The 144,179-nt window shown below is 36.5% G+C and overlaps 1 protein-coding gene across 2 annotated transcripts; it reads left to right on the top strand.

The window, feature by feature from the left end:
• The first annotated feature begins 26,885 nt into the window (after positions 1-26,885).
• Positions 26,886-81,741, top strand: slc7a11 (solute carrier family 7 member 11). Of its 2 annotated transcripts, none has more exons than XM_015344749.2 (12): positions 26,886-27,382; positions 37,976-38,102; positions 40,602-40,717; positions 47,777-47,902; positions 53,284-53,383; positions 58,190-58,234; positions 64,181-64,304; positions 66,233-66,336; positions 69,101-69,197; positions 69,617-69,766; positions 71,607-71,784; positions 77,921-81,741. In XM_015344749.2, exons 1-12 carry the CDS (start codon positions 27,106-27,108, stop codon positions 77,986-77,988), a joined length of 1,512 nt encoding a protein of 503 aa, XP_015200235.1. In that variant the 5' UTR covers positions 26,886-27,105; the 3' UTR covers positions 77,989-81,741. The 2 variants fall into 2 exon arrangements, with proteins under 2 accessions (XP_015200235.1, XP_015200236.1); XM_015344750.2 differs by lacking the exon at positions 77,921-81,741 and adding an exon at positions 71,933-73,638.
• The last annotated feature ends 62,438 nt before the right edge of the window (positions 81,742-144,179 follow it).

Genomic DNA, 144,179 nt, shown 5'->3' with positions numbered 1-144,179 from the left:
ATGACATAATATACTTAGATTTCCAGAAAACATTTGTCAAAGTTGCTAATTACAATCTAGTTCTCAAATTCAAAGCAATGGGAATCCAGGGTAATTCATACACATTAACGGAGAAATGGTTAGCAAACAGAATCCAGTACATCTTAAGGAAGATAACCCCTATTTAAGTATAACTAAGCAGTAGATCCTCAGGGATCTGTTTTAGGCCCATTTCCTTATCCACAGTTTTCAATTTAGATATAAGTACAGTATACTGCTAATTACATTTTCAGAATATTTAAAAATAAGAGGAATGGCAAACAGCCACAAGGCAATTATAAAAAAATCGTGGACTGGGTAGAAGCTTGGTTAATAAAATGTAATGTTGATAAATGTAAATGATCTGCGCAAGAATTAAGAACTCTATAGATATTCCATGGATGGTTCTGAAGTGCAGGAAGCTAGAGATTTAAAGGTTTTGAGTGTTTATATACTGTAGATTTTATGTGTCCTCATTAAAGCAATGTGGGAAAGCAAAAAAAAAAGCAAACAGAACTGTACAAATTAAATCAAGTGAAGATATGATCAAGCTGTACCATGCACTAACAACATCTCATTTAGAATATTAAACTCAGTTTTAGTCACCAAACCATAAAAATAAGATAGTACAGTTTTATGAAGAGTTCAAAGAAGAACATAAAAAATGATTCCTGGTCTTAATAGGTTGTCATATGCAGACAGATTAAAGATGCTACATCTTTTTGGTCTAAAGCAAAGGAGATTGAAAGATTAAGAGGAGATTTGTGTAGTGCATAAAATCCTAAGCAGTCAGGACAGGATCAACCCTTTCACCTATTTTGTGCTTAATCATGCAACATGGCCATAGGGTTACTTTTGGAAACCTTTAAAACTTAAGATACTGTAGGAAATGCTTCTTTTTATGAAACATTTGAGGTTTCTAAACAAGGCTTCTAGCCAGGTTACTAAAAACCAAGCTCTGAGTTCCTTTAGGACATAACAGGACAACATTGCACTACTGTAACTTGTGAGCAAGATGGGACAAATGGCCTCTCACACTTCCTTAGGAGCAGGGAAATCAAAATCCCCAAATTTGTACAAGGTAATTATTCAGGCTTTGGGGATATACTGTACCTATAGGTCATGTTCTGTTTTGTTTAGAAGGCAGCTTCATCTCATCTGTTAGCCTTTGTAGGTGTTATACTGTATAGGTTTTGAAAACTTAGTATCAGTCTTGGATTTTTGCCCAGGAGGCAGACTTTAAATATGCATTGCTTGGGAGTTTGTAAATGGCTAAACTTCTATGTTGAATGTTATGTTGTGTGTTGTTTAATTTGTTTAATTTAGTGTGCCTGACTTATTACTTTTTACACTAAAGCTGTGCTAGAGAATGAAGCATTCGGGTGCCTCCTATTATACCAAACACTTGGATATATTCTTGGAAATTTGGGGATTTTCATTATTCCTGATATTCACTGTTTTTAAAATGCCTATTTGTAACAATACATTTTCCTAGACATCTTTTTTGTTGTTTTTTGTTGTCTGCTACTCAATCCAAGAGCTATTTGGAATTTAAGGAAAAATAATATATTTAATATAATGTTGAAGTATGTGCCAAATATTAAAACAAACTTTTGAAGTAAAATACAGTACATATCAAGGAAACATACATAAAAATACAGATGTGTAATAACTTGAATTGCAGGCCTTAACCACCCACCTCAAATGTATTCTCCAATCAAAAACTAAAGAGAAACAGTGAATTAATTATAATGATCTCTTTAATTTAAACTTTAATTACACAGTTGAAAGCTTAAAGAAGGAGCAAATTAAAATGTGTATAATACAGTTTACTTTTTTTCTTGTACTTTAAGACCAAAATTAAAAGTTTAATCTTATTCAGAAAAAAAACAAGTGCAGGATTCAGAGATGTTCTGTTCTCTAGGTGGTACTCTGCACTAATATTAAAATGCAACTTTAAAGATGTAAATTATCTTTGACAAATAAATATAGAACTGATTTTGTCTAAGAATGTCCCTGAGAAACTATATATTGACAAGTTATATATAAATGTCTGTTCAATGTCATAGAGTTTTATTAACCTTTACTTATATGTTCATTGTTTGCCAAAATGATATCACAGAGTTGACAGCGAAATTGAAAAGATATGCATCTTTGAATCCATGAGGGAAGAATAAATCTAAAACTGTTTCATTTTTCATTTTATGTAATTGTTATAACACGACCAAATCAAAAGCCTTGGCAAGATATGGATACATTCAGAAGTTTCATTGCAAATCTTTTTTTTTCCATCAAATTCTTGAAGATGTAAAAGACAAAATTATTTACAGGAAATATGGTAAATGGTGAACTCGCAAATCAGCTGACAGTTAATTGCTTTTTGCATCATACATCTGTTTTATACAAAGGTAAATAAGGTATATGACTGTCTATTTTTAGAAAATGCATTGGAAGAACATTTAAAAATGTAACTGCAGAGAGTTTTTAAATGCATATTACACTTATGTTTTTTGTTTTGTAAAGTGTCACGGACGTCCAAAGGGACTAACCGTGGGGAGTAGGAGAGCAGAAAAAGACCCATATGTGTAGCGGCGAGACGGGAAAAAGGCCCAGGCTCATCAGTGCAAAGAGTTCAGGAATGCCGTATAGAAACCTATGCCCTCAGGGAGCGGACGTGGGGTGTCCTGGTGCTAGGCGGGTCTCAGGACTTCCGAACATCAATGCTGAGCCAGGACAGAGTGCAAGACCCGGAAATATATAGCCCAAGGGAAAGAGAGGGACAGGAAGGACAGAAGACCGGAAACTAGGGACAGGACAGAGAAGGAGCGCCCTCTGTCTGCAGATGTAAAGCAAAAGAGAAGGGAGCTGTCTTAGGGTGAGCTCAGGGTTTCTAGCAAACTGGTGGATTGTGGACCCTGACCGGGGAGGCACACTCCTGGTGCTTCAGGATGGTGGACACCCAGATTGCTAGGAGTTGGCTCCCCACTCCAGGATGGTGAAAAATCTGACTGCACACTGCAACTGAGTGACAGTCTGCTGTATGGCCTTTGACGGGCACTGTGTACTGGGGAGAGCCGCTGGCAATTGGTGGTTGTATGGGTGCTGAGGGACGTACTGCTGCAGGCCATGCATGGGGCAATTTCAGCAGGTTGCTTTGGAGTCAATATCTAAAGGGGAAGCTGCCAATGGGACACCCTGCACTTCGCAGACCTGGCAGGCATAGAAGAGGCATACTGTCCTGTCACAAGTGTACCTGCAGCAGTACCTTGTGTGTATAATGATGATGTGCACTCAGACTGGAAACTTACTTAGCCTTGTGGAAGACACCCGTAGTGGTGGACACACTGCTGTAGGTGCTGACAACCCACCTTTGAGGTTGTCAAGGGGCTCCACAGCCATAAAGGGTTGGAACTTTGAGGAATTATATTTCAGGTCTGTTCCACCTTCAGAGTGATGAACTACGAGACCACCTACTCTTACAAACACTCAGAGGACATTTAACCCCCCCCATCTACAGGGAGACCAACAGTTCCTCTGGCACAGGATCTGTATCGTTGCGTGTAACAGGAAAATATCAAGCTTTTTTCAGTAAGTTTCTAAAAAAACTGCAGAAGACTAATTTGCATAGATTTGCATTTCATTGCTGTCTTCTGCATTTACAGACCCATGCTAATTATTTTAAGTACTCACAGGTGAGCCTACGCATACAGTATATCTGATATTGATGTGGTTCTACTTAGAAATAACACGGAGATACTTCATTTTCTGTGCCGTTAAAGCAGGATGTTCAGAAGTGTATTAGCATAATCATCTCTCTATTTATAAATCATTGAGAAAGCAATAATAGTGTTTATAGATCTTTTGGATTTGATGGTTGTGTTAGAAACACAATAGAAATAAAACAAGACAGAATTCTCAACTTTTCCATGTATAAAAAAGATTGATTTTAGCTTGAAACAAATTAAACTGTAGTTTATAAAAGCTGATAATTTACTATTACCTACACCAAAGAGTAGTATTTAACTTGTTAAAAGTAAACTAATACCAGAAATCACAGTAACATACCTTAGCTTCTGTCTTTAATTATAACTAATAATAACACAAAATCAGATTTCATAAATCATATACAGTGCACACTGTATCTAAAATAAAAAAACAGCTGCTGTGCAATCATCCATTTCTACATGAGTCTGGCCTTTCATATTTATGCACATGTTTTATTGTTTAATTGTTACGATCCCTGCCTCCCGGCAACGGAGGAGGCAGAAGTAGGCGTAGCCCCTATCCAGCAGTGCACCTATCAGTTTTCCTATTCACCACCACACCCCCGTCTCATCCTATTTAAACACCTGTCCTTCCCTACCTCGTTGCTCAGTATTGGTTTTTCCTTTCGAGCTTCCTGGTTGCGCTACTCCTACTTCTACCCTGTGTTCGTCTTGGCTTTCGGTTTTCAGTTTTTCCCTTTGGACTTCGGCTTTTCGGATCTCGGCCTGGCTTGGTTACTTATGCTCTGTTTCGGATCACTGGCTACCCCTGGATTATCGGATTGCTCTACTGTCTACGACTTCGGATCACGCTTCGGCTTCGGTACTCGTTCCCCTTTGGATATCTGGCTTCCCCTGGACTCTCGGCTCGTTCCTACGATTAAGGCTTGCTTTTGGATTATGGCTTGGCTTTGTTCGCTCCTGCAAGTGGGTTCAATCACTGGTTCGGTCCCTCTTACCGAATCCATAACAGAATACTGAGCCACTTAACATGGACCCAGCGGAGCAAGAGGAGATTCGCTCGGCTTTGGATCAGCACATGCAAGCCTTACTCCAGCTACAGGCTTCCGTCCAACAGATCTCTGCGCACCTGTCTGCAATGCCGCCCATCGGCAATCGAGGAAGCAACGCTGGAGCTGCCGCATCGGCTCTGCCCCCGCCAGCTCCTACAACTGCCCCTCGACCTCTTCCACTAACTCCACCCGACAGGTTTGACGGCAACCCTACGAAATGTCGGGGCTTCTTAGCACAGTGTGCGCTGGTTTTCAGGCTCCATCCGGAAACTTTTTTTTCTCCTCAGGACAAGATCGCCTTCATAGTTTCACTGCTAACCGGCCGCGCTTTGGAATGGGCTACTGCTCTGCTTGATCGCGGGGCTCCTGAAATTCAGGATTATGATCTTTTTTTAGGAAAATTTAAGGTTTTTTTTTGTCGTCCCATAGTTGGCCAAGACTCTTCCTTCCGCCTCTCCTCCATCCACCAAGGCCGCCGGTCTGTACATGATTGTGCTATAGATTTTCGAGTAGCAGCAACAGAGACTCACTGGGACGATGAGGTCCTTATTTTTCTTTTCCGTCAAGGACTTAGTGAAGAAATAAAGGACCATCTGGTAAATATGCCGCAATTGGGCAATACCTTGGAGGAAGTTATTTCACAGGTATTGCAATTAGAACTCAGAATTCGTCATAGGAGTGCTGAGAGATCTCAGTCCCCAACACTAGAGGCTCCTCGGCTATCACTTCAGATCTGTCGACTCAGAACAACCTATGGAAATAGCCTGGTGCTAGGCTTTCCTTGGCTACAGCAGCATGACCCTAACATTTCTTGGTCCCGTAAAGAAATTGTAGCTTGGGGACCCAGATGTATTAGAAATTGCTGTCGTCTACCAGTGAAGATTGCACTCACAGCGACGTCCCCTTCAGGGGTTCCTACCATACACCCTCAATATTCTGATCTACAGGAAGCTTTTAATGAGCAGGAGGCCTTGGCCCTCCCCCTCATCGACCATACGATTGTGCCATTGACCTTTTGCCAGGTACTATCCCTCCGAAAGGTCGTATTTTTCCACTCTCCAATTCTGAGTCTGAGGCCCTGAAAGTCTATATACAAGATTCTCTGAAGGCTGGACTTATAAGTCCATCCACTTTACCAGCATGTGCCAGTTTTTTTTTTGTGGAAAAGAAAGATGGTGGGCTCCGTCCCTGCATCGACTATCGTGGCCTCAATGAGATCACAATCAAGAATCGGTACCCTTTGCCTCTAATTCCAGCAGCACTTGAGTCTGTGCATGGAGCCAAGATCTTTACCAAACTGGATTTACGAGGGGCCTATAACCTAATCCACATTCGGGAGGTGGATGAGTGGAAGACGGCATTCATGACAACCCATGGACATTACGAATATTTGGTCATGCCCTTTGGTTTGGTTAATGCTCCAGCAGTGTTTCAGTCTTTTATTAATGACATCTTTCGTGATCTCCTACAAAGATTTGTCTTGGTTTATCTAGATGACATACTAATTTTTTCTGATTCCTTCCAGGATCATGTGCTCCATGTCAGAAAAGTACTCTCCCGGCTCATTAAGAATAAACTATATGTCAAACTAGAGAAGTGTACCTTCCATGCTTCGAGGATTCACTTTTTAGGGTACGTCATCTCTCCGGAGGGGGTGGAAATGGATTCGAGTAAAGTCTCGGCGATTACTGATTGTCCCACTCCCAAGAATCTCAAACACATTCAACGATTTCTCGGCTTTGCTAACTTTTACAGGAAGTTTATTCGAAACTTCAGCTCGGTGGTCACTCCCATAACCTCTTTGACCCGTAAAGGACCAAAACAAGGCAAATGGACCCCTCAAGCCGAAGAAGCATTTCAGCGTCTGAAACACCTGTTCACGACAGCCCCCATCTTAAAACACCCTGATCCAACTTTGCCTTTTGTGGTAGAAGTGGATGCTTCTGGCCATGGTGTGGGCGCTGTTCTCTCCCAACGTCATGGAGAAAAACAGATTCTTCATCCCTGTGCCTTCTTCTCTAAGAAGTTATCCCCTGCCCAAATGAACTATGACTTTGGTAACCGTGAGCTCTTGGCCATTAAGCTGGCATTGGAGGAATGGAGGCACTGGTAAGAGGGTGCTCATCACCCTTTTTTGATTTACACTGATCACAAAAACCTGGAGTATCTGCAGTCGGCCAAACGTCTTTGTCCTCGCCAGGCTAGGTGGTCCCTTTTTTTTTCCAGATTTAATTTCTTGATCACCTACACTCCAGGTTCTAAGAACATCAAAGCAGACGCCCTCTCACGGATCCACGACCCCCCTGAGGCCAAATTGATTCCAGAACCCATCATCCCGTCTGGTAAGTTCCTGGCAGCTGTAAGATGGGACATTGAGGTAATTGTCCGACGAGCCTTGGTTGGGCAGACGGTACCTCCTCAGTGCCCTCAGGACAAGTTATTTGTCTCTAATTCCATCAGATCGGCAGTTTTACAATGGGGACATGACTCCCGCTTCGCTGGACACCCTGGATTCCACCGTACCTTGGATTTCATCTCCAGAGACTTCTGGTGGCCAACTATGGCCGAGGATGTCAAGGAGTATGTCCAGGCCTGCTCTATCTGTTCCCAAATGAAGTCTTCCCGGATGAGGGCAGCGGGCCTTCTTCAACCCTTACCCATCCCTGACCGTCCTTGGACCCACCTCTCAGTAGATTTTATTACTGACCTTCCACCCAGCCATGGACACACGACTATTATGGTAGTGGTAGACCGTTTCTCCAAATCTCCTAATTTTATTCCCCTACCATCTTTACCTACAGCTCGAGAACTAGCAGAATTGTTTGTACAGCATATCTTCTGACTGCATGGCATCCCTAAGGATATTGTTTCAGATAGGGGCCCTCAGTTTGTCTCCTGATTTTGGAGGGCCTTCTGTAAGTCACTGGGCGCCTCAGTCTTACTTACTTCAGCTTATCACCCTCAGGCCAACGGTCAGACAGAACGCATGAATCAGGAACTGCTGACCTATTTACGGACTTACAGATGCAGCCATTCAAAGTGAGTGGTACAGACACGTACCGCAGGTATGATGACACGGGGTACCGCGGTGCGTGATTGGTTGACCGACAGGGGCACTCGTGGTCCGTTGGTCTGTCGTAGAAAGACTTACTGTAAACGTCTTTACTGTGCCCGTTGTAGATATTGAATTTTACCACTGAAGGGAAATCTTAGTAGCTGAGCATAAAAAGAATAGGAGCATACTGTAACTCGTGTGAAGGCCATAAACGATATTAATTTTGGAACGTAAACATACAGTATATAGCTGGTCTCGGTACTTTAAAGAAAAAAATACACACCAGTATTCCATTTCTCCCTAAACATTGTAAGCTTCGAAGTCTTTAACTAACGTGATACCGGAGTCAACAAGCATACTTTTAGAATTTGATTAAAAGGGAATATAATATGGAATCGCGTATCTAAAGAATTTAATAACGGTATGATTATATCCGTGTACTGCGGCAGGGCTGTGTAGGGCTGTTTTGCCTGCCTGATCATGCAAGCTGTCTTGTAGCCTACTGGTCTAGGTGCGTGACTACCAACTTGCAGGTTGTGTGTTCGAATCCAGCTGGTGCTGGACTTTTATTTTAACAAACATTTCTTCGAAAAAATAGGTAAGCGATATTATGGACAATCAATTGACTTTTATATTTCAAAATATTGGAACATGATCGATATTTGCGATATTTTGAATATATCTTCCCTTCTGACAGCGGTTCCTGCTTCTATTGTGTGTGTGTGTGCAACAGTAAATTTTTATAGAGAAATGGAGGCTGGACAGTATGCGTTACAATATAAACATTTATATTGATTTAAATCGTGTTCTGATTTAAATCGCAAACGCGTGTTTAATTATGTGTTTTTTAATCATAATCAGGCTAATGCATTTCTACATTTTCTGTATGAACCAGCTTAGAGGTTCATACAGAAAGACAGCTTGTGTTTAAATTGAGTGTAAGGTAATTTATGCTTCTAAAGTCATGGTCAGTATTATTGTACTGTGCTGTACTGTGTCACATTATTTTATAGCGTTTTTATTGCGTTATTAAATCCGGTGGCGCTGTGTTAGTTTCCTGACTCACATTATTTAAACTGCGACACTGATCATTCATCTCTAAATAAACTTTATTTTATATAGCGTTTTAAGCGAATAGGTAATTAGATTGCTCATAAACCTAATCACTTTTTCTACATAAACACAGCGTGATTGCTCTCTGAAAATACTTTTCCTTTATTTTTAAAGTAGGCTCAGATTTCAACTATAGATAGTATTATTATAAACTTTCTTGGAAAAATGTATTTTATGTAAACCATGTTTGCTATTAATTCATTTAGGGCTAAAATACGTTCATTGTCTTCCAATCGAGTTGAGTTGACATTGGAAGCCTGCCACACCCGGACTGTTAAACCAACGCATTAGCACGTCAAAGCCCATTGAGCCAGTATTGGCTTTAGTATTTAGTATTTAGTATATTGTAACGCTTACCGCAGACAGGCACTGTGTAGGAGCCGACGCACCAGAGCAGCGCATCGAGGGAGCGTCTGCATTTATAACTTAGTTTTTAAAATTAGTCAAGCAATACGAAGCATCTCCTTTTACTTAGTGCCTGAGCATACTGCAACGCGTGTGAAGCCCATAAACGATATTAATTTTGGAACTTAAACATACAGTATATGGCTGGTCTCGGTACTTTAAAGAAAACATACACACCAGTATTCCATTTCTCCCTAAACATTTTAAGCATCGAAGTCTTTAACTAACGCGATACCGGAGTCAACAAGCATACTTTTAGAATTTTATTAAAAGGGAATATAATATGGAATCACGTATCTCAAGAATTTAAAGACCAGACAATCGCAAACTCGTTTTCAATAAAATTATTTTATTCATTCAGCAGTTTGTGAGAGGGACATCCAGCAGGGAGAGACACACACACCGGTTTTCATTGACAAAATTGTTTTTTTTCAATTCCTCTTGTCTAACAGAAATGTTTTGTTTGTGGACAGACTGTTAGACAAGAGGAAAAGACCGCCTCCTCCTACGAAGCATTTCGTTGATCCGATCACGAATTCTTTTCCAGTCGTACGCAGCAAGGGTTGAGAATCTCCGATTCACCTTCGTACTAATGGTTTCCCGGAGATTGCAAGGCAAGGCACTTTTGCCTCTGGACCCATCGAAATTTACAGACGTGGTCCACCCCCAGTAAATTTCAAAAGTCACAAGATTTTGAAACACGAGGGCGGCGTAGCGGTCGGCTCTTGCTTTCCCGTCTATGCCGATGCACTGCAAGTACAACCCCCCCTCCATCTCCTGGGTGATGGGTAGCAGTTGGACATCTGGGAGAATTATTCGTCCAACTGGCATCTGTGAATTCCGCTGTGCTTCCTGGGGGGAGATAGCCGGTGGGGACAGCATCAACAGATTCCTGCGCGGTGGTGAACTGAGAGGCCGGGATGGAGTGTCCTGAGGCGGTGTGTGCTCTGCGGGGGGCAGAGCTTCCGCCAGGCATTGCAGCCTGTGCGGCGGGGAGAGGCACTTTTCGGGAGACAGCTGCTCAACTGTTTGACTGCTGGAACTCTAGCCTCCCAATCCTCCCCAGTAATGCATCGTAATGATCCCGCTGCTGCCGAAATGTCTCCATACAGGTGCTGCTTCTACAGGTTGGCACCCTGGCCAGTGGCCGAGAGCAGAGACCCACGGCCTGTGGCAAAATAACATAATTCATGTAAGAAATAAAGTCACACAGTAGTATTCATCAGTCGCGGAACAGAAGTCAAAATAAACTTTTCTTTTTTTCCGTCTTACCGCTTTCTTTTTTACTGTCCTGGTGGTAGATCGTTTCGCCCGTGCGGTGTTTTCTTGAAGAACAGGCTACGAAGAAATAATTATAATTGAATTTAAAATTCAAAATGGCAATAATACCTTGTAATATGCGCTGTAATCGCGTATTTCAGATGAAGTCTGCTGTATTTGCTTACCCTTCGCTCTTTGGAAGCTGGGGCGGCAGAAGCACCCCGTCTCTTCCTGTAAAACGCCTTGGTCTCCATACTGTACTATGGTCGCTGTAGTGCAGGTTTGCAGTTTTTTTTTTTGTGATGGGAGCTCACCCAATCCCTTGGTGTCTTTTATGCGTCACACATACTGTATTTCAGCGCCGTATATTTCATGGATATTATGGAATATAATGGATGGATATCTTAGTTATCTTTCTAGTTCACAGGTTTGCATGCATAATTTAATTTTGAAAGCCACTGAGACATCAGGTACTACTGTTGTATTTATGAAAAAGAAACAAAACAAAAAACATACTAACAACTGTGCCATCCTACTCCTTAGTTAATACATTTTATTATTCATAAACAGTTAACATTGTTAGCAAAATATTTTGAATTATATTTAACCCTATTTTTTCTTTAGTTTTGTATTTAACTTATTATATGATAGTCAGACTTAATGTATATTTGAACAATGAAAATATATTTTTACAAGATTTTACATTAAGCACTTAAAATTAATATGGTTAATAATAGTAAACTGTAACATGCTGTAACAAGATCGGTTAAACTGCGAAGAAAATGCTTTCAGAGAAAATGTTTCAGGTGTGAAGAACATAGATCTCCAATGCAATTTCAACCAAACCTGTTCCCACACACCCTGCCCCCACTACCATTAGAATATACACAAACATTTTAGCGTTTCATTCTGAGCAGAAGACCCTCACACCTGAAGAGTGCTGGCTGTGACGAATTAAACCGGTTTTACAGGTTTCAATCACAGACCATGTGACATGGGAGTCAGGAAACTAACACACAGCGCCACTGGATTTGATAATACCTAACCAAAATCCGCAATATGGAAACAGAACCTGTGTGATTGTTGATAGATGATGTACTCGTAACATTTTTTCAAGACGAACTACAACATTTAAAAAATGACTTGTATGTACTTGATATCTCTAATCAATCCACGGGTCCCAGCACAAAACGAAACTAAAACGCATACCGTTTCGCGCTTCTTATTAGTTGCTCAAAAGTAATTTGACCGTATGAAATGCATAATATAAACCTAGAAACATATACGTGAGCAGTACTTAAGCACTGTAGTATCGGTGTTAAGACATACCTCTCAAATACTGTAAATCAAGTTAAAAATATCTCAAGACCGATTCTGGTCGTAATGAAACCATGCAAGGGAGTTTTTATGTCCGTTGCAGTTCTTTTGCAACATGAATATAATTATATCGTTATTAATTTCTTGAGATTCGCGATTCCATATTATATTCCCTTTTAATCAAATTCTAAAAGTATGCTTGTTGACTCCGGTATCACGTTAGTTAAAGACTTCGAAGCTTACAATGTTTAGGGAGAAATGGAATACCGGTGTGTATTTTTTTCTTTAAAGTACCGAGACCAGGCATATACTGTATGTTTATGTTAAGATTTCCCTTCAGTGGTAAAATTAGATATGAATATTCAATACTTAAACGGGCACAGTTAAGACATTAAATATACATATACATATTGTATACAGTACAGTTTCCATACGGTAATATGTTTATGTTACGCGATTAAAAAATAAATAAATAAAACTGCAAGGTCCAGCACCACCATTATGTTTATATGGTTGTTTTTGTTGGTTGGTTGTTATTATGGTTATTAATAATACGATCTATAGTTGAAATCTGAGCCTAAATAAAAAGGAAAAGCAAGTGATTAGGTTTATGAGCAATCTAATTACTTATTCGTTTAAAATGCTATATAAAATAAAGTTTATTATTAATTTGCTGGACAGAGCGGTGAACATTATTATGCATAAAACAAAGATAACGATCCTGATCAGTTTAGAAATCTGTGTACGCTGTAAGGTTTTTACTTCTTAAACTTTTAAAATACACGTTTTGAATAGAAAGAAATCCTCTTCCTGGTACAGTATGTATAGCAAACCAGCATGTATTTTTTCTCCAATCAGAGGGGTGTCAGATAGTGTCAGCCAATCACCATTCTGCGTTGGGTAGCAACGGGTGACTGTTCTCAGGCGGAAGATGTAAACAGCTTAATGTTCGTGTTAAATCATTTTTTTAAATTCAATTAAACAGGCACAGTTAAGACATTAAATATACATATACATACTGTATACAGTACAGTTTGCATACGGTAATATGTTTATGTTACGCGATTAAAAAATAAATAAATAAAAATGAAAAGTCCAGCACCAGCTGGATTCGAACACACAACCTACCAGCTGGTAGTCACACACCTAGACCAGTAGGCTACAAGACAGCTCGCATGAGCAGGCAGGCAAAACAGCCCTACACAGCCCTGCCGCAGTACACGGATATAATCATACCGTTATTAAATTCTTTAGATACGCGATTCCATATTATATTCCCTTTTAATCAAATTCTAAAAGTATGCTTGTTGACTCCGGTATCACGTTAGTTAAAGACTTCGAAGCTTACAATGTTTAGGGAGAAATGGAATACCGGTGTGTATTTTTCCTTGTGATATTTTAAGCTCTAGTTGAATGATAGGTGTCGCATTTTAAATCATTTTCGTAGCTAGAAATTATGAAACGCCCTGTTAAAAGCAAGGAAGTTTTTATGTCCGTTGAAGTAAAACAAAATGCCTGACAAAGTATGGCTTGCACAGATTCCAAGTGCTTGTACAAATGTGCTAAAGAAATTATACTTTGAGTATACAGCTTGTCCAAAGTCATCCATTATTAATACTATTAGTAATATCTTCAGTAAAGGCTTTGATGCATAAATATTTCTGATAAAGGTAGGTTGTGTACTTTTGTCCAACTGAGCAATCTTGCTTACATAAAATATACCAACATTTTAATGACTGATGATTAACATGCTGTAATACACAGTTTAAATTTAAAGGCTCAAATGCTGTACATGAGAGGTTAAGCTCCCCCTGGCGGTTTTACAAGGCGACGCCGGATAGTTAGTCACGTGACACACGTGAAATGCGTGATACCGCGAAATACCTCACCCATTTTGAATGGCTGCATCTGTATATCTCCTCTACCCATGATAATTGGGTGTCCTTGCTCCCATGGGCAGAGTATGCACACAATTCATTGTATACCACATTTACTGGCATGTCTCCCTTTAAGTGTGCCTTAGGTTATCAGCCTCCTCTTATCCCTGACTCCCATCCCAACACAGAGGTACCTTGGGTTCAGGACTACATCACTAACCTGCAGACCTTCTGGAGGAAGGCCAAAGCCACCCTTCTTCGCACCTCAGCTCAGCAGAAGAAGGTGACTGATCGGCGCCGTCGTATCCCACCCAGACTTCGACGTGGTCAGTTTGTTTGGTTGTCTACCCGTAACCTTCCTCTTAAGCAACCTTCTGGCAAGCTTGCTCCCAGGTACATTGGTCCTTTTCGTGTCCTCGCCCAGATTATCCCAGTAACTTACCGGCTGGCCTTGCCTCCTACCCTTCGGATCCACCCTACTTTCCATGTTTCCCTCCTTAAACCCTTTCACAGATCCACCCTGTCTAAACCGCAACAAAGACCCCCACCGCCTCGAGTAATTGATGGACTCCCTGCTTACACGGTCAATAAAATCCTGGATTCCCGATGGTCTCGTGGATCCCTACAATATCTCGTCGATTGGGAAGGCTACGGTCCGGAGGATCGCTCGTGGGTTCCGGAGAAGGATATTCTGGACCCCAACGTCATCCAAGACTTTCACCTTAACTTCCCGGATCGTCCCGCTAGGGCGTCAGGAGCCGCCCGTAGAGGGGGGGGTAATGTTACGATCCCTGCCTCCCGGCAACGAAGGAGGCAGAAGTAGGCGTAGCCCCTATCCAGCAGTGCACCTATCAGTTTTCCTATTCACCACCACAACCCCGTCTCATCCTACTTAAACACCTGTCCTTCCCTACCTCGTTGCTCAGTATTGGTTTTTCCTTTCGAGCTTCCTGGTTGCGCTACTCCTACTTCTACCCTGTGTTCGTCTTGGCTTTCGGTTTTCGGTTTTTCCCTTTGGACTTCGGCTTTTCGGATCTCAGCTTGGCTTGGTTACTTACGCTCTGTTTCGGATCACTGGCTACCCCTGGATTATCGGATTGCTCTACTGTCTATGACTTCGGATCACGCTTCGGCTTCGGTACTCGTTCCCCTTTGGATATCTGGCTTCCCCTGGACTCTCAGCTCGTTCCTACGATTACGGCTTGCTTTTGGATTACGGCTTGGCTTTGTTTGCTCCTGCAAGTGGGTTCACTCACTGGTTCGGTCCCTCTTACCGAATCCATAACATTAATAACATACCACAAACACAGTAAATTAAGAACATGTGACCATAAAATTGATGTTTCATTTTTAACCAAATTTCCATTCACGGTCCAAAAGGATACATACTTAATCTGCTACCCAATATGATCTAAAAATAACAGTGGTAAAAAGGAATATATGTTTGATATAAATTAATTGCAGATAGCCTACAGTATAACTTCTCCCCATAGTGATTCATTTTCATCCCACTCAATACTAATTAAGAGGATCAGAAATATAAAATGGAAGTTCATTTCATAAAGAAAATGTATTTGTATGATGTCATAGAAAACCACTCAGTCCTGCTGAAAAAGACATTGCACTACCATTCTTTCTGCTGTGGTCATAAACCAACATGAAGCTGTTCATACATTCCAGTAATGAATCTTGACATTATTATTATTTGAGTTACTTTATGTACAAACAGATTTTAATTCTGTTTTGTTACTGATGTGCTGAATCAAGGGTTCCAATCTGGTGCTACTTAACCCCTTTCTGTGAATAGAGGATGACTCTCACAAAGAGAGATTAGGTACTGTTTGGATAATTTTATCAGATCCTCAGGCTAAAAGCTCAAGGGAAAGTATATTCAGGGTTGCTTTTATCTGCATCCTATTTGATCTGATTCAAAAATTGTCCTGTCCTCTGTTATAGGATCTGAGACAGTTCTGTTTTTCTTCTTTTTGTTTCTTTAAACCAGTGGAGTCCATGGTGCTCACATTGTAGTTGTTCAAGTTCTTTGAAAGACAGTATAAGCCTAAATAGTGGAATTTCAGATATGTAATAACACAAAAAACTAGTTTGCACTTGATTAACTAAGATTTTCAGCTCAAAAAGTTTTTTATAGAAAATATGAGAATGTATTTGATCACAATCATATCTTCCTTTTTTTTAATTGAATGAGTTCTATAGTATGAAGCTTACATTGCTGGTATTCTGTATTTGAGTCCAAGAAAAGGTAGCACATGTGAGAATAATGGGAATTAAAATCTCTCATTTTTAACAAAGTGGTATACACATTTGTTATACAGAATATTCAATATTGTAAGAGTAATTGAAGGGGGTACCTGCGTCAGGATGCATAGACTGCAAAGGAACAAATAAAGTTTTATTCCATTCTGAAAATAGAAAAAAAGAAACACAATGTTTCAAGCTGTGGAGCCTTCTTCAAATGGACCTTTACTTGTTCCATTGTAAGAGTAATACATATTTAATATACCTACCTGATGAAGAACCCACTCAGCATTGCCAATTTAAAGTAGTGCTAAAAGAAAGCGATTACAATGCCATTGGGTTCTCAAGATGTACAGTATAGGAAAAAGAGTTCTTGACAACAATCTGGGTTACAATGATCCCATTGTATTTAAATATTTGTATTGATGTATTTTCCAAAATATTGTAAAATATAATTTCCCAAAATATAGAATACTAAGAGTATTACTAACAATAAAATATTGTTGCTATTTCTTTCATGTTTTGCTTATATTGTCATGTGTTTGCTCTGAAGTGGCACAAATATATTTGAATCAATTTGAAATATTTGAATAGAAAATGCTTACAGTATATACAGTCATTTAAAAGGTATAGACATTCCTGTTTACACTGTATATGAAAATGACACAATTTTTATATCCGGTTGCTCGTTTAATACGAAACATAAATCATACAGTACATTACATTGTTTTACTATTCACTGTTTTATTTTAATGGACTTTTGGAGGAAGCACAATGTTTATCAAAGATAAACCAATCATTAGAAAATGCAACATATATAATTTTATAATGGGCCATTTCCAAAGACTGATAATAACAATACATTTTTCCAAATACTACTTCTATTATTACAATTGAAGACTGGTGAATGGGAAACAACTTAAATGGGACCGGCTTATGCATTCATAAATATCAGAAGTGTTCTGCTTCTCTTGTACAGTATGTTGTACAGAGGAGCAACAACGCAGGGGAGCTATCAGTCCTTCAATTTTCGGTTTGCTTTTCTTAACTCTATGTGGGGGAAGAGGTTTAGTAAATGCGTAGCATCATTTGTCAAGCATTCTTCATAAACATGCAACTGGGAGCAAACATACAACTATGTTGCTTGGAAGGAAACAAGTCTGAGAAATGTATTGACAGTGAGTTCTTTCAGAATTTTAGAATTCTTGAGATGCGGAAAATGAAAGTGGAGAGAATTATAAAATGAGTGCAAGCTTACATTTTTTCAGTGGAAAGTAATCGTATTAAGAGGGAAAAGTGCAGAATAAGTTAATCTTAGAAACAAAAACTTCTTTGGACATCTACAGTATTTGTTGGATTAATTTTGTAGTGGCTGCTCCTTTGCAGAAACAAATGGAACATGTTGCTTGTCATGGTATTCACGGAACAATGTTTTGAAAACCATTATAGAGTTTCACTTATATCAGTTGAAGATTCCTTGGTATTTTATAAAGATTATTTTATCAATATTGTCAAAAAACTATGCACCATTTAAGAGGTGTAGAGTTCAAAATCATTATAACAGTTGGTTAAGCCTTGAGCTGTCAACTTTAATCAAACAAAAGAATCTAAGTTGATGAAATGCTAAGGCCTCTAAGGATTCAACTGGTTTGCTTACCTTTAGACAAATTCAAAATAAATGCACTCAAGCTATTAAGAGCTCCAAAGTGAGTTATTACAGTCATCAATTCGCCAGTCTCTTAAACAGTCCAAAGAAATATCTGAAGTAATTTAAATTTATGGATAACAAATCATTCTCCTCTCATTTACCTGTTTCAATTATTTACAACAACAAAAGAACAAATAATGCATCCATTCATATGTGAATTATTTAATTCTGCTGGTGTCTATAAAGTTGCAGGCTCTGCAATGAGATCCCCTACATTCCCTCTCTTGGCATCACTGGATCCTGGCATACCTTCTTGTTATTTTAAGGAAATTTATAATTTACAGGTATGTTGCCAATGGAGGTAGAGGTGGGGGTGTTGGAGGCCTGTTGTGCTGCTGCTGACACAGAGCCTTACATGATGTTTAATTGTAGATGTTTGACTGTGTTTTAAAAGTCCTCCGATAGTAACCTAGATATGAGTACTAGGGAGGGTGGTGGGTGAGGAGTTTTTGCATGAGGAGTTTTGATAGGGTGCTATCAGTGTAGAGTTAGAATATTCTCCCCATGTTCACACTGGTTTCCTCCGGGTGACCTGGTTTCCTACCACAGTTCAAAGACATACTGTGCTAGTAGGTCAACTGGCTTCTGGGAAAATTGGAAAAGTGTGAGTGTGTGCATGTCAGTGCTTGTGTCTGTCTGCCCTGAGATGAACTGGGATCCCATCAAGCAAGTATCCTGCTTTGCGACCACTTATTGCCAGGAGAGGCTCCAGTTCCCCTGCAAACCTGAATTGAATAAAGTGATAGAAAATGGTTTGACAGATTTAATTTTTTTTGTACTTTGAAAAGTCACTAAAAATGATTATACAGTTCCTGTTGTGCTTTTGTTAGGTTGAAGTTTAAAAATAATAAAGATTCAGATGAGTTTGATGCTGTCGAGTTCCAGAGTCCCTTCCTTTTTTACAATACAGTCCGTTACTGAATCAAAAGCAAAATTACTTTAAAATTTCCAGTAATAAGTACACAGGTTAGGATCATATTGAACATTTTTTTAATGAAACTTGCTGCTCGTTTTCTCTCTAGTCTTCTGACCATTTTTTCAATCTTTCATTTAAAGATTAAAATACCAGCAGACTGAATGTGTTGCCCTTGTTGACTCTTTTCAAAGGGATTTGATAAGTCAGGCATGAAATGTTATAGATGTATTACAATTTTGCCTTGCCCCTCTGAATAATGGAAATAATTGTCAATAAGCTCTTTTTAGATAGTGTCAGTACCGTATATTTCATCATATGTGCAGTCTGCTTTTTTATCTGGTCATGGATGTGTTATAGTAATCTTAAACATTTTGTCTTTATGATAAAAAAGTTTTGTCACAAATCTTGATGAAAAATTTAACTTGTTCAGATATCTTTATAGATTTATCTATAGAGTTGCACTGGTCTTGATGTAACTTGTATGCTTTCTGAATAATTTAGAAACAAATGTACTGTATTTCTGACAAATGTATTTAATGACCTCATCCACTTATTAAGGGAGTCCAGCAGGACTCTATCTGGGTCCTACTCTTCTCCATTGATAATAACAGTATTAGTCAGGCAGTAGGTAACACTTATATCCACATTTCTTATATAGGCAATTCTTATATCCACATACTTATATTCAACTAGACCCACGTTATCTCCAGTAATGTCCAACTTTAAACTAAAGACTGACAAAATTAATTTTCTATTCTGTTAACTTCAATAAAAGTTATCCTGTTCAAAAATAACTAAAACAGCTTCATTATAACTTATTTGCTAATATTATAAGTAAGAGAAGTCATGTTTTATAAATGTCGAGGCATTTGGCCAGAGAGACCTTTAGCTTTTCAAGTCTTATATGAATAAATTACAGGCAAAAGTCTGGCATAGACTGGTTGCCTTTTTTCATCATCTATTACACATTCATTTAGAATAAAATAGTTAAAATATCCCTGTTTCCAGTCTTAGATTATTGTTTACAGAATGGCCTCAAAAGCTGTTCTTACTGCTGTACAGTATGTATCACAGGTGTACCCTGTCACCTTTTTATTGTGTTCTTCACTCTTTGATAAACATCTTTACTTCATACTTATTGAATGATTTGTTGGCCTAAGTTATTTTCTAGATTATTTATTTGGAAAACACCTTCCTTTCTCATTCATTTTATCTATCTGTGCAGTCGGACAATGTAGTGCCAAAACTATGCTAACTTTGTATCTTAGAACATCGTCTGTCTGATACTTGTAATATTAAGCACACGTGCTATGCTACAATCCTGTTAATTGCACTTTATTTATGCTAATTGAATTGACTGTCCTTTATTTTGCTATATTCTGTAGCAATGTAGGCTCCTGGGATACATGGATGATCTCCAGGTCATCTTTGTGAATGAGAGTTTATTTTTATATGACGTAGCTGTTTAAATAAAGGCTAAAAAAATAAAACACAGAGTTCAGTGGCTTGAATGGAACTTTCTTGAGAGGACCCAATATCACATCCACTTGCTCAGTCAGCCATGATCTGAGTGCCACAGAAACAGCAGAGTCTGACTCAGTGGGAGTATCTCACTGCCACAGCAGATGAGGAAACCATGTCCTCCAGAGACAGAACAAAGTCACCAGAAGATTCATATAGAATTAGGAGACGAGGAGGAAAAAGAAACCTGGACTGCCTGTGCACCAGTACAGTATATACTGTACAAGGCTAGTCAGCCTCATGAGTCCAAAAGGTAGTACCAGAGCAGTCGACTTGTTATTTCAATGTAGACCAAAGACAGAGATGAGAAAAAAGAGGATTGATCCCTTTTATTTGTGAGTTGCTGACAAAGGATAAACAGAGAGCAAATAGATTTGTCTGACTTGTCCTGCAAGTTGAGCAAGAAAGAGAAAGAGCGTCAGTGTAGCACTAGCTTGATCTCAAGGGAGGAAAGGATCAAGCAGCATCACATTGGCTGAGCTTTAAACAAATCATACCTTCTCATGTCTCCGAGGTAATTTCATGGAGCGTGTCTCGGCTTGTTTTGAATGACAAAGAATCTTAAGTGTTTCCATTTTCAATCTTTTCCAGCTTTCTAAAAGATGCTGCAGACCAGCAAAACCAGTACTGAATTTGCTTGCAAGAGAAATCTATTGTTGCAGTTGCATAGTGTAGAAGTGCCAAATACAGTATACGTTTTGGTTTCTTCATACTGTATACTCCAATTGTTGGTTTCATTCTCAACTTAATCTTTTGTTAACAAGTGGATGCAGCTAATAACCTTATGTAATCAATAACACAACATATTGTACACTAGCATGCTTTTGGATTAAGAAGCAATGCATTTGGATTAAGAAAACAACAGAAACATACCATGCATTAAAATCCATTGCCTGAGAAGGTGAGTGCTGGAACACAAAGCTGCAGGACATTTACATAATGGAAAACACTGAGGTCATGCACAAGAGGTTAAAATGTTAGTCTGAACTATGTAATGCTAAGTTAGAACAATAGTAAACAAGAGGAGCCATTCGAATTTGAAGTTTGCTGGGGTGCCTTTGACAGTGCTTTTGAGGATGTTGAATGTTTTCATTATGTCCCCTCATAGTCTATCTAAAATTTAAAAAGTTCAGTTTCTTCAGCCTGTAGGACATTCCCTATCACCTGCATGTACAACCCTACAGTGCTAACACCCTTAGCCTTAGGAACACTCCCATGAATCTGTAATGACCTGGTTTTAAGTGCCATCTACTGGTCCACCAACACCACACCAAAACCTGATTCTCCATGTACTGTAGGTCTTCCATTCAAGTACTGATCAGTATCAGTCTTACATACTGTAGTTAATGAGATATAATGAGATAGGGCAAGGTGGTGGTAATATTATAAAGTATTACAAAGCCTAAGGTTGAGCCTATGAAGTGAATGCCAGAGAAATTAAGTTCAAATTTATGAAATTATATCTCAGAATTAAGTGATTCCTTTATTCAATCCAGAGAGTGTTCTCTTTTTCCCACAGAGCAAGTAATTTTAGATACAAGCAGGAACTAGGTTAAACCAGTTTTTCAAATTTTGATACCTTCCCTTACTTTCATTATTGTTCTTGTTTTTGAAACACTTGCCTAGTGTTTTGCTCTGAAGCTGAAGATAACATAGTCCATTGTTTCTTTATTTTTATTTGTCGCAATTGATACTAAACCTGGGAATGATCACGTTGTGCGTTCAAATACATACAGCACTAAGTCCACAGTTTTGTTGCCCTTCACTTATTCAGTTACACACAGTCTTTTAATAAAGCTTTGCCATTAACTTCTGTAGTATTGTCTTGAAGAGTAGATTGTTATTTGTTCAGATAACAGATCACTGTATATCAGAAATATAAGAAAACATAGTGAAGATGAATATGTAAAATGTTTTTTGCAACAGTCATATTAAGGCTAATATGGTCTAGTAGATTTACATAGTTTTGTAGTTTTACATACGTAGCAACATCATTGTTTTTTCTATTACAAAATCAACATGCTGTGCCCAAATAATGACTTCACAGAACTATTCAAATATACTGAAAGAATAATTACAGATGTGCCAAGTCTCAGCTGTGGACTCCTGGAGGTTCCTTTTAAGTTTCCAAAATTAATTATAAATATGTTCTAGTAGATTTGTATAGTTTCATAGTTTTACATAGTAACATTATTTTTTTTTCTATTACAACATCAACATGCTGTGCCCATATAACGACTTCACAGAACTATTCAAATATACTGAAAGAATAATCACAGATGTGTCAAGTCTCAGCTTTGGACTCCTGGAGGTTTTCTTTAAGTTAAATTAGGTTTTTCCTCTCCCCGGTGCTGTGCAGCTCTTTTTTGGACGTCAGGAGCCGCCCTTGAAGGGCGGTACTGTCACGCCCTATACACCTACAGGATGCTCAACTTCTACTTCCTAGTTCCCTTTGATTATTCATGGCTTTTCCAGTGTGTCTTGTGTACCCAAATTACAGTACTTCCTGTGTCTGCTCTGCATCTTGCTCAGCATTGAGGGTACGTACAGTATATCATGAGACCCGCCTATTACCAGGGCGCCCCACGTCCGTGGCCTGAAGGCCTAGGTTTCTACACCGACATCATCTGACCCCCTGAGCTTGGGCTAACCTCTGTGTTCCGGCTCTGTAATTGTTCTGAAATTTGTTTAGTTGTATTTATTGTTGCAAACTGGAAGCAAATCATTTAGAAGGACCAAATTCTCTTGGCTATTGAATGTCTCTAAAGACCAGTGTGCCTTACTGTATGTCTCTAAGCTTAAACAATGCAACTAAATGTTCCCTAACAGTAATATCTGAGGCTGTCTAGATTTTAAGAATAGTGTTTTTTTATGATATGAAAATAAAATGCAGAGTTTTGAAAAGCAAAAAAATATTTTAATACAAAAAGTTTTCTTGTTGACCTATTTATGAACAAACAACAGACAAATAGACCATAACCATACTTTTTATACCTCAAAACAGCTTTACATCCTACTCTATGCACAGTATGCAAAAATACAGTATGTTCCTAATACACTGTTAATAGTAATGGTACAATTTGTAATGTTCTGTTGTAGATCAGCAGAAAAGCAGAATAAACATTCATTGAGAAAACACAGGGTGGCAAGATGTTACAGTGGTTTGCCCTGGAGCTACCTGTATCTGTGTGGAGTTTGTATTGTATAGTCACCTGTATATTCGCATGGGTTTTCTCTGGGAGCTCTGGTTTTTCACTCACAATCCAAAGACGTACTTGTAGATTAATTGGCTTCTGGTAATATCGTCCTTGTGTGAGTGTCTGCATGTTTGTGTCTGTATGTATCCTGCAATAGATTGGTGGCCCACTCAGTTTGTATCCTGCCTCTTGCACGTTGCCTGCTGGGATAGAGTCTGGTTCCCCTGTGATCCTGTGTTGGATAAAGTGGTTGGAAAATGAAAATATGCATATAAGTCTACATTTTACATTGAAATTTAAATCTTTAATAGAACCCTTAATCCAAATTAGTGGAGTACTCAACATACTTTTACAGTGAATTGATTTATGAAGTTCATAAAAATGTTCCTGCCAAACGTGCAAGTTTTTATCATAACAATGTTACAGTACATCAGTTTAGATAGGTCTTGAAAAGACACATCTCCATTGAAATGTTTTTGATATATTATTTTAGTTTACCATCTTTTACTACTAACACAACCTATTTTTAACATAATAATGTATTTGCTACCAAGTGAAACTTATTACAAGAATCAAACTTATTGTCAAGGCTATAGGAGGAAGAGTCAAAAGACGCTTGTACAGTACAGTATATCAGAAATTTTTAGCAGACACGGTGGTGAGACTTTACACTTCCTGCAGTATTCCAATTTTTATTTCAAACGTTTAATGGATATCTGAAAGCAATAAACACATTGGATATGTACTGTATGTTTCAGTCTCTAAATTCTTTTTAATCCTTTCTAAAGGCTAGAAATGAGCAGGATAGTGTTTAATAAACACACAGTTTGAAGAGTCTCTTTCTTAACAATTTCAATTTAAAGCTGGAATACTGTTTTAAAATGCCAACACCACTGAGGGAAATGTATAATAACATACATATTATAAGTATCATAAAGTAACTTATTTTTCCAAATAATTTATATTATATATTGCAATTAGCAAATAAATAATTTCTGGTAATATACAGTTACATGCTCTAACAGCATTTAACATAAGTGTACCATCTAAAGAAGAATAACTGGAATGTTCATTCTGATTTATTACTTTGCAATTGGCTTTGCATCTCATTGCTATGTGGTTGTTAAGATGTTTCAAGATCAGATCAAATACTCATATTTTATTTTCAAGGTAAATGCACAGTAAATACTTTAAAACACCAATACCAACTAAATTGGAAACATGTTACTATACACAATATTATATACAGTATGGTGACATTAAACTGTCATAGAAACCATACATTAGCAGTATGTGTCCTTGTGGTTGAAAAGGAGTCATTATTATTGAAATTAAATCTTCAGGGTTATTAGAATGAATACAAATGAACATAAAAACACTTATACCCCAAGTTACTGTGAAAAGGTTTAGTAATAAATAATGAATTAAAAATGCAGAAATATTACTGTTATCTTTGTAAAATTCTGTGGTTGTGATAATATTCCATTTTAATCAGAATAAAACAATATTTTAAACTATATACTGTATGATTTTTGTTGAATTTCAATGTAACATCATAGCAGTAACATTTAGATAAGTTCCTTTGTATGGCACACAATGATTTATATCCATGGACTCTCACATAATCTGAAATGGCTGCTTAACCAAGGGGGGTCATTTATATTCTGTGTGATGAAATAAGATGAAGAGAAAGCAGCTATTTGTGTGAAAATGTGCTCATGATTTGCTTGCCCCATTTTTCTGGCCTTATACACTGAGCAATATACTGTGGCGTTTGTCTCAAGAGAAGAAGAAAAGAGCAGGCCTCAATTTTTCATTCTCACTTCTTTAGTTCATAAAACAGTCCAGCAGCAGGGTTCTCATCTGAGAATGGTTGAATCCACTGAGATATTTTCTCAGCATACAAAATAAACGGAATCAATTCTGCTCCTTGTATGGAGCAGTTGAATAACCTTTTCCTTGCTATTGCCATGGAAGTGGCTGACCTTGGTAGTCAAGTTCCATATACAACACCAGAGAAAAATGAGTCCCCAAAGCTGCCAAGTGGTAGGTCCAAATGAAAAAAAAAACAACACATGCCACAAGGTGAAGAACATACAGAACTTTAAAAATAGTGTCCAACATCAAATACACACACATTTAAAAGTGGAAGCTCAAGTGGTTTGTAGATCAAAGAAAACAAGAAATGTTATCTTGCATTTTTTAAAATACAGTACATGGATACCTCTTGACTTACCTAAGAAAAAAAAATTACACAGGAAGCAAACAATAAATACTTTTGAAACAGAAAAGAAAATGATCTGTTTAAGATTGTCCTTGCAATCTTCTTGCTTGCTTGACAACAAGTGGAACCAGTCTAAATCACCAAGAAGACATAGACTCTGTAGAAAACAATGCTTGTCTCAAGAGAGCCAAATTCAAAATACATAAATACAGGGTATAAGTGGTTCATTTTTGCTAATGCATATCTTTCATGGTACTCTAGGAACTAGCTGTTGTTCTGTCATCAAAATAAGTTTAGGAACTGCAATACTAACAAGCAGCATGCATAATTTGATTTACCTACTGTACTGTACGTAAGACAAATCCCAACACAACTGTCTTTTCTGTTTCATTCCTTTTTTGCTTGGTATTTTTTTTCATTTCGCAATACAAGCAAAATACTTTGCATCAACACTAAGGCAACATTTCATTTTGGTCTTTGAAACTTTGACATGATCAGAAAATAATTGTTTTTGAGTAAAAAAAACAAGAAGATTTAGCATAACATGGACACATAAAGTATACACATTTTTAAAAAATCTGTTTTAGGCCAATTCCCAAATGTGCAAATAAAAGTAAATAAAAAAAACTTTGATTATCCTGTGTTTGTGGTGTGTGTGTATGATGTCTGTATCCAGCAATGTAATGAAGACATGTTCAGGTTGCAATCCTTGTATTTTATGTTTCTGGGGTAGACTCTGCATTGCCTCAACTTTAACCAGTAATAACTGGCTTTCTGATAATGGATAGTTGGATGAATTCCAGTAGTAATAGGCTGTAGACATGTTCATTTTCAGCATGGTAAAAAGAATTAGGAACTTGTTGTTCACCTTTATGCAATATCTTTAATCTATCAGAACAGCTGGGAAGTACCTTGTCATTGCTTTGGCTCTGGGTTTAAATTGATTGCTACACAAGAAGAATATCAAATAAAAAATAAATTAGGCTTTGCATTGCTTATCAGTAGCAAATAAGTACGTAACTGTTTGTCTATCCAGTAACACAAAACATTAAGGGAGTCATAATAATTAATTTCCTGGTTTGTTACTATTTCCTTTTCAGGAGTATAAGGTTTCACTTACAATAATGAGCACACTACAAAGTGCTGAGTAATCCTAAGGCGTGCTTGTGGCTGATGCAAACCTGAATATTTTGCATCATCATAAGCAGCAGTAACTGAGTGTGGCAGCAAATTCTATATAATCTGACACAGAGACAGGAGCTGCAGCATGATGACAAGGCAGCTGGTAGGGAGAGTATTCAGTTGAGAATAGGCTCAACTTACAGTAAGCTGGGGAGGCAGTGTCTCTTTTTCACAGCAGCCACAGAGGGCTTCTGTCAAGTGTATGAGAGTTCAAGGCAAAGCCAGAACTGCCAGCTAAAGTTTTGACTGCCTGCAGTGAGTAAGATCACACATATCATCATGTCCAGGACATCTGCTGCTGTTAATAATACCTACACTAGGGGATATATTAGAGGGAACTCCAAAGGGAGCCCAGGTGTAGAGTCACGTAATAAAGATGCCACAGGTAAAGTAGAACTAAGAAAAAAAGTAACTTTGCTGAGAGGAATCTCAATTATAACTGGGACCATCATCGGAGCTGGGATATTCATCTCACCCAAGGGCATCCTGAAGCACTCTGGCAGTATTGGAATGTCTCTTGTGATCTGGAGTGCATGTGGGGTCCTGTCATTGTTTGGTAAGAAGCTGATATTTTCATTTTATACTACAGTTGTGTAAAATAAAATGATAGAGATGGAAGACACTGAAAATAAGACAAAGTGTAATTGATGTCTTTTGCCCAGTTAATGTGTTCTGAATTATGGCCTCACAGTTATAATATAAGTTGTTTATTTATTAAATGAAATCCAAATGGTATTAAGATGTTTATCTATTCACATTCATTTTCTTAGGCCATATAAGTTAATGATGAACACATTAATGATTTATTTTGCAAATACCTTCACAGTTTACCTAATAAAGTTTGGTTAATTATATTAATCTTATGTGAGCAAAAGCAATAATAATCATCAAACACAAAAATTCATGTGAGTTGTTTTTTTTAAAAGGTCGAAAAAATGTAAATTACAATTCTACTATGCCAAACACCCTTAAATAAAGAAAAGGAAATGAATGTGCATGCTCTGTTGTTCAAGCAAAATTATAAACATTTTTGAAGCACCCGTACTGGTGCTCTCAGATGAAGGTATTGGAATAAAGTTTGAATATTTTAATAAGAGGATTATTAAATTTCTAATTAAAAAACAAACAAACGTGTATTTAACAGTGACTACATCAAGAGCATGAAAACAGAATGGCAGAATCACACAAGCAAACATACATGTATGGGAAATGCAAATTATATGACTTTAAAGTCAATAAGGACTGAAACAAGAAGGATGTTTGCGCAGAACTGCTTTAAGAACAAATACTGTAGGTATCAGTATTCCCATGTTCTCCACTGGCTGTAGGGTATAAAGGTGGGTCACCAGACCAACACTTTACAGCATATGCTGTGCATCACATGCAACAGTCAACTCAGTTCTCTTTCTTTTGCTGAGTTTTTTTTCTGAACTGCTTGTAGTCCATATGACCAAACATCATCCTGCAAACCTAATGGGATAAGGCAAACCTTATACCATACTTACTCGATTGCGTGTCTACTGCCTTGTCCTTATGGCCAGATATTGACTCTCAAGCCAAGCAAAAATGTCAGACATTTCTGTAAAATGCTCTCTTTTCTCCAATCATTTTATCGTAACTGTCAGAAACTATGAACCGTCACAGCCTGTTACTGTTATCACCATTTTGGTGTAATTACATTGATTGCAGAAGACCTGGTTGGTTTCTGGAAGTTCCTGACTTATTTTTCCACATCTGCAATTGCCTTATTAGGCTTTCATATACAGTACCTTCTGATTTAGTAGAAATAAGTAAAATATCTTGGATTTGTAATAAGAGTGTTTTTTAAAGAAGCTAAGGGAAATCTAGTAAGACTTTTTAAACTGCAGGACTGTAAAATCTAAAAAAAGAAAAGCTTTTCATTGGAAAAGAAAAGTGAGACATTTAAAATATACCAAAAGAAGCAGTGAAGAAGTGTTTGTAAGCACTTAGAATTTTTGTATGCCCTTTTATGCGATAGTCAGACTTTAACATCCTTAGTCAGATTTCAGAGTTACACTGGTAAGTTTAGTAAGTACTCCAATGCCTTGAATTGTATTTTACTTAAACAATATTGTCTTGATAAATATTCAGTAGATTAAATTTATTTTTTTTTCCATCTAACTGCTTTATCCTATACAGGGTTATAGAAGAACCAGTCCAGGGTCAATTTTCCCAGAAGCCAATTAACCTATCAGAACTATTTTCTACTGTGGGTCAAAACTGGAGTAACCAGAGGAAAGCCAATCAAACTCCACACAGATAGAACCCCTAGGAATTGAACCCTGGGCCCCATTAGCGCAAGGCAACAATGTTTTGCATGGCACTACTATGCCACCCAAATCTGCTTGTATTTTTAATGTTTAATTTGTATAACAGAAGGATTAAAATAAAAGTAATATTACTTTTAAGATTTTAAAGATGTGTTAACTGTATTAAGTTATTCCATTTAAAATAACATCTGTTTCTATACACTGCACCGAAGCATGAGGCACTCTATCAATATGGAGCAACTCTAATTTGCTATTTGATCCAGGCTCCCATGAAGCGTAGTTCAGGAGTCTATGCAGACAGTATAATCAGGAAGTAAATGGAAAAGGACAAGGGGAGGAGACAACGAGGATCAGGAGGGGTTGACAGACAGGGGGCATGGCGATAGTGAACTGGTGCTCGGGGTGTGTAGCCAAGGTGAACAAGTCCAAGGAGTCCAGGGGGGAAATGTGGGGTGAAGTCCAAAAGTCCAAACATGGTGATCCAACTGAAACGTGACAAAACAGAGTCATGAGGAACGAGATCCGGTACAGGGATGGGGAATAAAACCGGGATGATGAGGCCAGGCGCTCTGAGCCCCACACTCAGCTGCGTCGAGACGCCGATAGGAGGCCCACGTCCTCAAGCTGTGGACGTAGGGCGACTTGATGCTAGGCGGGCCTCTGGGCGTCCGTCTTCCAATGCAGAGCCCAGAGTAGTGAGAGTGTCAGGTTTAAATAAGGAGGGGCAGGTGCATGAAATCGTCAAAAATGTGAAAGAGCCGGAGCACCCTTAAAAGGAAGGATTAAGATCGTGACAACTTCAAAGGAAACTTAATACTTTAATACACAAGTAGTGCTAAAAAAGCATCATCAAGATATTTCAAGACCACAAAGACAGTGTAGAAAGAGAAGAAAGTATTTCCATTCCTCTTGCATGTTAATACTGAAATTAGAGAAACCATTATTCAGTTTCACATTTTCACATTATCTTTTAAACCCATTCAGTCAATATAATCTATCATACTGTATGTTTGTCTTAAATCTTCTTTAGTCAAAGTAAAAAAAAAGTGAAACTCATATATACAGTATATATAGTATATTGTATATACTATATAAGCAATATGCTGTCTCTATATCATATGATTTGTATTGTATACAATATACAAATACAGTACAAGTTGAAAACCAGTCATGCATCATAAAAACTCCTCAATTGTTGCACAAAAACCTGACAACTGGGTTAATGGATTAGCTGGAATTTAAACTAAATTCTCAAACAAATTCCCAAAAATGATTTAAAGAAAAAAAGTCTGAAAATTAGTTCTTCCAAACTGGATGCACATGGAATTGTTCTAACCCGACCACTGGGTTATTAATGGATTAGTTGGGATTTAAAACAAAAATCTGAACCTAATTCCAAAAAAGGTATTTAAAGGAAAAAAAATCTGATGTAGCATAAGGAACTAGGCAATATTGTTTTTCTTTGAGAATGTACCTCCTTTCAATAAAAGCGCGGTGCAATTTTAACTAGCATCTCCAAACAAAAAACACTTTAGGATATATCCATTTTTTATACAAGACTTCAAGTTATTAAAATAAACAGATCTAATCATTGACATTCAAATATTTGAATAAGCTGAACACATTTTTATAAATATTAATTACAAAGTTAATTACCAAATTCTATTGTTGTGCTGGAATCTCATAATGAGGTATTAACATTCAGTGCAATGTAATGTCTCAGTCCACAGTTTATGAGTGCTATTGAAAAACAGTCTTATGCCAGTATTTAGTAGTTCACTAAGTAAACTTATGTCTTTAAGAAAATACTTATCCTATTTAATAGTGTGTGTATTTCTGTCTGTCTATAATCTATTTTATGTATTTAATAAATCAACCTTGAAATCTCAAAAATGAATTAAAATGTTAAATTTTAAAGCTTATCTCACAAGCAGTTCAATTGTGCTATCTTTTGAAACATCAGAAAATTAGTTTTCATAACACTTCAATAACATTTGTTTATTTATGCTTCAACTCCATTTCTGTGATAGACAACTTTCCAGTGACATACCGTACTGTATGTTACCAGAATACAACCATTTATGAGTTGAAGTCATTAAAGAAACGTGTGGCTGTTTTTTCATTTTCCAAATCCTTCTAAATGATACCACAATGCAGTATTATATGGTAAATAATGCCATTTATTTATTTTATGTTGCAAAATGGAAAACTAAAATGAGGAAACTTTCATCAAAGTTCTGACAGGTAAAGAGAATCAAACATAATATAAAATCCTGCTTTGAGTTAGTTGAAACCACACAACCTATCACTTTATATACAGTATATACTGTAGAGTAATAAAAATGGAAAAAAAATAGTATCCACTTATCTCTAAAAGTTGATGTCAGGTCACAATGTAGAAAAAAAAACTTGTTATATTTTAAGTCATCATGCAAATCATTTAAAGTAAAACTTGAAACAGTAATAGCCTATTTTGCGTCTACTGTATGCTCTTTGTGTTATTATTATAATTTTAGTGTTAATATTAAAAGTCACTGTTTATACTATTTTGTATGATACACATCTGAAACAACACCATTGAAATGAAAAAAAAAAATCTAAAGTTACTATAAGAACTGGACAAACCAGTAGTATGTATTAAATCATTACAAAAAAAACAGCGGAGACTGTTAATGGTCTGGGTAAACATTGTATGGTCTCAGGGCATAATAAAAACAATGCTTGTAGACAAAATTCAAGGAAAAACAGCTGGCCAACAATAATCTAGGACAGGCTGCGTGCAGGAATGTGACATCTTTCATGTTGGGGCAGACCTAGTCCATCTACTACCTTATAATTAGACAGAGACAGATCTTTTAAGTTGGTTCTGTAAGTCTTGGGAAGTTGGTACAATGACATTTAAAATAAGATTAATATGATATTTTTATTCAGTCATTTAACATCATTTTGATCTAAAGTCCTTAGATAAACAAATTGCAAAATCAACATTGCTAAACACACAGCTGTATTAATGCACTATAGCCTAAAACAAAGTTAATACCTTGTGAAACAGACATTGCATTTTAAGCAAAGAGCTTGGTATTGTGTTTAATTCTTGCCAAACTTTGTAAGTTCACTAATGCTACCAACAGTTATTTTTTTGGTTAGCGTGTATATTACACATATTAATGTATAATTTTACTCAAAAGCATTCTATTTAATTATTCTCTAATTAATGCACACTGAAGTACTTTAACATCCTTAGATGGATTTTATGTAGATAATAGTAAAACATAGTACAGCCAGCAGCCATGTCACCCTGCAACTTACAATTGGAAGCCCACTGAAGCTAAGCAGGTGTGAGCCTGGTCAGTACCTGGATCGGAGACCTCCTGGGGAAAAACTAAGGTTGCTGCTGGAAGAGGTGCTAGAGAGGCCAGCAGGGGGTGCTCACCATGCAGTCCATGTGGGTCCTAATGCCCCAGTATAGTAACAGGGACACTATACTCTAAACAAGCGCTGTCTTTCGGATGAGACGTAAAACCAGGGTCCTGACTCTCTGTGGTCATTAAAAATCCCAGGGTGTTTCTTGAAAAGAGTAGGGGTGTAACCCTGGGGGCCTGGCCAAATTTCCCATGCCTCCTAATAATCCCCCTCTATGAATTGGCTACATTACTTTGTTCTCCTCCCCCCTCACCCCTCCGACGGCAAGCGACACATGGGTTGGAGTATTCTCGGTCGCATTTAATGGCAACGTCAGCTCAAAGATTTGGTTCAAACCATCAAATGGAGATGGGTGTGCCGACAAGTGGACCCTGGTGATGCGGGATTAATGCTAGGATGAGAGAGAATAGTAAAACATAGTACAGTTCTTCTCAGTGCAATAGCTTTATTAATAAATTATCCCATTATGGACTGTATGCATATTATTTTGATTCTGCCAATATGAAGCTAACCCTAACCCTAAACTTCACTTTAGTTAATCACATATAATTATAGGCATTTTGTTTAGAACTCTAAAACATTACTTGTTTTAATTTAATGTAAATGTCTGATCTTGTCATTCCTCAATCCACCATATTTAAGTCTCACAATTGCTCATTACAAACAGACACTGTGCTTGCTAATTGCTAGTATTTCCAATGATTAGGTATTACATATACTGTTGAATAAATACATCTGCAATATTGGAAACCAAACAACATATCAGCATTACACCATCTTCACTATTGCTTCAAAAACTTTTATATTTATTTTATTAAAAACATTATTTTTTATAAGTGGCAGGCCTTTATGGCAATACACAGTATGCTTGTATAGGGATGCAAGATGCCACAGAAAATTTCAGCGAAGGAAAGGCCACCCAGAGATCACATTTGGACAGGTCCCTATCTGACCTCCATATAAATGCTCATAAGACCCTTCTGTATTCTAAAACATCTTCAATTACAATAGATTGCATTTAAAGTTGTATTTTTTTATGACAAGTATATTCAAAGTAAACATTTTGATTTTTCATACAGATTTCCACATACTATTACTGCAAATAGCAGTATGTTTCTGATGCACAGCACTTTAATCATTATACAGAAAAATCCTACACTTCGAATCAGAAATGATTATAAATAGGAAACAGTACATATAATCAGTGGATGCTCATATTGGGGTGGTATAATTAGTGGAGAGCCTACAGAGATAATTACTAGGACCACAGGTATTCCTAATTTATATAGAAAATCTATATTCTGGTTTAATTAGCAAACTAGTCCAGTTTACAGATGAAACCTTATTAGAAGGATTAGCAAAAACCTACAGTATAGAAGCATCTCATTACATTCAAAGTAAAGACTATCAAGACTGATGATAAATGTAGACAGGTGCAAGGTTTTGCCTGAAGGTATCAAAAACAAAGCATTGATACAAAATGGGAACCACAAAGCTAGAAGAAGAGGAACCTTTTTTTATTCTTGAACACAGAAGACCACAAAGGGAGGCGATTCAAAATATAAAAAATCCACAAATTCCAAAAAGACAAATTGATTGATATAGTCAATCTAGATGACTTCTCCAGAATGAATAGTGAACCACAAACTGGAGGACACAAATGGAGACTAGGTGAAAGTGCCTTGAATATTGAGTTCAATATCCAGTCACATTGTTGAAGTGAATAACCTGGCTTCTTTCAAGAAACAGCTGGATGAGATGTTTACATCAATCAGCTAGTGATGACAAAAACAGGCTAGATGGGCCAAATGGCTTCATCTCATTTGCAGCTCTTCTTCTGTTCATATTACAGTGTGTTGGTACAGTACAAGTTGGCGGAATGTGTGTCAGTAAATGCCACATCTACATAATAAATATGAAAGCATTGGCCATGATGGCATTGCAATGCATTGAATGCTACTGCTGTATATAGCTTCAGAGAAGCAAATATCACATCAAATATGAATAACTCAAGTCTTAATTAGTGAAGGATATACCCTGGGATAGAATGCAGCCTAATTTCATGTTTCTGCAGGAGCTGTATGAAAGACTCTGAAAAGAGCACATCCTGACTCTGACAAGAGTATGCAAAACTCAAAACTTTGATAATTAAAGTATCTAGTATCATATTTTTCATGAATTTTTCATTTATTTTTGTAATCAATGTTCATCTTTTAAATTAAATGTTATTTTTGAAGCCTTCCATATAAGTATTCCACATTTTCCTGAACAATTATTACAATTATTTTACCAACAGACATAATGAAATGACCATGACATGTGAATGTAAAGTTAGAATACCATAATGTGTACCAATGAATTATCATTATTTAGTCGTACATGGGTATAGTATAATCAGTTTTACCCCAAATAAACTCTACCTGTGTCCTTTCTTATATTGTCATTACAGTCTGAAAAAAAAACTGGAAAAAGAAAAGATAGACAAAACCATGATTGAAAAAATGAATGCCAATGTCAAGTACCAGAGCAGCACATGAACAAGGCTCAGAATTTTACTTTTTTGTGCAAAACTTTAAATTCATTTCCCCATGGTAGTTTATTAAACCAAGGAACATGGAGAGGTGCTGTAGTTTTTTTTGCATAAACAGCATTTCTTCAGGATACAAACTAACGCTTATATCAGTTTTAGAAATAGGATACAGTGTGGAAGGTCCATTTTCTGTCAAGGTGTTTGACAGGATTTACTTCCGACAAAACTGTATGCTAGATTAAAGAGACATCTTGTATGAGCTATGTTACAATGCCAAAACTATACAGTAAATAGCAGATTCAGGCCTGAAAGTTAAAAGGCAGAGGCTATAAAAGATGTGCATAAGCACAGCGTGAATAGTAACCCTAAACTGTTTTTTGGCTTTTGACTTTTTGTGCAAGTGACTTTGTAATTCATCCAATCTATTCTTTACAGTAATGCAAAAATACAGTACATATTAAAACTATAAATACAAGACAATATATTATTTGATTTCAAATATATAATTGTCAATATAGAGTAATACACACAAAATGACCATTGTAATAACAATAAAACAACTTGTATTTTGAATTTTATTATTCAGTCTGTTGATAACTGAATAGTAGCCTGTATGACATGTTGTAGATCATTTACATTTTCTTCGTTTTCTACTGTACAATTATAGTAATTGTCAGTACAGATGTGATTGGTATCACAGTTCCATTATTAAGCCTTCATCCGCAATAGTAAGAGAAGTTAGCGAAGAACAAAACTGTGTCTTTAACACTTCCAATTCCTGCCCCTTACTGTAAAATAATTTACTACTGAGAATTTACTAATAATAATATTCTGTGTAAACCGAGGAAATTAAACATCCTACGCCACTTTTTGTAAATATTCAGGTATTTACTCTATTTCACTTAAAAAATTGATATAATAAAAGTAGGCATCATTAGCAACTACCTTAAGTGTACTTTATGTTTGTCTCTTACCTCTATTAAAAGAGATTAATCCAATTATTAAAAGTCCTTTAAAAAAACATATGCTAAAAACTGTAAGTTTGAATAATTTCTGATTCAGTTGTAAGTACATTCTGTAGAGGCAGCCATATGTTGACAATCATGCCCTAACTCTGATTAATTATCTACTGTATAAGTAAACAAAACTTAAAATAACACAAAAAAGATGTACACCCTAAAGGGGACACATTCAGTGTTTCTGAGTCAGAGGCCATGAAGTCTACGTAGTTTTGTGTGGGAGTGATAATTTCCTGTTTGTTCAACGTCATGGTCACAGACTGCAATAGACACAGGAGAAATCACCAGCTTTATAGAGTAAAGGAAAAAGAAAAAAGGGAAGAGATGACTAAACTCTATAAGGTTTGCTTTCTTTAAACCAAAGTTTAAAAAGTCTGTGACTCAGCCACTGCCTACAACATTTTCACTTCTTTTCTTGAAAGTATTATTTTGATGTGTTTTGAAATTCAAAGGCAAAAATATATGCGAACATCAAATTCAAAGATATTACTATGATGCTGTTTCCAGTACTGTGCTCACTTTGTACAGAGTCGCTTGCCCTTATAAAGTATTCCATAATGCCCCTTAAAGCAGAGGCAGATTAGAGAACAGACATCCAAACCTTAGATGGGAAAAAAATAAACAATTAACATTTTAGATAAAATTAATACACTGAAGAAATGTACAATACCCCATTGTGTAACTGCAAAATAATTTTTGGGCAATCTGTACTGGAGATAACCTGCACAAAAAGACTGCTACAACAGATCACTTTAAATAACTAATGTCTTCTAAAACAGCATTCCTCAGCAGTAGAAAGAGAAATGTCTTAATACACTAAACAAAAACTTCATTACACAATTAAACATAGAATTTACATTGACTGTAGTTTGCCTCTTGTACTAAAAGGTACTGTAGAATTGGTGTTTGCTGTTTAAACTGACTTATCTTTGCCTCTCCAAATAACCACAAGGTCACACTATTTATTAGAGACATGCACTGTCCTGTCTGCATCTTTTCAGACTTAGCTTCCTTAATGGAAACAAATGAATAAGTGATTTAAAAAAATAAGCAAACAATTATTTTCTCCCAATGTAATAATATTTTTATTTAACTTTACAGTCATTTAGTTAAACCTGCTTTTCATATTTGACCTATTCTTTCTTTCCAGCTTAAACATTTCTCAAAAAATCTTCTGATCTTCTTTTGTAATCCCTTTCAGGTGATAGCTAGTCATCATTATGTTACGTTAAGACTATAAATCCTACTGTCAAAATGCATAACTTCTGAAGTGACAGATGAAGATGTAAATCAGAAACTAAAGAAGTGATACTGAAGAAGAAAATTAAAACAAAAATGAAATGTTTAATGTAGCTACAGTCATTCCAGAAGACAACAATAAGGCAATAAAGAAAATAGCCTGTCGTATTTATTTGCATCCGCTGTTCATACAGTATAAGCTCAAACACCAAATGTTGAATGCCTGAATAAAACTAAGCAACCATACAGAGAGGGAAACTGGAAGAAATCCTCTTTTTATATCTAATTTGTGGACTTCATGTAGATACTCAAATGTTGAATCTTTCAGGTATTTGAAGAAAAAGACATTCAGTGAAGTAAAGAATATTCTTCAAAAATATACAGTACACACCTTCTGTTAAGCATAATCAGCTTGGAAATTATTTTAGTGATCTTTCAATGATTCACAGGCAAACAATACTTTATTTGAAAGAAGACCCTATAAAGTTGTTTTCCTGTGTTTTGTTAAGCCTGACATTTCAGAAATCTGCTTATATATTAAAATCTTTTCCAAAATATTCATATTTATTGATAGTTCTTAGTTTACAATTTTCCCAAGTATTCAAGGTTGATGTAAATATTCACTATGTTTGTGATGTCTTTTACAGGAGCCTTGTCATATGCTGAGCTTGGCACAACTATCAGGAAGTCAGGCGGTCATTATACCTATATGCTGGAAGCTTTTGGCCCACAAATCGCCTTTATAGGACTTTGGGCAGACTTGGTTGCAATCCGGTTAGTAATGCAAGCTAATTCATCCTTAAGTTCTTTAAAACAATAATGACATCTATAAAGCATGATAATGTTGAAACAAATACTGGAAGTTCTTTAAATATTTTTACAGATCCTTTTCATGCATTTCTATGCTACATGCATGCAGACTATACAGTAAGTAGATAATTGTACATACAGTAGCATCTAATACTGTAGTTCTTGTCAATTGCTAATTTGCATTCTTATTCAATGAATTTGCAAAGAAGTATAAAGAACCTAAATAAGTTCAAGAATTGCAATATACAGTATAACACTAGAACAGGTAGCATTCTGCAGAACAAAGCGTTGAAGAATAAGGTCTTTTTTATTCTTATCTTCCGAGATTTCAAATAATGATCAAATGGTGATAAGAGCTTACAGGTCGATATACATATTATAGGATTTATAATAAAAATTGAGATTTGAGCTGACAACTGAAAAGACACAGTCCAAATGCCTGCAGACAAAAAAAACGGGAAACACTGATACAGAAGTGCCTACTATGAAGAAAGACTTAGGTGTTTATGTTGCTTATATCGTCTACTCAATCAAAAAGCAAACCAAAAGTCAGGATATATAGTCAAGAAGTTAAATCAAGGAATGTTATATTAAAATTGTACATTGCCCTATTAAGTCCTCATTTAGAATCTTGTGTAGAATGTTGGTCAACTCACCACCTCATAGAAAATTCACATGAAACGAGAGCAGCTGAAGATTGTGCGAAAATAGAATCTTATTGATTGTGTTGAAAATTGACTTAACCGACTTTGTTCCGGGCCAACCTCCCAGACATGCCCAGGACATGGACCCCAATGCCTGGTAAAAAGGCGACCAAAGGTAGTAGCAAAGGTGGCAATTGGGTGGAGGAGGGATGCAAAACAAGGAAGAGGAAGAGGAGAGGGTGACATGTGGTATATATAGAAATCTTAGAAATTAGGTCAGAAGTAGTTGTGGGTTGCAGAAGCAGAACTTAATAAGCCCATGGTTGCTCTTGTCCCTCTCAAACTTTCATTACAACTCTGTTATGTTCCTGCTCTATGAAATTAGTCTTAAAGTGTCATTTACAGAGAAAATTATGAAGTGACTTGGTGCATGTATGCAAAATCTTCAAAGGCATTGATAAAGTTGACCTATTGGACTTCTTCAGAATCAGAAGTGAAGTACAAAACTAGAGGACACAAGTGAGAACTACTAAGAAAAGGAGGCAATTCTTTACCAAAATGGATGTCCTGGTTTTCTTTGAGAAACAGTCAGATGGAAATTTTGGACCAATTAGCTATTATCTACTAAATGTGCTAGATAAGCTTCTATTCGATTGTAACCATTCTTATGTTCAGATACTGTAACTTAATCTAAAAAAGGGTTTAAAACAAAGAAAAATGAGCAGGAACATGAAATAAGAAAACAAGAAACAGATTCAGTCAGTTGGCCAGGAAACCTGAGGAGAGTAGATGAGAAGGGGTACTGTATGATAAGAGACAAGACATTACGGCCAGCAGCCATATCATTCTGCAACTCACAACTGGCAACCCACTAAAACTAAGCAGGTGTGAGCCTGGTCAGTACCTGGATTGGGGACCTCCTGGGAAAAACTAAGGTTTCTGCTGGAAGAGGTGTTAGTGGGGCCAGAAGGGGGTGGTCACCCTGCAGTCCATGTGGGTCCTAAGGCCCCAGTACAGTGATGGGACAATATACTGTAAACAGGTGCCGTCCTTCGGATGAGAAGTAAAACCAAGGTCCTGACTCTCTGTGGTTATTAAAAATCCCAGGGTGTTTCTCGAAAAGAGTAAGGGTGTAACCCTGGCGTCCTGTCCAAATTTCCCATTGGCCCTTACCAATCATGGCCTCCTAATAATCCCCATCTATGAATTGACTTCATTATTCTGCTCTCCTCCCCACTGATAGCTGGTGTGAGGTGAGTGTTCTGGTGCACTATGGCTGCTGTTGCATCATCCAGATGGATGCTGCACATTGGTGGTGGTGGAGGGGAGTCCCCATTACCTCTAAAGCGCTTTGAGAGGAGTGTCCATAAAAGCGCTATATAAGTGTAAGCTATTATTATAACAGAGATAGGAAAGAGGGTGACATTCGTGACGAAGAGAGCAGCAGGCAAGAATACAAATCTTGTGGAAAGCGACAACCAGCTAATAAAACAAAATTAATAAAAAATAGGGCCTGGATCAACATATGAGATAAAAGAGCTCCTATAATAAAATGTGGGTGCTATAGACTGCATGTTGAAGGAAATTTACATTGCACTGTGCTGTAAAATGAGTTGGAAAAATATTATATAGTAAAGGTACTTCTGCTCAGTATTTCTTCTTAATAAGCTGTGAGAGATCTTCACAGAAGCCTTTTCTCTTCTGCAGTATATGTATATAGCAAAATAAAATGTAAAAAATATGTGCACCAGGCTAGTTAACTTTGTTCTAAGAAGCTATAAGTAACTATATGACATATTAATTGAAATTTTGTCTCTAGCCCTTCAGCTATAGCTGTTATAGCCTTGGCTTTTGGGCAGCACATTCTGGAACCCCTATTCATGCCATGCGCAGTACCGGAAATTGCAGTGAAACTTGCCACAGCCATCGGAATAAGTAAGTATTCAGAAAACATTCTGTTTCTAGAGAACTGACCTTAACTATAGAACATGTACTGTTACTTGTGTGGAGAAACCACACTTATTTAGAAATTCTCATATATTATTTGCAAATAAACTTTACTTAAGGATAAGTAAGATAAGGAGAGAAATGTTAAAATGGTAACAAGTGATGGGAAATTTGCAGGCAAGCAAACAGATGTGGATTAAAAAAAAAAGGAAATGCCACCTGTTTTCAGATGAAAAGAGATTGTATGTCTCTCAATTAAAAGGGTTGCAGTAATATGCCTAGTATAGTATGGAAGCGTTTTAACTATTTTGGTTTGCTGAGTCAACATAGTGATGTGGTCTTTGTGGTGTGTGAAATTCTCCCATTCTGGAGCTGGAGCTGTAATATACAGAAAATGAATGGAGAAGCGCCCTAGATGCCGTGTGGAGGGTTATAGAGAAAAACAGTTCTTCACCTGTTCCTGGTATGTGCAGTAGCCAAAAAGTCCTGAAAGACAGCAGAGACATTTTGGGGGTTTTTCCTTAAAGGCAGGCATTTGTCAATGAAAATGTTACTGTTTGGAGCGCATTTGAGAGAACTGGCTGAGGAGCAGTTCGTCAAATCATGGATGGTACTGACAGCATGCAATAAGGCATTGTGGCAAAGAAAGTGAATTCCAGTGAAAGAGAACACCCTCCTTTCAATAAACAGAATGTTAGAGGTAACAATAGATATAAAGAAAGGCTACGTGAGGAGAGAATTTGAAAGTACTGATCAGGAAGAGGCAACGAGCAGATAGATGGTGACCTTGGTTTTTGTTGTTAATGTTTTGAATCATTGAAGCAAAATAGCTTGTTTTGAAAGGACATGTCTTTTGTATGGGAAAGATGCTTTCGTAAGCAATGATTTATGGACCAGTGTATATGTAATATACAGTATATTTAATGTTAAAATGTTTTGGTTAAAGGTTGTAATTATTAATATAATAAATATTATTGTTTTGTGTGTTTACTTTTTTAAGCAACAAAAAAACTTTGAAACAGGGGTAATTATTGGGGTACAGTATGTTTGGCAGCTCAACCTGGTTCATGAGCAACAATGTCTAAGTTGATGTCAGCTTGTAAATGTGAAGTAAAGACATCATCATCACAATGCAACATTTGGAAGAACCACATACTCCAGGATTATGTTATCCTTGCATTAATTCTAAATGCAAGGCAGATCAGGTGAGCAACTGCAGATCAATTGACTGGGGAACCTACAGGATAACAATGCCCTCATCCACAGTGCATGTGTGGTTGCCCAGTGGTTTGATGAGCTTGATACTGCTGGTACCCATACTGTATGTCATGGCCTTGCCAGTAACCAGATCTATCCTAATCAAGTACTTACAGGATAGTGTTTTTCACCTCCAACAGCCAGGCATGGGTTGATTGAGCTTCTAATGGAAGAATAGCAGCACACGGCATTATGCAGAAGAGATACTGCACCTAGACTCTATGTTGCTTTCCATTGATGTTTCAATTTTTTTGGCCACTACTTGGTAGTTGGATTGTTGTATAGTTGAATTTGTGAAAGACTGAATATAACAAATTATTAATTTTTATGTCTCTATTGCATGTCTTGAACTGCCAACCTACAAATCAATTTAATGCCGTTTTTATTTTTATTTATTGCAAAGTTAATCTTACTGAATGAAATGACATGATTTAAACTAGGAAATACTGTTTGGAAAAATGAATCTGCATTCATGAGAAAATATTTATGAAGATGTTAAAAACAGTGTTTGTTTTCAAGCACACTAGGAAGAATGGTTAAGTAAACAGTGATTAGTTATTTAGACATATCTTGCTCTTCTAAAAATGAACAGGGAATCTTTTCTAGAATCTTCCCTTGAGCCCAATTTGGTAAAATTGATAGCAAATGATCTGAAAAGCATTATTATCCCATAAGTATAACAATTTATTCTACTAATAAATAGTGAACTAAAAATGTCAAAGCTAACAGTGAAATATAACCTAAGGGACTATTTACAGGTTAACAAACGTCTGTGTCGAATGTATCTGCTTTCAAAATATATTGCGTTTTTATTACAAGTTAAATAATAAGAATACTCCTACAGTATTTATTTTATGAAAAAGGCCCTGTGTAATACACTTATGAATTTGAATCATTGAGGGAATAACCTTTTGTTTTAGTTTGATTCTAGTCAATCCATCCAAATACTACATCAGCTACAGTATATTACTTATTAGACATATCCTAGTAATGAAGGAAAGGTCATTTCGCAACAGGTATTTTTTTAAGGTAAGGGCCAACAGCTATATGCTTATTATTAATGTGCTGATAAAACAACTTATATGATGCTTTCTTTTTTGTCATTATTCACACTTTTTTCCAGATAGTATTTCTCACTAAAATTCAAATCAGTTTGTGTGATCTCAATCTATTTGCTCATTGCTCTAGGTTCAAAAGATATGCATGACTGGCCTTTAATAATTATAAAGCTTTAAACAGTTATGTCAAATAACAACAACAGTTTGCTTGCCATGATTAACTGGTACCCATTTATACAACAGGGGTATTTAACCAGGACCATCTGCTTGAAGTACGTTTGCTCAAAGATACTGTACATCAGCAGTGCACCACGCAGGGCTAAACACTCATCCTTTCAGTTACAAACCTAGAGCCCAAACCATTGTTCTACACAGCAGACTACTTGAAGGTTTGAAAAACTTTAAAATCAATTGGCACAATTAACCATGTAAATGTTTTAGATTGACTTTATTTATTCTTCCTTTACCCAATGTACATCTCTTTAACAGCCACAAAAAGCCTATGTTTACGACACCTTGTTACCCCAAGCATGATTCTAGTTGACTAGAAGTTTCTTCATTTAGTGTCTCATAACAGATGTGACAGACATCCATACCGCCTTTCTGAAATCTGCTAAATCATATTTTTTATCCATAATGCAATGATTATGTTGCAGCAAATGGTTGTAAACCTACCCGCTGGGAAGCATTCTTATGTTATTTAATATAATTTTTATAACTTTTTTTCAAGCAAATGTATGAACCAGTTTAATTTTCACAGTCAAGTAAAGCGTTTGTTAGCTGCAATTCAAAATAATGGTGTTTTGTTATAAAAGCTTGCTTGTTTCACAACATGAAAGGCCATACTTTTGACAAAACTATTCTTTGGCTAGAGTTTACGTGGTATATACTGTACCATACAGTACATATTACATGGGCATTAGACAATGTTTCATGGATAGAGTTAACTGAGTGATAGTATTGGAATGGAGTATATTGTATAATTTTGACTGTTTGCATGACATTTACTTGTCTGTATAAAAGTGTAGACATTTGCAAGTTGATAGACTAAAACAGGTCCCCAAGGTAATATGGAGTTTTAGCAGAGCTAGTGTGGTGACATCAGCACCCTCACTGCGCGTATCAGGGTCCTCAGCTGCCTGGGCTGAGGGAGGTCCCCTTTAGCTCACGTGGTTGGTGCCCTGTTGCGTTACACTGGAGACTCTGTTTTTATTTCAAGAGGTATGGTTTGGACAGGAGCTTTATATTTTACATGCACCTATTGATCTGCTGTCTGTCTTTTACCCAGTCACTCTGTGACAGTTACGGCTCTGCGCTGGGTCGTGACCCCCGCTGCCCATTCCGGCCCCCACACCTGGGGGCACGACCCCGCGCAGAGCCGTAACTGTCACAGAGTGACTGGGTAAAAGACAGACAGCAGATCAATAGGTGCATGTAAAATATAAAGCTCCTGTCCAAACCATACCTCTTGAAATAAAAACAGAGTCATATTGTACAATATTTCTTTGTCCATACTCACACATCTACTTTATTGGTCTTAGGGATTAATTCAGATTTACTTTGTTATAGTTGCAATCAGTTTTGAGCATCAAAGAAGAACAAAGCTGTAAACTGTACTGTAAATCTAGCTCTGCATTTTTTACAGGTAGTAAATTATAGCACATATCGCACACACAATAAATGTCCTTTTGACACAGGGATATCTGCACAATATAAGTGGGAAAAACAAATCAAAGGATTGTTTTGCAAAGAATACTATTTTCATACCATAATATTTGCAAACCATATACTGTACTATCTTTGTGACCATGTGGAAATCAAAATTAAATTAATCATAGTAATTTGATTAATAAGATGTACTTGTACTTAGACCCAGATTCATTAGTTGGGGAGGGGAGTGTTAAGTTCTCACCTGTCCAACTTTGAATCTATCCCAAAAGCCAATTAACCTACCAGTATGTTTTTAAAGTATGCAGGAAATTGAAACGCTGAGAGGAAATCCACATAAACACAGGGAAAACATACACAGATAGCACCCCAGGCCCTGAATTGAACACAAGGCTCCAGCACTGCAAGGCAGCAATGCTAAACTGTCCCACCTTGCAACATTTTAATATCCTACAGTACTGTATATTATAAGAATGGAAATGTTAATTTTAACCTGATAAAAAATGCACCTGAAATCTGACCTTTTAAATTATTATTAAACAACCTTGGGTTTGGAAAGGTGCTTTATGAATACAAATTATTATTTTTTAAAATTGCAGAGTTTGAGGAAAAAAACACGAATCAACACACCATTTCAAGTGAAGAACTGATTGGTATAAACATTAAAGTAGCACCAGTGTTGAACAAAACACAAATCTACAGTATATAACCCTAGTTGCAGAATATAAAAATCTCTTATGTGCTTTTAGTTTCTGATGACAATGTAATCTCTATCTCTTTCAATAGAAGTGTTCTCACTTATGATCAAGCATGCATTTACGGTATGCCTAAACCAACTGCCCAGCTTTTGTCTAATCATCCTATATATTGAAATCTTCAACCTGACGCTCACTATTCCCATTATATGCATGGCACTTAACATTCTGTCTTCACAGTCCTGAAATGATATTCTTTGATTCTTGTTCTGGCACAGAGCCCAGGGCCAAGGGAGACTCATCTTTCTAAAACACCATCTTTTCTGCTAAGCTGTTGCCAAGCAAACATGTCACACAAGCAGAAAGCATAATTCTCCTCTGAAAGGAAGATGTAGAATCTTTCACTTTGATGGTCCAAATGTGACCCAGCAATCTGAGGCTCTGTGGCCTAGCTCAAGCTTCAGTTGCTCAGCCTAGGTTCAAATAAAGATTTAAGCTTTATCTTTAAAAATACAACAATTTGGGTAAAAATCAGGTAATGTTAAATGTTTAAGTTCCTATAAATGAAATAATTGCAGTTTTATTAACTACTTCTTCTACGTATTTTGCCAGGCCTGAAACATTTATACTGTACATTTATCTTTACTGCCAACCTAATAATTTCTCCTGGTATATGCAGTACAGTAATAGCAGTTCTGTGTAACCCAGGTGGCTGCTGCACTTTGTTGGTGGCTGAAATGAATCTGCTCTTATACCTAAAGCATATATAGGATCCTTTAGGATGAAAAATGCTACAGAAATGCAAGGAATTAGTTATACAACAATTTAATTTATCATCTACAGTATATCTAATTCAATAAAAATTTTATTCATAGCCCGGGCATAAGATAAGAGTAAGAAGATGGTTTGTTTCTATCACAAATCTGCTGTGTTTAACTTCTAAAATATCCATAGAAGAACATGTGCTTTTTTTAAAGTCAGCTACTGAGGCAGCAAGAACAACAGGCAAAATGTTTGGTACAAAACAATCTCAACTAGACCTACTCAAGCTTTCTCTAAAGATAAAAAAAGAAAAAGGAAAAATCAAATTTTTGGAACAGTAGAACAATACTGAACTGTATGTCTTAATAGTAAACCATACCCGTAAGTGAATAAAACATATTACAACTACTGTAATATATCCAATTGTTATAAATTTTATACATAAAAGAATAGGACCTAGAGCATTCCTTATGGTTCACTAGCTATTACATTATCTACTGGCTATTAATGTTTAATGGCCACAGAATCCTTCTATAAATGTTAATATTTTCACTTAAACATTAATTCTGGTCATAAATCATTATACAGTTTTTTAGTTGCCACATTAATCATTTGTAAGAGGAATACACTCTGTTCATATTTGTTTTTATAATGGGCAAACATTTATTTCACAAATCAAAAACTTTTATGCCTATTATGCTGGTTTTGACAGCAAGTGAGTTTTTTAAAACAAATTCCATTTGTCTTTGGACATTTGCTTTCTATATTTTGCATTGCATTTGATTACCATCATGAGAACTGTTATTATCATTAAAAATAAATGCATATCTGCTATTAATTATTGCATTTAGAAAAAAGAATAGACCAATGAGGAAAATAATTCACACAATCACATAACTGTATACAAATTACATGGGAACAATAACAGACTGATAATGACCAAAAGGTATCAAATGAGCTAATTAAAATGTTTTATTATTTGCGGCCATAAAAAGTGGAAGAAAATGAAAGTGCAATTTGCTGGGCTATTTGGTACATTTCAATATGTTATGTTTTGAATATGGATTATTTAATTTGCTTTACACTGTCAAAGGTGCTTAGTAATTTGAGAAAAGAAGCAACTATACTGTATGTATGTGACTGGGAGATATCAGTTGTCAGCCAAATGGCAGTAGAACTATTACCCTAGATTGAAATAACCATTTGTTGTCATTAGATGAATGGTCACATCAAAACTACTGTCAACATTCAAACAGAAAAAACAAGTAAATCTAGGTTTAGCAAATTATAGAATGAATAGTTTAATGACAAAATTAAGAAAAAAAGAATGAGGAAAGAATGAAGATAGGCTTTAACACCTTGAAAAAAAGGCCAAACATTCATAAATAAATACAGCATTTATGCTCAGTTGAAAATGACAATGTAAGTAGGGGGATTTGTTTAATTTGCTTGCTAAAGAGCTGAAAACATGAATAGGAGGAAATGTATACATAGGAAACAGGGACTCTCTGCACTATTTTTTAAATTGATAATAAAACACAAAGATAAAGCTGCACAATTTTAGTTTAACCACTTTGCTAAAGAAATTACGTGTTTTTATTTTACAGCTGCTGTGATGTACCTGAACAGCATGAGTGTCAGCTGGTCTGCAAGGGTACAAATCTGTCTGTTTTTTTGTAAGCTCATTGCTATTGCAATTATCATCATACCTGGGATGATTCAACTTTTTAAAGGTACCAGTATCTTGGTGGTGGGTGCAATACCATGTGTAATGGTGGGTGCCTTTGCAAAATAATTCACATTTTGTTGGTTTTCAAGCTTGATGCCATTTTAAAATAGTAATTATTTGTTATATAAAATATACTCTACAATTCCAAAGCAAAAAAAAAGAAAGAAAGAATACGAAAGAAAAATGAAAGTTTTGATCATTTAAGTATTCCAATCTTTTGCTTTGACAAACCTGTGTTATTTTAGGATTTAGGTGTACACACTTACAGTACTTTAACAAGCCACAGAATTAAGTGAGTGACCTTTATCTGCTTCCAATATGAACAGCTCATATGATTTCACAATAGTGTAAATACAAACATCAACGTAACGGCCCTCAATCAAGTAGTGAATTTAAATCAAATATTAACTATGAAGAGCAAGGAGCTTTCAAAACAATTTAGGGAAAAGGGTTTAAAAAGGCACATGTCAGGAAACATGTCAAACATCTACAATCACAATACAGGAATCATATCAAAGATCCACAATATGTCTTTGACCACTGTGAAGTAAATTTTTCAAAAGTAGAAGTCATTTAGACACTGCCTAAATCAGGCTGTCCCTCCAAAATGAGCAAGGAGGGAAATGATTAAGAAAGATTAAAATGTCCAATGACAACTTTGAAATAAGTCAGTTGTTGTCATCGGAGAAAATGTCAAAAATATACAAAAGGGGTTTGTATTGAATTGAAAAATAAAACATTCTAAATCCTATATGGAGTTTGCAAGAAAAATATTTTGTGGTTAGGCAAGAAAAAATTGGAAGTTTTTGCTCTCAACACAAAGGTCTTACACTGTGTATCAGTTAATCAGCAGCAATCCTCCTATCAAACAGAGAAGGGCAGCATTGCAATAGTTCTGTTTCTCAAGAGTAGGGACTTTGAAGCAAGTCAACACAGATGGGGACATAAATGGAACGAAGCAATACTAAATCATGCTTCAATGGGACAAAAATTAAAGCATGACATTGTCACAAAGTACAAGGCCAAAGGTGCACTGGGGTGGCTTAAGTATAAGAAACTGAATACTCATGTGTGGCTCAATCAGTCCTAATTTTCTATTGAATTTAGTGTGCAAAGTTGGTACACCTACACTAAAGGATTTGCATCAGTTATTGCAGCTGAAGGTGCTTGTATGAAATGTTGCGTTCACTCAAGTGTCTGAATACTTATGTAATCAACACCTTTCAGTTATTTTTACTTAATTCTTCCTATCATTTTTAAAATATTGCATTTAAAAAATGCATATTTAACTTTGTGATTTTGCAAAGTAGAACTCCTAAGGATACAGTTTATAGAGAAACACACAATGTACAGTAAATGGAAAGTCTCAGAAAAAATAACATAGCATACTGTATTCTTCCTAAAATCCTCATTTCTTAGCAATCTTTTTCTTTTAAAATTATGTTTTCTCCTGTTCATATTCTCCCTAATACCTTTTACCATTTCCTTTGTTGAAAAATTCTATTTTCACCTGTTGGCATAGCAACAACTTTCCTGTGTGCATTAATTCATTTTTGTGCCCGGCTCCCCTTGAAAGAACTGCTGTTGTAAACATTTTGTGCATGTTCAAACTAATTAGGTTATCCCGTCTTTTGGGAATTAGAAGAAGCAATGACGTTGAACATTTTTAAAAAAGTAAATAAAATTACTTTTACTACAAATAGAGCAATGGGCTTTTACTCTAAAGGGACTATTAGCTCAGAAAAGTATTGAATCTTTTCCAAGAAAATATATGATATGCCAATTTTACTGTTGCACAAAGATGTCAGATCTTTTTGTCATATGTACAGTAACTAATTGAGAATTCTATTTAGAATAAACCACAAAAAGAAATTCAACACTCAAATCTTATGGATTTAATCAAATATTGACAATGCAAATATCAGGAAGTCATAGAAACTATGAACAGACTGAAGACTCCTAGGCTTTCCATGTGTAATCTGACATTAACAAAATTAAAATGCTACAAAGTTTGTTATCAGGTATGACCTGATGCTCATACTCCTGACATGGAACATCAACACAATCCCAGCCTGAATAAACAGTTTGGGGATTTTCTGTTGATGTACAGTAATCAGCTGGTAAAAGTTGACCCATTACAATTTCCTTTAATTGATGGCATTGGAGATTTGGTACTGTACAATACAGTTTATTGGACAGATAATGTATAAGATAAAAATTCAGTCAGAAGAAGAAAAGTTCCTTGGCAAGCCATTGACTACTGTATATACTGTACTGTATAGTGACTGTATAGTGACACTGTACAGCACTGGATTAATAAGATTGTAAATGCATTGAAGCAGTAAAATAAGTATTTTTAACAATTGTTTACAAAAGTGCTGCACCACTTATTTTAGAAGAAAATACATTTACATTTTACTGTTTTAACTGAATCTCCTCAACCTTTTGATATAGAAAAACAACAATTTCAGTAGTTGCCTCATTTGAGGGCTAAAGATTAAGTTTACCATAAGGGTCAGCATTTGGGTACTATAAAATAGGATTATGGAATAACAATAATTTGATTAGCTACATTAACATGGGAAGTAAGAGCTAATGTACCACAATGCTAATGCATTGGCAAGAAATGCTTAAGATGCCCACTGATTTATTGCTTCAATGCATCTGCAATTATGAACATTAGCAAAAAAAACTAAATCAGCATAAAGGAGCACATGGAGCCCTGTACTGGCCAGATGGAAGATCTGGTTTGGCTTGGCAGAGTGAAAAAAAAATAGGCTTGTTTGTCATCAAAGACATTCATTTAGGGAATTACTGTAAACATCATCATAGTTTCACCACTCTAGCATTTGATTGATAAATGCATCAGACAGAATAACACTCACTTCAATGTTTTCACACATCCTTCTATGTGGCTTATCAAGGGCAAAACAATATTCATTGGTGAAGAAAACACTCCACCACTCTCTGCAACCATCTCAGATGTTCTTTGACCCACGGGGGATGGGTATTTTGTCTCCTGGCTGTCCATGTCACCCTCTGAGCATGAAGATCATTGCCATACAGATGTTGAGCTAGATTTGTTCTTTTGATCTGTAGGTTATTTCTGCATCAATGTTTCATTATTGTACATGTGACTAGGTACTGTATGCATGAAAATCTGTATGCCTGGATCCTAATAGAATATTTCTAGAAACTATTTCTCCATTAAGTCTTTTCATTATAATCTAAACATTGTGTATTAAGAGAAACCATTTTGTAGAGATCATGGAAATACCAAGAATCTTGAGAAAGAATATCAGATTGTTTAATTGGAAATGGAAATCTGCTACTGTTTCTTCATCTGTCTTGGTGACCACCCAGAATCATAGTACTACTGCAGATTATTTGTGGATATGTACACATCTTTTTCAGTGTGTTTTCCACCTTCCTTGACCAGAAATTTGATGTTGACATAATGTTCAATTGTAGTGAACAATTCATTTTGTCCGTTAAAAAAATGTTTTAATTCACTATACAAGCCAGAATGATAATCCGTTGCAAAAGAACAAGCTCACAGAAAAATCTTTGTAAGAATTTACTTTAATTTGCTGCATTAACTTATTGACTCATACTCATATGAGTTACACTATAACACATACAGACAAAATGAAGCCATGAAAACAGGTTTGCTGATATAGTGGTAGTGCCTTAATTTATAAAATGTATAGTAGGATTTTCCTTTACTTAAAGCATCAGCTATGTTGAAAGTGTATTTGACATTTGTAGTAGAGTTGTTGTCAGTTAAAATTGCAACTATTCACTATGACTAGTTATTACTCTAATTCAGACCTGCAATTCACTGGAAAGTGTAATTTGAAAATACACATTCATTCAATCTGCTGTCAGAGTGAATAACTATATTTTTAACTAATGTTAAGTCTATATTATGTCAGCACTCAGTTTTCACAAGGTAGACATTCTTATACAGTACATACTATACACAGGTCTGGTTTTCTATGTAGAAAATTCATTGGCCTATAACTATACAGTACAAAACAATTCCAAAATCAATATCCCAGTCTAGTGGCAAGGGACACTGCACTGGAAGTATAACACTCAATTGAAAACGCTGGTTCCCCAACACATACTGTATGATGCAGGGAGGAATTTCATTCAGTACAATAATACCTTTGATGCAGATTAAGGGTAACTTTACTTCTCAGAGAGACATTAACAAAAGTCGTCAAGTCAACAATTTTTGTGTTGCTGCAAGCCAATTCACAGCTGCCAATTTTCCAGCGGTAGAGTTCAAGACTACACAGTTCTAGAATTACAAAGCATGACTTTGAAAAACAAGGATGAGGTCTTGCTATGGCCAGTTTTGTCTTCTGCCCTGATAAAACATCAATAGAACATCAATGGAGTCCATAATTCCTTAGTTCTGTTCTTAGTTCCCCAAAGTGGAGCTCAAATGGCCAGCAAAAATTTGGGAACTGCAATTTTCCATTGCTGACCTGCAAACTCATGTAACTCAGAAGGTTACCTAAAAGAGGAAACCTGAAGAATATTGATTATAGATATCAGATTGATGTTTTTATATAGGATTATTCAGTGATCTGAAACATTTCAGGCATTCTCACTAAAGAGACTCAGAATAAAGTAGATGTAGGGAAAGACGCTACAGTACATTTTTTCCATATTTGTTCCAGTTTCTTAACCCACCTGGCAGAGTCTGCTGCTCTTTATTTATCTGCACCTTATTGTAAGGGCCAATTGACCTGCTTTTACTGGATTATTTGTTCTATGAATGACCTTTACTTTCTCATATAAAAATTAATATCTTTTTCTGGGTGTATTAGGTAGGGTCTGTCATGGTATTAAATGTTAGAGTTTTTATACTCTCCAACTCATTCCAATTGTACATATTAGTCTATATATCTACATACCAGTAGATACTAGTTTATTAATGATAGTTGGTGTGTTTCTTCTTTGTAGTTTAATAAGTCTTTTAAGCTCCTGCCTAATTATCAAATTGTTCACAGAAAATTAAAAAGCAACGTGACCTGCTCAGTATTCCCTGACCAGTGGGAGTGTTTTATTGTTAAATTTAATTGCAAGTTCATTGTACTGAGGTTATCAGGACTGACTAATATTTAAACTCTATTAACTCTTAACGTCCCACTAAGGTTACAATTAGTCATTAAAAGAAATAATTCAACTTATAATGTATTTTTCTTTTGTCTTTCAAACATGAAATATAACTCTATTCAATATGTTCAGAATGTATTATTTACAGTATGTTATGTTTTTGGTATATTACAACTTTAATTATTTGTCTTTTTATTGTTTAATACATAATACAATTGAAATCAAAGGCTTTTTTTATTTCTTGTGTCATTAAAGGTGAAACCCAGAATTTTGAAAATGCATTTGAGGCTAAAGAGGTTCAAATAATGGGACTACCTCTTGCCTTTTACTCAGGAATGTATGCCTATTCTGGATGGTAAGCTTAAAAAATAAACTTGTTGTCATGGTAATGTGACTTAAAAAAGAAGCAAAGAAGGAAAGAAAGAAACAATTTGCAAAACAACACAGGCATCAAAAATATTTTGCCAGTTGCAAAATATCATATACGATTACAAATTCTAACTCAGTTTCTTCATATTTTTCATACAATATATTAAACAGTAATTGTTCCCAACACCCTGCTATACAGTATATGTTGCATTTACAGTGAAAGTTTGTGTTTAAAGCATTAAATGTAGTCAACAAAATATATACCTTTTGTTTATCAAAGGTTTCACTAAAAACAACAAATATTACAAACAGGACTCTATGAAAGAAAATATATTATTTGCTTTTACTTACACTGTACTTAACATTTTTTTCATAATCTTTATATGTGAACAAGATGACAGTGGTCTATTTACCTATTTCTACTTTTGTGAGACAGTAGCTTCAACAGATTTTGTTTTTTACAGCTCATCAGTACGACACAATTAGCTTTGAACAGTGAAAGGCATAAATCAATGTGTTTCTTAAATATAACACCTTTCATAGTTGTGTTTCAAGTTGTTACTTTACAGTATAGTGACTGCTTGATCTTTAAAACATAGATGTCACATATAATGTTATGGTTATACACAATAAAAGAATATTATAATATTAAACTAATTAACAGTCATATCTATACATTTATATATACAGTACTTACAGAGAAAATTAGGTAGAGGAAACAATCACAATACACATTGGTATGGACTTACTACTGCTTAAAATATGCAGAGATCACTCATGCTTATTAATGGGTGTGAATACTGTGAGGACTAACACAGGTACGGTAAGTGTTTGCGAGAGAACCATCCAACAATGCCCCAGTACTGCCAACAACTGCAATGGTCGATTGTTGAGAATATTGTTGTCAAACACAATGATAGTACAGTTATTACAATGTCAAACAATGACAATAAAGGCCAAGCCAACCCTTAAAAGAATTACTGAAGTACCCTGGATGTACAGTATTGGAAAATAAGCTGTCCATGTGTAGCTGGTTGCGTTGGAAGGAGAACTGGTCTCAAGTTGCTGTCCACATAGCATTTGGACTAACGTGTACAACAATAGGTATGGCATTTGCTACCTAATGTCCCATTTCAATTTGATGTTGGTGAGTAAGAATTGTTTGCATCATTATTATTAACAATCTTATTTACAATTGAAGTCCTGTTACTGTACCAATTCCCTCTTCTTTTGAGGGTCTTGTTCTTTTGAGGGTCAGTTCTACACGTAACAAAGGACACACCCTAGACTTAATTACTGCAAATGACTCTTTTGTTTACCACTGCTCTTACCTTGATCTAGGCGTCTCTGACAACTTACAGTAGCTTTTCTTTTCAATCATGCTTTGTAAATTTCCGCAACTGTCAATTAATTGATCAGCCTTACTGGCTGAAACGTACATTATCTGGTTTGGACAGATTACTTGTCTGAATATAAGGATACGATAGAGTCTGCTAGAACCACCTACTTCTCTCACATCATTGAAAATAACCATAACAACCCCTGGCATCTTTTCTCCACGATCAACAGACTGCTGAAGCCAAACTACCCCACCACATTTCCTCCCTCATCACAACTTTGCAACACGTTTTTAGATTTCTTTAGCTCCAATATCGACAACATCCAGCATCACATTCTCTCCACAACTCATATCATTTCCACACCTCCTCCCAGCTTGTCAAATGTTTCTGGTTCCCTTCTCTCCAACTTCTCTCTTCTTGACTCTGCATCCCTCAATGAACTAGCTTCACACATGAAATCCACCACCTCTATATTAGATCCCATTCCCACCACTTTATTTCGGTCCTGTTTCACTTCTCTCTGCCCCCTTGTCCTCAATATAATAAATGAATCTTTTAGCACTTGTGTTGTACCAATGGTCCTCAAAACTGCTGTCATTACCCCCATGAGAAAAAAGCCTAACAGGGCTCTGGAGAATCTAAACAATTTTTGCCCCATCTCCAACTTACCCTTTCCTACACAAATTCTATAACGTACTGTCACATTTCAATTACATAACCACCTTATTGTAAATAACCTTTTTGAACCCCTCCAATCTGGCTTCCATCAACTTCACAGCACAGAAACTGCCCTGGTCAAAGTTACTAATGATCTTCTAATAGCTTCTGATTCTAGTTCTCTCTCTATTCTAATTCTTCTTGATCTCAGTGCTGTTTTGAAACTGTTAACCATGACATCTTTTTTTCTTGTCTTGTTTCTGACACTGCTCTCAAATGGTTCAAGTCTTACCTCACTGATCGCTATCACCTTGTCTTTCTTGGTAATGTAGGCAGATTTAGGTCTGAAATTGGGCTGGTTAAGTCTGGTGTTCCTCAGGGCTCGATGCTGGGTTCCCTACGTTTCAGCATTTACATGTACTGTACACGTTTCCACTTGGTCAACTTTTAAGATCACATGGCATCAACTATCATTTCTATGCTGATGATACTCAAATATACATCCATAGCAAACCTGACACTGATGTGCCCAATCCTGTAACCCTGTCTGTGGATGGTACTGTACTTGAGCTTCAGTCTAAATTGAAAAGCCTTGGGGTGATATTTGATTCAGGCTTAACATTTGACCCACATGTGCAGCATAGTGTTAAAACATCTTTCTTTCATCTCAGAAATATCACTAGACTATGCCCTATGTTATCACTAACTGTGGCTGAAAAGCTGATCAACACATTTATCTTCTCCCAAATTGACTACTGTAATGCTCTACTCACTGGGATATATAAATCTACATTGAACAAACTCCAGTATGTCCAAAATTCGTTAGCCAGAATCCTGACCAGGTCTAGTGCAAGTGATCACATTACTCATATCCTGGAGTCCTTGCACTGGCTTCCTGTCAAGTTTTGTGTTGACTTCAAAATCCTCATGCTCATCTATAAGGCTCGGCATGGCTTGGCCCCTCAGTACCTGTCTGAGTTATTATCACCCTACTCCTCATCTCGCAACCTTCACTCCTCTTATTCCGATCTCCTAACTGTTCCCAAGGCCCGTCTACACTCTATGGTTGACAGGGCCTTCTCCTGTTATGCTCGGGAACTCTCTCCCCAAGGATATTGGAGTCACCTTCTCTAAACTTCTTTAAATTCAGACTTAAAACCTTCTTTAGAAGGGCCTTTAATTAACTTACATTTTTGGGTCAACCACCAAAGGTATTAATAGTATTGTGAAGGAGCTTCTGTATTTTTACTAAGTGCTTTGAGATATGAAATGTAATTTTAGTTCTTGATTGTGAAGTAATGAGAGAGTGGCTATGTGAGGAAGCTCCTTTTGATCCAGAACTTCCTTGTCTGATCCTGTTTGGTCAGGGACACTTGTCTGATACAAACACTGGCTTCTCTGACACAGCAGCTGTTGGATTTCCCATTTCCATTCTATTACTGAGACTCCCCATCTTGTGTACTCAACCTGTACCATCTCTCCCTGCATTGCCAAACACTTCCCATCAGCCCAATTTCATCAGGCTACTGTAGCTCTGTCCCTTAGCAGTAATCCCCATTTTGCCTGGCAAGCAAACCACTGTGAAACCCACTTTTTTAGAACCTGTGATAAACTTTGCTCACCGCTCACATTCCTTCCCTACTGGCATCTAGACACAGACTAAAATCCTTTTCCTCCCAGCTGCTCTTAAAAGCCTCTTAATTAGCACAGAGGAGTTACTAATTCCAACTAGAGCCTATCCTGACAGCTCCTTTCCCTCACATGGAATCTCAATTCTTTCTGAGAGCCAAAAACTCATTCAGATCAGCTGTGATTCATTGTGCAGATTTTCCCAATTAACATGTGACCTTATTGGCTCAAAGCCACACCATTGGGCCTAAATATAGAGCCAAGATGGTCAATGTCTCACAATGTCTCTGTCATCTATTGGATATATTTATCCTGAGAATTATTTTGTATTTTGCAACTAATATATATATAAAATAGTTTTCAATCCAGAATTTTTTTTTCTCCAGCATGAAAATAGACGTAGATGTGCAGTACAAGTTTTACTAATTGCAGGCTGGTTTTGATGCTTTGATTGATACATTGCTATAGAATTATTTGCAGGTTATATGATGAATGTATAGTATGCAGCAGCCCTTCAAATGGACATTTTATACCAAATATACCAAATGCTATGTGGACAAGATTATGTTAATAACAAAACCAGTTCATGTATTAAGTACAGGTTAAGTCAGTATACAGACTTTTTATAAAACATAATAAAATAAGTAGTTCATATACTGTAGCTGTTTTTAAAACATGTATACAGTAGCATTTGCAAAACTGAAACAGCATTTTTTTTTCTTTCATCAAACTTCACGGTTTGCTACCTTTTAATGATATAAAATTTCTGAAGCTTTGAAAACCCAGATTTATTAAAATGTGTGGAAATTAAAAACAAATATTGTACTGTACTATATACCTATATTATTTTTTTATGTTTTATGTTTGTGCTATTACAATATTTACTTTCAAAGTCTTATTTTCATTCTGTGTCATTTTATAAAATAAAAGTTATTGTTTTTTCTAGTGTTTTGTGAAATTAAATTTGAATTTCAGAATAATATACTGTACTGTAGGAACATTACATTTTTGCTGTGTTCATTTTTTTATAAAGGTAAAGAACTTAAACACATTTTTAGGTAAGGTAGTTTAAACTACTGTTTGGACAGCTTAGCGGTTAATTTTCAACTCAGGCTATTCCTTATTTTATATATATATATTAATTCTTATATCTATGTTTCATGCAGGTTTTACCTTAATTTTGTTACAGAAGAAGTGGAAAGACCTGAAAAGTAAGATTTTTTTTTATTTAATATGTATTGAAAAGTTTAGCATCATAGCTCCAGAGCAATAAAAGCAACATCATATGTTTATATTATCTTTTTTTCATTGTACATTACAGAGCACAGAACTACAGTGACAGTTTTGTACAAGTTGAAAGTAATCTATCACTATACAATATTGATGATAGAACAATATTTGATTTTGAACATCCAGCATACATTATAAAGCAGAAGTGTGGAGGAGTAGTTTGGACTAGAAGTTTGTTCAAATCCCAGATAGGGCAATGATGTTGTTTCCTTGAACAACATTCTCAAATTGCTCCAGTAATTTGCCAGTTTGTATAAACAAATCTAAGTATAAGTCACTTTGAATAATAAAAAAAAATCATCAGCCAAATAATAATTAGGGAAACTTCCACAATGTTTCCTTAAGAGGCAAAGTAATCTACAACTCCACTATTAGGCTGGTTTCCAACCCAGGTCCTATATAGCCCCAATCAAGAAAATTACATAGATAACTCTTCATTAAGATTTCTAAAGATTGACCTGTAAATGATTGATGAACTAAGTAATCTGGTTAAGTAAAGGAATCCTGGTCTGTGAGGGATGAAGAGTATTTTGGTTTGATAATCTTTGATAATAATGATAATGATGACAGAATCACCATTAACCCCAAAATTGATACATTTTACTAAATCAATATCTATATACAATAACTGATCATTTTAAAGTAAGGTATGTTATAAAAAATATATTGGAATATTTTTTTCATCATTTTAATTTCTAATCCAAAGCAATTTTATTTTTATTCCAAAAATCCAGTTCAGACATTGTGGTTGTTAGTTTTCTAATAATTAAGCTGTCCTGTTCCATCAATTCCTGACTTTGGTCTGTTTTTTTCTACATACAGCAGTAGATCTAAACAAAAGCATCTAAAGAAAAAAAAACACATTAGTCATGGTTATCAGAGATCAAACTCATCCTCTATAAGGGTTAAAAGATTAAAAGCTTATAAATATCTTTAATGAATAAATCATATGTAGAAGTTGCTATACTGTACATGAATGGAAAGACAGAATGAATGTAAAAGCGCTTTGAGTGGAGTGTCCAGAAAAGTGCTATATAAGTGTAAGCAATTATTATTATAATTATTAAATAAACGAGGTCCTTAATCTCGCTCCTTAACAGGATTTCAGTTTTCACCCATCATTACCCACTCTTTCCAAAACAATATTAAGAAGCTCAACCCTTTTCTTGTATTAAATCTATGGTACCTATGCAACTTTGACCCTCCACTCCCTTCCAACTTAACTGGAGAGTTTAGAGCACAAGGTTTTAATAAAAAAATATCAGAGAAAATTTCCCAGGAAGAATTGCACTTTCAAGTCTACACTTTCACTGCATATGTATTCAGCATTTTTCTTGTCTGTCACACAAAGTCCAGTTTTGAGATTGCAAGGACAGAGAAAAAATCATACCAGTTCTCTAAAATATGATATGTCAGTATTTAATGAATTGTGCTGATGTCTATAAAGCTAAAGCTGGGATGGTTAATGTGCCATTTTTAATTTAAGAGAAACAATACAGTGAAATCATGGTTACATTAAACAAATTGTGGTAAGCTGTGAGAATTCAAAATAAATGCAGAATGTAATACCAAAAAATACTTACAGAAAAACAGTATACAAAACCAGAACATGAAGTGACACCAGAAAGAGAAAATAATTTGCTTTTCTGCCCTATTGAAATGTGCAGGTGTTTCGGCCCAGCAGAAGATAGTGTGCAATCCACAAAGCAGTGTTCTGTGGCAGACACTAAAGTGAAATGGGTAAAAAGTTACTGGGAGAGTCCTCTGAATAGTCTTCTCAGACACATGACCATTTTTTACCTGTGGAAAACACAAGATTATACTTTTTTTTCTAAAAAATATAATGTTTCATATAAAGGAGAACAAGTAAAAAATCAAGTAGCTACAGTGTCTGTAGGCTTATTGTGCTCAACATCTTTAGACAAAGTAAAACATGGAATCCAGAATTAGACATTCTATAATTACAGCAATAGACTAAGAAGTAGAAAAGTGGAAAACCCAGAACAAAATAGAAAGTAAATGCCTCCTGTGGAAACAGTATCAAGCTATTAAATGTGAACTTGAAACAGTGGCAGACTGAATGTGTGCATACTTTCTTATCTAGTTAGAACATCCATTTATATGTAAAACATATCTATTTTTTGTACTTTTAGTAATATACAACAGATTGGCTAGTATTTAAAGAGTGTGCAAATTCCTGTTAATGGAAGCTACTAATGTCCTATTAACGAAGGAGCCATGACATCAATGGTTGACTTTTATAAGTTTATTGCCGTGAAAGCAAATCAGGCCAAACCTGCTTTCAAGCAGGAATATATATATATAAAAATTAAATATCCTGCATAGTAAAACAGCCAGATACTCGCAGATGTAAAAGTAATAGATTTCAGCTCCTTCTTCAATCTTTCTGTCTTAATAAGTGGTAACTTGTAACATGACAGATTTGATACTTCTTCTAATCCCATTGGTTTTCAATTTAAAGTGATCTTATCTTATCATCAAAAGGTGTGCACACTTAGGCCTTTACAAAAAATCATTTTGTTGTTGTTGCTTTTGCTGTACATTCTTAAAATAAAATATAATTGATCATCATGCTGTTACAATATTTACTTATCACAGCCTAATCACTAATCACATACCAGACATATTTTTTGGATACATTTCAACCACAGTGCCTTTCCTAAATTCAGAGTATAATTATATATCTAATCTAATTACCATGGTGAATATATTTTATATGTTTAATGCTCAAGACTTCAGTAGACATTTACTATATTGTATTATTGAGTTGTTAGTTTTTGTGCTGTAATATCATATTCTTTAGCATAATAGTTTGAACATAAAACATTTTTAATTTTACATCTAAAAGTAAAACCTTTTAAAACAGGTAGCAACCCTATCACTTAGTGTTGCAAGCAAATCCATGTGTAAACACATATGTATCGATGTTAACTTCAGCATTTAAAAAGTACATTTAAAGCTGCAGATGTAGTTGACAATGTCCGCATTAATTTCCTGTCCAGTCTTACAAAATACTGCTGTATGACTCAAAACTATTTTTGGAGTAGTTACCGTTGTAATGGTGGAAGCAACAATTATATAATAACACATGATAAACCTGAAATCTGAAGTGTGTAATTCATTTATATATACTGTTTATATCCCCTAGGTATTACAGGTTTAATTACTGTTTTTTCACCATCTGTTGCCTCCACCTGTCTGGTGTCAACCTTCATTACCTGTTGTGTGAGATGCATTGCTATCTGAATATCAACAATTTGTATCCATTTAAATTTACTCTAGAATAGTGGATGTGTATGCTTCCATGAAGGTCAGATCAGTCAAGCTTAGATTTATTTACTTATCACTAGTCTGTTAAATACAACATTTCCCTCACAACATTAAGTTAGCTCTGTGCATTGAGTGTCATTAAATTGTTGTGAAATAGTTTCGTACTGACGGATAGTTAATTATCAGAAGTGTAAAAGCATTAAAATGTCATGTTTATTTTAATAATTAATTTTCACTATTTTCTGTTAATGCTTTGTCTTACTATTTGCTGTTTCAGTTCTCTTTCTTTTTCTGCTTCTGTATCTAATTTTTCATAGATTCACATTCTTTGTAAACTTTCTCTGCCACACTACCTCTTCTTACAGGTCCCTAACGATCTTTAAAATGGTTCACTCCACTTTTGGAAACTGCAAACTGGTGAGCAGTAGGTCATAACTAGTGTACCTTTGTTTCACTGAGAACATTTAACATGAAAATATTAAAATCCCCCAAATCTCAGAGATATACTTTATAATAATTTTTCTTCTTATTATTATAATTGTTATTATTATTATATATCATTTAAAGATGTCCAGTCTAGGAGACGTATGTCTCTGTTCTTTAAATCTTATTGTAGATTTAAAGCCCTTAAACTCAGAGATTAGGGCACTTACAACAGGTCAAATCTGGTGGGATCAAGATGCTCTTTGGCAAGCAACATCCATTGTTAAATACTAACATCTGAATTTAGGAAGTATAAGGAATAAAATGCTAACCTGAGGCTACTGCATTAATTGGTAGCTGTAAATATAGCAATAACTAAACAATGGCTAGAGGAGAACCACAGGGATGAATATATAATTGATGGGTATATTTGTACTGTATATTGTTTGGAAAGGTAATTGAAAAGGTAGTGGGGTAAGACTAGATACTGAATGAAAAATAACCTGCAGTCTAAGGAATCAAAGCAAAACAAAAAAATTGCAATACATATATGGTTATACTAGATAAATTAAATAATAGATAACAAATGTACAGTGCCTAATGCTGACACAGTACTGTTACTATATGTAGCAGAAGCAATATAGTATTAATGGGGGTTTCATGTTTTACTTTACTTTACTTTACTTACATATAAAGAGACAGCTAATGTGGAATTAGAAAGAGGTTATCTTGCTAAACTTAGTAGATATTTTAATAATCAACAAAGACAGTTTTTTACGTTTTATAGAAGGTTTAAATGGTTTAAATAAAACTATTGCACAATGTTTCACAAATTCCTTATCTATCTGGTTAGAAGGAAAAGTTAAATAAACCACATAACAGATTTAGATTTCCAGAAAGCCTTTGATACATTTCTCAAATAACATGCCTTAGGAATCCTAAGACACATACTGTATAACATGGATTGAAACCTGAAAACATTGTTTCATCTTAAGGAGAATAAGCTGTAACTGGAACAGTGTACACTGTGGTGTACAACAGGTGTCTGTTTTAGGTGCATTCCTCCTTCTGATCTACATCAATGATTTAGATTGTGTTATAGCAAATTATATATATATACTGTATACAGATATAAAAAACGCAAGCAACAGAAGCAGTGTTGAGGCACTCACAAGAAGACTCATGGATTGGGCATATCAAATTTTAACATTGACAAGTACAAAGCGATCCACACAAGAAACAGGAACAAACACTATACATTACCTATCACATGGATGATTCTGAGCGACAGTGGAATAGCCTTTAGAGCATTGACCCTCATTCTCATCCCTATAATCACGTTCAGATTTCTTAGCCTGAACTCCAAGAACTCTCTCCTTCTCTCTGTCTTTTTCTCTGTTACTTTCTTGTTCTTACCTTGCCTCTGTATTTATTTATAGCTCTGGTATTGCCATGAAGTTAATTAACCTGTGTAAAACATTAGAGACACCTTTCATCTGTGTTTAGCTGCTTTATTCCCACTTACCGTACACATAGACAAACAATTTAAAATGATGCCCGTTATTTAAAGCTTTTAGCTCGATCTTGTTGAGAAAGCAAACATAAGCTAAACTTTGCTACCATACAGTAAGATTATATTGTAAATACAATAATGGAATCTTTGATTTTTTTCTACCATATGAGAGTGTTGGAAACCATTCATCATTTTACTGTCCTTATTTGAAAGAATTGCATGAATTCAGACGATCACTACATTTATTTAAAAGAACATTGTGATGTGCATGAATGAAGTGCACAATTTGCAGCCTAGATAAAAATATAATAAGTAAATGAATACATTGTTTGTCTTAAAAAGTATAAAACTCATACAGCTGAAACTCAATCTTTGAAGCTGTCTAAAAATGTGTGAAAATAATTGCTTTGTTAAGTACTTAGATATGCAGAACATAACTAATGATAAAATCTTGCACTGCACCAATATTCACTTGAACCTTACACTGATTGATCATGATTATGAAAATGATGTAGAAGCATTTGTTTGAAGTGCTGAATCTTATGATTATAAAATTCATTTTAATTAAAATGCAATATTCCAATTTTAATGTACTGCAATGAAGTGATATCTAAAAATTGCTTTCTAATTTTTTTTTCAGAATTTTACCCCTTGCCATTTGTATCTCAATGGCTATTGTCACCTTTTGCTACCTGCTAACAAATATTGCCTATTACACAGTAATGACTGCCGAGGAGCTACTTGCCTCAGAAGGTGTTGCTGTGGTAAGTAATTAAAATATTGAATTTATAATGACCAAACCATTTGTTTTTTTACACTTTTTCTGTGAAATAGTTGAACAGTTGTTACACCTATGGAACCCTCAAGCAGAGTCAAAGTCTGAAAGATACTGTATATCAATGTGCAATTTAAACATTGTAAACAAATAGCTCCTTAAAGTGAAAACATCTATTTTACTTCCCCCAGTGGTAACTGTCTTACAGACTTTGCTAATGTTTTGTCATAAGTAAAATGGTATCCTCTACTTTTAACTAGAAAGAGGAAGTGTATATACTGTATTAATACAACCACAATTATGTGCATTTTGTGCTTTAGACATAGGGCCTGTTTCACTAAAAAAGGAAAATTCACATTATCACTTGGTTAAAGGAACCCACACTGTCAACAAACATTCAGTAGTTGCTTCCATTTACTGATGTGCTACTGATGTGCATAAGTAATGCAGAGAAATGTGTATTTTGCATGGACAGTAGTCATACTGTGTGGATAGCAAAAGTCTGGTGACAACAAAAATACCCAAGAGAAATGGAAGGAAACACACACCTACATAACCAGGAGCTGCACTGAATGCAGCCCTCGTCACTTTTAGTGAGGACAGCTGATATTACAACCTACAGTACAGTGTATTGCCCTTGTTAACAAGATTAGAGAATGCCATGCAATACCTTCATACTCAAAATACTTTGTATTGTCTGGCTTCTTTTCTTAGAAGATTTCCAAATGAAAAACCAGAGTTTACAAAAATATAGTTTATACATATTTCTATTTTTTTTCTGCATTTGTGGCCAAATGTATAGAGCCACATCAATAATCTTACTAAAGTATTACAAAGCCATAATGAAATGCCATGGTGAGCTGATTCATGTGGCAGTCTATAAATGGTTTGAATATATACAATATTTTTGTTTTACATTTATCATTTAATCTACTAAATTTCTCACAATAGTCTCTCTCCTCTTCACTCTCAAACCTTCACATACTTTTTTTCCCCTCATTCAGTAATGTCAACTGTATCTTAGTGATTTCAAGAGCTTGTTTCTACTTCATCATCATGAGTTTCCCTTGTGTGTGCAAGACTTCACTTTTTATATAATAATGAATAATAATGACAATGATTGCATACCCCAGTCCTGCCTGTTCATAGCCTTAAAGTAAAATACCATAGGTGGACTGTAACAGGAAGGGAAATAAGGCATCTAGTATAAGAATTCTATGAGAGATAATGTATAATGATATTTTGTGACAGAATCATTAAATTTTGTGCAGTTTTCATTTTTGTTAAAATTGGGTATTTCAGGAATTCAGGCCTTCAGACAAACTGAGGTGGTAAAAGTTTACATGCATTCATTTTCTAAAGCTCCTTGCAATTTTGGGGATGGGGGCGGGGGCTGATTCTATCCTGGTAAACAACAGGCACAAGGCAAGGTACACCCTGCATGGGATGCCAGTCCATTGCAGGACACACATAGACATACATATGCACACAGTCATACCAGAGCCAGTTTTCCCAGAGGCCAATCAACCTACCAGTATGTGTTTGGACTGTGGGAGAAAACACCAAGGAATCCCATGAAATCACAGGTAGAACATACAAAAATGTGCAGATAGTGCCCAGAATGTTTGAACCATATAGCAAATATTTCCAAAATTGTCACTGTCAATACAGTATATTATGATAGACAATCTATAACCTTTTATCACAAAACAAGTTGCAGAGAACTGTTACTTTCTAATATTTCTTTCAGTTATTAAAACTGGTAATACCCAGCTATTTTTTGAAAGTGTCTTTACCTGTCTTCACTGTTTATTATTATTAAAGAACATTTTCATACATGGCATATGGATAATATAATAATTTTATTTTGTGTAAATAATCATTATTTTATTAAATATTGTTTTTGCATTTTAACAGACCTTTGCAGAGATGTTGATGGGAAAGTTTTCCGTAGTGGTTCCAGTATTTGTTTCATTGTCTTGCTTTGGCTCAATGAATGGTGGGATTTTTGCAGTTTCCAGGTAGGCAGCATAAGATATTTAATTAAGTGTTATTTGCTTGTAAAATTACCTTGTATGTCCTTATACTGTTTAACATACATTAAACAGCCAAGTGGTTAAAATGTTGCAAGTACCAAAAATGTTTTGAAAAATGAAAAGCTGATGTGCAGTGCCTTGCAGACCCTTAAACATTGTTTTTATTTTTTTGTATATTTTGTTGCTTTAAAAATTGACACTTTCAAGTCAGAATTAATAATTGCTTTAATTAATATTTGTTCTATACACAACCTATTCCAGACATTCAGTGAATGTGTTCACAATTGCCTTCATAAGCCACACAATCAGTTGTGCAATAATAGTGTTTCACATGGTTTTTAAGTGAAGTAGAGAATGAGGATAAAAGGCATTTTAAAAAGCTTTCAAAACCTGAAGTAAAGTTGTTAAAGTCACAGATCATGTGAAGAGCATAACAAATTCAAAGACACTGAGTTTCCCTTTGTGTATGGTGAAGCTGAGAAGAAATAAATTGCCTTCCCCTCTAATAGCGGCCATGTCACCCTGCAATCCACATCTGTTAACCCACTGAAGCTCAGCAGGTGTGAGCCTGATCAGTACCTGGATGGGAGACCTCCTGGGAAAAACTAAGATTGCTGCTGGAAGAGGTGTTAGTGGGGCCAACAGGGGGTGCTCACCCTCTGGTCTACAGTATGGGGGTCCTAATGTCTCAGTATCATGACGGGGACACTATGCTCTAAAAAGGTGCTGTCCTTTGGATAAGACATAAAACCGAGATCCTGACTTTGTGTGGTCATTAAAAATCCCAGGGTGTTTCTTGAAAAGCGAAGTGGTGTTACCCCAGTGTCCTGTCCAAATTTCCCATTGGCCTTTACCAATCATGGCCTCCTAAAACCCCCCCGCTATGAATTGGCTTCATCACTCTGTTCTCCTCCCCACTGATAGCTGGTGTGTGGTGAGCGTTCTGGCACACTTTGGCTGCTGTCGCATCATCCAGGTGGGGCTCCACATTGGTGGTGGTGGAGGAGAGTCCCCATTACCTGTAAAATGCTTTAAGTGGAGTGCTACTTGCCTTAGCTAAAACTACTATAGTTCATGTTATTCTTATTAATGTAATGTACTGAGTTTGTTCAAACATATATTTTTTTTGTTTTTGTCTTAGATTCAATGCTTGAGTAATGAACTCAAGTAATGATCAATAAAATTCCAAATAAAAGGAAAATGTATCTTTTGCACTGTTTTGAACTTTTATACCTGTATTTTTAAACAGGCCACCATTACTCAGCTCTTTATAAACCCACCATTGATCCTTCATCTCCTATGAATTATAATTCTGTCCTCCCCTCTTCACTTCATGTCTAGGCAGTGCACTAACTGCTCTCTACATTCCTCCTGCAGCATTCACTCTTTAAAGACTGGATTTCCCTTGTTACCCTCTACTGAGACTTTCTTCCTTTCTTTTACAGATTATCTTCATCCAGCCTGTGATACAGTATATCAATTGATATCTCTATTCTCCTGTCAATACTTACTGACCTTCCTGATCTTAGAATTTGTGGTAATGCTCTCACCTATTTCTCCTTGTGAGAAGGCAATAGGTTTAGACAAGATAGAGATCCTTTTCTGAACTGAACCATATTTGCCAAAAAAACTGCTGGGAATGAATTTCTGCCCTCAGTTACCTGACCAGTTGGTAGAAGACAACCCAGGAAGGAGCATCTTACAATAGTTGGTCTTTTATCTGAATTATGGGGTCAGAGAAGCCATGTACTGTTCTCTCGCCATTTTATCTCCATCTCCCTCTGTCAAGAGTTTCAGCATTAATTTAGACTGTACCCCTTCCTATTCCCAAAATATTTCCCCACTGGTATGAAATTTCCACTTCTTCAGCAACATTCACAACCAAACCCTGCTACTATTTCAACTGGGCTATTGTGCAGTAATTTGCTCTCTGTTAGCCTTCCTGCTAAATCTACTAATCCAGTATGTATCCGGTAATGATTCTCTTCTTTATTTTTCTCAAGATGTCCTATTACTGTAGTCCCTCAACTTGCTCCCTGGTGCATCTGATCTGATTCTAATCCCTATTCTAATCCCTATTCTAATCCCTACCTACTGCTGTCTCAGCCACTCTGCTCCTACCTATTTCAGACCCTTACCTCCCACTGTCCACTCCTCTCCTCAACTTCCAAATGTTTCGCATCCAAATTCACTTTTGCATTTGTTCTCCCATGCTCATTTCAACAGAATGACTCCTCAATGAAGACAGTTACAGTATCTCACAATCTTAAAAATAACATTTTGATATCCCTAACAACCTTTTGATGCCTGGTCAAGTTCCATCTCTCTAGGCATCAACTGCGGTCTAAAATGTACATGTACAGCAAATCTAGAAATGTATATGTAAATGTATCAAATCAAGTAAGTATTACAATAGTTGGAAAAGGCAGAGATACTTCAATAAAAAAGTAGTGTACTAAAAACAACAAAAATATGCTTAATGGGAGTTCATAGATGTAAAGCTTTTTCAAGGTGTATTAACTGACCCTTATTTATATATACTACACCGTATATTTTCAATTTAGACATTATATTTTATCAAATGTTATAACAACAAACCTACAGCTATGAAACACATCAGCTACTTCAGATGGCAGTTGCATTCACCCTGGTTTTGCAGGTTACATTAATTGTAATTGGAAAAACGATTGCCACAGCACTTCACAGTTTTCTTTGTTGTAACAACCTCTGCACAACTCTTTCCCATTAGGACATTTTATGTTGCTTCTCGTGAGGGTCAGCTTCCAGAAATTCTCTCCATGATCCATATCCGCAGGCACACTCCACTCCCTGCAGTAATTGTGCTGGTAAGTTCAAAGCAAGAGGCAAATAAAGGAAGAAAATATGTTTTTTTTCCTATGACAATTTTTGTTAGTTTTTACCCCCTGGTTATTAAACCAAGAAGGGAAATATATATTTAATTAGAAAAACTGAATGAATTAGGTCATTTAACCTAATGTTTAACCTCTGTGTTTGAATATGCTGTATCCTACATTTCTTTTTTACCTGTAAGTCTAAACTAGGTCATGCACACAAAGTGTTGGGATCATTGAACTGATTTGTTTAAAAATATTTTTAAAGAAGGCTAGATTTATATTATTTTACACAAAAGTAGATGAAATAGAAAACTGTGGCTGATTAGACTATATATTCTATAGAAATATTTTTCCATCTCTCCAGCGATAAGTACTAACCTGATTTGTTTTATTCTTTCCCATGCTTGTAGTACCCACTGGCCTTACTCACATTGTTCTTAGGGGACCTCTACAGCTTACTGAATTTTATGAGCTTCGTGCGATGGCTTTTTATTGGAATTTCAGTTCTTGGACTTATTTATCTTAGACATAAGCACCCTGAAATGCAACGTACTTTTAAGGTAATGTATCTGATCAAACGTATAATTCTGCATAAATAGCTATGACACTTGAAAAGATTCAAAGCATTTGTAAATTGGAAAAGGAAATATAATTTAATGGATTGCACTACTGTTTAAAAAGGTTGTCTAATGAAATGCAACTGAGCTATATAATTTCAGAGTGTCTTTAGACAGTTTTCCATTGTGCTTTATGATTTTACAAATCATATTTGGCATTACTTAGATTGTAATATGTTAATCTGATATGAACCTGTAAAAAAATGCATTTCCTATGAATTCATTATGCGTAATCCTCAGAAATAAAAATAATAGTAATGCTGGAAAACAAATTGGCTAGATTTAAATCCTGTTAAGAAAACCAATGTGAGAAAAGGGTATTGCATGTGTAAAATACACAACATAACCACAACACAGAGTACAGATAAGGGGTAAAAGCTAAAATCGCAGTTATGAAATTTGTGGAGCATGTCAGGAATCTGTTAGTGAACAACTAATGCTCTTCTTTAACATGATGTCAATGATTTGGATTCTGACATACAGTAGCAAGTAAACCAGTCAGCTTCATAGATGAACACATTAAGAGGATTGCCAAATATTTTTAAAAAATCAAGATAGTGCACAACCTTGACAGATGATATGTAATGAAGATAAGTGTGGTGTTGCATCCAGGTAGCAAAAGCTTGAAGAGGGTATTTGGAGGAAAAAAAACTGCTCTTGTAGTCAATATCAGTTTCTAGACACCAGAAGAGTGGTGGAGTCAGTAAAGAAAATGGAACGTTATGATATAATCTGTCCATTTTCTAACTGATGGTTCTAATTAAGGGTCACAGGACCCTTGCCTATTGCCTATTCAGGCAAGCAACAGATGTAAGGCAGGGTACACCCTGGACAGGATGCCAGTCCATCACAGCACAGACAGACACAAACACAGACAGGATCACACTCATACTAAGGCCAGGTTTGACAATGTGTTTAGAAGAGGCCTTGAACTATTAATATTTTAGAAGTCATTTCACTGAAATGTACAGTAAGAAGCAGAAAAAAATAACCAAAGGTTAGTGTACATTTAAAAGTAGAATAACTATTTTGACATTCTTCTGATTGCCATTTTGTTTATTTATTACTGTTTATATACTCTCAAACTCATTATAATTTAAAATAATTGCATTCATTTGTAATCCTATTATATTATTGATATCTGAAATACACAAGTGTATCTTTTGACTTCTAAATCAGTACGCCATGACAGGTCTCTGAGTCTGTGTTAGGGAACCTTTTGATGGATCCCACACAATTAAAAAAGGCTGTGATATGTATATTGAGGAGGCACATTCCTTATTGATATTGGACTGTATGAAGTGTAAAAAGAGATATATTAATCTAAACATTCTGAGAGAACTAAGTCACCTCTAAGTATACCTACTGTACGTGAACAGAGTCGTGCAAGACATCACAATAAGGTTAGAGTGTGAGTTTATTCCACGTAAGCCCGTTTTGGAGGGCAAAACAGTGATACAGAATATATCTTTCATGGTATGCTCTAACACAAGCTTTTCTGAGAGTTTTTTAAATGTTAGAATATGCTTATATACTGTTTGATTTTAAGAAGATATTCTAGGTTATAAAGAATCAGAAGAATCATTGTCTTTTTTGCAAATAAAAAGATAAGCTTCTTAAAACATTAAAAATGTTATGGAGCATTAGATATTCTACAAATTTGCCTTTATTAACTTAAGAACTCTATGAAAAATTTGTTTTCCTATAAAATTCAATTACCTTAAATCAAATACTTTTCTAGCATACTCCAACTAACCTTTTCTTATTGTTCAATATTTTTCAGGTTCCTTTGTTTATTCCTGCATTTTTTTCCATTACATGCTTCTTCATGGTCTTTCTGTCACTGTATTCTGACCCCATAAATACTGGGATTGGATTTGCTATCACACTGACTGGTATTCCTGCTTACTACCTCTTCATTGTGTTCAACAAAAGGCCAAAATGGTTTCAAAGGATTTCAGGTAAGATTACATCTACTTAGTTAGTACTACAAAATCACTACATTTTTTCAATGTAATTTTTTGAGTTGCTTTGTATTTTTTTAAAATAACATGGTCTACAATCTCCTGTTTCCCAATCAGTAATCATTTTCATGTTCTTCCCTTACAGATTCAATAACCAGGTTCTTACAGATCCTTCTAGAGGTGGTGCCACCTGAATAATCACTGAAATTATAAAATGACACACTGACAGTTAACCAGATTTGCCTTACTTAACATACACTAATATTTTGTTTAATACAGTAAAAATGTAACCATGCAGATATGTAAAAAAAGACTGGGGATGTATTTTTGTGAGGTATTGTTTAATATTTTCAAATTATATACTTTTAAATATATTTTACTGTACATATTTTAATGATACAAGTTTTTTTTTTAATATAACGGTATCCAGATGATAAGGTAGTTTTTGAGTAAACCATGTGACAAGGGATAGGTATATTACATACTATAAATGGTGCATCTATAGTCTTTTCAAGACAGTATACTTGGTAAAGAAATCTGTTTTATGATTTCTAGGTGCATGGTACTTTTGTTTTAAATGGCTCTTGGATTACAAAATTGTAATTTCACTCTGAAGAGATATTCCCATAAAGCATTTAATATGCTCTTAGTTTTACAATTAACTGTATACAGTAGTTACACTTCTATTTAATAGGGAATATTAAATTCTATACAGTGAATAGAAACTATCTTAACAATTAAAATAACTGAAGTCCATTGCCCCAAGTAATCTACTGTATAGCTTTTTATAAAACTATCACTAATTGTTAAAACATTAAAAATGAAACAGAATGGAAATATACTGTATTTTATTGACATAAATATGAGCTTTTCACTTATAAGTACATTCAATTAACAAGAAGATAGTTACAGCAATGTATAATTGCATGCCCTACTTAAATTACTAAAAAAAAGAAAAGCATAATTTAGTTTAATATTAGTGCAATACTTGTTGTTTCTGCTTTTTGCCCGTGCAACTAAAGATGATAATATACCTGTAACAAATTTGTTCTAGCCAATGAAAGAGGTAACCTGTATCCAGCCCAAAGTATTTGCTTAATTTAATGACCATATACAGTGACTTGCAGTAGTACAGTATATAGACGCATGCACAGAGTTGCTTTTATATTTTATTGCTTTAAAACTTAGTCATGACACTTTGAAGAAGCAGTTAATATTATTTATATACTGTATATAACCTATTCCACACATCAAACCTAGAAAAAAAATAGAAAATCAATATGAAAGACAAAGTAATGAATTCTTAAGTAATCAAACTCTTTGCTGTAGCAAATAAATCTATATGCATAAAATTAGTTAAGTGAACCCTGTCTGTGTGTAATGATAACAGTTCACATGATTTAATAATAAGTACAGCTATCAATGTACAGTACTGTAAGGTACCTCAGTCAGGTAGTAAATCTGAAGGAAAATTTCAACCACAAAATCCAAGGAACTTTCAGAACAACTCAGGAATAACGTTCTATAAATCCACAGATCAGGAAAAGGGTAAAAACACATTTTAAATACTCTTAATGTCTCTTTGAGCATAGCTAACCAATAAGGAATGGAATGAATGTCCATTGGTTAGTAAAATCTCAGTAACTCCACAAATGGGGCTTGTACAGAAATGCAGAAAAATATAGCAAATCCCACATGAGTTTTGCAGCAAAACACCTATGTAATACTGTAAAAATGTGGAAAAAAGGTTTTGAGGTCAGAAAAGATTACATTGGAAGTTAAGTGTGGTCTACATGCAAACCATTACATCATTGCATTGCAAAATCAACCTAATGCATTACTCAATTAATACCATACCTACTGTCAAGCATTGTGGTGGCAGTGCCAAATAATACAGTAGCTCTACTTTTCATCAGAAGGGACTTGAAAGCTTGTCAAGAGTAACAGGAACATAGAGCTAATAACTGACAAATCTTTGAGGAAAACTTTCAGACCTAAAACTGAGACAAAAATTCACCTCTCAGCAGGACAATGTCCCAAAGCTCAAGGTCAAAGCAACATTATTATTATTTTAAAATAAAAAAGTGAATGCCCTTGAGTGTCCCAGTCAAAGACTTGAATCCTGTTGACACAGTAAATATAGAATATGTGGAAATACTTGAAAACTGCTATACATAAGCAATTCCTAGAAAAACTTGAGAGATCTTGAGGAATTCTGTTAAGAACAATGGGAAATTATTACACAAAGCCAGTGCACAAAAGTTGGTAAGATAAATCAAACCCAAAAAGACATGCAGATATAATTGCTACCAAAGTGTTAGGAATTAGTAGTGAGCACCCTAAGTAGAAAACCAGGGCGATTCCCAGAGGTGTAGTTGATAGAACAATCCGAGGTCCAAAAGCCAAAGGCAGACAAGCCGGTGCAAAAGTACAAACCAGAAGCGAAGCCATAAATCGTGAGGAAGCCGAGAGTAGAAACCAGAACGAGAATCAAAGTACCAAAACCGAAAACCAGGAGACGTAGTCGAAAAACAAACCAGGATCAGGAAGCCAAAAACCAAGTAGTAAATAATCGCGAGAATCGAAGTAGCTCTAGCCAGGAAGAACCCTAATACTGAGCACAGGGGAGAGTGTGAAGCAGCATTAAATAGGCTGGGGGTACAGTAAATGCGCTTATTGGGAACAGTGCTGGAATGCGAGGTGGAATGCAGATTCCTCCGGAGAAAAATATGATACTACTGTATATGAATCGTCCAAATAATTTTGCACGGCACTATATACTTATAGAAAAACATTTTAGTGGATATGAATTAACAAAACAAATGTTTGTAATGTACTTTTGAGTGTGTTGTCGATTTGGACTGGTCATCCTGAAAGACCAATGCACCTGCATTGAGTGAGGGGCATTTAAACCCCACTGAAAACAAATATGTAAAGAAACCTTTTTTGAAGGCAGTGTTTGTTTTGAGTTTTAAACGTATTTGTAAAAAAGTGTTTTAAATCAAGGTTCACATTTTGATATTCTTAAAAAAACTGCATGTTTAAGGCTTGGTGTGGACATGAGCGTTAACAACTGAAAGCGTTAACAAGCGTTAACAACTGTCACGCAACTATGCACGTATGAGAAATATCATGAAACATTGAAAAAAAACTAAAACAATTGTTCAAGGTAATGCTGTAAATGGGATTGACAACAATAAAAGTCAAGGATATCACATATTCCATTAACACAATTTGCCTATAAAAATAATAGAATTGAATGCTCTCCTTTTACCTCTTACCATTAGTAGTGGGTCAGAGAAAAGTGCATAAATGTTAATTAGTACTGTATGTGATCACCAAGTGATGGGAGCACAAGCCATATAATTAACAAGGCAGTCATGAAATCAAGGAGCTCAAGGAGCAAATGGAACGGCTCAAGCAGGGTGCTTAAGACTTGACATATCACCCAAGTGTAATTGGGATGAGATGTGGTGCTTTCAAAATCCACTACATTTTTTGTTGCTTTTTTTTTTTAATCCATGGAAAGTGTTACCCAGAACTGGCCATTAAAACAGTCTAACCAAAAACACCTGGTCAAGGCCTGTCCCAAAAATTACTCCTTGGGTTAGATATGTTCTGCTGTCTCTTTTAAAAGACATCATCCACTATGATTCCCTCTTATGACATTTAGATTCTAACATTTTACCTGTTTCTTTCAAGGACTTGATGTTAACATTGCAATAGCTATCTGTTTACATATTTGTAGTAAATGAGTTTCAGGGAGGTCTGCACACAGCTCTGTACTGATCACCAGATGATTCAGTGCCATCACAATTATTACTTACAGTACTAAGCGCTTTGAGAAGCCACCTTCAAAGGTGCTATATAAAATAAAGTTTATTATTTTTACTTGTTGCTGGAATTGACCATGGACAAGCTTGTAGCCAGTATCTACTGTATGAACTCCAAAACTGCTTATACCAAGCAGTTGATGATTAGTCTCTCTCAAATCCATCGATTTTAAAATTCCCAGAATCATAAAAAAACTTTTTACCATATTAGAAGTCACGTTTTCACAAAATGTTTTACTTGAAATAAGAGTTTTGTCATTTGAAGTGGAAGTTCCTGAAATTTGTCATATTGTGTTATAGAATTCGTACTTTTTTTCATCCAAATGTATTTTTTACTGTATTTTAATGTATTGTTTTCAATAGCCATATATTCAGTTCATTAAAAAATAAGAAACTGACTGAAATAAATAGACTGAAAAGAAAAATAAGAACATTCTGATCCTGAATGTCTTCAGGATGAGAGCTGACAATTACTGAATAAGATTATGTTGCATGAAAGGTTTGTTCATACAGATTTGTGAACTGATGTATGGGTGCTCTGAGTTTTAATTTTATATATCTGCAAAAGTAGTACAATACAGTACATAGCAATTCTACAATAATAGTTGTAGAAAACATGAGGCCAAGTTACGTATTGAGCATTGGGGTACCACAGTCAGGATTATAGACTGATGGAATAGAGAATGAAACTAATAATACAAATTATAAAAAAGCATGAAAACCTATTGGGTTAGGTAACAACTTTCACCGACTTTCTAGTCATTAATGGCCAAATGATGAAACTTCAATGAGATTTTGGATCAAGTGGGATTCTGACTGACAGTCTTACAAATAAATATTAGGATGTCAAATCCCTAAAAAGTACATAAATACGACTTTTGCTTGTAACAAAACATAATTTCTTTAATGCTATGAAATAAGACATATAAGAATGTGTTCAAATCATATTCACCATTCTCTGTTGTCAAGTTGTTTATTATTTTTGTATTGATTAAAAAAACATTGTAGGTGTTTTCAAGCAGAAAGATAGATTCAAATAAATGCAGTTTTTGGTTGGAAATTAAATCCAGGTTTAAGTTTGAAAATTTCATCCAGAAAGGAAAATGTAAGGTATGTACCTGATTATCTGGTGCAAACATGAAGCACTCTGTTAAAACTGATATTTTAAAAAGAACAATCCTTGCACTCTGGCTTGCTGTCTTCATTGAGGTATATCTACATAGTGTTTAGCCAGAAATATGAAAAATATTTGATCAGTCAGCATCTAATATATGAGTCAGCATTTTATCTGGAATGGATTTCTCAGAATCTAAAAGTGCAACACCCATATAAAAACATTTTAAATTGCTCAATTATCTGACTTTGAATTGCAAATATACAGTACATGTCTTACTGGCATTAAACTGGCCTGTTAACATTTTGCATTATGCAAAATGTTGATAAACAATCTTATCTGTTTTGATGATTTAATTATTCTGGTAACATTAGTCATAGCATTTACTGTATACTGTAGCATGTGATATGGTTAAAAACTGATTACATAATCACCCAGTGTGTGGCCAAGACAGCTGTTACTTCTTTTTCAGTCAATCACCATATCTGCATATCAAGTAAACGAGCACTTGGGTTCATACGCATGATCATAATCTTTAGCTGCACAACTGTTTATCTGGGGATAGCCTTTGACAAAACTGGGGATAGCCTTTGACAAAACCACAAGTGTTAGGAAACAAATACAGCATAAAAACAAATACAATATATTATTTGTAGTTAGTTTGGACGTGTGCTAAAAATACTGTTATGATAATAGAAGGATAAATAGTTTGTATGTTTTGTGTTTAATGCTGATACCTAACTAGAGTCAAAATAAGAATCACCTAGTCTGGCTTGTTCATTTTTCAGGTAAAATCCCACTTTCCACCCAGAAACATGGAAATGTAGAGAAAGAGATTAAGCCAAATAAACATTTTTTGTGCAGTTTTTTTTGTAAAACAGTCTTGGAAAATGTAATTATACACTGCTCAGAAAGCAATCCAAAATTACCAGGGTAGAGGGCATTTTACACAATGTTTAAAGGAAGGTGTTAAGCAGATACAGAGTGTCTGTTTCCTGTTTGTTGAATAATTTGTGTTTTACTTCTCTTATCCACTGTAAGAATAAGCTCTTCATACCTCTGCATTCCTCATCTATACTACACACTGTCAGCAAGCCAGCTTGTCTTTTGACATTTTAAGTGGCCTGTCTCCAGTCTGCTATACCCCCTCTGGGATCATAACTCTCTCATTTTGTTATCGTTTCAGAAAAGTCTCAGACTCCTCCATCTGCAGGTGTTTCCAAGGCTCTTCTATCAGACACACAGATCTCTTGATGCTTGTCAGACTCTTCAAACTCAGACATTGGAATATTCATATACAATCCAGTTCACTGCAGGGCACCTAGCTCTCTCTCTCAATTCATACATCTTCACTCTTTCACATTCTCTCTTCATTTTCTTCATTTCCCTTATCGTGACTAGAGAAGCATCTCTATAACAAACACGTGTGTCCTTGACCTGTATTCTTATTTTCTCTAACAGACTTCCCTCCTGTCTGCAGCTTTTAAGACACAGAGACTTGAGATTTGAAACCCAATCTCCCACCTGTAGGGAGAAGGTGCTATCTTGCCAGGAGATACCCTACTCTTTGAGGTGCTAACACCTCCATACAACTCTCATTCAGCATCCTAACCTTGTTCACCATTGAGCCATATGCGTGAGCTACCATGCATGTCTGTCCAGAAACTGTATCCAGAAACCCTTTTAAGCTACAGTATATTTCCCAAAATGTTACCTCATCTTTCATTCTCTCTCCTTCTCTGTTGGAGCCTAGATATGCAGACTTTCTTCCCAACTTTTTTTATAAACTTCTTAATTAACCCTTTAGAAGCAGCAGATTCCACACAGAATCACCAATGATGACAGCTCTTTTCCCTTATGTGCAATCCCTCTACTACTGAGTACCAAAGACTCACTCGGACCAGCTGTGCTTCATTTTCCAGCTTTTCTAAATTAATAGGCAGCCATTATAGCTCAAGGCCATGCCATTGGGCCTGGGCTATAAGCCAAGATGGTGGCTTCCTAACAGAGCCAACTCTCCCTACAATACATTCACATTTTGTTTCAAACCTGATAGGTGAATAGAATTATGTTTTTGACAAATTCATGTTTCAACTCACTAAATGAAAAAAAGATGATTAATAAAATCACCCAGCTCATATCACCATAACTAAGAACCAGTAGTAGTTTAACATTTTTATAAGTCTGTGACAGAGACATTCCTACTACAATTCCCATCCAATCTGGAATGGGTAATGTCATATGTTATGAAATATTTATCATCTCAAAATTACTAACCAACATACTGTATCTGTATATGTTTGTATCCAGTATAGATTAAAAATAAAGAACATTTTATGTAAACAGTCATACAATATAACAGCTTTATTAAGCACAGGATACAAAAGCATACAGTTAAGATATGTGGTGCTGGTGAAAATATGTTAAAGAAAAGATGTACCTGCTTTGACAAATACATTATTATATTAAACAACAATATAGTAGGTGACTGTTACTCAGCCCATCCTGTTGGTTAATTTAATAAAGAATAAGAAAAGTCATTCACCAATGTATTCCAAAGACCAACCAATTTTGTTTCTTTAAAATGTTTTCTAAGTCCCAAATGCACTTCCTATTAATTGTGGCATTGGGAATTCTAATTTCTGTTTTCATCAACTTTTATACTGGATATTTGATGTACATTACATGGCCTACCCTGTGTGGTAGAGGTAATGTTGAAATATGGCAACATTAGGGTTAAGTTAAAAGCTCAAGAGCAACAGTTTCTAGCCATTGTTAAAGGAAAGAAAAACATGTCTGCTCATATGAATAGACAGATAAAAGGATGAAAGTGCAGTTTGTCATTCATGAAATACAATTGGCCCCATTAGTGATAGTTCGAAGGAAATCAAATCACCATAGGTCTGCATTTCCCAGGGTGATGGATGAGTTCACAAGAAGTTGTAAGATTACTTTTAATGTGTGCTCCAGGCATACAAAGCCAACAAAACAAACACTTTGTGCTTTGAAAAACAATTGTAAACTGAGGCCAGACAATCAGCTGCATATTCGCCGAAAATATGTATAGTCTCTAGAGTTTGGTACATAATGGAAGAGAAGGAAACTGCTATCCATTCTTAGCCAAGAACAAAATTAGTCTTTGACTGCAAGGGGAAACAATCTGCCTTCCAAGATTTCTTCTGCATTGTTAAAACTGTTTTTCAGTGCTCTCAGACAAAAATCGCAAGGAACCATCAAACACAGGAATTACAATTAAATAATTCATGTTCTCTGTCAGATTGTGGGGTAATGGGCACAATTCAGGGTTTTCTCTGGTTACAAATGGTATCTTTTTAGGAGTTATAGATTCTTCACTAGACTTGAAAAAGAACAAATGCATATCTACCCTATTATTCATTTGTTAAATACATACTGTATAACATCTTTATGGATAGCTTCAGTTCACATTAGCTGCGTGCTAAGCCAAGGCATAATGCCAGAAATTGAACCCATTGAACATATGTAAAAAACATATACTGAGCAATTGGAAAGTATTCCAGTTAACTGGCTTCTCACGATCCTATCATGCACATTCAGTGCCAAGACTGGAATGGCTTCTACAGATCCAGGATCTTGTCCAAAAAAATGTGCTAGTAAATTGTTTCCTTTTTAGTCCATTGCATTGCAAAGACCCTGTTATAAAAGGGTTGTCTGGCTCCAGTATATACAAGCAATGTTATTTTTTTTCAAAAATTACATTTCTCTGCAATTAGGTTGTTGAGAAAATGAGAAGATGTGAGTGATGAATAACTGTCATACAAAACTAACACACAGTGTTTTACACATCTGTTATTTGAAAAGTGTATAAAGATTTGTCCATGACTGTAATTACATTTTTGATTCTGTAGAACTTGTTAACTTAAGCAATGCTCCTGTGGTTTATAATGCCACAGGAAGTTTTTTTTTGTAATTTGGTGCTGATAATGCATTACTTTATGCTTGTGTTTGGCTTGGGGTTGTGTTCTTGCTTTTTTAGCACTGCTGTTATACAGTACATGGCCATTCATCAAAACAACAACTGTGACTGATGCAGGTGCGCTTTCTTAAAGAGAAGGCTAGTTGCTACTGATTGGGCAGCATTTTTCACTGTCCACTAATTGCTGATTATACTCTGAAAAGCAACATACCTCAGCTCTGTGCAGAAACTGTTCTAATTGCTACATTTGGATGGGTCATAATTTAAAACACACAGATGTGAGATTCATTGGCATGCTCCTGTTCTTCACAGACTGTTATCAAAACTGACCCCTACAGCTTTGTTTTTAATATAAGACCCATGGACTTTTCAATTACATTTCAGTGAAAAGAGGAGACCTTGGGTCATCTACTTGAACTTTCAGAAATGCTGCACTTTTCAATTGTTCCAGTGTAGTGCATCAGACAGTAACATTAGTTACGTAAAGTTTGTTGTACTGAACACTGCACTTAAAGACATCTGTGCCACATCTCCAGTGTATCCTAATGAAATAGTATGTTTTTAATTTCTACCTGCAGATTTTTTAATGACTTTTAATAAATATGTATAACATTGAAGATACATCTAGTAAGTGGTGATCTGTCTTATTCTTATGAACTTGTCCAAAATATATACGTTTAGTGAACATTAAATAAAAAGAGTATCTTAGAATTATTCAGCCTTTTGAGTCATTAGCCTGGAAAGGCTTTATTAGCCTGTTGAGTTACATTATTAAGCAAATGTATGTTTTTTAAGTATCAAAATTGTACTTTTATCATCTGCACAGTTTTGTCTCATTCGAGCCTGGAGGGTTTATCTTCCTTTTTATCGTAACAAGAATAAAGCTTCTAGGAACACTGGCCCTGGTATGAGTCAGTGCCTGTCTGTTTGTGTGTGTGCCCTGTGATTGACTGGTGTCCTGTACAGAGTGCACGCTGCCTAGTGTCTTACTTGCTGCTTGCTGAGATACTGTAGGCTTCGGCTCCCCCACAACCCTGTATTGAATAAAGCACTCCAATACATTTATAACTTGTGCACTATTATATACTATTTTGAGTTTAATTAAATGCTAATAAATACAATTATGTTATTTCTTATTATAATAAATCCAGGGTGTACCCTGTCTTGCACTCATTGCCTGCTGAGTAGGTATTTTGGATTCTATATTTAATAGAATATTAAAGATAAGATATGATTGAAACATAAAGTATCTGTATATGCCAATAATCTTATTTTGATAGCTATAGCTGTACTGTTGTTTATGACTTCAGGAGAGACTTCTGGAGTACACATTGCGTTACCTGAATAAAGGTCACAGAGTTTTATTAAAAGAAAAGTTCCTGTTGAGTAATGAATATTCATGAAGAGCCATACATTATGGTTAATGAAGATGCTCAAAGTGTCATTACTAAAAAAAATGCTGGATATGCCTAATGTACAAAATGCTGCAAGTCTATTCATTTATCAGGTTCAGTGGTGTTAATCAGTTTTAGGTCCCTTCATTTTGCAAATCGGGCCCATTGTTATCTCAGCTACTCTATGTGCTGCATACTAATGACAGTTTCTAATAGAATGTGCTTGAAGTGATTCACACCACATTGCCAAATTTTCTTTTGCATAAACCTCAGCATCAGTCATCTTAATTTTGGTAGTGATGTTTTCAATTTCTGCACTCTCTCAACAGAAAATTGGTATAAGCAATCAAACCAACATGTATTTAATTTGTACTGTACAATACCAAACTTTATCAATAGCCATAAGCTTAATAAAAAATAAAGAACTGAGTTCAGGTAGGTTACAGCATACTGTATGGTACAAAATGTTACATACTGTATGAGTATGGGCCAGTTTTACCCTCTTGCTACTCACATGCTCCTCACAGTTAAATTCAGAAGAAATCCATTTGTCATGCGAATTAAAAGCGTAAACATCACCTGGATATTCCAAATAATAATTTTTGTCCTTCTATCATTCACATTATGAGAACCATAAAGTTTCCACTTACTACATTACTTTGCAGTGTGTGTTATTTGTGAGGAACATTTCTTTTCACCATAGTCCAAATCCAAGTGCTCCTACCACTTCTTCACAAAGTAAGATCTTGCTTCACAAGGTAAGAGATGCTTCCAAATGAAATTATGGCTGGATGGTGAATAAGACATTTCTCACCATTATTTGGGCCTCATTGTCATCACTAATGTTTTTATCTTAGTGTGGCTTCCTTATTGGGGCAAACACAGAAAAGGTCAGTGATGAGATATCTGTATTGTAAGTCAGGGAAAGCCTCCAAAAGCTTCTCAATGCATTGTACTGTTGCCAAAAACCTTGTGTTGGAGAAGGGCAGAATAACTTAGATTGCCATACAGTACCTTTGTTGCTCTGTATCTAACCACATACTCTGTAAATGTAAGGATTTTTATGTTATAATTAAATCAAAGTCAAAATTCCATAAGACATTTATACTGTAAATATTTCAAATGCTTTTGTCCTCAACAAGCAACAGTAGCCAGATTCTAGATTAGTTTGACAGTACCCAATTTTTTTTTTTGTGTATGTAATCAAAATAATTGTAAGCACCTAACACACTTAACACACTGGCACACACTGTGAGCACATGAGAAAGAAGTAATGTTGGTTGGAGGTTGGACTAAGTCAGGACAATTTATCTCGCTGTCTGCAATTCTCTGGGTCAGCAATTTCTTACCTGGCAAGATATTATAACCAAACATGTCAGTCAGTGATAAAGACCACAATCCATGATGCCTTGCCACAATATGGGGATGGCCTAGTGTGATGTTGAAGATGGGAGAGTCAAGAAGCTATAAAACACCACAAAAAATTAGTGATTAATAGCAACATGCCTGCAAAGCGGTGATATTTTTTTTGGACCTACCTAATTTCTAATCTGTCTACTTTCTAACAAGACTATGTACAGTATGTCCTTAAGTACGTTGCTCATAAAACAATACCTTTCTTGCAATATAGGAATGTAACATTTTTTGCAGTTGGATACTCTACACATGAGTCCCATGAACATGTATGGTCTGGGATAACGTATGGTATCTACAGCTCATAGACCAAAAAATACTTGTCTATGCTTGTCCAGGTTTTTTGAAAGAAAGGGGATAGAGTTCAACAAGACACTACCTGAAAACTGGAACGATGCTTGTGTCTTGGATGTAACACGTATATTGCTTCCAACAGTGACCACACATTTTACTAGCCTATGTCTTTCACAGTAAACCCTGTTGATGACAAATGGTAATCTACATAACGACTTTACATGTGTCCTATCGTGGCATGTCTGTTTAATGTAATGTATATGCACCTGCTATAAAACTGCTTGCTTACTGAAGCATCAGAAACTGGGAAACTCACAAAAGCACATTATAAGATTTGTTTTTATAAATAACAAATGACAGGCTGTTATGTAGGTTTTTTGGCATTTAAAAAAGCAGTAAAAATGATTTAGTTGAACCGTCTGACCTTGCCATAAAAATCATCATCATACACTACACTGTACCCCTTTCAACTGTGTAATGCTGGATGCTTTTGAAAGCTCACAGTTGGTAAAGTGTTTGAGGTTGACGTGAAGAGGTTTCTGACACTCAGCTTCTTGTCTCATAAACTAAATGGGGACATCCCTTTCTTTTAACAGGAACCACAGGTTATTCAATTATCGACTCAAAGTTTACAGTACTGTATCTTATTAAGACCTGCTTAGTAGGTATATTAGCATAATTACCAGATAATAACTGTCAGATAAAGGAGTGAAAGAGAAAAACACTTCACCACCAGACAGGCTGTCTCCCAAACTAAAATGTCTTGTAATCTTGTTTTAACTTACCTTTGTTAGTAGAAAATTCAATTATATTCCTGTCAAAAAAAAGATATCTACAGTACAATACTGTGGAAATTAAACCCCTTAATAGACTTATCTCTATATTTTTGGTGGTCTGCTGGTGTACAACAGGTAACCAAAGAGGGCTAATGTTTGTACAAAGAATTGGACCAGAGCAGTGCATGATATGTTATGGAATTTAAGACCAGATTTAATACCAAGATACCTATGAACAACTAAAAAAAAAAAAATCAATCTAAATGTGTAGTATGACAAACCCTAAAGAGTAGTTTCTCTGATAAATTCACCTCTATATTCCAATCAAGATTCCATAGGTTCAGTTTGTACCCTGTCCAGTATATATTGATATTCTTTCAACATCAGCACACAGAAATCAAATTAATGTAATGTATGCTGTACCGCTGAAGAAAACCCTCCCCACAGATAAGACTTGAGTGAGCTACTGTATGTGCTCAGTCTCTGTCAATAAAAAAAACATCATTTTTAAATTTGAAAATAACTCGGCAACAACATATTTTTACTCTCCTTCACCGTATTCAGGATAATACTGGATTAAATATCTTGTTTTCATTTGTTCAGTTATGATTCTGCTGATTATACTGTAAAATTCCTGAGGGTCAAGAACCTTGCAGATTCTTCTGAATAATTAGTTCTTTATTCTAACACTAGAGGGAGCCATAATGCAAATCAACTATTGAAATGGAGATGAAGATTAATTTAAATACTCAGAGATGTGACATTTTATTTTATTTTTATTTTTAACGAAAAATGTTGTAAGCTTCTAATAATTTGAAAGAACACTAAAAGAAAGAAAAAAACTTCAGCAGTTCAGTTCTTATTAAACAATTTAAGAAGAGTTATTAGAAGGGAAAATATATAAATTATTATAGGGGGATAAAGCAATAAGCTAAAAAGGTTGTGGGTGTTAATTAAGTGCAAAAATGGATTGTGAAGCCTACTGGCTTTGCCCATGCCTTAAGGTTGTTCTAAATAAAAGTCTCTTCTCATTATCTTTCTTGCTTGTTTGCAGCCCATCTGCTTAATGTTTTTTTGACGTTTTATCTCAATTTAATGTGCTGAGATAATCATCCTATTGTAATCGATCTGTATTTAAAAGTCAGAAGAATATGTTAGCTATAATCATCTGACAGGCTTCAATTTAACAACTTTTTTGTTGCTTATTTTTATAATCAAAGATTTTACAAAATAACTGCAATTAACTCCAAAGGCACAACACCATATGCAATACTATGACCCTTTCCAATTAAGGCACCATGAATGAATGTTTCAGCAAGAAAGCATTAGACTTTGTGAATGGAATAACATAAAAATCAGATCAGTAAAGGCCACAGATACAGAAAGGATGAATAATAGTAACACCTGAAAACAAAACAGTGCCAGGTATAATGTTTGAAGTTAAGACCTGTCAAGTTTATAATAATAATAATAATTGCTTACACTTATATAGCGCTTTTCTGGACACTCCACTCAAAGCGCTTTACAGGTAATGGGGACTCCCCTCCACCACCACCAATGTGCAGCATCCACCTGGATGATGCGACGGCAGCCATAGTGCGCCAGAACGCTCACCACACATCAGCTATCAGTGGGGAGGAGAGCAGAGTAATTTAGCCAATTCATAGAGGGGGATTATTAGGAGGCCATGATTGGTAAGGGCCAATTGGAAATTTGGCCAGGACACCGGGGTTACACCCCTACTCTTTTCGAGAAGCGCCCTGGGATTTTTTAATGACCACAGAGAGTCAGGACCTCGGTTTTACGTCTCATCCGAAGGATGGCGCCTGTTTACAGTATAGTGTCCCCATCACTATACTGGGGCATTAGGACCCACATGGACCACAGGGTGAGCGCCCCCTGCTGGCCCCACTAACACCTCTTCCAGCAGCAACCTTAGTTTTTCACAGGAGGTCTCCCATCCAGGTACTGACCAGGCTCACACCTGCTTAGCTTCAGTGGGTTGCCAGTTGTGAGTTGCAGGGTGATATGGCTGCAAGTTTGAAAATGAATCACCTACAGTATCACCCATGAAATTCATATTACATTTAATCCAACAAGGCAATCTTGGAAAAGTCATGAATTTGATTCTTATTTAGAAAGCAAGATGTAAAAATTAAGCAGTTTTGCTTAAACCCAGTCATAATTCATATACACATTATAAATAATGTACATGCTTCTATGAAGAACCATAGAAATAATGTATGGCACCTACTGTAAATGCTGGAAAATTAAATATGTTCTATATCAAAATCATCCAGATATGAGTCTTCCTGTCTTTTCCTTAAGGAAACCAATGCTGATTTAAAGGATACCAGGTAAATTTAGAGAAATACTTCTCTTCTGTAGGTCACTATATATTTTCATGAAGGCAGATAGCAAAAATGTATGAGGTTTTAAAAATAAAAGCTAAATGTTCAAACCTTTTGTTAAAGCCACGTAATAAACCTTTATGCTGAGATAAAAATATCAAGACTTAAACTTAAAACTCAAACTAACTCTTTCAAAAGATACTTGTGCAACCTTCAGAAATCTGCAGCAGGCACAAAAACATAGTTATAGTTAAAATGCTCTAAGGTAAAGAACCGACTGACCTTCAACAGGAAATTGCTGCTGGTGACTTATGAGAAGTATGAGAGTGAGAAAAATTTCTGATGACTTGGACATCCTCAAGTCAACTATGGATAATGTAATTCAGCATTACAGGACAACAGGACAATCTGAACCAGTGCCAGAAGGCTCAAGTACCATCCTTTTCAAAAACTCTGAAGGTGCAATATTCCAAAAGAAACCTTTTTTTGGAATATTGTCAGAAATGTACTTACTAAACCTAGTTATTCATCATTACACATATCTTTTTTTCATACAAAACCTATTAATACTAAATTAAATATGCTATTTCCAGTACATGTCACATGTACTGCACAAATTCTAATGATATGATAGTAAAAGGAAGGCATGGGAGCATAGCAATTAACACTGCTGCCTTGGCCTCTGTATGGAGTTTATATTATATATAGTATGCATATGCATATTCTTCCCATGTCTGTGTATGTTTTCTCCAATTCTCCAATTTCTCCAATTCCAATTAGTATCTAAATCATTGAATTCCCCTGCATGTGCCCGTGAGTAAATGTTTGTACTATTGGATGGACTGGCATCCCATGCTGGTTGTAGCCCTGTCTTTCACCCTGAGCCTTGCCAGGTTAGGCTCCACTCAACATGACTATCTAAAGACTTAAAATGGATGAGTCTTACAAAAAAAAAATAATAATAATAAAAAAAATAATCCCTGCAAACTATCACTGTAGGTTTTTACACTTTAAAATTATCATGCATAAGGCTCTTGCATAACTATTATCACTATCCTTATAGAAACACAGGCGGTCAAATGTATTTAATAAATAATAGAACTGTTTCCTCCTGAGTTAATATATTCTTACATAACACCGTAAATGTTATTTTCTGCTATTTGAATTGATTCATAGGGAACTATTACCCTAGACAGGACCCTTTGTGATTTACGTTTCATTTGTCTGTTTACTCACTCACTTTAGTCACACTGTGTAAGAAATAAAATATTGACTGTATTCAATATACAGGTACAGTATATGTTGTCTGCTTCTTATAGAACAGATTATGTATCTGAAAGAATACCCATTGATTGCCAGTGTCAGCGATGTTGACAGTCCGAAAATACAACTACTGTATGATGGAAGTTAAAAGCACTGGTGTTATTTTTGACCATTTGCTTTTTGTTTTCTTAAATGTGCATTATGAATATTACTAAAGAATCTTTCTTCCACCTATGTAATATTGAATATTGTATATATGATATTAAGACTTTTGTTCTGGTCCAAGTTTGTTCTAAGAACCCAGGGACGAATGTCATCGCTTGTGAGAATGTTACCATGTCCTGGGATAACTGAGGACTGCAAGCTACCACCTTCCCAGATGTGACTAAAGCAGCATAATAACAGGAAATTATGCATTTGACACATCATGTCCAGAATTCAGCAGCACATGCACTAATCAAAAACAAAATGAAAAAAGCCATGTTCTAAAATTCTGAGAAAATTGAAAATTAAAATGTATATTTAAAATACTGCAATGGACTGTATGTATCTTACCTTGTGCCCATTGCTTGCTAGGATAGGCAAGCTCTATTTTGACTATGGATTAGGTAAAGGGATTATAAAGTATATGGACGGATATGGAAAATAATTTAAAACTAATTTTAATATTACATTTGCATTTAGAAATTTCATTTTCTTTAATCACATCCTTACCATCCGATAATGTTTAGCATTAGTCAAATTCTCTGTGAGCATTCGAACCAGAAAAAACAGTGAGGTTTGTGTTTTAAGATACAGAACTATTATTTAATTTGTACACTTACGGTAGATATTTGGCTCTGAGAAGAACAGAATAGAACTTAGAAAATGTGTTCTGTATAAATATACATGTTTTGGCATTTTTAGTCTTTTAGTTTTTAGTTTTAACTAGATTTAGATTTAATTTGTGCTGCTTTCTTATTTTTTACATAGAACAAACCATTTTGGCAATAGGTCATGTTAAACTATTAGGAAGACCAGCATTATGAGTACAATTAAGACTGTGCAGCTATGACCAGCTCCTTATAAATAATATTCTAATTATAGTACATTGCTTATTTGCTTATAAGTAACAAGTAATAGGTTTATTCCATGCTGAAAAGAGAAGAAAGAAAACACAAGTTTTTGGTCATGGAGCCTTCTTCAGGTGTGAGGCTCCACGGCTGAAACATTGTGTAAGTAAATATAAATATTCCATTCCACTTTGTGTTCTGAGGTTATTAGAGTCAACTTAAAAAATTCACAAGTGAACCTTTTTAAGGCTAATTGTCAGTTACCTTAAGATCGTTTTATGTTATAATGCTATAATTAAATACACCCAATAAAAGGAAAACACAGTATTTTTGGTATCTTTGTGTTATGTTTAAAAATTGTAAAAGTATAGGCTTCTTTCTCATATCCTGGCAAATAGGTCTCCTGGAAAATGAGTATGTTAGCTTCATGTGCTTCCGTACATACATTTTTTAAATACCCACCAAGAAGTGTTATCTCTCACAAACTAACAATGATGAGAACTAGACACAATGATTCATATAATTTAAGAATCGTATCATGTAAGAATGATGTAAGATCATTAACTCATCATTAACAAATTAAAAATGTTAGGCTTTTTGCAGGTGCAAAAAAGGAAATGCCAAATTTTCATTAAAGTTTGGACAGATCATTCACTTACAATCAGCTCTCCAGAGCTACAATTCCAAAGGAAAATCCAGAATTTAGGGTCACCAAAATCTCAAAGAAATGAAATATATTAATCAATTATCTTTTGCTGCTCTTCATACTGAACAAATGATACTAATTGTACTGTAGTATCTGCACTCATGATAATTATGAAAGATTAAGTATGACAAGACATACAGTAATTCAATGGAATTTACTGCGACTGAAATTAAACCAAATAAAGAGTAAATCTCTTAGTTCTGTCATGTTGGGCATTCTTTATGTCTAAACTTGATGCATTCATTGTGGAAGAGAGCTAAATGATTATGTATATATCAGAATGCATTTCTGGAAAATTTTACAGGAGTCCAGAAACAGAGCATTTTTTTTTACTGAAGAGTACAGGTAATGTCCTCAAAAACTAAAAAGAATAAAATGAATTACACTGATTGCTTAAGAATTTAGACCTATGAAAACAATATTTTGTGCAAGCACTTTGACAGCACTAACTACGTCTCTACCAGCTTAGCACACTTGCATGATGTCTTTTTTTGCCCTTTCTTCTTGGCAGATTTTCTCAACCTCTCTGAAGCTGCTTTGGGATTGGGCAGCTGTTTTCAAGTACGTCAGCAGATTTTCAATAGGGCTTAAGTCAGGACTTTAACAAGTCTACTCAAGATCATTTAATTGGTATTCTTCAGTGTACTGTAGCTTTCGTCTTGTTAAACTATTAGATAATTTTCCTGCTGAAAGGTCGATTTTTGTCCCAGGTTTAGATCTGATGCAGGTTCTCTTCTACGTTTTATCAGTACTTTGCTCCACCTAAGTTCCCATCAGTCTTTATGTCTTTCCAATCTTCCCAGTCCCCGATGATGAAAAGCAGATCTACTGTATAACATAAAGCTACCACCACCATGCTTAGAACGAGCAATGCTGTTAACTAAGTGATGCCCAGTGATGGGTTTGCTTTAGATATAAAGCTTTCCATTTAGATCACAAAAGGTTTAGTTTTGCCACATGTTTGTAGTATCATTGCATTAGGTACTCTGAATCCCTATGTGGAATTTGAGGTGTTTTTTTCCAGTACATAAGGATAAAATCAAAACAAATGCAAATGCAAATTGCTTTTTTGCAATAGAAAAGAACCATGTAAAATGACTGCACTAACCTTAAGTAGTGAGTGCAACAGTCTGAGGCAGCAGATCCAAGTGTGGGTTAGGAAACATGAACAGGCTGTAGAAAGCAGGCAGTCAAGTCGGTGAAACAATCAGTTTCAAAGACAATCAGTGAAGCTCAGTGTGAAGCCGTAATCAAACACAAAGCAGTGTTACAAGCTGAGAGGTAACAGGGCGAAGGGTGACCCATAGGAGTAGTTAACGAAGCAAGCCAGGTTCGTAAAAGTCAGTCCAAAGCAGGGTTGAAGTAGGCTGGGTTTGTAACTAGAAAAGGCAGACAAAGCAAAGTGGGTGATCCAGAGATGTGGTAGGAATGAAGCGTAGAATGAGACTGGTGAAAACAATTAAGAAAACACAAATGAAAGCACTGTAATGCTGAGTCAAGATATGAGACTTTTTGACTGAATGGACCAATACTGTCAAGGCTGGACTTAAATACCCGTTTGGTTAAAGGTAAGTGATTAGTTGCACACAAGAATAACTTAGAATTTACTTAAGAATAAAATAGATACTTCCGGCGCCGGAAAGATGGCGACGGTTTACAGAAAGCTCTCTCGTTGTGTGTCTGTTTTAATGTTTATTTATATGTTAATACTCTTGTTTTGTGTTGGACGCTCAATGTCTGTCATTACTTATGATAGACAAATGCTTTTAAACCTGAGGACAGACTGCTTAATGTCATCAAACAACTTTTTTCACGTACCGGACCCCACCTGCTGGATCGGACAAAGATGCGGCGAACAACAACAACAGGTGGGCAGACGCCGGGGGAGACGAGGCGGCGTACTAGCGCGACTACGAAGGCGTCCTCACAGACCACCGCTGCCGTCTATTTTGTTAGTTAATGTTCAGTCACTGGACAATAAAATAGATGAGCTACATTGTCGGATCAACACCGAAAGGGACCTGAGGGACTGCTGTGTTTATGCCTTCACTGAAACCTGGCTGAATGCATGCGTCCCGGACACCGCCATCCAGCCAAAGGGGTTCACCGTTTACCGCATGGACAGAAACCACCAAGCAACCGGCAAACACAAAGGCGGAGGCGTTTGCTTCCTGGTCAACAGCAAGTGGTGCACCGACGTGAAGGTAGTCTCTAAATCCTGCTTGCCGAATCTAGAACACCTGACCATAAAATGTCGACCCTTTTATTTGCCGAGGGAGTTTTCCGCCACTATTATCACAACCGTTTACATTCAACCTCAAGCCTGCGTGGAAGCAGCACATAGCGAACTCCACGACATTATCAACAAGCACGAAAACTCCCACCCAGAAGCTGTCTCAATTGTAGTTGGCGACTTCAACCACTGCAATCTGAGGAAAGTACTGCAAAAATACATTCAGCATGTCACTGTACCGACAAGAGGAGGCAATATTTTGGATCTCAGCTACACAACAATAAAAGGAGCATACAAAGCGCTTCCCAAACCGAGTTTTGGTAAGTCGGACCTCTCTCCTGTTGCTTCCTGAGTACAAACAGAAGCTAAAGACCTCCCCCATTATGAACAGGTCAGTGCGTTGTTGGTCTGAGGAGGCGGAAAGCAGGTTAATAGACTGCTTTGATAGTACAGACTGGGACGCATTCAGAGCTCCCGACACAGATTTAAATGAGTATACGAACGCGGTCACCAGCTACATTAAATACTGCACCGACATTTGTGTACCAGAAATGAAAATTAGGTCATTTCCCAATCAGAAACTGTGGTTCAACAACGACATTCGCAATAAAATAAAAGATAGATCCATCGCGTTCAAATCGGGAGACAAAGAGCTGTACAAGAAGTCACGGTAGGCATTAGAGGAAGCCATAAAACGCGCCAAACGGAGCTACAGTGTGCAGCTTGAAACGCAGTGCGCTGACACCCGGAGGCTGTTATAGGGATTACAGTCAATCACAGGCTACAAGGGCTGCAGCCAGGAGATTGACACGAACAACGCATCCCTGCCTGACAAGCTGAACCACTTCTATGCCCGCTTTGATGCTCTGAACACGGGCAATGCTGAGAAGACCCCAAGTGTGCAGGGTGAGTTTGTTCTGAAACTCTCAGAGCAGGACGTGCAGAAGACTCTGAGCAGGGTGAAAATAAGGCTAAGGCTGCAGGGCCTGATGGGATACCACCTCGAGTCCTAAGGACATGTGCAGCCCAGCTGACCACAGTGTTTACGGACATCTTTAACTCCTCCCTGTCACAGTCCATGGTCCCCACCTGCTTTAAAAAAAACACTATTGTTCCAACCCCCAAAAAGACATAAGTGACATGCCTGAATGATTACCGCCCAGTAGCATTAACATCTGTGGTGATGAGATGCCTGGAGAAGCTGGTGTTGTCACACATCAACTCCTCCATCACAGAGTCCCTGGACCCCTTGCAGTTTGCCTACCAGAACAACAGATCAGTGGATGATGCTGTCTCCCTGGCTCTGCATACAGCCTTGGAACACCTGGACACTAAGAACTCGTATGTGAGAATGCTGTTTGTGGACTACAGTTCAGCATTCAATTCCATCATACCCAGTCAACTGGTGACAAAGCTCAGGGGATTAGGTCTGTGCAACTCTGCCTGCAACTGGCTGCTGGACTTTCTTATCGAGAGACCACAGGTGGTGCGGATAGGCAATAAAACATCAAAACCACTCACCCTGAGCACTGGAACCCCACAAGGCTGCTGTCTGAGTCCAAGGTTGTACTCCCTATTTACTGCACAGCAAGACACAGCAAAACCGCATCATTAAGTTTGCCGATGACACCACTATATTAGGACTGATCAGTGATGATGACGAGTCCACTTACATAGTTGTACAGCTGCTTTGGTGGTGTCATAGCAATAACCTGGACTTTAACATAAAGAAAACGAAAGAGATAATAGTGGACTTTCGGAGACACAGGCCATACACTCACAGCCAACTCAGTATTGATGGAACGGAAGTGGAAACAGTCACCAGCTTTAGGTTTTTGGGAATTCACATCTCTAAAGATCTAACCTGGACTGTGAACACTGACTCTATCATGAAGAAGGCTCAGCAGCGCCTTTATTTCTTGAGGTTCCTCAAGCGATGGGGGATGCCAATACATGTGTTGGTGAACTTCTACCACTGCACCATCGAGAGCGTCCTCACCAACGGGATCACCATGTGGTATGGCAACACCTCTTCGCGAGAAAGAAAGGCACTGCAAAGAATGGTCAATATGGCCCAGAAGATCATCGGCTGCGGTCTCACCGAGATTAAACAGCTCTATGAGGACCGCTGCCGTGGTAGAATTCTGGCCATCAAAGAGGACAGTCACCACCCCGGGCATGAGCTCTTCACCCCACTGCCCTCAGGCAAGAGATATAAGAGCATACGGACGCTTACCACTAGATTCTTCAATAGCTTCTATCCACAAGCAGTGAGACTGGCGAACACATTTAGCCATCCCCCTCGGACCACACCTACACCATCACCATCTACCTCGTTATGATTTCTTATCTATTGCACATCTCCAGTCATTGTTTACACATCTGTATTGTTTATATTCAAACTGTCTACATGTTTACTTGCACATTGTCTATTGTTTGTTTGTACATTGTCTTGATGCACTGTTTGCACTTTGTCTTGTTTTTTTACACTTGTTTTACAATCGAGAGACTTTCTGTAAGTAAAAATTCCATTGTACCAGTACCGGTTACATATGGCAATAAAGTTCAAGTTCAAGTTCAAGTTCACAGGTGGAATTGATCTCTGGCCATATCGTGTCATCATGGCAACTGACTGATTGACGGGTTGAGTAGAGGCGGGACTGGTTGCCATGGTGTTTCAGGTGCACAAACCAGTGCTACCATAGGAGAAAGTATAAAAAAACAGTTCAATTACAAGTCAAGGGTGACATGGAGGCAGCCTTACATGCTGGGGCCCCAGATTAAATTCAAGTCCTGGTGCTATCTGTATCCAGTTTGTATATTTTTCCTGCGTTCACATGGGTTTTTGCTGGGTTCTCCCGATTCCTCCAACAGTCCAAAGGTATACTGGCAGCTATATATAAAGAGGTAAGAAAATGGAAGCATGGATAACTAGTCAAGGACTAGCATATGCTTAGTGACACAGTTCTCTAAATGTATATTTTTTAATCCTACTGCTGTCAGGTTCCTAACCTCAGTCTTAAATAAAAGGAGAAAGGTTGAGTATATTCCTCTTGGTACAATTAGAGCATTATAAATTGTGTGCTAGGAAATTTAATTTGCTGCTATTGATGTTGGTAGCCTGGCAAAACGGTATTGCTGACCAGGCCAGCTGAGAATGAAATCTGCCAAATTCTTTATATGTTTTTTTTTTCTGTTGTCTTCTATTAAAGGAGAAAAATTCACAATGTAAAAAAATATTTAAAATAGTCTAAAGAAATTAAGAGATATTTCTTAGAAATTTTAGACACAGAAAGGCACACTTTGTGTAATTTAATGACCAGCAGATTATATAGTCTTCTTGATAAATTAATTTTAAAATATGTTACTGTATGCACTTCATTGGCATCCCTCAGATGAAACCCCATATAGACCTCCTGCTATTACACTTCATTGAATTCTCACTTCCTCTTCAGTGCATCACTGACATTTCTTCTCCACTGTCTTGGACAAAAAGTATTGCCTTTCATTTTTTTCAGAGGAGGCTTATTAAAGTAAGGTTTAAGGTCATTTTCATTTCACATTTGCCATTAGAGTAAAAGATCAATTCACTTGAGGTTAAACAGTTCCATACTACATCGTTTCCATTGTGTGGTCTTTTTATGAAGTTTAAATTGAACTTGCCTTTAGACATACAGAGCTGGACACTTTATACTGTACATATGGCACACAGTGTCAGAAGCAGCAGCTTAACTTGGAACATTCTGTGAAAAAATATAAAATATGTCTATTTTATGTCCATATATTACATTATTTTAAATACGTTTTAAAAGCTTTTTAAGCCCATTAGTATTATAATATTATTTAAACTGAAATTCAGAATGAAGTAAAGCAACTGTTTTCGTTACTAAGAATCTTATCTAAACAAAAATACCAAAAACAATGAAAATGTATGATTAAATAGTAAATTCTATTATTAAATAAATATGTGCTAAGCCTGTCTAAAAACAGTGTCTGAAACTGCATGGACAAAATAGTGTAAGAGTTACAGTGACCAAAAACGTAGAGTAGATGCAAACGATACATTTTCTTTCATCTTATTTTGTTGCCTTTCCTTTTTCCTTTAGTTGTGTGATTCATTCTTTTAAAATTTGGATCATAGTTTTTTGTGAAATTTAACTAAACAAATTAAAAGGTTTGGCTCCTGAAGAACCAAAACGGCACATTTTTTAACTTCTTTTACATTTGCAACGTATACACATAACAGAAATATCAAGTTCTGCAGGTTTGTATCCACATTGAATCAAAGCACATCTCAGTAAAATAGTATAACTTTGTTCTGCAATAGTCTATTTCTCAATTTTCCGCTCTCTGTCAGACTGATAGATGAGTTCAAACAAGGCACTAACACAAGAGCTTATTAGTCTTTCTACAGCAGATAAATGAACTTGTCCTAGAGGTTTGGGCTAAAGAGAAACCTCCCTAAGAGACCAGTGTTTTATCAAGGTATAAAAAAATAATAGCGCATCATCTAAGGTCAAAGCCAGCCATTCTGAGAGGTTCTAGCAGGCATTATGGACAATAGCAAATATCTGCTTTATACTGTACATTATCAGACTGACATTTTATTATAAGAAATCAGTAATAATATTCACACAATTTAAGACTGTGCAAATATAATGTGTTACTGTCATGACAGATGACATCTAATGTAGACAAGTTCAGGGCATCACATACAGGTAATGAAAACACAATCTAATGTTCAGGTTTACCATATGTAATGCAGGGAAACTAAGTTTTAAAAAGCTATGAAAAAGACTCAGAGGTCTGTTTTGTCACATCATTTTCATATTCACAATGTGAGAAAGCAGCATAAAAGGCATAATGTTAGTACATACAGTACAAAAGAGTAGATTTAAATAAAGGGTTGTTATATGAAAAGTGTAAAATCTGCTGATAAAATATCACTGAAAATATTCTGTTCAGGTAGATATTATAAACGCAATGTTTTGATGCTCTGAATCATTGCAGTGAAAAGCTTCTATGTACATTCCTGTGCTTAAAAGAATGTTCTACTGTAACCTGCTACAAGAACTGAATGCTTTTAGTCATGAAGAGAAAATAGTTTTTAGTTGAGCTATGGGAAAGTTCCTTTAGAACTGAGAACAGAAGACACAAAGAGATGTGGAAGTCTATGACAAGCTATTCAGCTAAAATGTTGATGACGAAACTCTGGCTTTTTTAAAGAACTGTCTGGGTGGGATCCTATTTGCAAGATGAGTTGGATGGCCTCCTCTCATTTATAACTTTTCGTGTGTTCCTTAGGCACTTACAAAACAAATGATTACACATCACAAGTAATAGTTTAAGTAGGTAATTTCCATATCCAAGCTACATTGGCTCTGTGGTACAGAGTATCTCCTGGTTTCTGTGGTGTTAAACCAGTGAGAAAGTATGTGGCTCACCCCCCTCCCCAGCCTGGAAACTGGTTAATCATAGGGATTCCCAACAGGAGTGCAAGTTCCCATGTAAATAACTGGGTGGACAGGAGCAACTGGGGTAAAGTACTGTACTCAAGGCACAACAGCCGGCATCCACAGAGGGGATGTGAACCCACAGCCCACCAATTATGAGACCTGAGACTTACTCACAGTGCCCCCCAAATAACAGTTTACACATCATATATTTAAGTACTGTATAATATTAAATAGAAATGTCCAGTTTTATATTAAAATTCAATAGTCATAATACAAAGCCTGCTTTCCTGGAAATAATACCAGTCCAACAAACACAACAAATTTAAACAAATGTATTTTTACAGGCTGTTGTTATGCTTCTGTACACTTACAAATATCAAATATATAATGTGTCACTGTACTTTTAGATTATGAACTTTTATACATTGACTATACCACAACAAAAACTAAGAGACCGACAGACTACAGGACTTTATCTTGTATCTTAATTAATCAATGTCATTTATATACAGTTCTGTTCATCCTAAAGTATTTTACATATATTCTTCCACATACAGTATACTGTATCCACACACCCATTTTCTCCAAAGTGCAAAGCTGCAGGATCTACCCCTGATATCCAGCTGTGATACTATATACTGTATTGAATTGTCTGGCACTTCTTGTTTAAGACTTTTTACAAAATTATATAAAGCACATATGAAATGCAGAAGTTAATAAGTAGCATCCAAGACCTTGTGTATAAGAGTCTATAAATGTAATACCCTTTGAATATCGTATCTTGTGCACTATAGAGCCCTTACTATTATAATTCAGAAATTGCCTTTAAAATTAAATGTAATATTGCATCAACAACATTTATGTATACATATAATATAAATACAGTAGCCCACACCTACTATATTGCAGTGAATAATTTACTGAAGGTATACTGTAAAGCACTCAGATATCACAGCCTTAGGCAAGATTTGAAAGGTGAAGCAATTGTCCATCACCTGTCAGATCCAGTTTAATTCAGTCTGAATCTCTTGGAAGGAGCCCTGTGTTATTTGTCTGTACATTCTATTCTATTCCCACTCCATTACTCTGCCATCTTGCAACAGTATAGTTATTAAAGTACCATTTCCAGCAACCAATGTGCCACTTGGGGAATCCTGGTTACTGTCAGTTAATGGCACAGCCAAATGGGGCCCATTCTTGGCTCTGAGTGCTGTCTTTACCAATAGAGCCCACTGGGAGACTATATTCAGAATTGTTTCAACTCTTACTTTATAATAAAAGTATATCTGTATGGGTTTGAAAAAAAATAAAAACAATAAAATATTCTAGTAGTTATAACAGATATTGTGGTTAGCACTTCATAAATAACCATATTCCATCATATTCCCTAGTGCTTAAGTTAATTGTAAATGTGATCTATTACTGATGGGATGCCTGCTACTTCTGGCCCTATAAATACTCAGTGGTCTGAGCAGGTGGCCCCCAAGGTGATTTGTTTGCATGGATTAAATGTCAGGTTTGGAAATATGTTATTACAGTAGACCTCTGGAGCAAAGCACAAGGGGGCTTCAAAAAAGATACAAACCACTGAGTTTTTGACATTGCATGTCATATTCAGTTATGAACACATACTTTTTGTTGATTTTTTTACCATGCAACAGGGTCTAAAAATATGAGACAGACCTTTCAATATAACAGCAGCAACACAAAACTTCTCATACTTTCCTAGAATGTGTTTGACTGGCTCCCTCAGTGCTGTCAAAAGACATTAATGCAGGTTGAATGCAAGTTGAATTGTGCACCTTTTAAATAGATGTGTGTTGCTTCTTGACATCTTAATGGGTATTATTTCAGAGTGCAGTACAGCAAATATGAATGGATGGCCACATGTCATCATCAGCCTGTTAAGTGCTAATTGTAGAAGTATTTCTGAAACTGGAATTGATCCCCAACCTGACCAAATCTATTCTGGGCCACATACAGTACACCTAGTTTATCTTGTCTGCAGAGTAATTTAAAAATAATACAGTGCTTTCAGAGACAGATTTAAGCAAATCCTTTTAAGATTAAACAAATCATTGTTTTATTATGTTTTAATTTTAATTTATTTTAATGGAATTGTTTAAATGACTTATTATGATCGTTGTCAATTTGCAAATTTGGTTTGTATTAAAATACTTTATAAATACTTTAAGAATATATGAATTCAATAATATTTTCTTTAATTCAGCATTTGAGATTTCAAGCTGCCGAAGTTTATTATAGTTATAAGTCTTTATAACATGAAGTGTTTAAAACGAGCATTACCACAGACACCCCTGCATGAACTAATCTGCACGTTGTTAATAGTTTTCATAACTATGATATTAATTAATCAAATTATGTTGATAGTGTATTTAGTATTCAAGAGTACACTGTGAAATGTCTTATTGCAAGCTATAGAGACATGATTAATATTGATAATTCATTTGAGATATTCTGTTGCACTATTTCTTTTTAGAATAAGACTAGTGACATTTCAACAAAAAATATTTTAAAACACCTGGAATATGACTGTATAAGAAATACTAAGATTCACTTGTCATAACATTTTGAGAATTCAATTGTAATCAGTTTCTTTATAATTAGGGAAAAAAATAAATATGTATTTAGGAGAGATGCCAAGTTACGTTTTATGCTTTTTATTGTGTGAAAGCTACAGTGCATTCACCAAGATTTCATCGTTTGGCAGAAATCATGCAGTTGGAATCTATGGATTTAAAGTGTTATGACAGATGTAAATATGAGTGGCCAAACACAGAGACATACACACAGAGCAAACACACACCTACACACTGAACACATGATATAGAATAGTTAGATTTTTAGAAGACTTTTTATTAAGTTCATTGAAAGACTGATTCCCAAATTACAAAGGACAGACATTCAAGAAAACAAGAAAGAAAACAGAGAGTACAGAGAAAGGGTGAATACTCAAATTGGGGTAGTAATTAGTGGAGTTCCACAAGGTTCTGAACTTGGTCCACTGTTCTTCTTAATTTATATCAATGGTCTATATTTAATGTAGTTAGTATACTAGTCAGGTTTGCAGATGACACCACATTAGGATGATTAGCACATACTGTAGAAGCAGCAAATGAAAAAAATCAAGGCTGTGAAAACTTGGCAGATGATGTTTAATTTAAACAATTGCAGGGTATTACTTGCAAATAGAAAAACACCAGCTATGAATACAAAATGGGAAACATTGAGACAGAACTGGTTACATATGAAAACAGTAGGTGTTTGTTTAACACATCTTCTAGACAATGTGAGGAAGCTATCAAAAAGACAAAATGTCAGGATATATACTATACAGTATGTCAGGTTATAAGCAGATATTAAATCAAAGAACATTATGATATTTTTTAATATTGCTCTACTATGGCCTCATTTAAAATATTGAGTAGAACAGGCTATAGAAAAGATAATGCGGCTCTGGAATCAGACGTCCAGAGAATAGCAACTAGATAAGGGAATGTCATACACTGACAGGCTGGAGGAACTGAACCTTTTGAGTTTTGAATAGATGAGATTATGAGGAGACTTGCTTCAAGTATTAAAAGGCCCTGACAAATACTTATCCCATCTTACTTTTTCAGAATCAACACTAAAACATGAACCAGAGGACATAAGTGGAAACTATGTGGAAGTGCAATTAAAATCAAGAACACTCCTTAACCAAAGTGTTTTGGGAGCATGGAACAAACTGCCCAGACTTACTGATTTTAGTCCAACCCACTACATTAGATACAGTAGTTTACTGTCCCCATTTGAACTGAATACAAATAAACTCTCTTTAGCAAACATGAATTTACCACAACTCCCACTACTGTCATTTCTATATTTTATGTGGCCAATGCGTTTATTTATGATGATCAAGTGTATAGTAATTGAAAACTTTTATATTGAAGTATAATTAAAAAAATATATGAACATTGGAATTAATTTGAGCTTTTAATGCCTCTGCTCTCAATATACTATACTGCATGTACAGTACGTATTTGGGGTCCTATATAATGTACAGTAGGTTATAAGTATAATAAAGAACGGATCAATTTAGAAAAAAAATATTTTTTAACTTTTCCAAGTTAATGCATGGAATTTTATCTTCTCTGCTTTTCTGTTTGACTTGTCTGAATAAATAATCTGAAACCAGTCATAAGTAAAACTAATGTACTATACTTACAATTTGTTAATAATGGAGACTAGTTTATGGACAAAATACTTTACTTCAGGATTACGGGAAAATATTTTCAATGTGAGTTCTTGCATTTATGAGTTACTATGCACCAAAAACTATATTCAGATTCTTACTATATTTTTGAATTTCTGTTGTTGCATTTGTTATTTATTTTGTGTTGTTTTCATGTGCCGGTGGGAAAATACTGACACTCCATATATTTCAAAGGAATACCGTGTGTTACCAAGGGCCTTTTTTCCACTTCTAAAGCCTTAAGGAATGATTGTAGTCAAGAACTGTTTTTTTTTTAAGTTTTCTTTTTATGTATTGCATTATTTGACATTTCTGAAACATTTCAAAGCCATAGAAAAAGAAAACAAATAACTAACCAAGCAATCCAAAACTTTATAGTTTCGGGAAAACAAAACAAGCAAACTAATAAATAGAGCAGCTTTGAAATTTCTAGTACAGGTTTGAGCAGAGAATGAAGGAAACCTGATTACTGACAAGTCTAGACTTCATTTAATCTTCATGCAGCCGAACAAATAATTATGACAGAATAATATCTTGGATAAGCCCTTGGATGTGCTGTAAATAAAAAAAACAGTGTGAATATTTATAAATTATCTCACTGTCATCACTCTTATCTTTCAGGGTAATGGATTATGATAGATGGAGGAAAGACAGCTACTTCAGCATCTTTTCACAAATTTCATCTTTCAAATGGTCCTGACAGATGAGCATATTTACATCAGGCAGCTTTGTTAACAAACACTAATGACATTTCAGAACTATGCTTGTCTCCAGCAAAGATAAGTCTTTGAAACTGCTAACAATGTACCGCAGTTTCTGAAAACAATGGCCATTGCATCAGTGGACTATTGCATTTGCACATCTGAAATGGCTTAATTCTGACCCACTATACACAGCAAGCTGTCAAGGTCTTTACTCCCCAAGCTGTGCTTGAGTTGCCTTTCTGTCATTCTAACAAGAAATCCAGAGTGTACAACAACTTCTTACAAAAGCATTCTGACACAAACAGAGATCCTGGTGTGCAGAACTTTGTGGCGCAGTAATAAATGTGCCTATCAGTTGTAACGACAAAATAATACCTTCATTAATCCTCTCTTTTGTGTAAGTCTGTAATATTGCTTATTTTCTTTGAAACAAAATCAGGGATATCACATGTATTAGATTTTGCCCTTTTCTTGAAGGGTAGTGATACATTTTATTTGTTTTTATTACTGCTGGCTGTGCAGATTCTGCTCCATAAGACATGGAATACCACAGAGGGAGACAAGAAAACTGAAATTTGCTTTTTATAAGCATCAAACATTTTTAATAAAGTAGCTACACTAATGATAGAAAAGGAATGATTTTTTAAATGCTATTGTGTCTGCAAAAAAGAAATACACATGATTTCTGCAGAATATTTGTAGAACACATGTTTCTTTTTATGACAGGTTCACAGCTGATAAATTATCCATTGTCTAACCAGTACTTCCAATTCAGGATCATAAAGGAGCCAGAACCTATCCCAGCAATCAACAGGAACAAGGCAGGGAACACACATGAACACAATCACACTAAGGGCCAGTTTCCACAGATGTGAATTAAACTAACAGAATATTTTTGGACTGTCAGAGAAAATCCACACAATCTACATACAGAAGATAGCATCAGGTCAGGATTTGAATGCAGGACCACAGTGTTATGAGGCAGCAATACCAAACACTGCACCACCATGCCACCCCTGATAATGTATTAAATGCTAAAACAATAATTCTTTAAAAAGTCCAACATAAAATACAAAGAAAAATATGATCACAACATACTTAACCACAAAAATGTATTATTTTAAACTGTAAAGCTGTACATATACTGTATAACCCACCCCTTGCACACGTTTGCAGATGTTGTCGTGATTAATTCTGTCCAATTTTGTTGTATAGCCTGGGAAAACATATGCCTCTGTACTGGCCTCTGAGCCCTAAATGCCACATGTTATTCCAGCTCATCCAGTGTTTGATGAGGCTCAAGTCCAGCAAGGAGGACATCCATAACATACTGTACAGTAACTGTAATATTCATATCTCAAAAGAAACCATCTTATACAAGAGAAAAAGAATATACAGCACAGTACACTGGCCAGCTGGAATGCTGTAAATATAGTTCCAGGTATTTAAATTACAATCAATCACTACAAGTCCTGTTGTGTTTAGATAGTTCTGCTCAGAACATCAATTTTTTTCTCTCAATCAATCTAGGTGAAGTGTTGTGACTTGTGATCTCCCACAAGTCTTGACCTACCATTGGCTGACTGTGGTCAGTTGTAATGTCTTTCCAGGTTACAAATTGCTAGCAGTTACCACCCCAGATAGCAAACAGTGCACTGAACTAGTCCACTTTCCAACATACCTCCTTAGCTGTGCCCAATCAGCTCTGTCACTAATTTAGTGACGGTCAATGTCACTCCAGTATATTACAGTCAATCAAACAATGAAGCTATTAAACAAAATTCTGCCAACAATATTTAATCATCACTAATATCCTCTTATTTATTTTTTTAAATACATAGAAAGGGACATACATTGCAGACATCCACATCATCATAACTCATCATGTACTCAGCTTGAAGCTGATTGAACCAGAGGCTGATTTTCTAAATAATTAAAATCGCATTTGAAAAATGAAGTTACAAGTCTTTGTTGACAATATTTTGTTACCAACGGTATAAGAATACAGAATTTCAAGATGAGCAGGGACTCGAAGCTGATGGTGACTTATTGTGTAATGTAGTGGGGGAGGAGAAGGGTGGTGGTATAGTTGATTCGGACTTAGAGATTGTTTTCCATGAGGCGTATGGCGCACCAGTGACACAAGCCATTTGGCCGTGGAGTGAACAGGTGCACGACAGGTTCCAAGTTCATCCGTCCCTCCAGCTGCCACACACAGACTCGCACTGCTCCATGGACTCGGGCTGCTTGGATTTGATCCAATAGTGACACTTTCTGGCCGCTGTTGTTAATGTTGAACAAACATGGGATTTCTGATGTGTGATTAAGCTCCTGTGCATTCTGGGACATGTTGACTGTGATTCACTTGGCGTCCAGGTTCAAGACCATTCGTAAAATTGGCGCATTAAATGTACTAGAAATTTGTGCAGAACCTGCAGGAGGGCTTAGGTTAGCTTAGGCATTAGGGAGGGAAAAAAATAAAGTGGAGTTAAAGGGGGAAGCAGAAAAATTCTTAAGATCTGCATCATGTAAACTGCTTTGTTAGACCTTTTTGCTTTGAGCAGTTTTGAGTAACCTGTCACTTTCTGGAATGACAGCAGCTTAATAAATCTTGTTTAAATGTGAGAAAAGAGTAAACATTTATACTTTGATAGGTATTACTATGTTCTGTGACTGCTTAGAATATGATCATTGTATTATCATTATTATTTATATATTTTTATAATATTTCATTTAATACAATATACATTTTATCAACCTTCATCAAATCTATCAAGCAACTATTTCCAAAAAATGCTGGATGATACATTATTAGTGCAATTAGGAGCACTGGTAGATGGTAGATCCCACTGACACACTGTAAAGTTTTTACATATTGTAGGTACAAAAGGCTACATTAAGAAATTGGCCTATTTGACTCCTTCTCTTCCTAACATCTTTGTCTCCAAAGACTATCATCATTGCTTGCCCAACCTTAGCAAACAGTAATAATGTAATGTTTTTTGTAAAGGGCAATTCACTTGTATCATGGCATACTTGCACTGATGCTCTTCCACAAAATGTGTACACAAATTCAGAAACAATGCTGCTAAAATATTTTACTCATGACAAGACATTCCCCATTAATTAATTTTTAATTCAGATTGACCTATGTGATTTATTGAGCAAACAATTTTGTGCGTGATTTATCTCATGAGGATTAGAAATTTGATGAGGAATTGGAATTTTTATGGAAATGTTTCTCTAGAAATCAAATTTTATTTTTCCACATCTGTGAATAGGTAAAATTGCCTTTTATTTTTAAGAAAAAGATTGTTATAGTTGCCTACCAACAACACTGTGGTGTAAAATACAGATGCAGCCATTCAAAATAGGTGAGGTATTTCGCGGCATACCGCGACACGCCCACCGGGGTATCACGCAGTTCACGTGTGTCACGTGACTAACTTTCCGGCGTCGCCTTGTAAAACCGCCAGGGGGAGCTTAACCTCTCATGTACAGCATTTGAGCCTTTAATTTTGAACTGTGTATTACAGCATGTTAATCATCAGTCATTAAAATGTTGGTATATTTTATGAAAGCAAGATTGCTCAGTTGAACAAAAGTACACAACCTACCTTTATCAGAAATATTTATGCATCAAAGCCTTTACTGAAGATATTACTAATAGTATTAATAATGGATGACTTTGGACAAGCTGTATACTCATAGTATAATTTCTTTAGCACATTTGTACAAGCGCTTGGAATCTGTCCAAGCCATACTTTGTCAGGCATTTTTGTTTTACTTCAACGGGCATAAAAACTTCCTTGCTTTTAACAGGGCGTTTCATAATTTCTAACTACGAAAATGATTTAAAATGCGACACCTATCATTCAACTAGAGCTTAAAATATCACAAGGATCTTCAAGAGCACAGCAAAGAGTGTATTAAAAGACACTTGTATTTATCAACGCTTTCTTTTCCATATACCAGATTTTATGGAACCACTTCAGAGGGGTGTTCCAGGAATCGGCACTTTAAAGAAAAAAATAAACACCAGTATTCCATTTCTCCCTAAACATTGTAAGCTTCGAAGTCTTTAACTAACGTGATACCGGAGTCAACAAGCATACTTTTAGAATTTGATTAAAAGGGAATATAATATGGAATCGCGTATCTCAAGAAACTAATAACAATATAATTATATTCATGTTGCAAAAGAACTGTAACGGACATAAAAACTCCGTTGCTTTTAACAGAGCGTTCCATAATTTCTAACTACGAAAATGCCAGGTGAAAGGATTTGTAAACATATTTTGTTAAAGCAAGTCAGTTTTTTCCGCAACACATAAAATACATTTTTCCAAGAAAGTTTAGCCTTTGTCACTAATGAAACCACTAAATAAAGACATAAATATAGAAATCTTAAGATTTGTTTTATTTAATGTTGGTAGCAGGATGAACTGTCAGAGTGTATATTTTGTCGCAGAGCTGTTGCAAGATGTTAACAGTGAAAAGGGTATTTAGAAATGAGTTATTTCAAGATGAAAAAGAAAACATACACGAAACATGGTTTCATTATGACCAGAATCGGTCTTGAGATATTTTTAACTTGATTTACAGTATTTGAGAGGTATGTCTTAACACCGATACTACAGTGCTTAAGTACTGCTCACCTATATGTTTCTAGGTTTATATTATGCATTTCATACGGTCAAATTACTTATGAGCAACTAATAAGAAGCGCGAAACGGTATGCGTTTTAGTTTCGTTTTGTGCTGGGACCCGTGGATTGATTACAGATATCAAATACATACAAGTCATTTTTTAAATGTTGTAGTTCGTCTTGAAAAAATGTTACGAGTACATCATCTATCAACAATTACACAAGTTCTGTTTCCATATTGCGGATTTTGGTTTTGTGTTACTGTAGTTTCCTGACTCCCATGTCACATGGTCTGTGATTGAAACCTGTAAAACCGGTTTAATTCGTCACAGCCAGCACTCTTCAGGTGTGAGGGTCTTCTGCTCAGAATGAAACGCTAAAATGTTTGTGTATATTCTAATGGTAGTGGGGGCAGGGTGTGTGGGAACAGGTTTGTTTGAAATTGCATTGGAGATCTATGTTCTTCACACCTGAAACATTTTCTCTGAAAGCATTTTCTTCACAGTTTAACCGATCTTGTTACAGCATGTTACAGTTTACTATTATTAACCATATTAATTTTAAGTGCTTAATATAAAATCTTGTAAAAATATATTTTCATTGTTCAAATATACATTAAGTCTGACTATCATATAATAAGTTAAATACAAAACTAAAGAAAAAATAGGGTTAAATATAATTCAAAATATTTTGCTAACAATGTTAACTGTTTATGAATAATAAAATGTATTAACTAAGGAGTAGGATGGCACAGTTGTAAGTATGTTTTTTGTTTTGTTTCTTTTTCATAAATACAACAGTAGTACCTGATGTCTCAGTGGCTTTCAAAATTAAATTATGCATGCAAACCTGTGAACTAGAAAGATAACTAAGATATCCATCCATTATATTCCATAATATCCATGAAATATATGGCACTGAAATATGTGTGACGCAGTGGTGGCCTGACACGGTGAGGTGCCCTGGCAGCTGTATGATGCAGTGGTGGCCTGGCACGGTGAGGTGCGCTTGCAGCTATGTGATGCAGTGGTGGCCTGGCACGGTGAGGTGCGCTGGCAGCTGTTTGATGCAGTGGTGGTCGGGTATGTAGAGGTGCACTGGCAGCTGTGTGTTGTGACGCAGTGGTGGCCTGGCACGGTGAGGTGCGCTGGCAGCTGTGTGATGCAGTGGTGGCCTGGTACGGTGAGGTGCGCTGGCAGCTGTGTGGTGTGACGCTGTGGTGGCCTGGCACGTTGAGGTGCGCTGGCAGCTGTGTGATGCAGTGGTGGCCGGGCACGGTGAGTTGCGCTGGCAGCTGTGTGGTTTGACGCAGCTGGTGGCATGGCACGGTGAGGTTCGCTGGCATCTGTGTGATGCAGTGGTGGCCTGGCACGGTGAGGTGCGCTGGCAGCTGTGTGATGCAGTGGTGGCCTGGCACGGTGAGTTGCGCACCTCACCGTGCCAGGCCACCACTGCGTCACAACACACAGCTGCCAGTGCACCTCTATATACCCGACCACCACTGCATCACACAGCTGCCAGCGCACCTCACCGTGCCAGGCCACCACTGCGTCAAACCACACAGCTGCCAGCACACTTCACCGTGCCAGGCCACCACTGCGTCACACCACACAGCTGCCAGCGCACCTCATGGTGCCAGGCCACCACTGCATCACCCACCTGCCAGCGCACCTCACCGTGCCAGGCCACCACTGCGTCACAACACACAGCAGCCAGTGCACCTCTATATACCCGACCACCACTGCATCACACAGCTGCCAGCGCACCTCACCGTGCCAGGCCACCACTGCGTCACACCACACAGCTGCCAGCGCACCTCACGGTGCCAGGCCACCACTGCATCACCCACCTGCCAGCGCACCTCACCGTGCTCGGCCACCACTGCATCACACAGCTGCCAGCGCACTTCACCGTGCCAGGCCACAACTGCGCCACACCACACAGCTGTCAGCGCACCTCACCGTGCCAGGCCACCACTGCATCACACAGCTGCCAGCGCACCTCACCGTGCCAGGCCACCACTGCGTCACAACACACAGCTGCCAGTGCACCTCTACATACCCGACCACCACTGCATCACACAGCTGCAAGCACACCTCACCGTGCTGGGCCACCACTGCATCATACAGCTGCCAGGGCACCTCACCGTGTCAGGCCACCACTGCGTAACACCACATACAGTGCCTTGCGAAAGTATTCGGCCCCCTTGAACTTTTCAACCTTTTGCCACATTTCAGGCTTCAAACATAAAGATATAATTTTTTTATTTTATGTGAAGAATCACCAACAAGTGGGACACAATTGTGAAGTGGAACGAAATCTATTGGATTTTTGAAACTTTTTTAACTAATAAAAAAATGAAAAGTGGGGCGTGCAAAATTATTCGGCCCCCTTGCCTTAATACTTTGTAGAGCCACCTTTTGCTGTGATTACAGCTGCAAGTTGCTTGGGGTATGTCTCTATCAGTTTTGCACATCGAGAGACTGAAATTCTTGCCCATTCTTCCTTGCAAAACAGCTCGAGCTCAGTGAGGTTGGATGGAGAGCGTTTGTGAACAGCAGTTTTCAGCTCTTTCCACAGATTCTCGATTGGATTCAGGTCTGGACTTTGACTTGGCCATTCAAACACCTGGATACGTTTATTTGTGAACCATTCCTTTGTAGATTTTGCTGTATGTTTGGGATCATTGTCTTGTTGGAAGATAAATCTCCGTCCCAGTTTCAGGTCTTTTGCAGACTCCAACAGGTTTTCATCCAGAATGGTCCTGTATTTGGCTGCATCCATCTTCCCCTCAATTTTAACCATCTTCCCTGTCCCTGCTGAAGAAAAGCAGGCCCAAACCATGATGCTGCCACCACCATGTTTGACAGTGGGGATGGTGTGTTGAGGGTGATGAGCTGTGTTGCTTTTACGCCAAACATATCGTTTTGCATTGTGGCCAAAAAGTTCGATTTTGGTTTCATCTGACCAGAGCACCTTCTTCCACATGTTTGGGGTGTCTCCCAGGTGGCTTGTGGCAAACTTTAGACGAGACTTTTTATGGATATCTTTGAGAAATGGCTTTCTTCTTGCCACTCTTCCATAAAGGCCAGATTTGTGCAGTGTAAGACTGATTGTTGTCCTATGGACAGACTCTCCCACCTCAGCTGTAGTTCTCTGCAGTTCATCCAGAGTGATCATGGGCCTCTTGGCTGCATCTCTGATCAGTCTTCTCCTTGTCTGAGCTGAAAGTTTAGAGGGACGGCCAGGTCTTGGTAGATTTGCAGTGGTCTGATACTCCTTCCATTTCAAGATGATCGCTTGCACAGTGCTCCTTGGGATGTTTGAAGCTTGGGAAATCTTTTTGTATCCAAATCCGGCTTTAAACTTCTCCACAACAGTATTACGGACCTGCCTGGTGTGTTCCTTGGTCTTCATGATGCTCTCTGCGCTTTCAACAGAACCTTGAGACTATCACAGAGCAGGTGCATTTATACAGAGACTTGATTACACACAGGTGGATTCTATTTATCACCATCAGTCATTTAGGACAACATTGGATCATTCAGAGATCCTCGCTGAACTTCTGGAGTGAGTTTGCTGCACTGAAAGTAAAGGGGCCGAATAATTTTGCACGCCCCACTTTTCATTTTTTTATTAGTTAAAAAAGTTTCAAAAATCCAATAGATTTCGTTCCACTTCACAATTGTGTCCCACTTGTTGGTGATTCTTCACATAAAATAAAAAATTTATATCTTTATGTTTGAAGCCTGAAATGTGGCAAAAGGTTGAAAAGTTCAAGGGGGCCGAATACTTTCGCAAGGCACTGTAGCTGCCAGCGCACCTCAACATGCCAGGCCATCACTGAGTCAGAGATTAAATAAAACCTCACTCGCACCAAACAAATTTATATTTCTAAATATCACAACATGATCGAATTTAAGTCATATTAATAACAATGAATAGCCACCTAGGCGTTACAATATAAACATTTATATTGATTTAAATAACGTTTTGATTTAAATCGCAAATGCGGGTTAAAATATATGTGTTTTTTGATTCACAATCAGACAAATGCAACATAAATTGATATCTTTGTCTTCTAAGTATCTTAATAAACTTTCAGCATAGCTTTCTCCCCATTTAGATTTATTTTGGGATCAAATGTGGAAAGATTAGGTTGTAATCATTTTTTTTTAAATAGATTTTAGAAAAGTGTAATCTATACTAAAAAGCTGTACACCACCTGCTATAAAGATACATATTGTAATACTTTCGGGTTCGGATAGGACAGACACAAGAACTCAGACTTGCGGAGTTAAAGTAAGTTAAAGCCTTGATTTTATATATCACCTTTAAAAGTGGCATCTCAAAGCAAAGTAAATACCCAACACTGATTATACCCATCTGTCATGCTAATAAAGCAGCTTGAATTGAATTGAGAGGGGGGGGGTATATTTGCTTTGTGTATAAAGTACATTGTGAATGTTTTCACAGCCTTCACTTTGTCGTTTTTATGCCATTTTTTGACCACGCACGAATATTCCTATGTCCGTATCTTCGCAAGGGAATCAGTGTGAATTTTAATACTAATTAAATGACCGCGGGCACTTTCCACCCCCTCTACATTCTCAGAGTAGAACAGACTAACCTTCTAATGAAAGACGGTCCACCCCCCACGGACAGGAAAAGTGCCCACAGGCACTTAAACTTAATATGGTCAGTAACAGTAAACAGTAACATGGTCAGAAGGAGCACGTACAAACGTTTCTGAAATAACCACATGTAAGACTCTGATGCTTAAAATGTTTAGGGAGAACGTGGAATACTGGTGTGTATTTTTTCTTTAAACTACCAATACCAGCCATATACAGTCTGTAACGTAGGGATTTCTATATGTCTTTATTTAGTGGTTACATTAGTGACAAAGGCTAAACTTTTAGCTTCAGTAACGTGTACATATCTCCCCTTTTTATAAACGACATGGTTGAAAACTGTTCCAGAGCCACTGTTGTTTCATCAGTGAAAAGTACATCATGAAATGCCTCTCCCTGTTCAATCCACTGGAAAAAAGAAAAGGAGCATAAAGCTTCTGATGGTCATAAACGATATTCATTTAGGAGCAGCATCAGAGGTATGTTTTTAACTGCACTGCATTGGAGAGAATACCATAGTGTGTTTTTTTTTTTACTCCCTGGTGGAAACTGGCTTCCAGAAGAATCAGTATGGCTCAGAGATTAAATAAAACTTCACTCGCACCAAACAAATGTATATTTCTAAATATCACAACATGATTGAATTTAAGTCATTTTAATAACAATGAATAGTCACGTATGCGTTACAATATAAACATTTATAGTGATTTAAATCACGTTTAAATCACCTTTATTTAAAACCCAAAAATAAAGCTGATACTATTTAGACTTTTAATTATTTAAAACTGTATTAAAGCAGCACGATACACAATGCAACGTAAATCGCTATCTTTGTCTTCTGTGTAATAATGTTCACCTCTCTGTCCAGCAAATTTACAATAGTAATAATAATGAACTTTATTGTATATGGCGCCTTTAAAGGTGGCTCCTCAAAGCGCTTTACAGGTTAAAAACAATACTGTTAGGCTGGGAAAACGATTTTTTTTAAGAAATACAGAATGAGATATAATGATATGTTCTGGCTTAGACATTAACGAAGAGCATAACGCGTGTACTGTATACACTGCAAGTACAACCCCCCTCTCTGCAGGAGTGCTGGCTGTGACGAATTGAACCGGTTTCACGGGTATTTTCAAAGTAGGAGGCGAGATTTCCAGCGAAAGACACCCCCCCCCCCATCAAAAACCCAGTAAGTACAGTACTTACTAGTTAAAGGCTAGGCTCCCGACTACGGCGAAAGGAACCCTTCTTTCATTAGAAGACAATGAACATATTTTAGCCCTGAATTAATTAATAGCAAACATGGTTTACATAAAACAAATTTTTCCAAGAAAGTTTAGCCTTTGTCACTAATGAAACCACTAAATAAAGACATAAATATAAAAAGCTTCAGAGAACACGTCAGGGCTGTGAAGATTAAAGATCTCTCCAAGCCCATTGTTTCTCATTTCACCTCTGACGGCCACGACCACTCTAATCTCTCTGTCTGTGTTCTTAAAGATGGTTTTCCGAACTCATACATCAGAAAGACCACCGAAACTAAAATTATTCTGCAGCTAGGATCACACATTCTCCCTTCCCTTAACGACAGATTACTGTTCTTTTAAATTTTCTCCATTCATTGGAAGTTTCATTTCATACCTCTCTGCACCCATTCTGACTTCACACCTCTTGATTGGCCTCTCTTTCTGTCCCCTGCTCCCGCCTCTCACTCCTCCTCCCTCTCAACCTTTGTTCTCCCGCTACTTTACCTTTGCCTACTGCCCTGTCTCTCTCACACCTGAAGAAGGCACCACGGCCGAAACGTTGTGTTCTCTTTCTTCTTTTTTTCAGCATGGAATAAACCTGACGCAGCTACCCACCTGAACTATCTAATTACTTATTCGTTTAAAACACTATATAAAACATTTCTTGAGATACTCGATTCCATATTATATTCCCTTTTAATCAAATTCTAAAAGTATGCTTGTTGACTCCGGTATCACGTTAGTTAAAGACTTCGAAGCTTACAATGTTTAGGGAGAAATGGAATACCGGTGTGTATTTTTTTCTTTAAAGTACCGAGACCAGCCATATACTGTATGTTTATGTTAAGATTTCCCTTCAGTGGTAAAATTAGATATGAATATTCAATACTTAAACGGGCACAGTTAAGACATTAAATATACATATACATATTGTATACAATACAGTTTGCATACGGTAATATGTTTATGTTACGCGATTAAAAAATAAATAAATAAAACTGGAAGGTCCAGCACCACCATTATGTTTATATGGTTGTTTTTGTTGGTTGGTTGTTATTATGGTTATTAATAATACGATCTATAGTTGAAATCTGAGCCTAAATAAAAAGAAAAAGCAAGTGATTAGGTTTATGAGCAATCTAATTACTTATTCGTTTAAAACGCTATATAAAATAAAGTTTATTATTAATTTGCTGGACAGAGCGGTGAACATTATTATGCATAAGACAAAGATAACAATTCTGATCAGTTTAGAAATCTGTGTACGCTGTAAGGTTTTTACTTCTTAAACTTTTAAAATACACGTTTTGAATAGAAAGAAATCCTCTTCCTGGTACAGTATGTATAGCAAACCAGCACGTCTTTTTTCTCCAATCAGAGGGGTGTCAGATGGTGTCAGCCAATCACCATTCTGAAGCCCTACCATAATCTCTGGTATGGGGAGACCCCAGGGATTGGACAGTTTCCAAGTGCTTGTACAATCGATGGAAATGTTCAAATAAATGTGCAAAAGAAATAAACAAAATAATCATTTATTTCTTTATCATATTGGGTAGCTAATGTCCTCTCTTTGCTAGTTAGTGGCTGTGTTTCTGCGTTGGGTAGCAACGGGTGACTGTTCTCAGGCGGAAGATGTAAACAGCTTAATGTTCGTGTTAAATATTTTTTTTTAATTCAATTAAACGGGCACAGTTAAGATATTAAATATACATATACATACTGTATACAGTACTGTTTGCATACGGTAATATGTTTGTTACGCGATTAAAAAATAAAAATGAAAAGTCCAGCACCAGCTGGATTCAAACACACAACCTGTCAGTTGGTAGTCACGCACCTAGACCAGTAGGCTACAAGAAAGCTCGCATGCACAGGCAGGCGAAACAGCCCTACACAGCCCTGTCGCAGCACATGGATGTAATCATACCGTTATTAAATTCTTGAGATACGCGATTCCATATTATATTCCCTTTTAATCAAATTCTAAAAGTATGCTTGTTGACTCTGGTATCACGTTAAAGACTTCGAAGCTTACAATGTTTAGGGAGAAATGGAATACTGGTGTGTATTTTTTCTTTAAAGTACCAAGACCAGCTATATACTGTATGTTTATGTTCCAAAATTAATATCGTTTAAGGCCTTCACACGCGTTACAGATGCTCCTATTCTTTTTATGCTCAGCTACTAAGATTTCCCTTCAGTGGTAAAATTCAATATCTACAATGGGCACAGTAAAGACGTTTACAGTAAGTCTTTCTACGACAGACCAACGGACCACGAGTGCCCCTGTCGGTCAACCAATCACACACCGCGGTATTTTGCATCATCGCGCGTCACGATGCACGACGCCGTAGCCAATTACCTCCGGTACGTGTCTGTACCGCGCACTTTGAATGGCTGCATCTGTAAATGGAATTACTAAAAAATCTCTCTGCACAGTACAACTACTACATAATATGACATGGGCCATTCCTGTAAATTGTCTGCAAACTTCAGTGCACGTGACACAATGTAAATAAAATATATTTTTTTAATTATTTCTTTTGAACAAGGAAATTTAGATCTTGTTTGGATTTACAACATATGACAATGTTATTAATTTAATGGCCTACTGAATGTGCTTGTTTTAAGACTTTTTACAAATGTGTTGAGTACCTCCAGCCTTGTTTAAAGCCAGAACATCTCTGGAACCTCTTTATTTTGTTACTAGTCAGACCAGAGGACACAAAGCTTATGGTGCTGATTCAGAAATCACTTTCTTCCAGCCTAAGTCTACTGTTGTTTTATGAAAAAGATAAATATTGTCATAATCATGAAAAACAAACAAAAACCATCTGTTTTAAACTGTTTTATTGAGTCTTACATCAATTGATGGAGTCTTGAGTCTTTTTGCTGTTGTGTAATTGGAAACAAACAGGTGTAAACTTTCATTATTTATTTCCCTACTCAGATAGATTTTCTTATTTTTTAAAAATATGATCTTATTACTAACATGGGATGTCAAAATTATACAAAATTGAGATGATTTCTGACAGTGATGTCAGACAATTATAGTAAATGCTCAGTTTTACTCAGCCATTGTCATCTTTGTTGGCTTTATTAAATGCCTTTTCTTTTTCTAAACAGTAGGTGGACCTAAAGTCTGTATTGTCCCCAGATTGTAAGATTTCTATGATGCACATCTCACTTAAGACGATCAAGGGATTTCAGCCTTTCATCCATAATGATTGTGTCTTAGCATTTTCAGCCTGAAATAGTAATTGTACACCCCTGAATAAAATGCATTTAGTCATATCTACATATTTTTTAAATTGAGCATTTAAGTTTTAATACAGCATATTGCATGTATGTTTAATCATCTAGTGAAGTCAAACTGTGAGGCACAAAAACCAAAAAATAGATATATTGTATAGTAGATAATTTTTTAATTCTAGAATAAAAACCAGGGTAGGTATACAAATATATTGTGCACAACTTTTAGTAGAATGATAGTAACATTATGTTATGAGTAATGTCTTTCTTTTGTCTTAATTATTTGTTCTTACTGACCATAAATCAGAAAAAAGGTAAGATATTCTTATCTGACCCTTGCTTTCACAGCATCTTATATCCAAAACAATAACTGGCCTACAGAATACAAGGTAGTGCAAAAATACTTTTTTTGTGTTTTAAAAACAAAACAAACATCAGTGCACTTTAATTTTCAATAAGTGAAAAAAAAACAATTGTTTCACGGGGTTTTGAAGCACAGGGATATTTGGGAGATTAGTAGCCCATGGGCAATTTCCCTGGAAAAGATGAAGGGTCAAGCATGGTAGTTTTGTTTGAATTATAGATATTGAATGCAGTTCCCTTAATAAAGTTAATTTTCTTATTCTTATTGAGAATTTGTCACAGAGAAGTCGTACTCAACTTTACTGGCAGGTGGAATTTAACATTTCACTATTCACTAATATAACTTTCACTATTCCATGAAGGCTGTGAGTTTGAAAGGATGACTTTTCAAAGTGTAAAAGTCCACAACTTTCCAGGGCTTGATGCAGCAATATTTTCGACTATAAGTGAGTGAGTGTTCATAGATGGCATAAATGTGTACACACCTACTTTTGAGGTTCATTGTCTGCTTTGGAGAAGATGTTTTTGAAACTCTGAAAGCATGCCCTAATGTTGCAGCCATAAAAATGTGCACTCCTTTGCCAAAATATGAAGTACTGTGATATGTTGTCAGTCGATCTGGTGTTGAAACTGACCAAGAGAAGCTACCAGCAGTAGGAGATTAGCCACCTTCAGTGACTGTGCACATACAATCCTTTTAGGGATATTTGAGGGTACTAATAATGGTGTATTCTATTGAACATTTTTCAAAGATTGTAGCTCCATTACATGCTTGGCAAGGGACTGCTTCCCTTGGGCAGAAAAGGAACAAACTTAGTTGTCCACCAGCCTACCAGGAGCCTTTTGAAAACAGAAGTGAGGGGCCCAGTTAACAAGTTTTCATTGATAGCAAGTATTGGCAAAGGTTGCTGACTCATACTTCCAATCTTTTGTATAAAGGTCATACTGGGATTATGACAGTGGTTGCTCTGGTCTAGCAACCTAGTCTGGAGGTGGTGAGAGCTAAAACTGGGTTACTTCTGGAGATCTACACTTAAGGATCAATGATAGCATGAGGGTCCTTAGAATTGAAATGGAAGGAATGAAAACAGGGCTGCCCAGTGATGATGTGGTGGAATGGCACTACCAAAATGATGATGGGATGGGTAGCGATTGGGTGGACCTGGAACACTAGGAAATACCTGCAAGGTGCAAACTAAGAAGAGCTTTGTTGGGAACACCATAGGCCACCTGAGGTGTTAGATGAACCTGTTAATGTTACTCTAATACTTTTATTGACCTTAGTTGGGCAAGGAAGGGACTTGTAAGTGTTTGCAGTCTTCCCACATTAATGCTTGACTTTAGGGGATAACCCCCTTGGTTTGCAGCACTACAGATGCAGCCATTCAAAACGCGCGGGCGATACCGCATTATTTTCCGGTACGCTGTACGCAGTCTACCACGAGTTACCGGTAAATACCGCTAGCAAAATAATAGTATCCGGAATTTCCACAAGGTGGAGCTAATAAAGCTCAACCTCTCATGTTTGAGCTGTCGCCATCAAAGTCTTTAACGAAGATATTACTAATAGTATTAATAATGAATGACCTTGGACAAGCTGTAAGTGTAAACTCAAAGTATTGCCCTGTCCACATTATTTTTTTCATTGACCGTCTTTGTAAAAGTAACACCACAGCATTTCGCAATCACGCATTTTTTTCCAATCATGCAAAGTACAGTAATTTTTGAGAATCGATTCACCATGCCTTTCACATGCTCAAAAAAGAGAATGATATAGGAACATAAACATATTACCGTATGCAAACTGTACTGTATACAGTATGTATATGTATATTTAATGTCTTAACTGTGCCCATTTAAGTATTGAATATTTATATGGAATTTTAACACTGAAGGGAAATCTTAGTGCCTGAGCATAAAAAGAATAGGAGCCTACTGCAATGCGTGTGAAGGCCATAAACGATATTAATTTTGGAACAGAAACATACAGTATATGGCTGGTCTCGGTACTTTAAAGAAAACATACAGGAAACATGGTTTCATTATGACCAGAATCGGTCTTGAGATATTTTTAACTTTTTACAGTTTACAGTATTTGAGAGGTATATCTTGACACCGATACTACGTAAATACTGCTCACGTATATGTTTCTAGGTTTATATTACAGATGCAGCCATTCAAAATGGGTGAGGTATTTCACGGCATACCCCGGTGGGCGTGTCACAGTATCACGCGGTATCACGCGTTTCACGTGTGTCACGTGACTAACTATCCGGCGTCGCCTTGTAAAACCGCCAAGGGGAGCTTAACCTCTCATGTACAGCATTTGAGCCTTTAATTTTGAACTGTGTATTACAGCATGTTAATCATCAGTCATTAAAATGTTGGTATATTTTATGAAAGCAAGATTGCTCAGTTGGACAAAAGTACACAACCTACCTTTATCAGAAATATTTATGCATCAAAGCCTTTACTGAAGATATTACTAATAGTATTAATAATGGATGACTTTGGACAAGCTGTATACTCAAAGTATAATTTCTTTAGCACATTTGTACAAGCACTTGGAATCTGTCCAAGCCATACTTTGTCAGGCATTTTGTTTTACTTCAACGGGGCATAAAAAACTTCCTTGCTTTTAACAGGGCGTTTCATAATTTCTAGCTACGAGAATGATTTAAAATGCGACACCTATCATTCAACTAGAGCTTAAAATATCACAAGGAAAAATATACACCGGTATTCCATTTCTCCCTAAACATTGTAAGCTTCGAAGTCTTTAACTAACGTGATACCGGAGTCAACAAGCATACTTTTAGAATTTGATTAAAAGGGAATATAATATGGAATCGCGTATCTAAAGAATTTAATAACGGTATGATTATATCCGTGTACTGCGGCAGAGCTCTGTAGGGCTGTTTCGCCTGCCTGATCATGTGAGCTCTCTTGTAGCCTACTGGTCTAGGTGCGTGACTACCAACTGGCAGGTTGTGTGTTTGAATCCGGCTGGTGCTGGACTTTTATTTTAACAAACATTTCTTCGAAAAAATAGGTAAGCGATATTATGGACAATCAATTGACTTTTATATTTCAAAATATCGCAACATGATCGATATTTGCGATATTTTGAACATATCTTCCCTTCTGACAGCGGTTCCTGCTTCTATTGTGTGTGTGCAACAGTAAATTTTTATAGAGAAATGGAGGCTGGACAGTATGCATTACAATATAAACATTTATATTGATTTAAATCGTGTTCTGATTTAAATCGCAAACGCGTGTTTAATTATGTGTTTTTTAATCATGATCAGGCTAATGGATTTCTACATTTTCTGTATGAACCAGCTTAGAGGTTCATACAGAAAGACAGCTTGTGTTTAAATTGAGTGTAAGGTAATTTATGCTTCTAAAGTCATGGTCAGTATTGTTGTACTGTGCTGTACTGTGTCACATTATTTTATAGTGTTTTTATTGCGTTATTAAATCCGGTGGCGCTGTGTTAGTTTCCTGACTCACATTATTTAAACTGCGACACTGATCATTCATCTCTAAATAAACTTTATTTTATATAGCGTTTTAAGCGAATAGGTAATTAGATTGCTCATAAACCTAATCACTTTTTCTACATAAACACAGCGTGATTGCTCTCTGAAAATGCTTTTCCTTTATTTTTAAAGTAGGCTCAGATTTCAACTATAGATCGTATTATTATAAACTTTCTTGGAAAAATGTATTTTATGTAAACCATGTTTGCTATTAATTCATTTAGGGCTAAAATACGTTCATTGTCTTCTAATCAAGTCGAGTTGACATTGGAAGCTTGCCACACCCGGACCGTTAAACCAAAGCATTAGCACGTCAAAGCCCATTGAGCCAGTATTGGCTTTAGTATCCCCCCCTTCTCCCCTCAATTCAATTCAATTCAAGGTGTTTTATTTGCATGACAGATGGGTACAAGCAGTGTTGGGTACTGTATGTATATTGTAACGCTTACGGCAGACAGGCACTGTGTAGGAGCCGACGCACCAGAGCAGCACCTGCAATTTTTATATTTATAACTTAGTTTTTAAAATTAGTCAAGCAATACGAAGCATCTCCTTTTACTTAGTGCCTGAGCATACTGCAACGCGTGTGAAGCCCATAAACTATATTAATTTTGGAACTTAAACATACAGTATATGGCTGGTCTCGGTACTTTAAAGAAAACATACACACCAGTATTCCATTTCTCCCTAAACATTTTAAGCATCGAAGTCTTTAACTAACGCGATACCGGAGTCAACAAGCATACTTTTAGAATATGATTAAAAGGGAATATAATATGGAATCGCGTATCTCCAGAATTTAAAGACCAGACAATCGCAAACTTGTTTTCAATAAAATTATTTTATTCATTCAGCAGTTTGTGAGAGGGACATCCAGCAGGGAGAGACACACACACCGGTTTTCATTGACAACATTGTTTTTTTTTCAATTCCTCTTGTCTAACAGAAATGTTTTGTTTGTGGACAGACTGTTAGACAAGAGGAAAAGACCGCCTCCTCCTACGAAGCATTTCGTTGATCCGATCACGAATTCTTTTCCAGTCGTACGCAGCAAGGGTTGAGAATCTCCGATTCACCATCGTACTAATGGTTTCCCGGAGATTGGGTTAAAAAAAACAAAAAACATACTAACAACTGTGCCATCCTACTCCTTAGTTAATACATTTTATTATTCATAAACAGTTAACATTGTTAGCAAAATATTTTGAATTATATTTAACCCTATTTTTTCTTTAGTTTTCTATTTAACTTATTATATGATAGTCAGACTTAATGTATATTTGAACAATGAAAATATATTTTTACAAGATTTTACATTAAGCACTTAAAATTAATATGGTTAATAATAGTAAACTGTAACATGCTGTAACAAGATCGGTTAAACTGCGAAGAAAATGCTTTCAGAGAAAATGTTTCAACCAAACCTGTTCCCACACACCCCGCCCCAAATACCATTAGAATATACACAAACATTTTAGCGTTTCATTCTGAGCAGAAGACCCTCACACCTGAAGAGTGCTGGCTGTGACGAATTAAACCGGTTTTACAGGTTTCAATCACAGACCATGTGACATGGGACTCAGTAAACTACAGTAACACCGTATTTGATAACGCTTTAAAAACGCTATAGAATAATGTGACTTGGCACAGAACAAGTTTACAGCACAGTACAAAGATAAATGCTGACCATGACTTTAGAAGCATAAATTGCCTTACACTCAATTTAAACACAAGCTGTCTTTAGCCCTCTAAGCTGGTTCATACAGAAATGTAGAGATCTAGGCTCAGAACACAAAGCTTCATTAGCGAATATATATGCAGGACAACTAGAGAAGACGTTTTACAGAGGATGGATTTTTAGAAACATCCCATCAGACATCCCATCATATTCACATCGTGAAATCTAGAAAATAATATTACGTAACCAAAATCCGCAATATGGAAACAGAACCTGTGTAATTGTTGATAGATGATGTACTCGTAACATTTTTTCAAGACGAACTACAACATTTAAAAAATGACTTGTATGTACTTGATATCTCTAATCAATCCACGGGTCCCAGCACAAAACGAAAGTAAAACGCATACCGTTTCGCGCTTCTTATTGCTCAAAAGTAATTTGACCGTATGAAATGCATAATATAAACCTAGAAACATATACGTGAGCAGTACTTAAGCACTGTAGTATCGGTGTTAAGACATACCTCTCAAATACTGTAAATCAAGTTAAAAATATCTCAAGACCGATTCTGGTCGTAATGAAACCATGCAAGGGAGTTTTTATGTCCGTTGCAGTTCTTTTGCAACATGAATATAATTATATCGTTATTAATTTCTTGAGATACTCGATTCCATATTATATTCCCTTTTAATCAAATTCTAAAAGTATGCTTGTTGACTCCGGTATCACGTTAGTTAAAGACTTCGAAGCTTACAATGTTTAGGGAGAAATGGAATACCGGTGTGTATTTTTTTCTTTAAAGTACCGAGACCAGCCATATACTGTATGTTTATGTTAAGATTTCCCTTCAGTGGTAAAATTAGATATGAATATTCAATACTTAAACGGGCACAGTTAAGACATTAAATATACATATACATATTGTATACAATACAGTTTGCATACGGTAATATGTTTATGTTACGCGATTAAAAAATAAATAAATAAAACTGGAAGGTCCAGCACCACCATTATGTTTATATGGTTGTTTTTGTTGGTTGGTTGTTATTATGGTTATTAATAATACGATCTATAGTTGAAATCTGAGCCTAAATAAAAAGAAAAAGCAAGTGATTAGGTTTATGAGCAATCTAATTACTTATTCGTTTAAAACGCTATATAAAATAAAGTTTATTATTAATTTGCTGGACAGAGCGGTGAACATTATTATGCATAAGACAAAGATAACAATTCTGATCAGTTTAGAAATCTGTGTACGCTGTAAGGTTTTTACTTCTTAAACTTTTAAAATACACGTTTTGAATAGAAAGAAATCCTCTTCCTGGTAGTGTGTATAGCACGCCAGCACGTCTTTTTTCTTCAATCAGAGGGGTGTCAGATAGTGTCAGCCAATCACCATTCTGCGTTGGGTAGCAACGGGTGACTGTTCTCAGGCAGAAGATGTAAACAGCTTAATGTTCGTGTTAAATATTTTTTTTAATTCAATTAAACGGGCACAGTTAAGACATTAAATATACATATACATACTGTATACAGTACAGTTTGCATACGGTAATATGTTTATGTTACGCGATTAAAAAATAAATAAATAAAAATGAAAAGTCCAGCACTAGCTGGATTCGAACACACAACTTGCCAGTTGGTAGTCACGCACCTAGACCAGTAGGCTACAACACAGCTCACATGATCAGGTAGGCGAAACAGCCCTACACAGTTCTGCCGCAGTACACGGATATAATCATACCGTTATTAAATTCTTTAGATACGCGATTCCATATTATATTCCCTTTTAATCAAATTCTAAAAGTATGCTTGTTGACTCCGGTATCACGTTAGTTAAAGACTTCGAAGCTTACAATGTTTAGGGAGAAATGGAATACTGGTGTGTATTTTTTTCTTTAAAGTACCAAGACCAGCCATATAACTGTATGTTTACGTTCCAAAATTAATATCTTTTATGGCCTTCACACGCGTTACAGTATGCTCCTATTCTTTTTATGCTCAGCTACTAAGATTTCCCTTCAGTGGTAAAATTCAATATCTACAACGGGCACAGTAAAGACGTTTACAGTAAGTCTTTCTACGACAGACCAACGGAGCACGAGTGCCCCTGTCGGTCAACCAATCACGTACCGCGGTATTTTGCGTCATCGCGCGTCACGATGCGTGACGCCGTAGCCAATTACCTCCGGTACGTGTCTGTACCGCGCACTTTGAATGGCTGCATCTGTATATCCCATCAAGGTGTTAGTGATTTTGGGAAGCCTGGGGGATTCTTACTAGTGTATGCTTGTGATGATTGACTTGTTTTCTGCATATACCTGGACTATACTATACCTCCCAGAGATCAGTTTTCCGAAATTCCCCGGGGGTGTCACGGATGTCAGAAAGGACGAACCATGGAAAGGCAGGAGAGCGTAAAAGACCCAATGCGTAGCGGCAAGACGGGGGTTAGCCCGGGCTCAACTGTTCAGGAAATGCCGTATAGAAACCTATGCCCTCAGGTAGAGGACGTGGGGCGACCTGGTGCTAGGCGGGGCCCAGGACATCTGAACGTCAATGCTGAGCGAAGGCAAATGAAAGACCAGGACATATATAGCCCCAGAGAGAGAGAGACACCGGAAGGACAGCAAAGCACTGGAAACAAGAGACAGGTCAGAGTAGGAGTGCCCTCTGGCTGCAGAGGGTGTGACGGGGGGGTCCTGTGGAAGCATGTGATGAGGCTGGTCAGTTGTCCTGAAAAAATATATACTTGGATCACAGAGTTCATGGACTTTTCACAGTTAGGACAAACTTTTTTCCCCTGCTGGCTTGATGGATCAGGTTGTTGGGATCCAATGCTGAGCTTGCATATCCTAATAGCCTATGCAATCAGAACCTGTAACACCAAACCCAAGACTGCAAACCTAGGAAACCTCAGCTACAATTTGACAATATTTTATTTTCTCATTTCTTAGAAGTTTGTTTTGCAACCAAGCATCTATGTTGTACACACAGAGAAACTTACATACAAACAGGGCAAAAAAGCAGTGCATTGCAAATAAATATAACCTTGCATCAAATACATTAACCACTACAGTACATAGTCATTGCACTCCCCCTACACTCACCCCACGTCACTAAAATTGCACAGTATTCCTTAATTTTTTTCACATAATCCACTGATTGCACTTTAAAGAATAACAAAAATACTGTTTATTGTGAAATTTATTGATTGACCTCACTCAAATAACCATGACGACAGACCCTGCAGGGAGAACATCAGCCCTGAACTTTGCAGAAACATCTCATGATCCACTAGAACCAATACTCCACACCTGGCCTGGAAGGTTTAGCCACTGAAATTGGGACTCCCAGAGGTTTATTTTCTCCTACTGGGAGTTTTTGTTTTCCTCTCCTCCCTGCCCTATTTTCAACTGTTATTATATTTTGGCAAAGTGCTTTCGAAGGGAAGTGGAACAGATGATTGAGCTATTAATTGATTGGGAGGAAGAGCATTACTGGTGGACTGCACAACTCTTTGAGTTCACAAGACTCTGAGTTGTCCTCTTTTATTATGATGTTTGGGTGGCGTGCACACTTGCCGGTGGAAATGGTGGTGGGTGTGCCCACAAAGAGGTGATGATGAGTTCTTGGAAAGTCAGGTGCGAACTCTGTAGCTAATGTATCAATATGTGTAGCGGGAAGTTAAGAAATATGAAGACAATTGCTACTGTGACTGAAAGAAGAGGACATGCAATTGCTACCAAAAAATGGATATACATGGGGGTTGGGCATCTGAGGGTTGGATCTCTGAATTTTCACTACTATGGATGTTTGGGTTCGAGGTGACACTTGCACATGCAATGTCAACAGGAGACCACAGAGGGAGGGGGGTATTTATATCCCAGTATCAGCTCACTCCCAGAGACTGAGGGAAGATTAGAAGAACGGAACAGAGGACCAACGGAACAGGCTGTTTAGTCAGTGACTTGGCTTTTTGTTTTGAGTGATGCTCTAATCTACTGTACTTTGTGCTTTTGTTGTGTTTGGCTGTTTTTTTCTTGCTCCCGGATTTGTTTACATCTGCTTTCATCATGTCACTACCTAGATATTAAAACCCCTCATTACAGTTTTTACCCCTCATAACTAAGACCCCACCCGTGCAGGAGACAGTAGAACCTTTTTTTTCCCTCCCTTCCAGTTTATTTTATTGTGGACAGCCAGTGTAGTGGGAGGTCTCCTTTAGGGTTGTGTGAAGAATGGAATAATTTATTCAGCATTATTAGGATAAGAGAAGGCACTGACAAGTTATTTCAGATACTATGTCAATTTTTTGCCCTTTCAATTAAAGAATACAATGCCAGGAAGCTGGGAGTGAGTTAAATAGGTGGGAAACCAGAATTATTACTGCATATATTTGTGTGACTTTGGCTGAGAAAAACTGAGTCATTTTTTCCTTTGCAAAGTGTTCAAAAGATTTGTGGGGGTAAAGCTATTTTTATTTAATTTTGCTGTTGTTTTTTCTTGGATGGTTCATGGGGCACTCGCCAGAGATATAGACAAAACAGCAAATATTGACCCACCTACCTTATATTCTAGTCCTAAATCCTAATACTTTTTTAATGGCTAGAGTACCTGCAAATTGTCTCTATTGTGACAATAACATGTAGAGGTCCTTAATTATGCACCATTAATTTCTGTCCAGGATGCTCTCAGAAAGTTCTCACTATTCTTCGCTGTAATGAGGATGGCAATTATTGTTAATCTGAAACTATCACCACCCCTTTAATGGAACCGATGAAGCTTTCCTTTAAAAACCCAGTTCTCATGGCATGATAGAAGCTTACTTCCAGGAAGAGGAGGGAGAGAGAACCTCCATAGTTGATAAAGTAAGGTACATAATTTAAATAAGAATGTTTTTTCTGCCCTGGTTTCTTCAGTTTATCTCATCTTCACATATACTATACAGTCCTTCTAAATTCCTCCTTTTCTGGACAGCACAAATGTAATTGAACACATTTCAATCTCTCATTTGTATTCATGTCTTGTATAACATCTTCAGACTGTCAATTCTTGAGACTTCCACATACATATGGAGAGATGTAAAATGTTTATTGCATAGACCAGCATAATGTGAAAATAAAAATGAAGATTCCCAAGGAAAACAGTTACCATGCCTGCAGAAGAACACCCTTTGTCAGAAACATCCCAGTACATTTTATTCTGTGGTTGCCTGAGAAAAAATCATACTATGTGCCTGTAGCTGACAGACTATATGACATGTGTCATTTTCTGACCAAGACAAGTTTACTGGCCTTAATCATTTAAAACTGAAATGCAGAATATGAAACACTGAACACCTTTTTTGTAAGGTGCATACGTTTTTAAAGTGTCACCTCTTACTTAAGGCTGCACTTTACCAGCAATTACCTGAAGCCTCCAAAGTCACACTCCTCTTCCACCAATACATCTGTGCTAAAATGTTTTTTAGGGCCTCTAGGATTTTCCAGTTGATATCAATTTAATTCCTAAGAGTTATGTACTTGTTTTGAGTATCTAATGTAGAAGTTATAACCAAGTTCATTTACGAAACGGTCTAAATGAATGATATACTGAACGTATGTCCTCTTGATATATGTAACTCTTTGTAACTGACTGAATATATACCTTTTGTATTCTGATAACCCTCTCGATAAGATCTGTTAGGTTTACATGCATATTCTATGTATTAATAAATGTATCCTCGTGTATTAGTACCTGTGTGTGTGTGTTGTTTGAGTTATGTCGCATGGTTGGATTCTAAAGCCATCAAAAGAATCAATTTTGTGATTTACTGCTACAATTAATAATTGTCCTAGTAAATGCCCAAACCCTACAGAACTGGTGCCTTCAGAGAGCACACTACATTTAATTTGGCGTCCCTGGGCCGGCTATGGCAACGCTACAGAACAAATTTATAAAATACAAAAAATGTTGCTCTGTGAACTTCTATAGACAATGAGTTGCTTGATGTAAAGCAGCAAGAAAAGTTTTGAAGCATAACTGAAAATATAGTTTATGAAAAAAACAAGCAAAAATATACTGTATTTACTGTCACTGGATTGCTACATAGTAATGAAAAAAATAAATAAAATGCTAAAAATCCTCCAGAATAATACGTTTAATATTTTTATATATGAATATGTAAATTCATCTTTTTCTAATAATGAGTAGTCTTATTTTGAGCTTCAGAGTAGAGTGTCCTTATTTAGAAGTCAAACAGAATAATGAACCTGGTTGCTTCCACTGGGGGTTTGAACCCTTCATCTCCTGGATGAAAATCAAATTAATTTACAGTACATGACTACCAAACTTGAGAATTGTATTTGGCTTAATTAAATATTTAAATCATAAAATGCTCCCATGTTAATAATTTAGAGATAGTTAAGCTTTAGCAGACACTAAAGTACCAGTAATGGTACACAATGGTGTCATTTTTGGGCCAAAGTCGATCTTTATCTGTAAAAGAAGCTTTACACAATCTCCTTAGCAGAAGATTACTGTGTCAATGTTTTTAGTGTACACTTTTACATATATTGTATATTTGTATATTATACTCAGACATTGTCAATAATGGACAATGTATTGATTGTACCTGAAAAAATAAACCAAATGGAATTGTGAATATAGCATACTGTATTTTGAATTAATGCCCATGGTTCTAAAAATCTTTAGATGGATTGAATAATATTTTTTTATCCTTATAGAAATGTTATTTGCTGCATACTCCAACTCCAAAGATCAGCACCTGTCCATTTCAAGGTTTATTAAATACAGCCAAAATTTACTATACTCATAAACTCCATGCTAGGAGTTAATATGTAAGACGACAGAAGCACTGTCAGAAGCTATGATATCAATTTTGAATGGGTAACATTTTCTGACAGAGAAATGCTGACCAGTGATCTGTTTTTCTGTTAGAAACTTGTCAAATAGTTGAGTTTTGATTCTCTTCAGGTCTTGATATTGAAGTAAGAGACAAGATGTAAAAAGGGTTAACTTAAGTCAGTTCTGCCTGAAATTTAGACTTCTAAGCAACAGGGGTTTATGGCAGGAAAAGGGGTTAACTGATAAGGATTCCAGATGCGAGTAAGGAATCCCCTGGGGGCATAATCTTAAACTGACCATTTGGCCAGGGCCTTACCATAACACCGAATGACGTCCGAAGCAGCAAGGAAGGACTATATAACCTAAAAGTTTGTACCGGCACATCGAACAATACTTCAGTTTTGTTGTTTCTTGCGGGAAACAAGACTTCGGCTTTATTGTTCCTTGCATGCGATAAACTCATCTGTTTTACTTCATCTCGGGATCAAGAACCTTATTCTTTCTGTTACAACAATATCCTTAATGAGATGTCATTATATTGGTCTCAATTGCATTTCAATTAGCAAGAAAAAAAACAATAATAAATCCAATACATACTGTAGTCTCTTCCTACAGTATATCTATATAGCATCTTTCTAAAAAGTATCCACTCCTTATTCTTTCTGTTACAACAAATTTGGCGTAGTCTGTAGGATGCTCCAGAAGGAGTAGAACTTCCCATCGGCAGACGGTCAGCGCTCACATTACTAAGAGGTAAGGACTCCTCTTTTTTTTTTACAAAAAAAGTCCTGACTCTCTTTGACCGATTGGGAAGTCTCTGCTCCCTGCGAGAATCGCCCGAGATGACAGAGTAAACGTGAGTTCCTGAATTCCTCTGGCCCGGGGAAGACACCGGTATATGTAATGGGTGGTTTGCTGTAAGCCCAGAATTTGGTCTGGCAGGCGGTCCTCGGTATTGTGTACAGGCGTTCGAAGCTGGTGTATGCCTTAATTGCGTGTGGAGTTTTTGAACGGGTTTTGGACCTTTACCGCGAAGTTCAGGACTGGTGTGAGCCTTAATTGCGCCTGGAGTTCTGAGGCTCAGGATGGGTGTGGGCCTGAATTGCGCCCGGGAGTCTGGAGCAAGTGGTGCATTAAATGCACGTAATTCAGGACTGGTGTGAGTCTTAATTGCACCCGTAGTTCTGAGGCTCAGGATCGGTGTGGGCCTTAATTGCGCCCGGGGTTCTGGAGCTGAGTGGTGCATTAAATGCACATATAATCCAGGATTGGTGTGGGCCTTAATTGCACCCGGAGTTCTGAGATTAGCTACGCCTTGACCGTGCACGGTTTGGCGTGGCGTGTTTTTTTTGTTTTAAAGGAAACAGAAGTAGGAGATATATATATATGTATGTTTTTGGTGTTTTACTTGTTTGTGAAATACATATACACACGCACGACACTAACATAAACACACCTCATAATAAAAGAGCAAAGCATTAAGTAGCAGGATTTAAAGGACGTTGAGACCCGAGAATCGCCTTGATTGAGCTCAGTGTGTAAGTCCACCCCGGGGCAAAAGCAGCGATGCTGGCATTCTGGGGATGGTGAATTACTGATCAAGAAAGGGGGTTTTCGAGGTCTCGTTCCTTACCTGTGAACAGTGCGGTGTTAGTCCTCTCTAAAGTCTCTGAGAGGCATTTAGATCTGGAGGTAACAGACGCCCTTAGCTGAATGAATGCAGGAATGCACAGGTTTTTCAAGTGAAAGCATCCCCTTACTGTATGAGCTGTTACCTCACACACGACAAAAGTAAAAGAGACCGAACATGTGTACTAACTGATGGTTTGAGAAAGTGGTGGAAGGGTCCGTTTATATATCGGAAAAGTGTAAATTGACGGGAAAAAAAGGAGAAAAATATGCGAAAAGTTGAGTTTGTCAGAGGGAGTCTGGGGCGAAGACGCCTGTAAAGAAAGCATATGCGTATTGATTGGCAAAAGCACAAGCATGTAGCTCCCACCCTGGTGCACGGCCGGCACCAGTGGTAGCAGATACATGAGAGAAAAAAAAAAAGAAATTGGGATGTGACTTAAAAGTGTGTTTACGGGGAAAACAAAAACCCAGAAGAAAAGATACTTTACTCGCTACGAAAGAGTATAAACAAAAGCGAAAAGAGGCAGTGCAGGAGAATCAGAAACTAAAAGAAGAATTAGTTCCTGGTCGCACTGCAGTAGTTAATGTGTTATATCCTGCTCTCCCATAGGGGAACAGACAGGCAGGAAATGGAAATAATTGGGATCAATTCCCACAGTGACCATATGGAGACAGGGGGTCTGAGTGGGTACGAGTGTGACAGAGACGGAACAGGAACTCCCTTCTTAAACAGAGGGCGCCCGCAGACCTGTACTCTCACCCTAAGTGGGAGAGGGCCTGATGTAGCGGGGGCTGGCGCTCTTGATGACAGCGTCACTCTAACTGTCTCGCACCCCGTCGAGGGGGTCTGCACTCGCACCTACCTTCCCTGATTCCCCCATACGATCAAATCCAAAACCGGAAGATATTGACCGGTGGGCTAAAGTACCGCACCTGAAATTAGGACTGCAGCGAACCTGGAGTGCGCTTCAGGAATTAAAAGGATTCATGTAGAAGTGAAACAAGAATACAGCACATTGTAGTACAAAGAGAAAAATATATTCTCGATGTGTATGTGTGTTTTATGAATTTGTGTGCCGGCATGTATGTGTGTAACTGTGAGTTGTGGTATACTAAATGATGGTGTGAGTGTGTTTAGCCAGCGGGACTGGCTAGAGACGTAACTAAAGAGACTTGACGAAAATCAACTTAAGGAGACTGGAAAATATAAGAGCGTCTGAAACGTATAAGTACAGTACAGGTGGACGTACAAGTAGTTAGATAAACAGTTTTTGTATTTTTATACAATTAGTTGCAATAGTGGAAACAATTTGGATTTATTCGAATGTCTCGAAACCAGACATGCTGAAATGCTGTAGGTTTAGAATCGAGACTGGGGAGAATAAAGTCTTGTGAGAAGATCTGTTTACCTAACGATTAGATCCTGTAAATCCCTTGTAGCCTCCCCAAGTCTGTCCCAGTCCAGTGGATAAAAGTGTACTGTTAATGGAGTGTTGGTTTCTCTGTTAGGGGATACTGGAGCACTACTGTCATGCTTGTTTCACTCCTCTGTTCAACAGTGTGCTATAGAGTAATGTATATGGGAAGATGGCAGGAGGCCACAGGAGTATTGGGGCAACAAGTTTTACTTGCCGAGTACCAGATTTTAACATTCACGTGCACTTATCACGCGAATGTGGGTGGTTTTATCCCAGATCTATTGGATTGGAATATTATGCATTACAAGGAATGACTATCCAGAACAGGGTATCACGTGGCTTCAACTGACTGTTATCACTCAGTATGTAGATGGTATTCTGAGTGCTTCCCCTGACGAGGAAACCCACAAGTCTGAGTTGCTTCAGCTTTAGAGTGTCTAATAGAAGCAGTTATGATAAGGCCCTTTGTGTCTAGCATTGTGAAATTTTAACAGGGCCTGGGTGCAATGTTTTTACAGGGTGAGCACAACTCTTAACAGATCTGCTTAATGGGGGGGTGCAGTACAAGGACAAGATTGCCTTGGTTCCAGCAGCAAAAGCCGCCTGTAATAATTTGAAACAAGCTCTCTTACAGGTGCTGAGACTGGGGTTTCCTCAGATGGATCAACCATTCCTTTCTATGTAAGTGTGGAAAAAGGGTTCTGGGCAGCTGTGCTGACACAGGAGCATGGAGGTAGGCACTATTATAGCATTAGATGCTGTAGCCAAAAGGTGGGGGACCGTGAAAATTTAAGAAAATGTAATGCTGTTTACTGATGGGGCCTCTCTGATGCATGAGGGAGAACAGAGAACAGGCTGAGCTTTTACAACAGAATTCAAGGTGCTAACAATCGGAAAAATGCCCCTCCACTGCCTCAGTGCAGCAAGCCAGTTAAGAGCACTGATGGGAGATTGTAAAAAGAAATATGTTAAAGGGTTACTGTATATGTATATAATGTATGTATTTGTTGCATGTAGGCCACAATTCTGGATGGCTATGGAGAAATAGGATTCTCTCACAACGGCAGGGACTCCAGTTAAGAATACTGGGCTTGTCTCTGAACTGAATCGTAGTTTTTTTTGTTGGTGAGGGACTAGGAAGCGTGATAAGGGTAAGGAACTAGAGTTGTGCCAAAGAAAAGAAAATAACAAACAAAATGGAGCTGGCTAGGACAGTGAGGGAAAGCTAATCTGACTACAAAAGAAAACCCGAAACACACGGTCTTCGGCGTCTTCAACACCCTAGCTAACCTGCACTGACTACCCAAAACCATACAAGACAAACGGCACTCACCCGTACTAAACTAGTGTACTAATACAAAATCAACTAAGTGTGTAAGTATACCCAACAACCTAAACTAACCTTATACAAAAGTTTACACAAAAACACAAGTGAACCAGGAAGACATAAGAAGACAATTAAGAGAAAACAAGAGTAATAAATAGGAGCAGGATGCAAAAAGAATACAAAAGTTGAACATGTAACACTGGGGCAAGGTAATGACAAAACAAGGATGAACACACTAACAAACGAAAGTACAAAGAAACTAACGTAAATCCAGCGAAGTCAAACAAAAGGCCACTTCTTTCTGAAAGCCTCCATGTTATATGCTGAATAAGATGTGTTCTGATTGGCTGAGGCTAATTAATGATGACCTCATACTGAAACAGTGGAGTGATGGTGGGCCAATGGGGAAGGGAGAACAATCAAGGGTCAGCAGTGTAGAACATAGAAAAAAACACACACAGAACACACACTGGGACGTAACACCTACTCTTGCCTGAAATGTATGCTCAATTCACTAGTATTTTTGCAGTATTTTTGAAGGTGGTGGAAAATGTGCCTAAAGAAGACACTTCCAACATTTCCAACAGTAATTTTCAATGGAATTGGTTTAGACTAAATTTTTTTTGGTTTGAGGAACATTTTCAAATCTGATTACTGGAGGGCTTCAGAGACAGAATGAAGGATTGGTCTGCTGAAACCCCAGCTAGAGTTATGGTTAGGATTCCAACACTACTTAGACATATTTTACGCTCACTTCTGAATTTGGGGTTCCAAGGGAACTTTAGGATGAGTGATGAAATGCTCATATCTGCAACTTTGTTTTCAGGGACCTTTGGCTGCTTAATTGTATAATGAAACATTTAGTAAATGTATTCCGACACTGAGAGAGATCAAAAGTTGTAAGAAAACCTTTTCAACTGTCGAATGATTTTTTTACATTTTTTACACTCACTTCTGGATTTGGGGTTCCAAGGGAACTACAGGACAAGTGATAATTTGCTCTTAACTGCAACTCTTTCTGGACATGTGAGCTTTTTCAGTTATAGTTATCTAACGGGATATTTCTATATGACCTTGGTTTAATAACAGTATGTTTACATTAATGACATTTATGTATTATTTGGTGTTTAACAACTAAATATGTGTGTACAGAGCAGATAAATCAACAAAAGATTCTTCCTTTAACCCACCAATGCATCATTTTGTATAGCAATATCCTCTCTTCAAATAAGCACAGAATATTTTGGAACATGACTGTATCCATTCAAGGATAAAACCTCCTTTGTATGCAAATTCAAGGGAAGGAATATGAATGAATTGAAGATAGAAAGATATTTTCAACCTGACACACAAATACATATTTCAACTACTTTCTCCTTCTGAAACAATCCCTTAAAACCAAAAAAAAGCAACAGATATTTATATTTTAATTGAATGGAAGTGTTATTTGCTGGTAAACCATCAAGGAAAGTTAATGCTACATTTTAGCCCTTTAGGCATGATAAAATGAAGAAAAGGATGAGTATTCTTGCTGGTAAAGACAGCACATTTGGTTTTTACTTCTTATACTTTTAATGGAAATCCTGCTGGCTTTTCCAGGCTGCAGAGTGAAGACTGACAGATGTTTCTTAGTTATGCCTGGGGGTCCTTCAGCCACTGAAGATGCAGAAAGGTAAAGAAGGAACATGTCAAAGGAAGTCAGCAGGATTGCAGATTAAAGAATCCTTTTAGGAAGAAGACCTAAGGACAAGATTCTGAGGATTCATCTTGTGCTGCATTCTTCTGTCTACCCTTATGAAAGAACACAATGGTGTGGGATGGTAACAAAGCAAAATACAGTAAGTGCATAATAAAAACTATCAAATGGATACAGGACACTTACAAAAAGAGTACTGTAAAGGATGTAGACTACCAAGAAAAAGAATCAAAATGAATTAATGGAAACAATTATATAAATAATGTTGGAAGAAAAGAGAAGCAATATCTAAAAAATGTTGCACTGATCGTCTGTGTTATATACAGTGATAAAATATTGTTATTAGGGGAGTTCTTCTGAATTGTATTTTTACTTTTAAATTAGTGGAAAGATTTGAAGAGAATACCTTCTGTTTATTTATTGTTTATTATTGTCTACTTATTATTTAGTAGAACTTACAATTACAATTAAAAAAGACATTGTTATCCAGGGAATGTATTGTTTAACCCAACCTGCTTTACACAAACACTTAGAATCCTCTTTGTATGAAGTCTCCCAAATAAATTTCATTTGGACAGAACCTCTTTACACCTTATCTTCCTTTGCAAAATAATCTTTACTCAAATATGAATTTAAACCATAAGATTATTCGCTCTGCTTCAATACTGTTATACATACTCAAACCCTTCCACTGACTAGATGATTGTAACAGGAACACCACAATATAATTAGTATTGTTTGCACATAATTATAATAGTGGATTTACAACCATGTTTAAACAGTCACACTTTAATAAATCCACTAAACACATCCTTTGCTAGTAATCCTTTAAATTTATACTATAGGAAACAAAAATCTGTGATTGCTGTAAACTACCTTTCTGCTCTATATAATGGGGAATAATAAGCATACACAGTCATGGATGTGCTCAGCTCCATTTAATAACAAACAGCCGTTTGCCTGAAAGTTAAAGAAAATACACTTCTGCCTAAAATGTATTTTCGTCTAATAATGTATATACAATTATACAAGAAAAGAAGGTAACACTGCATCATATCTCTGCACTAAAAAGCAAGCCTGCAGACTTCACCCTGATGAATGGTTCATCAGTTGCAGTATCTGAAAATGGAATTCATGACTCGTAGTTTATTCAAAGTTGTAAATTTATTCCAGATGTTTAACTTTAGATCTTAATTCTGGTTAATAATTCTGACCTCTTTTTAGAAGGTAAGACATTGAGAAGTGCAGCCTCAGCACCATACGGTCAACCATATGGTGTTTTTCCTTTGAGTTTTGCAAAGGAAGTGGGAGTTCAAAATTCCTGCTCCAGTAGATGTTTCTTTGGATGAAGTAGGTTTGTGCTTGAGATAGGAATTCAAATGTAACATTCACGTAAATGTGCTGCAGTGGTGCAGTGACATAGACCAAACCAGTACCAGTGGTACAAGTCAATCACTGATCCTGGTGTGGAGTTTAGAGAGGCATTCCCGCCCTCTAAAACTGTTATTACAATCCCTGGTCCTGGTGGAACACTGTCTCTTTTGGTTTTCATTCCAACTGAGGTCTGTATCAACTGTGCTAATTGATCCCTTTAATTGTTTGAAGATCTAAAAGCAAATGTGTCCCTAAGTAGAACATAAGCCCGTAATTAAGCCTTCAGCTGGAGCTAAAACTAGAAGATAACAGTGGTCCCCTGTGACCAGGGTTGGGAACAACCATTTAAAAGTCAAGAGTGTAACTTGTCTCAGAATACCAGAGAACCTGTTACATTAATAGCACTCTTCCTGTCTCTAATGAGCCTTGAAAACCCTTATGCATTTAACACAATATAGAACATCATTACCCAGACTTTTTTTGTTAAATTCTATGATCACTCAGAAAATATCCTTGACACTGCATGAATTTATATAAAATGTGAGTGCAAGTCTATAAATTTGTAAAAGCAGAAGACCATCCATTCATTTATCTTCTAACCACTTCATCCAGTCTAGAGTTGCAGGGGAGCCAGAGCAAATGCCAGCAGGCACAGACAAGGTACACCCTGGTCAGGACACCAATTCATTGCAGGGCACAGAGACACAAACACAGACAAGTACACATCCCCAATAGGACAATTTTCCCAGATGCCATCTAACTTACTGTATCTCTACAGTATTATAGTGTATAAAACATAGCACTCAGAGGGAAGAAGCAAGAGCATAGAAGCTCCAGACAAACAGCATCCCAGGTCTGGAATTGAACCCTGGGCTCTAGCTCTGTGAGGAAGCAATGCTCACCACTGTTCCACTGTACCACCCAAAGCAGAAGACATTTAAATTAATAAAAAATGATTGACATATTCCAATAACTGCATAACCAAAATGTTTGGATTTCATCAACATATTATTAATAGTTTTATTTAAGGGAAAATAAAGTCAAGTATGGCACACTTTTCTGCTTGCAACGTGAATAGAATGCACATCTTAAAATTCCTGCCTGCATGTAATGAACCATAACAAAAGCTGCAGGATATATAATATATATGTGAAATCAACATTTCCCTAATTAAATTGCTAGAAATCTGAATTCTGAATAGAGCTGCAAAGCCTGCAACTGAACTAAGGGGTTCTTTTTCCAAATCAAGCTAGAGTAAGTGTCTGAGATAATTACAAGTGTTGAGATCACAGTCATTTTTTTTTCCAAGATCATTGTCTGTTTTTCGCCCTTTGAAATCTGTATCAATTAAGTTCTGAAATAAATATTCTTGAGTAAAAAAAAAAAGTTTCACAAAAATAAATAAAGGCTTTGGCCAAAGGAACACAGAGCACTTCTGAAATATGATTTAATTACTGCATACAGTGTATTATATTGAATTGGCTATTATTTCTTTACCACAATACAATGCACCATGACTTGTGTCCAAATGACAAAGTTTTTGGAAAAAAAGATTCACCAGCGATATGCAGTGAACTTGAAACTTCTAACAGAGACTCAGAGACATGTAAAAGTTTGATTTTGGCCAATAAAGTATTAAATTAAATTCCCGATTAATATTTACTTATGATTATATCTGAAGAGATTTGTTAGAAACATGTTCTTGATCGATCTACTTCTATATATTCTGACTTTGGAAGTTTTTTTAATTTATGAGGAGTGAAGACAGCTCAATTACATTTTTTTAAAGTAATAAAATGCAAGAATCCCATTGAGAAATGCTGAAAAAGTTTTTCAGGATCCCACACCATTGAAATCCAAAGTACCTGTCCATGATATGAATTGTGCAGTGTGCTAAAAGACAATCTGTTCTATTAAAAATATTGAAACAAATACACCATTAAGACAATACATTTTTTCAGTTTTTTAATCAGCCTGCAAACCTCAAAACGGAATCTAACAACAGACTGATTAACCAATAAACAGAATCTCAGCTGCATTACTTTAAGTATTACGTATATAAGAAAAATATAAAATTCAGTTCAACATTAAAAAATATTTAAGCTTCCTTTGTTAAACTGCAAACATTTTTTCAAACAGATCCTAAAGTCATTTCTGATATCATCATTAAACCACAGAAAATACTCCTATGGATAATGCCAATGTTGAAAAAAGAATTTCTGAACCAACTTTTAAATTATGGCTTTAAGCATTTTTTCTGATAAGGAATGCATCTTCTCCTTCCCAATAGGGACAAATACCCAAATATCAAACAAAGATAATTACACACATAATAGAAATAAATGTGAAATACATACAAATCCTTTGCCCATGGTCAAATTTATTTTCTAATAAACACCCTTTAATCTGTACAGTATCATTAATTGTAATACTGTATGGTGTCAGGTGATAATTGTGCAATGTGATGTGCTTCTTCTGGATGAGATGTTAAACTGAGATCCTAAAGACTTGTAGTAATTAAAGTATCCTATTTCAGAATGACAGATGCACTAACCCACATACACTGACATCACATTTGTCGATCTAAATTTTATTCTAGACTTTTGTTGACCTTGAATTTTCTCAGTCCTGCACCTTATCTGTGGTATAGTGAATTTCTAGTGCAAGTCAACTACTAAAAACTGCCCCAGCAGTTGCTACACTTGAAAGGTGTCTTACCATTGTCACGGATCAAGTAATAGGTTTAATAGGTTTCCATGCTGAAAAAAAAAGAAGAAAGAAAAAAGATGAAAGAAAACACAATGTTTCGGCCATAGAGCCTTCTTCAGGTGGTCTTCACTTGTTCCTTTGCAGCCTATGCATGCTGACACAGCTACCCACCTGAACTACTACCATTGTCATGCCCAGTACACCTAGAGGGCGCTCTACTTCTCTTGTGTTCCTAGTTCCCTGTGATTATTCATGTCTTCCTGGTGTGTCTTGTTGTGTAACCTATTTACTTCCTACTTTTGCTCTGCTCCTCGCTCAGCATTGAGGTTCAGATGTTGTGAGACCCGCCTGGTCGCACCTGGTCGCACCTGGTCGCACCTGTCCATGGCCTGAGGGCATAGGTTTCTATATGGCATTTCCTGAACAGCTGAGTCCGGGCATTCCATGGTTCGTCCTTTACAACATCCCTGACAACCACTCTCTAAATTGCTTAAGGGTCCTTAAAGGATGAGAAATGCTGCAGGACTGCAAGGTAATGTTATTGTTAAAAATGATTAATAATTATTATAATTTTCTAAAAATGGGGATAGTAATATTAATGGATTATCTGAATTAAGTTACTCTGACATAACCCATTACTTATAATACAGCACATAATTACTTATAATGCAACAAAAATAATTGTACATTTTTTTTTACAAAACCCAAAGTCCAGCAGTGTATGTCTGCTGTTGCTCAGGGATGTGCATGAAGAAGAAATGGCTACTGCAGTCCAATCACCAATTATGAAATTATATGACAGGTCCACAGTAAAGCGTATCCCAACAGCACATTTCGAAATAAAATGACAGTGCACTGCTATAAATATGACACAGAGCTACAGTAATAACAAAGAAGCAGATTCAGAACAAGCTGGGATTTTGGCTTTTTCTTCCATAGGTTTCACTTCACATTTTGAATAACCTGCCAGCTGGCTGTCTTTAAGATTATTTAACACAACAGGCTTAGCTTCTAGATTCAGCATGTCTTAAAGAACGGAAGCAAGTAAGGGAATTAGCTGAGGATGAGGTAAGACTTGAATAAATTGTGCACAGTGAGAACTGATTCTCTGTATAGGATCTACTTACTGAAAGTGAATTCACAGAAACACTGAAACAGCAACCTGACACTGCGGGACAATACAAAATTATATAAAAGAATTCCTTCAGTTCTTTCTTAGAAACTCTTTCAGAGAGCCTTAAAAATCAGCGACCATTATTCTTAATTCAGAGCCATTTGTGGCTACTGCTGAATAAAGTCCTTTACATTAAAAAAGAATATCTTACAAACTTGAAAAAGGCATGCAGGCAGAAAAAAAGCTTGTGGAAAGATTTGTGAAGAATTTTTAAAATTGAAAAGGAAATAAAGAATCTAAGCGAACAACTGCCTACTTTACAGCCTTACAAGCTTAGTTTAGCATGCTGAAAGTTCAATGTCCTGTCATCCAGGAACTAATTTATCACCAGGAGATTCTAAAACTCAGGTGCCAAAAAGTATCATAAGGTGTTGAAAGTTGCCTTGTGAAGGTAAATCTGATCACATCAAGACATGTCTGAAGTTGTTAAATCAGATTTCTATTTAAAAAAAACTCATGAAAACATCCCTCACAGCCCAAATTAACCTTTTTACTGACCAGTAGTCTGGAGAAAAACCCTCCAGATAGACAGCCATCACTAGCAATGATGCATATTCACTTTATCAGTCTTCTTATTCTTATCATCATTTCTATGCATACAGTACCTGTATGTACAGTAAAGCCTTTCTTAAAAGAAAAGAAACAATAAACGTACATTTCCAATCCCCCCAAAATTAAATGTTTCAGATTATAGTACATGAGCCCAGACAATTATCATTCAACACTGAAATATTTACAAAGACAATAACTAAAAACCTTGTAACTTTTATCATATGTGGTTATTTTCATCACTGATTTTATCATTATGCATGAGTTGATTGCATATCTGAAATTCAACTGGTAGAAGATATACTGTAGCATCAGGATGGAGGATGGAGATACAGATGGGTATTGTGCCTCGGTTTTTTTTTAGTTAAGAGTTAAGAGGAGACAGAACAGGACAGGCAGAGCCTGTTGGAGAAACAGGAGCAAAGTGTTTGAGAATGGTCTGAGATCATTGCCGAGAAGCTGACAGAGGGGAGGGTAGAGAGAGAGAGAATGAGATTGTTTTCCTCAGGGAAGGCAGAATAAAGTGCCAGAACTTAGGAGCTGTAATCTCAGAGACCTGTAAAGTCTACACATTTTCTTTCTGGTGTTTATAGACATGAAAGAGTGTTTTGTCAGCAGGTAGGTGAGTTGTGCCAGTTTACCAAATGTGCTCAATCTGAATGCAAAAGGCAGTTTTGGTTTTGTTTGGTTTTATTTCTATTCTGAGGGATGTGAACTGCTGCACTTTGAAAAGTCTCAATAAAGAGTTTATTTTTTGTTTACTCGTGTTTCAGCACGTTTTTTGTGTGTGTTAGATCCTGCCTGTTAACAGTGACCCAGATATTTCACCCCCCGGGACATCAAAACAAGTGCATGCTATAACTTAATCATCCACATATACAGCATTCAGAAGTTTTAATATTTTAAGTACTTACTATAAGCAGATCACATAGACTCTTTAAAGGTTTAAACAAGCACACCATTCCTCATCTCACTTGGGAAGACCACTAAGGTCCTACTTTTGTGGGGAAAAACATGCAAATAATCAGAGCCTTTGTACCTTGTCATTCCACAGTTTGGGCAACAAATGCGTGAACCATGTAACACACAATGGAAGAATGTTGTTTTACCAATTCAAAACAATTCAGCATGTTTGATTGTGTACAAGGCCAAAGATCATGTGACGATAAATGCTGCCAACAAAGAGAGTGGTTTGAAGAAATCAGTGTTGCAGAAAGAGCATTTCTTAAATTAATAATGACAGATAGACGAAGATATGATATGACAGAAGGCTCCACAGCCAAAACTTTGTGTTTTTCTTCTTTTTTTAGCATTGAATAAACCTATATTTGTTCCTTTGCAGCCTATTCATGCTGACGCAGCTACCTACTTGAACTACATCAGCAAACTTTTGCTATGACATCCTATGTTTTCTGCTAATTTTTTTCTAGATCTACTGTATTCCTCATTCCTCTCCTCCTCCCTAGTCTAATTGCCCTTTTCTCACCAAGCCAGCATTCCGTCTCTTCACAGCGATATGTTCCAAGGCCAGGCTTTCTAATGACCTCTTATTCCTTTACAGATGTTGTCTTTACAATATAATTCGTAAAGGATTTCATCTGAAATTTAACACTTTTTCCTTTGACTCTGACACCACCACAGTATAAGCAATAGAGTTCCACCCACTTTGAACATGAGTTATAATTACTGTACCTCTCTTAGTACTAATTCTCACAACACTCCATTCTCTGCAATGCATCCTCATTTCTAAGCAGGTCATCGCTGCAATTTATGGTTTCTGTAACACATCCATGTCCAGAACAACAAAATTGAGTAGTATTTAAAATATAATTGGTGTCTATAAGAGATTGACTGCTTGTTAACAGTGTTAAAATGATGAGAAACAAATAATTTAAATAGGGTTACAGTACTCATATCAAGGGCAAACCTCCAATCCACTTAAATTTGCTTTTTTCTAAAAAGAGATAAAAATAGAATAGTTTTTATTTAATTGGCAAAAACTAATGATTTAGTATCATAGTGACCAGCACAATTATTAGAAATTTTACTGCCAGTTTTTCAGAACTGGAAATCACATCATGAAAATGGGAATGTCCTGTAACTACCTCTCACAGCATTTCCCTTTGACACCCTCATAAATATATTGAATCCTACTATGCTGTAAAATGTTCTCTCTGTATTATCACGTGGCTAAAATTGACAATTAGGAAGAAATACATAGCTTCCCCTCAGGCTAAGCTGGGCAGGAATAGGTTAATACAGGTGTCTATTTAGAAAAGGCTGACACCAGTGATAAAGTAGGCTCTTGCTCTCCAGAGTGGCACTATCAGTAGTATGGTAGAGCAAATGCTAGCAGAAGCATTTGGCCCAATCAATGACACAATCCGTGAGAAAAACACAATCTTTTGCTCTCTCAGACAGGTTTGCGCTGCTCAGGTCAAGATAATGAAAAAGCTTGCTGGCTATGTTGACACACACAAAGCAGAACTGCAACAGGCTAAAAAAGACTTTAACTACTATGACCAGATGATTGACTTTATCTTCTGAAGTTATTTTACATTAAGGATTGGATATGTAGTGAGGGTTGCAATTATATGATCAATTCATATTTATTTCTCACTCTTTACTGTATATAATAGAGTGAGATTGGAATGCTAGTGTTTGAAATCACTGTGTGTTCATCAGTGACCTGTCTTGTGGGGTTAAGGCTGGAATGGCATTCTGTTAGAGGAAGAGTAGACTGTCTTGCTATTCATTGCTTTTCCATGTAGGGCTCTCCGATGGGTGGTGAAGGGGAGGTGTGCTCTCTGGTAGGAGTGGTGTACTGTCAAGCTTTCCATTTGATGTCTGTTTTGGATCACCTAAGAGGGTGGCACATGGGTAGGGAGAGCTCTGGTTAGGGAAGGAATTGCTGAGGACCCTTACTGTATTGGTATTTTGGTGTATTTTCTCTGATCTCCTGACTGTTTCTGTCTTTGAGTTATTTTCAGGATCAGAGCACTGTACTTGTATTCTTTCTTTTTTTGCAAATGTTTTTAACATGTCTGTTGTCTTTAGATTTGCAGTATCATGCATTTTTTTTTATCTGACCCTTGAATTTGTCTTCAATACAAATGAATAACTAAAATATCCTGTCCTGCAATATTCAGTCTATATTCTATTTGCAGTAATTTCTTTAGATTCTGTAAGGAGCTGAAGTTTATAAATGATATAAAACAACATATGAAAACACTTCACATTCACAGGCACATTTCTAAGTCTTGTCTATCTCCAATATGTCCAGTCACTTTGGATATAAAACCAGCTGATACAGGTACAGTATGCTCAGCTTCCTCTGAAAACTTCACTGACAAAACTGATTCTACCTGTAAGCATAGCAAACATGCTACTCGTAAGCATTTCACATAATATGATGGTGAAATTAATTGTTTTTTAGCATACTGTAGCTGAATTATAAGTACAAATTTGAAAATCTGTTAGTTTTTAATTCAGTGG

This window comes from Lepisosteus oculatus, chromosome 1 (assembly GCF_040954835.1).
Source record: "Lepisosteus oculatus isolate fLepOcu1 chromosome 1, fLepOcu1.hap2, whole genome shotgun sequence".
Classification (NCBI taxonomy): domain Eukaryota; kingdom Metazoa; phylum Chordata; class Actinopteri; order Semionotiformes; family Lepisosteidae; genus Lepisosteus; species Lepisosteus oculatus.
This window is presented reverse-complemented; position numbering and strand designations above follow the sequence as displayed.

Coding starts and splice junctions, on each gene's coding strand:
- slc7a11 (XM_015344749.2), top strand. CDS start 27,106: ATGTCCAGGACATCTGCTGCTGTTAATAATACCTACACTAGGGGATAT. Junction 38,103..40,601: donor GCAGACTTGGTTGCAATCCG/GTTAGTAATGCA, acceptor TTTTGTCTCTAG/CCCTTCAGCTATAGCTGTTA. Junction 66,337..69,100: donor GGGATTTTTGCAGTTTCCAG/GTAGGCAGCATA, acceptor CTTTCCCATTAG/GACATTTTATGTTGCTTCTC.